This window comes from Capricornis sumatraensis, chromosome 1 (genome assembly GCF_032405125.1).
Source record: "Capricornis sumatraensis isolate serow.1 chromosome 1, serow.2, whole genome shotgun sequence".
Taxonomy (NCBI): Eukaryota; Metazoa; Chordata; class Mammalia; order Artiodactyla; family Bovidae; genus Capricornis; species Capricornis sumatraensis.
Window position 1 is genome coordinate 85,084,035 of NC_091069.1, and position 144,179 is coordinate 85,228,213.

General features: G+C 39.3%; 4 protein-coding genes across 6 annotated transcripts; 1 reads left to right on the top strand and 3 right to left on the bottom strand.

Moving 5' to 3' along the window:
- Positions 1-28,680: 28,680 nt before the first annotated feature.
- Positions 28,681-36,548, bottom strand: MORN2 (MORN repeat containing 2; the record flags this gene model as incomplete). Its single annotated transcript, XM_068967043.1, has 5 exons — positions 28,681-28,876; positions 30,389-30,525; positions 31,248-31,354; positions 31,785-31,835; positions 36,479-36,548. Coding segments are annotated over 5 exons (468 nt in total), but the record flags the coding sequence as incomplete, so codon positions are not given.
- A 7,080-nt stretch (positions 36,549-43,628) lies between these two features.
- On the top strand, positions 43,629-102,486 carry DHX57 (DExH-box helicase 57). The gene is made up of 23 exons (XM_068972092.1): positions 43,629-43,840; positions 51,777-51,935; positions 52,440-52,625; positions 53,810-54,648; positions 56,215-56,393; positions 58,100-58,221; positions 59,299-59,494; positions 60,043-60,167; positions 68,238-68,371; positions 69,256-69,310; positions 71,968-72,173; positions 75,749-75,865; positions 81,053-81,149; positions 82,177-82,350; positions 82,895-83,095; positions 84,248-84,524; positions 89,704-89,799; positions 89,885-89,968; positions 93,616-93,753; positions 94,402-94,476; positions 96,520-96,654; positions 100,024-100,224; positions 101,829-102,486. The coding sequence occupies exons 1-23, from the start codon at positions 43,629-43,631 to the stop codon at positions 101,970-101,972; spliced, it is 4,152 nt and encodes a 1,383-aa protein (XP_068828193.1). The 3' UTR covers positions 101,973-102,486.
- Positions 102,487-114,190: 11,704 nt separating this feature from the next.
- On the bottom strand, positions 114,191-135,884 carry GEMIN6 (gem nuclear organelle associated protein 6). 3 transcript variants are annotated; one of them, XM_068982499.1, is made up of 3 exons: positions 135,879-135,884; positions 118,014-118,157; positions 114,191-115,066 (listed from the first exon to the last, which is right to left on the bottom strand). In XM_068982499.1, the coding sequence occupies exons 2-3, from the start codon at positions 118,136-118,138 to the stop codon at positions 114,691-114,693; spliced, it is 501 nt and encodes a 166-aa protein (XP_068838600.1). In that variant the 5' UTR covers positions 118,139-118,157; positions 135,879-135,884; the 3' UTR covers positions 114,191-114,690. The 3 variants fall into 3 exon arrangements, with proteins under 3 accessions (XP_068838600.1, XP_068838580.1, XP_068838590.1); XM_068982479.1 differs by lacking the exon at positions 135,879-135,884 and adding an exon at positions 118,718-118,759; XM_068982489.1 differs by lacking the exon at positions 135,879-135,884 and adding an exon at positions 118,373-118,686.
- Positions 134,034-135,797, bottom strand: LOC138075351 (tetratricopeptide repeat protein 39B-like). The gene has a single exon (XM_068967054.1). It carries the CDS (start codon positions 135,795-135,797, stop codon positions 134,034-134,036), a length of 1,764 nt encoding a protein of 587 aa, XP_068823155.1.
- Positions 135,885-144,179: the final 8,295 nt, after the last annotated feature.

Genomic DNA, 144,179 nt, shown 5'->3' on the forward strand with positions numbered 1-144,179 from the left:
ATGGTAGTTTTTAATATACTGAATTCTGTTGGGGATCAAACCAATTAACTTAAACCCATTAATTTTATGAGCAGGGTATAGTTTGGGGAAATTAACTTGAGCGAGCATGAAGGCTAATATATCTGTTTCTATTTCATTAAATAGTAAGTTTCGTGATGGCCTTGTCCCCACTTTCACCATCTGTAGACTTCTTTACACTAGGAGATGCTATTCAAATGTGGCCTGGCTGTTGTGATCTTTTGACATGAAACTGCTGGTTCAGAATGCAATTTAACAAGTAAAAATAGTATTGTAGACACTAGCGCTCTTTTTTTTTCCCATCTAGAATTTTATCCCTTTTCAATGATTGGGAAATTCCCCAACCTTATGCAGCTTGATCAGAGGCCTCCCCTTATGTGGAGGCTGAAAGTGCCAGGTTCTCCTAGCCTCCCTTGCAGCTAAGTCATGATGGACATGTGGTAACATTTTGATACACCCTCCTCAATTGGCACTGGCAGTTGCAGAAGGATTTTCTAAGGCAGATGCACTTGATACACTTTCTACTTTCTTAGAAATAGAAATGATTCTTAAGACGAGCAGCAGCAGCATCAACAAGGGTGGGAGTGTTGACCATGATCTGGTATAGACAGTTTAGGTAACTCCAGCTGCTGCTTTCCTCACCAGAACAGCTCTGCCACATGATTTGGGGCATTGCTGCTGGATGCATAATCCCAAACCTGGTTCTCCAGTCTCCCAGAGATTTTATGAGCTGTCCATATCCTTTTAACAATGTCCTTTGCTGCATAAATCAGCTAGTTACTTCCTATTAGTTTGCAATTAAGAAACATAATTGAAATAATAAAAATATATTAACACTATCCAAGATTGAGAAAGCATAAGTTACAACTTTGTTCATTGCTCTAGAAAAGACACATCTAATTTCTGGTGATAAAATGCAGATCAGTGTTTACCTAGGGCAGGAGGTGGGAGTTTAACTGGGAAGAAGCACAGGGAACTTTTTAGGTTGATAAAAATATTCTATTGCTTAATTGTGGTAGTGGTTATCCAGATGCATTAATTTGTCAAAACTCATCAAAATGTGTATTTTGACTGAGTGCCTTTTATCCTATATAATTTATACCTCAAAGTAGAAATTAGTGTTTCATGCATATATTGAGGTCTGTGAAGCAAAGTAATAAATTGACAGAGTCTGGAAGGCACACATGGATGAAAAAGCATTGGTTAATACCTGCACAATTATAAATGAGGGATCTAAAGAAAGGCCCAAAGTGAAGGCCATATGCTATTTGGAATCTTATACATTTTTCATGTGAGCATGGAAATTATGTCAAGGTAAGGCATCTTCCCTAGCTATCGGAATCTCTTTCATAGCTGATATAAACATTACTAAGATGAAAAGTCTCTGCTTCTTAGCAAACAATCATTTGATATTTAATGAGTTCCATGATGAGTATAATTAAATCACAGAAAGTTAGAGCCAAAAGACACTGAGAAGATTACTTGATTCAACTTCTTCATTTATTGGAGAAGCAGCCGAGGCATGGAGAGGAGAAGATAAGTCATCTGCTCAAAACCACATAGCTTTGAAAATAATTGTTAGAGGTGATTTCTGTTACTATTTAGGGGAAAAAGTGTTAAAATATGTGAAGCCATATTTTAATGGGATTTTTTATAGATGATTAATCCCAGAGGATTGATTGATCTAATCTGCAGCTAATTAAAAACAAACCCCCCCAAACTGCCATCTGTCATAGGTAAAACGTAAATTTATGCATTTTCAGAGGTAAGACATCATCAGGCTCACAAATGTACAAATAGTTACTGATTTCAAGAAGTAAGATAAGGTATGTGGTTACTAGAAAATACATTAGAAATTTTATTTATTTAATTATGAAAGCAACCAAACCACATTATAGAAAATTTAGAAAATACTGAGGGAAAAAACCAACTATGATGCCTCTACTTATTGATCATTTGATTTTATTGCTAGTCAATCACTTTTCCCGTGAATATTTTACCTGATTGTTAATGGAGACTATAATTTTATATCTACTTTTTTACCTATATTAAGTATTTTTCTTTCTTTTACAAATTGGACCTTTATTATTCAAGTTGTTTTTATTGTGGTTATTTGGGTAGAGGTACAAGTGTCCCTCCGTAGACCCAGTCAGTGTTAACGATCTGCCGAAATTCTTCATTCCTTTCTCCATCCTCATAGAGCCACATTCAAATGTATATACAACATATACAGATAAAGCGGGGGTTGTCATTGTAGGTTCATCCCCTTCCTCTCTGCATCATCCCCTCTCACTTCATATATCATGGCAATCTTTCCAAGCTAATTGGTGTAAATCTAACAAAGCACTGTTAGTGACTGAGTGACATCCACGGTAGGAATAATCTGTTTTAATTGTTCCTTTATTGATGGGCATTCCCTTTGTTTCCATTATTTTGTCACTGTAAACAATGCTACAACAAACATCTCGGTACACAGAGCCATATATATTGGTGCTTTTATATACTTAGGGGTTTAATAAGTAAGACTCATTTATTCTCAAGTATTGGATAGTTTTTATTGCTACTGAGAATGGCATTTTTCAATTTCCAGTTCTCTCGAGTTGGTGTTTGTAGTCTCTCTCTTTTTTAAATATTTATTTTGTTCTCAGACATCTTACTAAATTCCTTTATTAATTATAGAAGATTTTAAAATAAATATTTCTACATGATTTTTATTCTTGTTTTCAAATTTTATACTGGTTATTTCACAGTTGACTGTATTTGCTAGAGCCTCTAGAATAATGTTTACTAATAACAGTGACTGGATATTATTATCCCTCTTCTTATTTTAATGTAAATGACTTTAAAGTCATTTAGAATCATATTTTCTACCTTTGCTAAATAATGTATATCACATTTAAGTAACTTTAGCCTTGTTTTACCAAAATTTCTTAAAAGGAATGGCTACTGTGTTTTATCCATCTTTTAGCAGCTACTGATAGACTTGCCTTTTTCTCCTTTTCGTAATAAATTATACTGATTCTCTGATGTTGAATCATCCTCACATTCCTGGAATATTTTCTTGGTCATAGGAGATGGTTTTATTGACACTCTGCTGGATTCTATTTGCTAATATTTAGACATTTTTGCATCTATATTTTCATGAGTGATTTTGATCTGTGGAAGATTTCTTGCTTTTTTATTTTTTATTCTATGGCAAAGGGACATTCACATTATCCTAGCTTCTTAAAATGAATTAGAGAGGTTTTCTATTTTGTCTTATAATCTAGAAGTGTTTCAATTAAGTTGGAATTATCTGTTCATCGAAAGATAGTATAGCATAGCTATGAAAACATTTGGTCTTAATGCCTTTTAAAAAAATAGACACATCCTTGGACCCAATTCAATTTCTTAAAAGGTAACTGGTCTACTCAACTTTTAAGCTTAATTTTATAATTTATGTTTTCTTAGGACATCATGTATTTCCTTAAGTTTATTAACAAATCTGTGGATAGAGGATAAGTATCTACATTTGTTGAACCGCTGCTGTGGTCGCAGCGCCATCTTCACGTTTTCTTCATACTGTCACATCTAATCGAATCCTCACACCGATCCTGTTCAGTGTGGGTCATTATCTTCATTTTACAGATGAGCATACTGAGGCTTGGGAAAATGAGGTAATGATGTACCAAGAATCATGGGGAAGATATGGCAGAGCGAGGCAGAATTGAAATAGGTCTCCGTAACTTCAGAACTGGTGGATTCAATTCCTAGATTTCTCCAAATACTTTTGCAGTCATTATATTTAATTACTGAAAAATAGTTGTGTGAGGAATTATTTCACTGTTGTCTTTTCCTTTCCAAATTATTGAATATTAGTATCATTTTCTATTTGTCAGATAGTTAATGGAAAATTATAGTTAATATAAAAAAGAATATAGATTTTTTTCCCTCTTATTTAAGGCATTTTTAGGCTAGGTTTACAGAAGAAAATTGCTAGTTTGAAGAGTATGATCATATTAGTGAGTAACATACTTTGAAAGATACATCTTAAAAGGGAAAATAACAGTATTATGTGGGAAAGTAGTATGACTTTTTCTGGGAAGAGCTATACAACATTATGAAATTCCTTTGAGATCTTACTTGTAGTCTGCTTCATCGTCTGTGGGCATCCCTCACTCTCTGAGCCCAGTAATTCTTTACTTTGTCCTTCATAATCCTTGAATCACTGCCTGTGCTGTGCTGTGCTTAGTCATGTCCAACTCTTTGCGACCTCCTGGACTGTAGCCTGCCAGGCTCCTCTGTCCTTGGGATTCTCCAGGCAAGAATACTGGAGTGTGTTGCCATGCCCTCCTCCAGGGGATCTTCCCAGCTCAGGGATCGAACCCAGGTCTCCTGCATTGCAGGCAGATTCTTTACTGTCCGAGCCACCAGGGAAGCCCAAGAATACTGGAGTGGATTCTCCAGGCAAGAATACTGGAGTGGGTCGCCATGCCCTTCTCCAGAGGAACTTCCCAACCCAGGAATCAAAGTGGGTCTCCTGGATTGCAGGCAGATTCTTTACCAACTGAGCTATCAGGGAAGCCCAAATAGCGATGTTAGCCTCTAATAACATCCATCTGGGCCTCAGCAGACTCTTGAGAAAATACTGATAAGTTTTTAGAAAAAGCCTGTTTGTCTCTAAACCATGTCTGATCATTACATAGAACAATTGTTTTTAGTCTCTACTTTGAAGCCCTTGGGTTTTTGGAGCCTGCCTTGGGAGCAAAGAGAAAGCCACCAAGCTGGTGGAGTCCTGGGCCTCCCTTCCCTTCCACTGAAGCAGAGTCTCTCTGTTCTCATCTAATTTACATACTATAAATATGGGTGAAGAAATTTCCTTTAAAATGGATTTCTGCTGCTTTAAAAAAGGTTCTAAAAAAAAAAAGGTTCTAAAATGATCACAATAGAGATACAGGAACATTGAAACACTCATCTAAAAAGCTATAGCCAGATTTTTATAACATTAACTCAAGTAATAAGATTAGCAGCATTAATAAAGTTAATAGAAGCAGAAAGAATACCGGAAAATCTCCTGACCCTCCCCCAGACTGACCTAGAATGTATACCCCACACACCAGTGCAGGCATAAGACCACAAAAACCTAGGATCGTCTATTACTTTCCAATTACTGCTGGTGACAGAAAAGGAAAGTTTTGCACTACTGGGAATTGAAATTAATTGAAAGCAGACTTGAGTTAATTTCCATTCCAGTGTCCTTTATTGAATGGGTCTTTAGTGCACATTTCTAATTTAGTAGAATGAGAACTCAATGTTGGGGGGAGGGTGATGAGGAAATATTTTCCCCGGAAACTAAAGTAATTCATCAGGACAAATCTTGCTAATGTTTTCAAAGAGGAAAGCCTATATGAACTTTGTAATATAGAAAAGTACTTTTAAAAAAATTACGAAAGGAGTTGTTCGTTTTTTCCATACACCCTAAAAGCAACATAAGTTTCATGAAATGACATATTGCATGAACTTTTTAGTACCTACATCTTAGTCTCCAAAACACTCTCACCTACATTATCTCACCAGATGATTGTAGCCATGCTGTGCAGTGGGCAGCACACTTTACCGTCCATTTTATACAGAGGGAAACTGTACCTCTGAACGATTAGGGAAGTAGTTCCAATAGGACCATTATTTTTTCTATTAGTTTCTATCTTTAAATAAACTGCTCATGTGACAAGATTCCAAACCACTATTGTATCAAAAACCACTTTTACTGTCATTAAAAGTATATCAGTTCTTACACGGGGTCTGATATCTATTTTAAAAAAAGACTGAATAAATTGTAAAATGAGAAGAGTTTTGATAAGTCTAATGAGAGATATGGAGATTGAGAGAAAGAGAAAGAATGCAAAGTAGAACAAAAAATAGGATGTAACCACTGATTCAGAGGCTATAAAATATTATTAATAAAATTCTCAGAGAAGGCAATGGCACCCCACTCCAGTACTCTTGCCTGGAAAATCCCATGGATGGAGGAGCCTGGAAGGCTGCAGTCCATGGGGTTGCTGAGTGTCGGACACGACTGAAGCGACTTATCAAATTCTATGTGCATTTTATTATCAATAACTTGTAAAGCTAAATGAAATGGATAACTTTTAAGGAAAACATAGACCATTGAAATTTGCTTTATAAAATCAATTACAGCAACTATTTATAGAAGATATTGAAAGGGGGAGGTTCAATATCAACCCCCAAATAAGAAATCACCCAGGATAATATAATAGGAAATGTCTATAAATAACAACTGTCATTTAATCCATACCCCAAAATAAGATATGTACAAGTCACTAAATCCATTCTATGAGGTTCTGATACAAATCTACTCTAGGATAGCCTATATATAAAAATATTCTAAGTAAAATATTAGAAAACAAAAATACAACAGTATGATTAGTGGTTTTAGGTTATAAAAATATCTTGATGCTTAGGAATCTATTGATGTAATTCATTAATCAATATAATGCAAAAAAAAAAAAATCCAACCAAAAAACAAAGAGCACAGTGTGACCCTAAGAAGCAAAATAAAGAGATAATACAAATTTCACAGTGCATAAGTGTATACGCACGTGTTTAAAATGGGGATGTTTTAGTGATAATGTAACTTTTTATACCCACTTCCCTCAAATATATATAACCAAATCATCCTTGAAAACATAGCAATTTATGCAAAGGCAATAAATTAAAGTAAAATGGGGATCTGTCAGCAGACAACTCAAACAATAAGTAGTCTTATTTTGAAAAAGTTCTTGGTCCTCAAGTCAGCTTCTTACCTGACCTTTTCTCAAATATAGGTGTTGCTAGAAACTGGATGACCCCTGCTACTGAAAAAGGTCACAAGGCCATTGTCACATCCTTGGTTAACTGCCTGAATGTTAGTTCCCTCACCAGACCATAAGCAGAGAGTGTATTTTATTCATTTTTGTATCCCTAGCTCCTTGTCCCATTCAGAGCTTGTGGTCACCAAATATTTTGCGGAAGTGAGTCGAATTCTCATCTAATAGACTACAAGAGAAACATACTCTTTACCACATGTGCTCCACATAAGCGAAAAATAATCAGTGATAAATACGGAAAGAGTTTAGCCTGGAGGTGATTTTTGTTAGAAAAAAACTCCAGTTTTATTTTATTGAGCCAAGTTTCACTGTATCCACCATTGGGCTTGAGGAACCAAAAGAGAGTAGATAGAATTTCCTAACAAATGGCCCTGCAACAAAACTAATTATAACTGATACTCCATTGTGCCAGCAACCTCAGAGCGCTCAGAACCAGTGAGAAGAGGGACAAAGCACAGCGAGGGGGCACTTCTGTAGCTCATAAAGCACACAGAGGTTCTTTTCCCCTGAGTGTGGAAACCAGAGGTCCTCCCACCTCCACCCCACAGACACATTAATTTGTTTTTGTTCTATCTACAAATATCAGTCAAGATAATTTGCTTGAGTGGCTATTTGTCAACTCAGAAAAAGAAATATTATCAGCATGTCATTACACACAAAAATATCCAATGGCCAGAGATAATTATTTTAAGACTGCTTCATTTAAGAGATCAAAACTTATCAGAAGCCCATAATACTTCCAGAAGCTCTTCTGACTCATTGATTGGCAAAAATAAAAAGATGTTAGAATCTGATTTTGCAAACCTGGATGCTTCAGGGGCTCTGGGTCTGGAGTGGAAGATGTTTTCTTTTCTACACAGATGTTTTCTTTTCTTCCATCTCTTTTCTTATCCTGGTTTGACTCACTTTAATTTCAACCTTTTAAACTGGTTCTCTCCCTGGGTTCATCTGAGTGGAAGTTAAGAGCCTCCCAGAGACACTCTGCAAGAGGCAGAGGGCATGGTGTTACCTGAATACAAGGTAAATACTTCCTTCAAAAGAAAATTGACTGTTGCTATATTTTTACTAGGTCAGTCCTGATTGGAAGAGAGGGAAGACAGTGGAGGGCAGGAGAGGCTCCTGGGAGACTTGAGCAGGGAAAGAGCCCTGAGCTCCAGCGAGAGCTCCCTCCAGCCCTAGGGATGGCCCTGAATCACAGAGGGTAAATCCTTAACTAGTCCTCAGAAGTATTCTTCCTTCCGAAGCAGAGGCAGTGGCAGCACTCACTAGACCTGAATCACAAACTGAGTTAGCAGTGCTTTGTAAAATAGAGCATCAGTTATCACTAACAGCCTATTTTAGGTGAGAGTGGAAACCAGGTTACTGCTGATATTCCTGGGAGAATTCTTTTTCATAGTTCTGATGAAATGACATCTAATTTGGATCTGCCTTTGGCACTTTCTGAACTGCTAAAAACGAGACTAGAGTAAAATCCAGTCTTCAGAAAGACTCACCTCTCACCACCTCCCAGGGAACCCCAGGACCTGGAAATCATAGACGAATCCTGCACACCTATGACCTCAGTAGAAGAGTCGCCCATAGCCCGAGCAGAGGGCAGAGCATGACTCATACGCTATAAGCCTGACTTGGCCAGTCTCCTCAACTGTCAGCTATCCTGCCCAGGGCAAGGATCATCCAATAATCTGTTCTTATTAGAGTCCAATGGCATAGTAACCTAGATATAATTGACAATAAATGCAATGCCATCATTAGTTCGATAACTTCTTTTTAAATTTTTGAAATGAATTTCTATTTCATACATGTCCTCCTCAGAGCTAAGGCATACTGAACCCAATCAATGGGTAATTTCGTAACTGCATCTGGTAAGTTTGGCACAAGGATAAAAGCCCTGGGGAATTCCCTGTTTAGGACTGTCTGCTTTTACTGCTGAGGGCACAGGTTCAATCCTTGATCAGGGAGCTAAGATCCTGCAAGCCGCTCAGTGGTGCGACCGAAAAAAAGAAGAAAAGAAAAATTAGGCCTAAAAACATTCCATAAAGGGACCAGAATAAGTGAGGCACACTGGGGCTGGTTTTGCTGAGATGCTGTATTTTGATTCCTAAACTTCATACTGCACTAATTCAGTTTCCTTTTTGGAAAAAGTTAGGACAGGAATAAGTAAATAAAATATAGAAATGCTCCTGCCTCCCAACTGAATTACATACTTCTCACATCCCAGGTAGCTGGATAGCAATCCAGTTCTTCAGAGCCTTTAAAAATAAGTATGGAAAGATACTAAACAACCTCATTAGAATCTATCTAGGGCTCCTTAAGTGTACGATGGGAAATCATTCCCTGTGTAGATTATGTAGATTCATCTTGTTCTGATGTCATTTGAAAACGATTCCCTGAACTGAAGGTGAGTTGCTCTAACAGGGCACATGCATGTCCCCTCCTCGGCCTGTCACTTCCTGCTTTCACTGCTATGTATTTAGCACTCTTCTTAAGGCATCCATTTTGCTATTTTTTAATTTGGTTGTGCTGCACAGCCTGTGGGTTCTTAGTTCCCCAACCAGGGATTGAAGCTGCACCCTACCCTACAACCCCTGCCCCACATTGGAAGCGCAAAGTCTTAACCACTGGACCACCAGGGAGTCCCCGTTTTGCTTTTTGATGATATAATCTGTGAATATCTTCATCAGGCTTCCTACCATAGATCTATGTAAAAATGTTCTCTAAAGAGTTGGGAAGGGACACCGGTTGACCAGCAGTGTCGGGGGAAGGAAGGAACACTGGACTGAGATCTGATCCTGACTTCTCATTCACTGTGTGGCCATGAAAAAGCCAGGAACTCTCTCCAGGCTTCAGTTTCCTCACCTCTATTATTCAGAAGCTCTCAAAGTCCTTGCAGCTCTAAAATGCGAGGCTAAAATCTAGCAGGGTATCTCCAACTATTACTCAGTCACGTGATGATATGGCAACCAGGGGCCTTCCTTCCTAGCACCCAGTCCAGAGCTTTTCGTAACTGTCCTTTTGTTCAATTGAAAAATCAAAAACCAAAAGATGCATTGTACCCAAACTAAAGTGATGCTAAACAGTTCACAATCTCCTAATTTCTAGTTCTTCCACTATGCAGTTTTAGCTGTCTTTTCAGGTCTGTATTTCGAGAGAAGGAAACAAAACAGTCTTTCTGATCTTTTTTCCTGCTAAATGAATGTCCTTTTTACATATATCTTGAACTTCTTTTCAATGAAAATTTCCACTTGGCTGTTCCAAAATTACCTCAAATTCAAGCTGGTTAAATCACATTGGTCATCTTCAGCCTAACCAGGTACCCCCTTCAGATTTCATTTCCCAGGCTCTGTCACAGTTGCCGTATTGACCCAGACTTAAGCCCTTGGAATGATTTTCCTCTCATCCTATGATCCACCACAGTGAAATTTTGAGTCTTTCTTTATATGGTTTCGTACATCTCCTCCTTTCTTTCTATGTCACTTCTTTGATTCAACCTGACTGCTTTGTTCCCAAACATCTATAGTAACATCCTCATTAGTTTATCAACACTCTATAGTTGTACTAGGTTATTTTTCTTTAAATATCTCTCTGATCATCTCTTGCCCTTGTTCATGCTCTTGAATAGCTCTCTCCTTGTTGAAATAGACAGTGAACCTCAAGGTCTTCCAACGTCCCAGACCTTCCTCTCCAACATTTTTTCTGATGCGTAGGAGGTATTCCAGCCTCCTAACTCTTACTCATCACTTGCATTCCTATCTTGTCTCTTCTCTTCTCTGTAGCCTGGTCTGCCCTCCTCACCCTACTCCAATTGTCAAATTCTTACTCATTCCCCAAAGTCTAACTCAGGCCCAATACCTTTCTGGGCTGTCACCTCCAGTCCAATAGGATATCATCCCTTTCTTGGAAAATCTGTAGAACTCAACTGGAACCAAAATCATGATTTTCTGCTGCATATAACTTATGTATATAATCTCATCTTATAAACAAACTTCTTGAGTAAAGAGGCTAGTTTTTCCATCTCTTTGTATTCTTGGTGCCTGTTTTATATTCTTACATAGAATACCAGCTCAATAAAAGTTTGTTGAGACTAAGATGATAAACCTGCTAAACATTGTCAATAGTAAGTATTTAACACACAATCCTCCTGTAATTAATTAGGTGTTATTAATTATTAATAATTACTTGTTAAGTGTTCTCTTACCTAACAATCTGGTAATCAATAGTCATGGACATAAAGGCTAAGAGAGAAAGGATTTGGTCACAGGAAACCCAGGCTGGGAGAGTAGAACGAGGGGATTTAATATTCTATCTTAGTCTTAATGGGCATTTTCAGTGTGATGGAGTTAAAACAAGATGATCTGTAGTGGTTTAGCCTTTGTTCCATATATTAGATTCAAATGTTGGGATTTAGAGACCAAGTTAATCCTTTTCTTCCTCTACTCATTTTGAGATGTACCTTAGAAACCTCACTTCCTGGGCTTTGTCTACCTCTTTCCTCTTAAAACTCAAGGACCTGCTGTTGGTCTATAATGTCTACCACTCATCTTCTTGGGGATCTGTGCTCCAGGCCTCCAAAACAAATATGAGATGGGCAGTGAATGAGCCAGTAGGCAGAAAATGAATCCAGGGAAAAAAAAAAAAAAAACAACTACACCCATCCCTTTGAAAGCAGTATTTCTAGCCTACTCCTTGAATCTTTAACTCCTCACACATCCTTAAGCTTAGGTTCTTCCTCTAAGCCTGTGCAAATCAAATTCCTGCTTCTTAAAAATCTTGTAAATTCAGTTTTAACAGCCTTTTGAACTTACTGCTAATACTGTAACCCTCATTGGCAAAAATTATATATATGTAGATACAGTACTTTTGAAAAGTCATTAAAATGTTACTATAGAATATTTAGAATCACAGAAGCAAGAGAAGCTCATTTGTGAAAATGCAGGGGCCCATAGGATGTCAGTGTAAAGGCGAGGTTGAAACTCAAACTCACACACCTCCACCAAGCCCATTTTGTTCCTATCAGAATTTTGACAACTTCAAGGTCTGGTCAAATTTACAAGATCCCACAATCATCCATTAAGAATAAAAAAGTTCTAAGTCTTCTGGTCTCTGCTTAAATGTCAACTCCCTGACCACACGTGTAAGAACAGGTCACATTTTCAAAGTCCGTATCCTTTCCATTGCTTCAGTTTTCTCCACAGCATTTACCATCAAACGACAATGCTGCCTGTTTATTTGTTTGCTCTTTGATCTTCTTGGCCCATCACCTCCACTTCATGAGGCCTTGGACATTTTTATTCACTCTGCATTCCCCAAGGTCTGAAATAGGGTCTAGCATGGGAACCCACCCCAGTGTTCTTGCCTGGAGAATCCCAGGGACGGGGGAGCCTGATGGACTGCCGTCTACGGGGTCGCGCAGAGTCGGACACGACTGAAGCAACTTAGCAGCAGCAGCAGGAATAATTTAGGAGAGGGCAGCGGCACCCCACTCCAGTACTCTTGCCTGGAAAATCCCATGGACAGAGGAGCCTGGTGAGCTGCAGTCCATGGGGTCGCTAAGAGTCTGACATGACTGACCGACTTCACTTTCACTTTTCACTTTCATGCATTGGAGAAGGAAATGGCAACCCACTCCAATGTTCTTGCCTGGAGAATCCCAGGGATGGGGGAGCCTGGTGGCTACTGTCTATGGGGTCGCACAGAGTCGGACACGACTGAAGCAACCTAGCAGCAGCAACAGCATAGACCCCAAATACATAGGTGTGAAGTAAATAAATGAAGCAATATCATGGTTTAGAAAAATCAAACCAAACCATACCCAACCAGAACTTGCAATATAAATGAAGAGTTCAGCTTGTGTGGTAAAGAAGGTCAGAACTAAAAGATGGCCCAGAGATCATCCCACCAAACCCTGTCACTTCACAAATAAAGTGAGGTCATGTTTAAGTGACTTGACTAAATCATAAGCTCTTGTTTTGACAGAAATAATAAAATGGTTCACTACAGAGTTCCAATTTCTTCTGCAAATATGGTACTTATGTTTTTTGATCATTTTTATCTCGGTGAGGTGGGCCTCATAAATAAGTGGAATAAAAAGACTGTCGGGTCAGGCCTTTCACCCAAATATACTAACTTTACTATCACCAACATTGTGACTTTATTCCTTTGGATCCTGAGAGATTTTTTTTAAAACATGCTTTATTTACTTTGTCATCAGTTACCATTTCCACAAGCTGAGAGCAGTACTGAGAGCCAAGCTAGGTGCCAGCAGGGAATGGAGGTGGGGAATCTGAGCTTTGAAATATGGTGCTTCTGGACTCAAATCCTAGCTTGATGATTTAAATAGCTGATTGACCTTGAGAAAATTAGTTACCCTCTCTGAGAGTCTGATTAGCTCATCCACTGGTGTGATTATTTCTAGTAGTGATTATCACTACCCTTTGCAGTTTTGCCTAGGACAAAGCTGGAGGCTGTCACCTAAAATTGATAGAGATGACAGAAGCAGCAAACTTGGATCCTCCCAAGGAGCCTAGATTCATTGGTCTTTAAAGGTAGGGACTGTATGTTAAGCTTTTTCTGCAGTCCGGAGTACCTAGCTCACACAGGTAAGCACTGTGCAGGCTCCGGTGACCGCTTCATGAGACACAGTTGAGAGCTTGACCCACAGCAGCAACCTGAGCCCAGCTGTGGAGAAGGAGGGAGCCCCCAGTGATCAATTGCTTGGGAACATTAGGCCTGAAAATGGGGTTAGAGCTTTCAGATTCAGGAGCTATGCATGCGCTTATCTCTCAGAAGTGCTGAAAGAGCCTGGAAGTGTGAAAGGGAGAAAACCATATCTATCAAGAATTCTCTCAGGAGAAATACCTTGTGTGAGTGAAAGGAATGCTTCTGTCAGCACCCTGAGAATGTGTATGTATGCGTCTATGTTTGGGGTGGGGGCGACAGCTTGAGTAGCAACAAGTGGTTGCTGAAAAGCCTTCTTAGAAGGGTGAGTCTGGTTTTCCTGTAGGATTTTGATTTTGCTAAGCGGTGTAGCCAATATGAGGCCAGAGCTGAACTGCTCTTCATCTTGGACAGGAGGCTGAGTACTGCCATTATACTCTACCTCCAGGGAGGAATCAGCCTCCTTTCCCTTCTGAAGTTGAATAATGAAAGAAAACCCATTCGAGTGTCAGATTTTAAGTTGGCCTCATGTCTCTGGATCCAACTTTGCCTGTGGGACCTTAATTTTATGCCTGAGGGTTACTCCCAATGTGTCTCTGTAGCCAGTTAGACATTAGTTGATGTGATTTTACTACTTGTAACAGTTAATGACTGGACTGGCTGAACTTACTTGATTCATTTCTCTATTTCATAGTATTTCAAATAAAACTTTGTAACAATATATATGACGCAGATGTATAGATGATCACAGTTCATGCATTTTATTAGACACTTGCCTGTGTATCTTTGTTCCTCCCATCTTCTATGCCTCAAATATCTTTCCTTACCTAATGAAATGCTTCTCATCCTTCAAGGCTCACTTCAAGCCCCTCCTTCTCTGTGAGCCTGCCCTGGTCCTCCAAGCCATCATTAGTTATTCCCTTGTCTTCCCTGGTGGCTCAGATGGTAAAGCATCTACCTGGGTTTGATCCCTGGGTTGGGAAGACCCTCTGGAGAAGGAAATGGCAACCCACTTGAGTACTCTTGCCTGGAAAAATCCCATGGATGGAGGAGTGTGGTAGCTTACAGTCCATGGGGTCACAAAGAGTTGGACGCAACTGAGCAACTTCACTTCTTTACTTTCTTTGTTCCACTGTATTCTCATACCCTGTTATTAGTGTCTCTTCCTGTTGGGATTTATAGGCAGTAGTCTCTGTTTCCACATGATACTATAAGCTCCGCCAGTTCAGGGACTCTTTCTTATTCATAGCCATTGCACCTGGTGAGTATCCAGTTCCTACCAAACTGGAGTGCTAGACTGCAAGCCTCAGATAACATAGACAATCTCTTTATAGGAGCAATTTTTCTCAATGGTAAGCAATTTTTTAAATTATTATACATTTTGAAGTGTTCAGATGTTTCACAGAGAGGCATGCAAAATTAGCTTGAGTTTTAAAGATATAACATTCATGTCATTTGTTCATATTCCTCTGATATGAAAATTTGAGAACTTTTTGCAGTGGATACTCAAGTCAAATTTGAGTTTAATTATTAAATTCCAGAGGATGTTTATATAGTGATTGACTTCTGGTTGGTAAAAGGGTACAGACTCTCAGTTATAAGTAAAATAAGGTCTGAGGATTTAATGCATAACATGGTGACTATAGTTGATAAGGGGATTCCCAGGTGGCATTAGTGGTAAAGAACTGGCCTGCCAATATAAGAGACATAGGAGACATGGGTTCAATCCTTGGGTTGGGAAGATCCCCTGGAAGAGAGCATGGCAATCCACTCCAGTATTCTTGCTTGGAGAATCCCATGGGCAGTGGAACCTGGCAGGCTATAGTCCGTAGGGTCGCACAGAGTTGGACACGAATGAGGCAACTTAGCACACAGGCACACCAGTGTAGGAGATGCAAGAAGTATGGGTTCAACCCCTGGGTCAGGAAAATCCCCTGGAGTAGGGAATGGCTACCCACTCCAGTATCCTTGCCTGGAAAATTCCTCGGACAGAGGAACCTGCCAGGCTACCGTCCATGGGGGTGTAAAGAGTTGGGCACGACTGAGCAACTAAGCACTCACACTCACAGTTGATAAGACTGGACTGTACAACTGAAATTTACTAAAAGGATATAACTTAAATGTCCCCACCAATAAAGGAGGGGAATCCTTTCCCAATGCATAAATATATCAAATCATCATATTGTACACTTGGTAAGTGTACAATGGTAAGTATCTTACCATTTTATTTATCACTTATATCTCAACTCAGCTGGGGAAAAGGAAAACAACACAGTAACATTTATTTTTATTAATAGCAAGGAGACATTAAAAAAAATAATGAGCTAGAAAGGCAGACTGGGAAAATCAATTTTATATCTATATACAATATATACCTAAATTGTAAATTTTGTTTTAACAAAAGATCACTATCTATACATGTAGACTGAGAAATCTTTCAGAGCACTACCCTTTGGCAAAGACCAAATGCCTCTTGTATTTTAAAATGTTCTTATGATACATCATACACAAAATAGCATGTATAATACATGTACAAGTCTAGTCTTCAAAGCCTTTACATCTGATAAGTAATATTTTTTAATGAATAATAAATATTTATCAGGTGAAATACCTTTGAGACTTTAGATGCTTACTTCAATTATCCAGCCACTGCCAAAAAGCAGGAGGTGAGATTAATATTGGATATTGAGGTGGGTACATCAGGTGAAGTACAACCAAACAGAAACAAATGGGCTGTGACACTGTAAGCCTGGCTTTCTACCACATTACTTTAAAACAAGATTACAGGGACTTCCTGCGTGGTCTAGTGGTTAAGAATCTGCCTTGCAATGCAGCGGACACTGGTTCAATCCCTGGTCTGGGAAGATCCCACATGCCTCAGAGTAACTAAGCCTGCATACCACAGCTAGAGAGTTCCTGCAACACAATGAAGACCTGTGCAGCTAAATAAATAAATAACAAAATTTTATAAATAACTGTAAAAGTGATATATATTCGGTGTTAAAAAAAAATTGAAAACCTGACCAATTGTATCCTCTTGCTCTTTCCTGCTCTTGGCAGTCAGTAGAAAACCAATGGTCCATCAGGATTCATGGGAGGCCAGTGGCGGACAGGAGGGTGTGACAGGCCAGGAGTGGCACAGAAGCCCGAGGGACTGACGCTTGGCTTGACTGTACATGGGATTCACTGCAGTGAGGGGGCAGGTGGACTGCCCAAATTTTGAGTTTTATCTCACAAATACAGTATCAGAGCTGCAGTCTCCCAATGTCCTTTGTAAAATCAGTGACCTTCTACTCAATTCCATTTGATTTTTGCAACATATCTTTTCTTTTTTTTTTTTTTTCAAGTTCTAACACATTTCTTTTATTGTCTTCTTAGTTATTCATAAAAAAGGAAATATCAGCCAAAATTCACTGCTGCTAAGTTGCTTCAGTCGTGTCCAACTCTGTGCGACCCCATAGATGGCAGCCCACCAGGCTCCTCCGTCCCTGGAATTCTCCAGGCAAGAACACTGGAGTGGGTTGCCATTTCCTTCTCCAATGCATGAAAGTGGAAAGTGAAAGTGAAAGTGAAGTTGCTCAGTCATGTCCGGCTCTTCGCGACCCCATGGACTGCAGCCTATAAGGTTCCTCCATCCATGGGATTTTCCAGGCAAGAGTAATAGAGTGGGATGCCATCACCTTCTCCATGATTTTTACAACATATCTTTTCAATAGCATATTATTTCATCAACGATCCCTCAAAAAATCTGAATCAAGTTGTCTTATCTCTTTCTTATAGTTTATTCTGTCGTCCACATGAGTATTCCTAGGATCATTTATTTAGTCGTGCATTAATTGTAGGCTTCTAACCTACAGTGATGAAATTCTTGTTCAGAATCCTCCACTGACTCCTAATATTCAAACATCCTAATACAATAGACAAACCCCTTCATGATCTGACCTCTATCTAGCTCTGCAAACTCATCTTTCATCCCTTTCATATACAAACTGGGCTCCTGACACAAAAACAGTCTTGTGGCTCCCTGTCCTCTCTAGCCTGTAGGATCTGTAAGTGGTGTTTCCTCAGTGGACATCCTTCCCTTACTCTGGGCTAGCTGTCAAACTCCTTGTGTTCTTTAAGATTCTGTACAAGTATCACTCTTCCCTTTCTTGACATGTCTTAGTAAAGTCTTTGCTTTTCTGTGCTGTCTCAGTGTCTTGTCCACACTTCTACTATAGTATTTATCTATGTTAAATTACTAATTTAAGAATCTTGCTTCTACAAGATCAGGGGTCTGCATACTCTCAGAGTATCCATGAATCACCTGAATTATAAGCAAAACTTTACGCAGATCTATTTTCTTCTGGGGAGAAGGTTCAGAGCTCACATCAGACTCTCAAAAGAGTCCATATTTACTCTCTCAAAATCAAATTAAGAACACTGCACTAGATGACGAGTCCCTAGAAAAGAGTGAGTTCTGTTCTTTGGGTCTGTTAGCTGAATGAGATTTTTAGTTATTATTTAAAGATAGATGTTCATACTAGTAAAGATATATGGTAAATTCAACTTCCTCTATTCTTTGATGGTTTAAAGTAGACCAGAAGTGTGATACAATGAAAGGCACATAGGATAAAAAGAAACAGATGGAAAGGTTTATACCAAACTACTAACAGTGGTTACTCTTGAAAAGAGGGATGGGTTAGGGGTCAGCTGGACTTACACCTTTTACTTATGCTCTTCTATCTTGAACAAGTGTTTGTTTTATAATGTGCACTTTTAGATTTTAAATTAAAAATTAATTCTTTTAACTATGGGACTTTAAGTCCATTAAACATTCAAATTCTAGCTCTGTTTTTTATTTAGCTTTGTGACCCTGGAACCTTACTAATCTTTATAAACCTATGTTTCTTCAACTGTAAAATCAGGATAAGACTTACTAATCCCACATAGTTATTACATCACAAAGCCTAGTAGAAAGTAGACAGTAAATTTAGCTGAATGTAAAGTTAAGGTTTTTTTGCACTCTTCAAAAACATCTAAAATAGAACTCAAAACATAGCCATTATTATCTCAACACTGTGAGTAAACATTACAGTGTGCTTAGTCACTCAGTCATGTCCAACTCTGCGACACTATGGACTGCACCCGCCAGGCTCCTCTGAACATGGGGATTCTCTAGGCAAGAATACTGGAGTGGGTTGCCATGGCCTCCTCCAGGGGATCTTCCCAACCCAGGGATCAAACCCAGGTCTCCCACATTGCAGGCAGATTCTTTACCATCTGAGCCACCAGGGAAGCCCATATTATTATCTCAATACTGTGAGTAAACATTCATAAATGCAGTAAAAGTTTGACATCATATGGCTGGTTTATGATGTGGCTATTAGCTGTGATTGCTAATTAATAAAGGAATCCCATAATATATTCATTTGTTTTTAAATAAAGAAGGGTTACAAAATTTTTCAAAACAATTTGTAATATTTGTACTTCAAGAATGAAGTACAAGCACCGGTTTAAACTAAGTAAAGTACAAATATGTTTAACCTGGGTCCTCAGTTTATCCATGTTCTTACTAATAACAAATTCTTTGCAGTTTCACTCACCTTGTGGCCTGTCTCCACCTGTAGACATTACACCATATTTTGTGAAGCCTTCTTGATTTCTTTATAGGTTCTACAAAAAATAAAATGTCATTGATATGACAGGTACCTTGTAATTTCTACCATCTTTTATCCTATAATTTCATAACTAAAAGTTTTGTTATATATGCAATTGATTAAAATTTCTAATAGTTAAAAATACATAAATTAAATGCAAAAATCCTTGTTCCTCTTAGTCTTTGAATTTTTAAGTCACTTGGTGTTAAGCAGGCACAATGACCTTGGTATTTGTCTCTGGAGTGACTAATAAAAATTAATTCTTATGTATTTAGAAATGTAGTTGGAATACTCTAACATGGCTTAGGGAGCTTTGCTGAATCAAAAGAATTCAAACCAGCTCATCTGACCTGAAAATAATGAAAGCCAAAAATCTAGAGATTTGCATTAAGTATCCCACATTAAATGAAATCACCTACATCAGGTGACAAGTGGAGTAGGTTTGTAATAGGTTTTTCTGTAGGGGCTAAGTCAGGTGATCTACAGTCAAAAGTAGGTATAAATCCTTTTGGAGAACACTCTACGAATTATATAGTTTTGAGAGTAGGACAGCAGATTCCAAGCCAGCTGTGTGTTTTATTTATTTTTCATTATCTGAAGCCTCTTGGGCAGTTTGGCCAAGTCTCTGAATCTTTGGACCTTCAGCTTCTTAATTGGCATAATTGGCCCAGTAGTGATAGTAGTCATCTCACAGTTCAGAAGTGAAGATTAAGGTGAGTGAAGGCCGAGGGGGCAGGGGCCAGGATATAGGAGTGGGCTTACTGAATCACCTTTGTCATTTTGTCAAGGTCCCTGTCCTTTATCCTAAGTGAATCTGTTTATTTCCAGCTTGGCTTGCTCTTTCTTTCCCTTTAACTTCACAGAAAATTTTTCTTAAAAGATTCCTTTTTTGTACAAATGCTGTTCTTTGTCCTAAAGGAACATGAGAGGCAATGGATGGCCTTACCGGCTCTGTCAGTTACTGCTAATTGCCACCCAGTAACCATGTTCCCTGTTTTCTAAGAAACCTGTTAAAAACAAAACAAAACAAAACTGTATTCCCCATTCTCCTTCACAGGTAGTTGTAACCATGGGGATAGATTCTACTCATGAGTTACAAGTAGAAACAGTGTGAGTGACTTCTGGGACGTCTCCTTAAAAGAGACAGCACATCTTTTTCTTCCCATTCCTCCTTCCTGCTGGCTGAACACACAAATGAGACAGGTGGACTCCTAGCAACCTTCTGTACCAAGAGGTGAGACATCAAGGATGGCAGAAGAGCACGATGGAAGGAAATCTTGGTCTTTCACACCAAGGAATTGACTGAATAGCTCTGGATTGCCTATCTATGGACCTTCTTTTTTTTAACGTAAGAGAGAAATGAGTTTCTAGCTTATGTAAGCCACTATTATTTAGGTTTGAGCCCAACCTTACTTATATGCTGGTCCTTTAGGAAGGTGTCTTGAACCAACAATCATTTTTAATTCTTAAAAGTGTCATTACATTTCCTTTGATCCTATGTGTGCTTTCCTCATATCAAAAAATTTTCTACTATTCAAAAGCCTCTAGGGTATCCCTCCAGTTGTTTTCACCCTTTCTTTCTTGCATCAATCATATCTTGGATAGTGTGCATTCATTTGAGCTCTTCAGATAGGAACTTGGAAAATGGGGCCACTCTAGTGAGGAAGGAAAAAGGAATTTTGGCTAAAATTAAATTTTAGCTTTTTTTGCATATTATAGGAAAAGCAGAGTTCATTTCAACTCAGAAAACATTTATTTAGCCCATACTATGTAAAAGGCATTGTGCCAGATCTTGGGAGGGAATATAAAGATGACATAGTTCCTCCTTCAGAGAGTTTACAGACTAGTAGGAAAGATGAGACATACATATAACTAACTATAGCATATGATGGATTGGAAAAACACGATAAGAAAAGTATAAAGTACCTAAAACTTGCAGAGAAAAAAAAAATGAGTTCTGGTCATGGGGATTAAAGAAAGTGTCATAAAGAAGACAGGTTATGAGCTTGCCTGTGAACAGTTTGTAGATATGGTACAAAGGGGATCAGTGAAGGGTCAGAGGTGGACAGTTGCAATGCATCAGAAGATTTAGGGATTCCAGGGAGTATCGTTGGTAGAGTAGAAGGTAAGGCTGGATAGGTGGATTAGAGACAGATAAAGGGTGGTGAATATCTTCTTGGGAGTCTTATCTGATGTGGAGAGAATAAGGAGTTACTGAAAGCCTCTGAGCAAGGGAATAACCAGATCACATGTCCTCAGTAAGAAGATGACAGTTTTGACTGCAGAGGAAAGACTGGCTGCAGAGAGGCTAAGATGGGCACCTTTAATAATCCAAGTAAAAGGCAATGGTGGCCTGAATTAGGGAAGTGACTATTAGAGTGGAAAGGAGTGCACACACAGAAGCAATATTTCAAAGGTTACTGCATGAGCTAAATGTATGCTTTGCCCAGGAAAAAAAAAAAAAAAAAAGAGTTGGAAAAAGAGTAATTCCCTGATCCAGAAGTGGAAAGAATTTTTAAAATTACGTTCTCTTAAACTAGGAAACTAAAAGGAGGCTGAATATGCTGTAATAATGAATTTATTGGTTCTACAATTCTGACAGAGACTTAACCTTTCTTTTTCCCCAGATGTCAATTGGGGGTACTCTGATTGACCTTCGAGGAGGTAAGGAAAGAATATGGAAGAGCATCTCAGGAAAGAATGCAACCAACCCTTCTATCCCATTGTTCATCCTTTGCCCAAGTGTTTTAGTAAATAGAAGATGGAAGGTATTTTGCAAGGTAAGATTCTTCCACTTCTCCTCCGTTATCCCTTTGCCCATCCTTATGCACCATCTCCACTCAGCCTACCCATGCACACACTCCATAAGAAGTCCAGAGAAAATTTAAGAGGAGGAGGAGGTTTTCTAAACAGCATTAAGAATTTCCTACTATTTGTCTCTTCGTTGCTCACTAAAACCATGCCAGCATAGCTCCCCCAAAATGGAGAAGGCTAGCCTAGACCCATATAAGGGCATTGTATTCTCTAATAGCTTTCAGATAAATAACACTCCCCTCCCCCAAGTCCTAAATAGCTACTTCTTCGTTATCAGGAGATACATTTTAGAGATCTCCTCAAATGGACACAGTTGAGCATTTAATCAGCTGCCATTTTCTGTTTTTATTTTCCTGATTATTGAGGAGGATTGAAATGGGTATTAAAGCCTAGTAATCTCTCTTTTCTCAATAAGGGCAGGAGCAGACAACAAAATAACCATGAACCTACGAATCAGAAGCGTGTCCTGTGTAATCTTTTGCAATTTGTGGTTTAGTTCATCTTATGTGGGGCACTGAGAGCAATAAATGAAATAAAATAATGAGGATTTTTTTCTTCCGTGATTCCCAAGGTGATTCTTAGCACTCTCGAAAGCAGAAGTGATTAATCAAGTCAGTGGGGACAAGCAGCAGTAATGTGATTGTCAAAACTATAGATATCTGTTAAACTGTGTTTCACTCTCATGTAAGGTGTTTGTGTATGTTTGTTTGCGTGTATGTGTGTGTGTGTGTGTGTGTGTGTGTGTGTGTTGGGAGCTAGTCAGTGGGAGAATCAACATCTTCAACATTGTCTCTGAGAGAAGATTAGCAGGAATTATTAATTTAAAAGATTCTTACATTTTATAAAAACCCAGAAGCTAAGAAAAATGTTGAGCAACTCATACTCTAGTCTTAAATTTCAAAATCAAAGGTCCTTAACTCAGGGTGTCCACAGATTGTATTTCAGGCTATCTATAAGTCTTCTGAAATTATATGCAAAATTCGGTGTGATTTTACATTTCTTTGCAGAGAGGGTGGGCTGGTTTCTAAAAATTCATAGAGTGATCCTTGACCCTCAAAAAGATGAACTCCCTTCATTAAAGAAAAGAGGACAGAGGAGGAGAGAAGGAAAGAGAGAGAGGAAAGAGGGGAAATAAAGAGAATTCAGGAGTCTTATCAATTCTGTCCCAAACCAAATCAATCAAATGTATGTGAAATTTGAACAAGGCACTTATCTATTAACCTTTATATTTGTATGAAAAGTTAGCAATAGTATGATCATCTTCCTTCCAGAAGCCTCTGAGGTTTCAGGCTGGTTTTGACTGCATTTTGGAGCCCATGGCATTAGTAAAAATTTAGATGTTAATTCAATTCTTGGAAACTATTTAGAAGAAAATGTGCTAAATCCTTCAGAAGTGACTTTAAATGGCTACACCATTTGCAGCCAATAATTTTGTATTAAAAGGAGATATAAAAAAGATAAAATTTACACAAAGACAAATTTCTATATTTTTCAGAATATTATTGTTTCAGCATATAAAAAACTAATTATAGTGGATTCCTATTCTCACTTAAGAAAAGAAAGCTTTCAGATGAAACCTAATTCTATCATGCTCTCCAAGCCCCAGCAAAGGCTTTAGAATTTTCACTAATGTTCCTATGTAACTAATTAGCACATATTTTTCTGCACATAGAGGAGTAAACACTGATAGAATCCTCTATCGCTTTTCTATGTTACAAAAGCCATGAATTAACCTCCCTCCATTTCTAATCTTTTTCATTTTTCATTCTTATTCCTAAAGAGGCATACACATATTGGATATATGTGCCTTGTAAAATAGGCAGTCAGTCATCCTTTCTTTAAGATTGCTCTCAAATTTTAAGTCAGCTTCAACTAAATATGTAAATAAGCAAACTCTTCAGTCCAAACATTTTTTAGTTGACAACCTGCAAAGGCAGACTATGACATTGTATAAAAATAATTGTTATAACTTTGAATAAATAGTACTTTCTTTAAATGACTTCCTTAAAGAAAAGTTAGTATATTTTGAACCTACATTAGTAAAGATTTATGAGATTTCTACTCTTCTGAAAATATTTGCCCTCTCAGTGCCTCTCAAAGCATATAAAAGCACTACTTACCCCATGTTGCTTGCCGTGGTTATATCATCATCAGATCAAGGCGTATCTGGATTCTGAATTAACTTAAAGGTTATAAAAAGAAGCAGTAGAGGTTTGACTTCCCCGGAAACGAGACTGTCATATGCTAACTAGGCTTTTAAATGAGGAAAACTAGTGTCTCTTCTAATTATATAAGCTCCAGGTCAAATTCTAGCATCAACTAATCAAATAACTGAACTGCATTTAGTATCAAGGAGTAAAAAAAAGAAAACTGTTTAAGATGAATGATTTTAGCATCTTTGAAAACTGGAGACTTGGGCATTGGAAGTTATTCTTATACCATTAAAAATTAAATATTTTAAAAGCAATGTATATATCTTGCTACCTTAAATAATTTGAAGAAAAGTATTAGGGAAATTTTAGTTTGCAGTAAAACAGGTATTTTTCTGTATTTTCCAGAAGTTCTGAATTTGCATTGTATGTCCTGGTCCCTGAAAACATCCTCTCAGGTTATCTTAACTTGTCCAGTATTTATCCCCTTACAAATTTTAATAAATAAAAATAAACTCTAAAATCATACCAAGTTAATGCTAAGCAACATATCCAAAATTGTCTAATTTTTAAATGTATCTTTTGAACACTTATAGAGTCTTTTAAATTAAATATAAAGTTATTGTGATTTCTATTTTTAAAATGCCATTTAATTTCAACATTTTAAAAGACATTTCAACCCAAATTTATAATAGTACAACTAAAAATAGAATTTGGCAATGATTTATTGAGGAAATACAAATTTTCACAAGAAGTTGATAAAAGAAGTATATTACAGAAGTTATCTGTTCCATACACCATTTTGGAGGAGTTAGTTTTACAGAAATAGTTTCAGCAAAAATGCTAATCTTTTAAAAAATTTTTAGTGAAGTATAGTTGCTTTACAATGTTATGTTAGTTTCTGCTGTACAGCAAAGTGAATTAGCTATACTTATGCATATAGCCCCTCTTCTTCAGATATCCTCCCCATTTAGGTCACTACAGAACACTGAGTAGAGTTCCCTGTGCTATACAGTAGTAAAGTCTTTATTGTAATTTTTAATAGGTAGCTGTCATGTACTGCTTTGGCAATTTTTAAATTACTTTATCTAGAAGTAAAGGTGCTTTCTAGGCAGAGAATATGTGAGCCCACACTGATCTACTTTTTTTTTTAAATGAGATATAATTCACCTATGTCAAGGAGAAATACATTTTCCTCTACCCTTCCAGATTCTTCTGGCTGGTCTAAGAATTACAGTAAATTTGACATGAGATAGATTAACAGGAGAAAATCAAAAGTTTAATAACATGGGAGAGAATCAGGAAAGCGAATTAGCTCACTAAAATGGTCAAAGCCCTGACCTTAAAAACCACTTTTAGCTAAAGATAAAGGAGGATGTTGAGGGTAATAGTTTGGGACTTCAAAGGAAGGCAATTCAAGTAAGTTGGAAAAGCAAATGTTTGGTAAACAACTGTTTGTTGGGCCAGGGACAGACAATGAGGCAGAGTGGACTCTAAATGTCTGGGCCTTGCTGAGTTTCCCCCATCACATCTAGCCTAAATTCTTTGCAAGCATCTCTGGTGATACCTCTATTCTGGCAATAGATGCTTTATCTAAATTCTTTAGGCAGTTAAGTGGCAGGTGAAAAGAAAGACTTCAGGACTTAAAAGAAAGACTTTTAAGACTGTTTCTTAAAAATAAATCTCCCTAAATTAATACTCATGCCAAAGAGACACATTTTGCGGTGGCACATTTGGGATGGCTTCCTTACGTACAACATACATAAAATTTGCCCTTTTAATATTAACATGAACAATTCAGGGTTTTTTTTTGCATTTGCAAGTTGTACAGCTACTAATTCTAGAACATTTGAGAAACAACCAGTCCATTCTAAAGGAGATCAGTCCTGGGTGTTCACTGGAAGGACTGATGCTAAGCTGAAACTCCAATACTTTGGCCACCTCCTGCGAAGAGTTGACTCATTGGAAAAGACTCTGATGCTGGGAGGGATTGGGGGCAGGAGGAGAAGGGGACGACAAAGGATGAGATGGCTGGATGGCATCACTGACTCAATGGACATGGGTTTGGGTGAACTCGGGAGTTGGTGATGGACAGGGAGGCCTGGCGTGCTGCAATTCATGGGTCGCAAAGAGTCGGACACGACTGAGCGACTGAACTGAACTGAAAGAGAAACCCAATGCCTCCCAACTCCTCCCTCCTTTGCAACTACTAATTTACTTCCTGTCCCTATGAATTTGCCTATTCTGGATACTTCACATAAACATAGTATTATATGTGGCCTTTTGTGACTGGCTTCTTTCACTTGTTAGCTTCCCTGGTGGCTCAGATGGTAAAGTGTCTGCCTACAATGCAGGAGACCCAGGTTCAATCCTTGGGTCGGGAAGATCCTCTGGAGAAGACAATGGCAACCCACTCTAGTACTCTTGCCTGGAAAACCCCATGGAGAGAGGAGCCTGGTAGGCTACAGTCTATGGGGTCGCAGAGTCGGACATGACTGAGCAACTTCACTTTCACTTTCTTTCACTTGGTACGATGTTTTCAAGGCTGGTTTATGCTATATCATATGTCAGTACTTCATTCCTTTTTGTGGCTGAAAAATATTCCACTGTAGAGATATATCACATTCATCCATTTATCAGCTGAGGGACATCTGGGTCTTCAGTATTGGGCTGATATGAATGATGCTGTTATAAACATTTGTATACAAGTCAATTCTCTTAACATGCATACTCAGGAATTGCTGGAACATATGATAATTATATATCAACTTTTTGAGAAACTGTTTTCCACAGTGCTGTACCATTTTTCATTCCCACCAGACCAATCTTTATTATGTGTTTTTTAACATAGCCATCCTAGCAATTGAGAAATGGCATCTTATTTTGGGTTGCTTTGTATTTCCCTAAAGAATAATGATGTTGAATATCTATTTGTTTGCTTATCAGTTCAATTCAGTTCAATCACTCAGCTGTGTCCGACTCTTTGCAACCCCATGAATCACTGCATGCCAGGCCTCCCTGTTCATCACCATCTCCTGGAGTTCACTCAGACTCATGTCCATCGAGTCCATGATGCCATCTAGCCATCTCATCCTCAGTCGTCCCCTTCTCCTCCTGCCCCCAATCCCTCCCAGCATCAGAGTCTTTTCCAATGAGTCAACTCTTTGCCTGAGGTGGCCAAAGTACTGGAGTTTCAGCTTTAGCATCACTCCTTCCAAAGAAATCCCAGGGTTGATCTCCTTCAGAATGGACTGGTTGGATCTCCTTGCAGTCCAAGGGACTCTCAAGAGTCTTCTCCAACACCACAGTTCAAAAGCATCAATTCTTCAGCGCTCAGCCTTCTTCACAGTCCAACTCTCACATCTATACATGACCACAGGAAAAACCATAGCCTTGACTAGACAAACCTTAGTCGGCAAAGTAATGTCTCTGCTTTTGAATATACTATCTAGGTTGGTCATAACTTTTCTTCCAAGGAGTAAGCGTCTTTTAATTTCATGGCTGCAGTCACCATCTGCAGTGATTTTGGAGCCCAGAAAAATAAAGTCTGACACTGTTTCCACTGTTTCCCCATCTATTTCCCATGAAGTGATGGGACCGGATGCCATAATCTTCGTTTTCTGAATGTTGAGCTTTAAGCCAACTTTTTCGCTCTCCTCTTTCACTTTCATCAAAACGCTTTTTAGCTCCTCTTCACTTTCTGCCATAACGGTGGTGTCATCTGCATATCTGAGGTTATTGATATTTCTCCCGGCAATCTTGATTCTAGCTTGTGTTTCTTCCAGTCCAGTGTTTCTCATGATGTACTCTGCATAGCAGTTAAATAAGCAGGGTGACAATATACAGCCTTGACATATTCCTTTTCCTATTTGGAACCAGTCTGTTGTTCCATGTCCAGTTCTAACTGTTGCTTCCTGACCTGCATATAGGTTTCTCAAGAGGCAGGTCAGGTGGTCTGGTATTCCCATCTCTTTCAGAATTTTCCACAGTTTATTGTGATCCACAGACATTTGTATATCTTCTTTGAAAACATGTCCATTCAAATCCTTTGCCCATATTTAAACTGAGCTGTCTTTTAATTTATGTATATTTATATATGAATTCTGTATATATTCTGAAAACTAAACCTTTATCAGATATATGATTTTGCAAGTATTTTCTCCCATTCTGTGAACTGTCTTTTCATTTCCTTGATAGTTTCCTTTAAGATGTAGATATACTTTTTAAAGATGACAAAATTCAGGTACAGGATTGGAAATTGACTTTGTCAAGATCTGCACAGTTTATATTAAAATGAACAAACAAACTCTCAATTGAATCATATAATTTCTTTTTTTTTCTTTTTTTTTTTGTTATGTGCTAGTTTAGTTCCCTGACCAGGGATCAAACCTGCACCCCCTACAATAGAAGCATGGAGTTTTAACCACTGGACTACCAGGGAAGTCCCCACATAATTTATTTTAAATTAATTATAAGATGGTCAAAAGAAAGTGCAAAAAGGTATAAATAAGTGATGGTTTTATTGGCAACAGTAAACAGATAGTGTATGAAGTTATTTCAGATGACAGATTTAGTTGTTTTCCTTACAAGTAAAAGCTGCAATTACCACATTAAAACTTTAATGCAGGATATCTACATATGGAGCTTTAGCCTCAGGCCTGGAGCAGCTGTGAAATGAAAGTTACCACACCATTCTAGTCCTTGGATATCAGTATATTGTCCTTCACCTTCCACCCTGCAACAGTAAAAAATAAATGTGTTCATTAACAAGACCAGAAATTTACAGTCCAGGCATAAGACTGTCTAGTATATTATATACTATGTCTGAAGAATTATATCATTCTGCTTTCAAACTTTGATTTAAAACCTGACATCCTGTTTTTATATCCTACAAAAAAAAAAATACTACTATTCCAAACAAACATTGTCATTATACAATTTTTTATGTCTAAGATTTTAGGGTTACATATGCTTAGTTTAGACAAAACCAGAACGGTCACAAAATGAAAAGTTTATATTGGTTATCTGACTTAATTAGTTCATTTATTCAACAAATGTTTATTGATCTTCAACTATGTTTGAGATACTGTGCTCTATGCTGGTGTTTTCTGGACTATTTGGAGTGGTGAAAATGCACTTTGCAGAACCAAACAGACCTTTATCCCATGGGTTAGAGTTTTTCCCCTTTATTAACATCAGCGGGAAAAGTTTATATGCTGTCATCACAGACTTGGCAACAGAAGAGGTGAACACTTTTCTACCCTCCTCAATATGTATCAGCCACTTCATAACAATTAGGTTGCATTTTTAATTCTGGAAATAATAAGGGGGTAGTTATAAATGAACATGAAACCTCTGGATGACATAGTATTTGGTGTGAGGATTAAGTTTACAAAGATGTGTGAGGGTGGGGGTGGAGATTTGGATGAAGGTGGTCAAAAGGTACAAATTTCCAGGTACAAGATAAATAAAGTATTAGGACTGTAATGTACATTCCTACATACATAAATATAATTAATACTTTTGTATGTTATATACAGGGCTTCCCTGGTGGCTCAGAGGTTAAAGCGTCTGCCTCCAATGCAGGAAACCCGGGTTTGATCAAGTTAAGACAGTAAATCCTTAGTTCTCATCACAAGAAAAAAATATTTTTTTTATTACTTTATATCAATGTGAGATGATGAATGTTCACTAAATTTATTGTGGTAATCACTTCATGATATATGTAAATCAAATCATTATGCTGTATACCTTGAATTTATACAGCGCTGTACATGAATGACATCTTAAACTGGAAGAAAATCTAAAATAAAATTTAAAACTATAAAAAAACCTTATCAAGATATTTCAAGTGAAAATAATTTTTGGCCTAAATTTTCTCAATAATTGCAACAAACTTTCCATCTTTCATATGACTGCAAAAAGTTCCACAGGAATAAAGGAGTCAAGAGGAAATAAATGAAAAATCTAACAGATTATCACTAGGAATGATATGTTTTGGAGGCTCATGATGGCCTTAGCCTCTCTCATAACATTTTTCCCCAAAATGATAATCCAACAATTCTTCTAAAATGTAAGTATGCTGCTGCTGCTGCTGCTGCTGTCACTTCAGTTGTGTCCAACTCTGTGCGACCCCAATATTTTAACTAAATACATTACAAAAGAAATTTAGCATTAACTACATTTTTAGGCAAATATGCCTGAAAAATATCTTTTAGACTACAGTGACTTTTAATTTTAAACTCACCTGTTTTCATTGAAATTTCCAGTGTACTTTGCCCCAGTTGGGAACGTATAAGTTCCCAGTCCATGAAACATATTGTCCTTAAAGTGTCCTTCATATATTGCTCCTGAAAAATGCTCAAGTCTTCCGAAACCATTCATCTGTTTGTAACAAAGGAAATGACCTCAGTAACTCATCTTCAGTTTCATTAGTGTATTTCTAAAAAGTATACACAGATGTCTGTCATCCACTTAGTTATTATTTAATCTAACATTGTATCACCCTTTATTTCCACAAAAATAAGACAACATTTTTATCATTGTCCTTTGTATGTCTGTCTCTGTGAAGCTGACAAAGTCAGTGTTTCTCATCTGGGGCACTCGAACATCTTGCAGGTCCATAATGACAACAACAGGGCTCCTCAAGATACCTTGAATATATAGAAAATCTTAAAGGCCAACCTGTTTATTTAACCCAGAAATGGCACAAAGAAGTTGTTAAGAACAGAAATTTGTATTCAAGCAGAACTAAGACATTTTTGTTTCATCACTTACTAGCTAGGCAAGAAATCTGAGCCTAATTTCCCTCAATTGTAAAGCAGCAATATTAATGATATTGAACTCATTAGGCTGCTGTAAAGATTAAATGAGAAAATTATGTAATGAGTTTAGTTTGTTCAACGAATAGGAAATGAGAAAGATGATGACAGCTCTCTGAATGAGTTTCATACCATTCCTTATATTATTCATATATTAAATACAATAATTTGTTATTTTTATTGCATGGCCTACTCATACATGTTTTTTGAAATGGCGAAATGCCAGGAATCATTTAACCAACAGAGTTACTTATCCACTGTCAATATTCAAAACAATAATAATACCTTGTCATCTTTCCAGCTTCCTGTGTAGACAATCCCATTAGGAGTGGTATGAATACCTATTCCATTTCTCTCAATGACTCCAGAAGATGTTCTTGCACAGTCCCCATCTAAGTAAGAGAGAAATACTGAAGATTATAAACGGGAACCCTGTTTGGCTAAATAATAAAGTATGTTCAGGCTTAATCAGAACTGCATCACAGTGGGTCTCTCTGCTTTCCTAGAACTAAAACTAATGAGACCACAGATGAGGCGCTCCATGGACCTTTAAATTATTGAGACTCAAGGGCCTGGAAGACTGACATATGGCTATGGCCCTCCCATAGGTTTCCAAGGCACACTGTCTATACTTAACTTTAGAGTTTAAGATTTAAAATCTGTTCCTCCATTAGTATCTTTTTTCTCTCCATTAGTATTTCTGTGTGTTTTATTTATGGAGTCAATATCTCAATAGTACTTTTATCAAGTGTGACAGTCTCAGTTTTGCACTCTTAAGCTATTTAATCTATATAGAAAAAAGTAATTGAAATGTATGCTTACCATACGTGTCTCCATTTGGAAATATAAAGTTTATCTTAAATACTTCTGGAGCTGTTTTAAAAGATTTAAGAAAAATCACATATTTTTAAAAGTTATTTATTCTTTGATATGAACAATTTTTAAAGTCTTTATTGAATTTGTTACAAAATTGATTCTGTTTTATGTTTTGGTTTTTTTGGCTATGAGGCATGTGGGATCTTAGCTTCCCAACGAGGGATCAAACCCACACCCCTTGCACTGGAAGGTGAAGTCTTAATCAGTGGACCACAAGGGAAGTCTCAAGCTTAAACATTTTTATGTTATAAGACCTATAACAAATTTGCTTTAAGAGCCAATCAAATACTCACTTTATATTCATGTTTACTTGGCATTTCCATAGTCGAGTGTAGGGTTCTGGGGAAATAATTTTGTCTAGATGATCTATTTTTATTTGTTTATTTTAACAGCTTTATTAATATATAATTCACATACCACAAAAATTACTCTTTAAAAGTATACAAAATTAATTTGTTTTTGCATACTCAAGTTGTATAACTGTCACCACAATCTAATTTTAGGATATTTTAATCACCCTCAAAAGAAATCCTATACATATTATCAGTTGCTCTCTATTACCCTAAAACCTACCCAACCCCATCCCCAGACCCTGGCAAACAATAATCTATAATCTGTCTCTATGTACTGGTATAATCCAGACAGTTCATAGAAATAGAATCATACAATATGTGGTCCTTTGTAAGTAGCTTCTTTTACTCAGCTTCAAGTTTCATCAATGTTGCACCATGTATTAGTATTTTATCACTTTTTATTGCTGAATAGTCCATGGTACAAAAAGAACACATTTTGTTTATTTATCCATTGATCAGTTGATGGTCAGTTGAATTGTTTCCAGTTTTGGCTGTTATGAATAGTGCTACTATAAACATTCATGTGTAATTTTTTGTACGGGCATATGTTTTTATTTCTCTTGGGTATTTGATCTATTGATTATTTCACAGAGGTAAGGTAGAGTGAGCAATCTCAGAATTGGCAGCAGAAAGAAACAGAAAAAAAAAAGATAGTAAGTGAGAAGAGGTGGGGGGAGGAGTAGGGTCCAAACAGAATGAGATTAGAATGAAGACCAGGTAAAAATGAAAAAAGAAAACCACAGCCCTGGGGGGCAGGAGTGGAGTGGGATCTATGCCTCAGAGCTCTGGGACATTCAGTGGATTAAAACTTTAGAAACTAATTTTTTCCAATACTGAAGAAAACATATATTGGAGATGCTAAGTAAACTATAACTTCTAGAACAACAGCCTATTAGAATGTTACTCAAAGTGTGGCCCATGCATTAGAATCATTTAGGGTGCTTTACAAGTTCCTAGGCCCTACTCCACACTGCTGCTGCTGCTGCATTGCTTCAGTCGTGTCCGACTCTGTGCGACCCCATAGACAGAAGCCCACCAGGCTCCCCCATCCCTGGGATTCTCCAGGCAAGAACACTGGAGTGGGTTGCCATTTCCTTCTCCAATGCATGAAAGTGAAAAGTGAAAGTGAAGTCGCTCAGTCGTGTCCGACTCTTAGCGACCCCATGGACTGCAGCCTACCAGGCTCCTCCGTCCATGGGATTTTCCAGGTAAGAGTACTGGAGTGGGGTGCCATTGCCTTCTCTGCTACTCCACACTACTGAATCAGAATCTCTATCGGTGGGACAAGAGAACTGATCTTTTCAACTGGAATACTAACCTGAGTGCCAGTTATGAAAGGCTGGAAGCTCATCTCCTCTGAGGAAACAGAGTTAATAAAGTAGGCAGAAGACTTAAACATCATCAAAAAGGGAGAGTCCAGCAGCCTTGAGACAGGGGTAGACATTTATGAAAAATAATTAACAATTTAGGAAATGAATAATTTAACTGTGAAAAGAAGAGAAGCAAAAAGCAAAGGAGAAAAGGAAAGATATACCCATTTGAATGCAGAGTTCCAAAGAATAGCAAGGAGAGATAAGAAAGCCTTCTTCAGTGATCAGTGCAAAGAAATAGAGGAAAACAACAGAATGGGGAAGACTAGAGATCTCTTCAAGAAAATTAGAGATACCAAGGGAACATTTCATGCAAAGATGGGCTCAATAAAGGACAGAAATGGTATGGACCTAACAGAAGCAGAAGATATTAAGATGAGGTGGCAAGAATACACAGAAGAACAGTACAAAAATGATCTTTACGACCCAGATAATCACAATGGCGTGATCACTCACCTAGAGCCAGACATCCTGGAAAGTGAAGTGAAGTGGGCCTTAGAAAGCATCACTATGAACAAAGCTAGTGGAGGTGATGGAATTTCACTTGAGCTATTTCAAATCCTAAAAGATGATGCTGTGAAAGTGCTGCACTCAATATGCCAGCAAATCTGGGAAACTCAGCAGCGGCCACAGGACTGGAAAAGGTCAGTTTTCATTCCAATCCCAAAGAAAGGCAATGCCAAAGAATGCTCAAACTACCGCACAATTGCACTCATCTCACACGCTAGTCAAGTAATGCTCAAAGTTCTCTAAGCCAGGCTTCAGCAATACGTGAACCGTGAACTTCCAGATGTTCAAGCTGGTTTTAGAAAAGGCAGAGGAACCAGAGATCAAATTGCCAACATCCGCTGGATCATCAAAAAAGCAAGAGAGTTCCAGAAAAACATCTATTTCTGTTTTATTGACTATGCCTAAGCCTTTGACTGTGTGGATCACAATAAACTGTGGAGAATTCTTCAGATGGGCATACCAGACCACCTGATCTCCCTCTTAAGAAATCTGTATGCAGGTCAGGAGTAACAGTTAGAACTGGACATGGAACAAGAGACTGGTTCCAAATAGGAAAAGGAGTATGTCAAGGCTGTATACTGTCACCCTGCTTATTTAACTTATATGCAGAGTACATCATGAGAAACACTGGGCTGGATGAAACACAAGCTGGAATCAAGACTGTGGGGAGAAATATAAAAAACCTCAGCTATGCAGATGATACCATCCTTATGGCAGAAAGTGAAGAACTAAAGAGCCTCTTGATGAAAGTGAAAGAGGAGAGTGAAAAAGTTGGTTTAAAGCTCAACAATCAGAAAACAAAGATCATGGCATCAGGGCCCACCACTTCATGGCAAATAGATGGGGAAACAGTGGAAACAGTGAGACTTTATATTTCTGGGTTCCAAAATCACTGCAGATGGTGACTGCAGCCATGATATTAAACGACGCTTACTCGTTGGAAGGATAGTTATGACCAACCTAGACAGCATATTCAAAAGCAGAGACATTACTTTGCTAATAAAGATCCATCTAGTCAAGGCTATGGTTTTTCCAGTAGTCATGTATGGATGCGAGAGCTGGACTATAAAGAAAGCTGAGCGCTGAAGAATTGATGCTTTTGAAGAGTGGTGTTGGGGAAGACTCTTGAGAGTCCCTTGGAGCGCGGGGAGATCCAACCAGTCCATCCTAAAGGAGATCAGTCCTGAGTGTCCTTTCAAAGGACTGATGTTGAAGCTGAAACTCCAATACTTTGGCCATCTGATGCAAAGAGCTGATTCATTTGAAAAGACCCAGATGCTGGGAAAAATTGAAGGCAGGAGCAGAAGGGGATGACAGAGGATGAGATGGCTGGATGGCATCACCGACTCAATAGACATGAGTTTGGGTAAACTCCGGGAGCTGGTGATGGACAGGGAGGCCTGGTGTGCTGCAGTCCATGGGGTCACAAAGAGTCGGACATGACTGAGTGACTGAACTAAACTGAATTGAACTGTTGAAATAAACCGCTTAGAAGGGCTGAAGAGCAAAATGAAAACCATTGGAAAGTAAATTAGTGAACTGGAATACAAGGCTGAACATTTTTCCCAGAAAGAGGCATAAAGGAAAACAGAGATATCACCTGACAAACCTTTCATATCTACCCTCATCCCCAGACTCTTCTAGGACCTCTCACAGCACTCTTTTCTATCCCTGCTGTAGTGTGTGTGTGTTGGTCTACCCTTACTGTACAGTGTGAGACTGTGTGTGTGTGTGTTGGTCTATCCCTAGAGCCCCCACACCACTCTTGGTCTATCCCTACTGTAGTGTGTGTGTGTGTGTCTGTGTGTGTGTTGGTCTATCCTTAGTGTAGAGTGTGAGTGTGTGTGTGCGTGTGAGTGTGTGTGTGTGAGTGTGTGTGTGTTGGTCTATCCCTAGAGCCCCCACAACACTTTTGGTCTATCCCTACTGTAGTGTGTGTGTGTCTGTGTGTGTGTTGGTCTATCCTTACTGTAGAGTGTGAGTGTGTGTGTGTGAGTGTGTGTGTGTGTGTGAGTGTGTGTGTGTGTTGGTCTATCCCTAGAGCCCCCACAACACTTTTGGTCTATCTCTACTGTAGTGTGTCTGTGTGTGTTGGTCTATCCCTACTGTAGTGTGTGTATGTCAATTGCCCTTAAATGGTTCCACACCCGAAACTTCGGAATGTTAGAGCTAGAAGAAGGGAACCTAAGAAGTGCAGACTGACAGTACGCTGGCACTGGCCTAATGTGTCACAACAGCGAATCGACGGCCGGATGAGAGCTAGAACCCAGGTCTCCAGATTCCCGCTCCTGGGGCTCTCTCTGTACCCCCATCCCACCAGGAAATCTGTCTCATCCCTACTGGAGTTGCCAGGGGCCGGCTCACTGCATGTTCTATTTAAGAGACGTTGAGAGGATGGGGCACTCACTTGACACAGGGCTGCGGGAGAGATTTTCTGGACTCTGTGATTCTCCCTTGGCCGCCAGCTCGGTGGCCTGGAGGGAAGAAGCCGTAGTTCAGCGCCGCGTGCGACATGGTTGCTAGGGCGACCAGGCACCTCTCACCCGGAAGCGAATGTGTGTGTGTGGGGGGGGGGGGTGGGCCCGAGGTTGAGCCAATCAGAAGGCGCCAGGGCTGTACCGCTGTAGCTGGGCCGCTGCGGAGCTGCTCCAGGTAAGGTCCGGATGGATGGCAGCGCCCAGGCAGGGCCTTTGGCCGCTGGGCGCCACGTCCGAATAGGTGGCCCGAGAAGCAGCGCTACAAACCCGGGACGGTCGCCCCTTCCGCGGACGAGGAATGTGTGTCCGTGTGCGTGGTCCGCGCGTCTCCCTGGTGGTCAGTGTGAGGACCTTTCTGCCGTCAGCCTCTCCCGCAGTGGGCAGGGTCTGAGGAGCCTCCCGGCCCGGTGGGATCCAGCTTGTCTGGCAGGGGCCGGTGAGTCTGGAGCAGCAGGATCCTAGGCCTGCGACCAGGCCTGGCCTGGGTCGACAGCTGAGGGTTGTACAGCTGAGGCCGGGGAGCTGAATTCTGCGAGATAAAGGGTTGACTTGGAGGGGGTTGGGCTGGTTTCCTGTATGTTAGGTCCATCTCCAGTTGGTGGCTGTTTGGGCAGAGGATTGGCTACAGTGTATGCTGGAAGAAAGGTACCAGTTCTGGGTATCTGCAAGGAGCTGGCTATATGGGGTCAGTCAGAGATTTGCCTGGGAGGGGAATGGTTTGTGCTAAGTTTTCAGCGCCCAGCTTGGTGATTCTGTTTCTGGGAGCCAAAATTAGGTTCTCTGTGCACGGTGAATAAAGAAAGTTGAGATCTTCCCAAGCTAAATGGATTTCTGATGTTTTGTTGTCTTATGGGGCCTGCCTGACCAGGGTAAAAATGCCATTCCCGGGGCTAGCTGATGAACGATTGATCTGACAGCATGCCTTTCATATGCAAACCAACCAATCCTGCCCGCCTTACCTCCAACAACCTCCTTTGTCTAACCAGCAAGCCTGTAGTTCACCTGCCCTAAATCAGTCCAGGGCCAAGTACCAGGCAACTAGGGACAAGCCCTAGACCTTAGAGTCTGTGGGAATTACTTAAAGTAGCCAGTAGTAAGCTGTTTTCCCTGCCTGGCCTCTTTTTTCCCATGGAAAAACCAAGAAAGAATGCGGGGTGGCCTTCTTCTTACTCCTTTCTGCCTGCTCCTGACACAGGTGCTTCCCTGGCGTGGCCTACGGAGACAGACAGACCTCTCCTTTTTAGGAGAGCTGTAAGTAACGTTAAACTTTTTCTTTTGATGGTATTAATCTCTCTGTGTCAGCACTCAGTCACCTTTATAAATTAAGGCCCAGGCACAAATCAAAGCGGGGCTGGCTTAACATTAAAATTTTGAATTGAAGATACAAAGTACATGTTTGGGGGGTAAAAGGTAAGTATGGGGGAAAGAAGTTCAGCTTTGGAGTCAAATGGATTATTTCAGACCCTAGCTCCAGGCTTTTCTTCTATAGTAGTGACATTGGACAAGTTGGGTAATTTATCTGTACTCTAGTTTCCTCGTCTATAAAATATAGAAAATAATATTTACCTTGTAGGAATTTTACAGAATTAATTGAAATAATCTTTCCCCTCCATGCAGACTTATATTTCCAACTATGTTCTACACATCTCCATTTGAATGTCTAGAAGGCATCTCCAGTGTAACATCCATTCTGAACTTGTGACACTCCCTATATAATTTCTTGTCCATTCCCTGGTGGCTCAGATGGTAAAGCATTTGCCTGCAATGTGGGAGACCCAGGTTCGATCCCTGGGTTGGGAAGATCCCCTGGAGAAGGAAATGGCAACCACTCCAGTACTCTTGCCTGGAACATTTCATGGATGGAGGAGCCTGGTAGGCTACCGTCCATGGGGTTGCAAAGAGTCGGACACGACTGAGCGACTTCACTTTACATTCCCGTTCTGATCACATGGCTGAGCAGAGAACCCCTATTCACCTAGTTAAGCTAGGACCTCAAATTTTACAATAATTCTAGACACTTCTTATACCTTTCGTCTAATTCATCTATGATTAAAATGCATTGAGACTCTATGGCCACTTTTCAACTCTACTTGTTTCCTCTGTAGTCCAACTCACTGTTTAGTTTTGTTTTTTATCTCCTACCTGAACAATTGCAGTAGTTGCCTAATTGACCTCCTGGTTCTCCTCACCTCCCTACAGTCATTTTATTCTTCACACAGCAGCTAGAGTAATTGTTAGAACTGAAGTCAGTCATACCAAGCTTTTGCCTTTGTCCTCTATTGACTTTCTATTATATTTAGAGTAAAATTCAAAGTTCTTCCTAGGGCTTATACGGCCATCTCTGGTCTCTGACCCCATCTCCTTTGCTTACTACATTGGAGACCCACAAGACTCCTCACTGTTCAGCCCACTGCATTGAAGATGTTATTCTGGACTTGGACCCTTTTCACCTACTATTGCTCTGCTTAGAATGTTCTTTTTACAAATATTTCATGACTCATTTTCTGCATGTTCACATGTCTGCTCAAATATGATCTCAGAAAGATGATCACTCTTACCTGACCACTCTATCTGAAAAAAGACTCATTTTTTTTCTACATAGCACTTAATTAATATTGTATATTTGTTTATTGTCATCTTAATTTCTAGAGGATGAGCTTCATGAGGCAAGAATTTTGTTGTCTTTGCTGTTGTATCCCTAGAATCTAGCACTTAATAAGTGTTCAATAAATATTTGTGGAATGAATAAATAAATGAATGGCTCTCCATTCTCATATCAGTAATTTATTCAACCCTCAGCTATTCCTCAAATACATGTTGAATTCCTTTTATATGCCATACACTATTAGAGGTACAGCGGTAATCAACATGGATATACTCCTTGCCTTCAGAGAGCATTCTGGGGGCAGGGGGAGGGGCGGGAGATACACATCAAAGAAACAATAAATATGTATAATTATAAAGGATTTGAAGAAAGGAATATCAAGAGACCTAACCCAACTGCTACATATTTGTGAGTTTCCCAGTTATTTCCCTGCTTTTGATTTCAAATTTCGTTTTAGTTTGGTTGCAAAACATACTTTTTAAAGTTTTGTCTTTTTAAACTTATTAAAGTTTGTTTTATAGGCTAGTATATTGTCTATCCTGAAAATTTTTCCTAGTCCACATATGAAAAATGTCTATTTTTTGTTGGTAGAATGTTCTATAGATGTCTCTTAGGTCAAGTTGGTTTTTACTGTTTCAAGTCTTCTGCTTCCTTATTGATCTTCTGTGTAGGTGCTTTTTACCGTGGCTGAACGTGGGTATTGCAGTTTCCTGCTGTTATATGTTGTGTATTTCTCTGTTCATTTCTGTCAGTTGTTGGTTGATGTGTTTTGGTGCTCTGTTATTAGGTACAGTATATTTATAATTGTTACATCTTCCTCATGGATTGACTCTCTTATCTTTATGAAATGTTCTTCTTTATCACTAACAAGATTTTTTTTGCTTTATAGTCTATTTTGTTTGATATTAACATAGTTGCTGCAGCTTTCTTGTGGTTTTCATTTGCATGATTTCTCTTTTTCCATCCTTTTACTTTTCATTTATTTGTATCTTTGAATTTAAAGTGATAGACAGCATATACTTGGATCTTGTTTTTTTCACTAATAATTCATCTTTTGATTGGATTGTTTAATCCATTCACATTTAATATTGTTATTAGTATAGTGGGATTTATTTTTTCCATTCTACTTTTAGTCGTCAATATGTCTCATGTCTATTTTGTTTCACTGTTCCTACTTTGCTGTTTTCTTTTGCATTAAATTATTCAATAAATTTTCCTAATGCAGTATTTTAATTTCTTTAGTGATTTTTTTTTCACTACATTTATTGAATTTTTGGTTTACTTTTTAGTGACTGCTCAAGGATTTGTCTTATACCTCTTAACATATCAGAGTCAACTTCACATTTATACTAACTCAATTTTGGTAATATATAGAAATGTTACTTTCATATAGCTGTATGCCTTTCCTCTCCTTTTTGCAGTAAAGATTCCACATGTAAGCAATATCATATGATATTTGTCTTCGTCTGAGTTACTTCATTTAGTATGATAATCTCTCAGTCAGTTCAGTTCAGTTCAGTCGCTCAGTCGTGTCCGACTCTTTGCGACCCCATGAATCACAGCACGCCAGGCCTCCCTGTCCATTACCAACTCCTGGAGTTCACTCAGACTCACGTCCATCAAGTCAGTGATGCCATCCAGCCATCTCATCCTCAGTCGTCCCCTTCTCCTCCTGCCCCCAATCCCTCCCAGCATCAGAGTCTTTTCCAATGAGTCAACACTTTGCATGAGGTGGCCAAAGTACTGGAGTTTCAGCTTTAGCATCATTCCTTCCAAAGAAATCCCAGGGCTGATCTCCTTCAGAATGGACTGGTTGGATCTCCTTGCAGTCCAAGGGACTCTCAAGAATCTTCTCCAACACCACAGTTCAAAAGCATCAATTCTTCGGTGCTCAGCCTTCTTCACAGTCCAACTCTCACATCCATACATGACCACAGGAAAAACCATAGCCTTGACTAGATGGACCTTAGTCGGGAGAGTAATGTCTCTGGGTCCATCCATATTGTTGGTAATGGCATTATTTCATTCTTTTTTATGACTGAGTAATATTCCATTGTGTATATATACCATGTTTTCTTTATCCATTCATCTGGCAACCTTAAGTTGCATCCCCAACTATATATTGTTATAGTTATTACTTTACCATCTGTAGTCATTGTATTAACCCAATCCATCTGTGCTCCTGCCAACCTGCTTTGTTCTATTACAGCATATACATTACATTTTTGCGTATCATAAACCCACTATTACGTTATATACATATTATTTTATACAGTTGCTTTTTAAATCAGTTATGTGAAGAAAGAAGAAAATATGGATATACACTGTTTGGTAGGTTTTGGGGGAGTTGATTTTGTTTTATATTTACATAGTTACCTTTACTGGTGCTTCTTTTTTTGTGTGTGTGAGTTCAGATTACCATCTAGGGTCACTGTCTTCAGCTTAAACGAATTCCTATGGTAGTTTTTTTGTAAAGCAGATCTTACTGGGTTTATATCTGTAAGTGACAAGTTGTTTTTCTCTAAATGTTTGCAAGACTTCTTGTCTTTAACTTTTAGCATTTTTATGTATTGTGTCTATTTATGGATCTCTGGCTTTATCCTATTTGAAGTCCTTAGAACTTCCTGTATGTGTAGGTTATTGTCTTTCAATAAGTTTGATAGGTCTTCTATCATTATTTCTTTAAATGTTTTTTCTGTTCTTTTCTTTCTCTCTCTCCTATCCTTCTGGTGTTCCTGTTATGCATACTACTAACTTTGGACTTAGTTTGGGTGTAGTTAGTTGACTTAGTTAGAGCTTAGTTTGTTCTTTATTTCTGGTTCCTTAAGATGTAAATCTAGGTTGTTTATTTAAGATCATTTCTTTTTCTTAACATAGACATTTATTGTGATAAACTTCCCTCCTAGAGAACTCCTTTTGCTGCATCCCATAATTTTTGGTATGTTGTGTTTTCATTTTCAGTTGTTTGAGGATATTTTAAAATTTCCTTTTGATTTTGTCTTTGACCCACTGGTTGTTCAGGAGCATGTTATTTAATTTCCATACGTTTATGAATTTTCCAGTTTTCCTTTTATTGATTTCTAGTTTTATACCATTGTTACCAGAAAAGATGTTTGATTTGTTCTCAGTCTTCTTAAATTTGTCAAGACTTGTTTTATGGCCTAACATATGATCTAGCCTGAAAAATATTTCATGTGGCTTTGAATGGAATGTTCTGTGTATGTCTATTATAGTTCAAGTCGAATTTTTCTTTTACTGGATGATTATCTTTCTGGATGATCAGACCATGGTTGAAAGTGTGATATTAAAGTCTCCTATTACTGTTGTATTGCTGTCTGCTTCCTCTCAGTTATGTTAATATTTGCTTTATATATTTAGATGCTCTGATATTGGGAGTATAAATATTCATAATTGTTAGATTCTCTTGATGAATTGACCCCTTTATCACTGTATAATGATCTTCTTTGTCTCTTGTTACAGTGTTTGACTTAAAGGCTATTTTGTCCGAGTACAGCTACCCCTGCCGTTTCCTTGTGCATTTACTATCTTTTACATCCCTTCACTTTCAGTCTGTGTGTTTTCGCAGCTGAAGCAATTCTCTTAAAGGCTGCATGTAGTTGAGTCTTATTTTTTCAATCCATTCAACTATTTTATGTATTTTGATGGGAGAATTTAGTCCATTTACATTTAAAGTAATTATTGATAAGTAAGGACTTACTGCCATATTGTTGTTTCCTGAGCATTTTTAAGATCTTTTGTTTGTTTCTTTCTCTCTTGCTGTCTTCATGATTTGATGATTTTCTATAGTGGTATGCTTTGATTTTTTCCCTCCTCATCTTTTGTATATCTACTATAGATTTTTTTAAAATTTTTTATTCATTTATAGTTTCTTTCTTACTATAGATTTTAATGTGTAATTTTTTGGTTTGTTTGTTTTTTACCGTGAGGCTAATGTAAGACATCTTATAACATTTTGCTTTAAGCTGATAGCAGCTTAACTTTGATCACATACAAGAGTTTTACACTTTTACTCCCCTCCAGGCACAATCTCTTAGCCAGAGCTATTTCTAAAAATATATATGTAAATATAAATTTTACTTATCAAATCATATATTAAATACATGAAACATCTCTTCTAGGGTTTTTAAACCCTGTGCCAGACCTAACCAAGTCAGAATGTAGCAGGGGACCCTACACACCCTCCTGTGTGATTTGAAAACTTCTCCATGTGTTTCTGATGCACCTCCTGGTTAAGAAACTTGTGTCAGAGAAACTTATTAGATATTAGTCTGGGGAAATGTGCTTATAAATCTTTTGTGAAGCAGTTTGTTCATGCTTCTAAACTGGCCCTTTGAGTGCATTTTCCTTTTTTTTTTATTTAAAATAGGCTATATCCTTAACTTTGACAAACAAAGGATTATTATATTTACCTGGTTTTATAATGTCTGTATTACTTTTTTCTCTTGCAGGTAAAAATGAGTTCTTCAGTAAGAAGGAAAGGCAAGCCAGGGAAAGGAGGTGGAAAAGGGTCTTCCAGAGGAGGAAGAGGAGGCAGGAGCCATGCTAGTAAATCTCATGGGGGTGGCAGCAGCGGCAGTGGTATTGGTGGCAACAGAAAGGCATCAAGTAGAATCTGGGATGATGGCGATGACTTTTGTATCTTCAGTGAATCAAGGCATTCATCCAGGTTATTATACTCGTTGAATGTTCAAATATGAAAACAGTGTCAATTCCTGATGCATGGGACAAAAGATGGTTAAGACAAAGGGGGAAAATTCCAAGTAATTCTGGCTAAGTTATTCTTCCTATTATTTTAAAGCCTTGCAGTCCCCCGCTTTGTGAATTTTTTTAAAAGCATAATGGTAAATAACACCTTTGGGAGAGGGCTGGGCATTGAAATCTGAACGTAACTTTAACTTCCATATGACACTGTAAATTGAGTGTAATATTGTTATTGTAATCAATATTACAGAAAAGTAAATATTGGAAATGGTAGGGTAATTGAAAATTATATTAAGTATTTCTTAAGCATTGTAGTTTGAAGGTCCCGAAATGAGATCTGGCTGTATCCCTTCTGTTTAGTTGATGAATTATCTATTTTCCAACCGATCAACCAAATATTTACTGAAGCTTAATGTGATGGCCAGAGATAGATATCACGCCCAGGCTTCTCTCATAGTCAACTTTTAATTAGTGAACGTTGTTTTGTTGTTGTTCAGTCACTTCAGTCATGTCCAACTCTTGGCAGCCTCAGGGACTGCAGCACGCCAGGCTCTTCTGTCCTCCACTATCTCCCAGGGTTTGCTCAAATTCATGTGCAGCACCGCATTTTGAAAGTATCAATTCTTTGGCACTCAGCCTTCTTTATGATCCAAAGCTCACATCTGTACATGACCACTTTTGTCAATAAAGTGATGCCTCTGCTTTTTAATACACTCTCTAAGTTTGTCATAGCTTTCCTTCAAAGGAGCAAGCATCTTTTACCTTCAGTCCTCAGTGATTTTGGAGCCCAAGAAAATAAAATCTATCACTGCTTCCACTATTTCCCCTTCTATTTGCCATGAAGTGATGGTACCAGATGCCATGATCTTAGTTTTTTTAATGTTGAGTTTCAAGCCAGCTTTTTCATTCTCCTCTTTCACCCTCATCCAAAGGCTCTTTAGTTTCTCTTTACTTTCTGCCATTATGAGTGATATCATCTGCCTATCTGAGGTTGTTATTTCTCCTGGCAATCTTGATTTCAGATTATGATTTATCCAGCCCAGCATTTCACATGATGTATTCTGCATAAATTCTGATAATTCTAATACATGTTTAATGAAAACAAAGATTTTCTACTGCATGTTATGCAGTATAAATATAAAATTCTCCTTGTTTTTCAAATTGCACTTTAAGCTGTTTACTTAAATTTTTAGAGATAGAGAGACTTCTTTAGAGTTATGTGTATATACACAGGCATACACACACTCTTATGGGAACAATTACCAACTAAATATTGGTTAGAAATATAGGTGAGTGCTGAAGTTTCACTGGATCATACATGCTTTTAATTTAAATGAATTCAGTTGTATGCATTCAGGAAAAAAAAAAGAAGAACAAATGGTATTTAAGTAGTTAAACTTGCCACTAAATGAATCTGAACTCCATCATGAACAGGATAATGAGAGAGGAAGGTGTTCATTCCTGTCAGTCTCAGTGTCTAAGTGCTTTATATAGTTTAAGCTTCTTGATGCACTGAGTAGGTGATATTAATGTGTTTTTTAAACATATATTTCTTATACATAGTCTCTACCCTAACCAAATACTTCAGTTGGTATGCAACCAGAGAATCTCCATTTTTTTCCATTCTAAATGAAGAATGGTCATTTTTGGACATACTGAGAGATAATATATCAATCTCAAACTTGATTCCTTTTTAAGAAATCTTCCAGAATAATTTAAAGCTACATTTCACATTAGCTGCTGACCTAAGAACCTGACTGCTGAGTTAGGTGCAGCTCCATTCTTTCTGAAAACACTTACTTTATAGGTTCTTAGGGTCTTAGATGTTCATTTGCACAGGATATATTGACTTAGTGCCTACTATGAGCCAGATAGTGTTTTAGTGACCAGGATTACAACAATGAATAAAATATTGTCCTGCTGTTCATAGAAGGAGGTTTGAGATATAAAAACTGGAAACAAAGGTGTAATAATATGTCAAGTGGTAAGTACTATGGAGGAAAATAAGGACGAAGGGATAGAAAATGCCAAACTGGATTGCTCGTGTTTTTAAATGGTTACTCTTGTCTGTGGAGTGATCAGAGAAGACTTCTCTCTTGATGTGTCATTTGAGGCAGGACAAGAAAGAAGTGAAGGAGTAAGTCATGAATCTATCTGAGGGAAGAACGTTTGAGACAGAACAGCAAGTGAACAGTTCCTGAGGCAGGAGTTTTAAGAAGATTTAGGGAATGACAAGGAAGCCATGTGGCTAGCATGGATGGGTAAGAAGTGTTAGGCAGCTAGATTCGGCAGGCTATGCTGTATAGAATCTCATAGGCCAGTATAAGGATTTTGTTTTGTTTGTAAGTTTTAAAAATCATGTTTACTGAAGTGTAATTCACACTCAGTAAAACTCACCCTAAAGTTTGACAAATGCAGTCATCTCTGTAACCAGCAGTTCTTCAGAACTCGCCCATGCCCTTTTGCAGTGAGCTCCTCCCTGATCCTTAGGGGTTCATCTGTTTTCTGTCAGCAGGATCAAATTTAGTTGCTAAAATGATGTATTGTAGGGAAAATAAGCACATAAAACCAAGGGATTTTTTTTTTCTTTGTGTGTGGTTATTTGTTTAGTTGGGTTTTTAGTTGGTTTTTTGGCTATTTGTTAGTTGGTTTTAGCAAGCTGTGTGACTTGCTGTATGGCTTAGTTCCTTTACCAAAGCTCAAACCTGGGCCCTCTGCAGTAAAAATGCAGAGTTCTAACCACTGGAAAGCCAGAGCATTCCCAAAATTCAAGTTCTTAAAAGGATACTTTGGAATGTATACTCTTTAGAGTAATCAAAAGAATTGGGATTTTAACATAACCTTTGAAAATTAAAGCACAGTTGTTGACAAAGTTGTCTGAAGATAGTTGCAGAATAGCTAGTCTAGTTACTGTGTCAGTCTTCAGCCTGGGGCTGTTTGGTACAAAACTATTTTAGATAATGGAATTGAATTATACAGAAATTCTCGATGGGGCAGATGTATATTCTCACAGATACCTGATACCTTCTCAAAAGATCACCCCTGCTGCCACCATGCAAGGGACAAGGAAAGCAGAAACATCTGTTCTGTTTATATCAGTCATCTCACGTTCAGATAGACCTTGTTGTCCAGTTGCTAAGCGTGTTCAGTTTTGTGTGCCACATGGACTGCAGCATGCCAGACTGCCCTGTCCTTCACTGTCTCCAGGAATTTGCTCAAATTCATGGCTTCCCTGGTGGCTCAGACGGTAAGCGTCTGCCTGCAGTGTGGGAGACCCGGGTTCAATTCCTGGGTCGGGAAGATCCCCTGGAGAAGGAAATGGCAATCCACTCCAGCACTCTTGCCTGGAAAATCCCATGGACGGAGGAGCCTGGTAAGGTACAGTCCATGGGGTCGCAAAGAGTCGGACACGACTGAGCGATTTGACTTCACTTCACTTCATGTCCATTGAGTCAGTGATGCCATCCAACCATCTCATCCTCTGTCATCCCCTTCTCCTCCTGCCTTCAGTCTTTCCCAGCATAGTATCTTTTCCAGTGAGTCGCTGTTTGCATCAGGTAGCCAGAGTATTGGAGCTTCAGCTTCAGCATCGGTCCTTCCAATGAATATTCAGGGTTAATTTCCTTTTGGATTGACTGATGTAGTCTCCTTGCTGTTCAAGGGACTCTCAAGAGTCTTCTCCAGCAGCACAGTTTGAAAGCATCAATTCTTTGGTGCTCAGACTTCTTTATGGTCCAACTCTCACGTCCGTACTTCACTACTGGAAAAATCATAGCTTTGACTATACAGATGTTTGTCAGCAGAGTGATGTCTTTGCTTTTTAATACACTGTCTAGGTTTGTTATAGCTTTCCTTCCAAGGAGCAAGCTCTTTTAATTTCATGGCTGTAGTCATCATCTGCAGTGATTTTGCAGCCCAAGAAAATAAAATGTCACTATTTCCACTTTTTCCCCATCTATTTGCCATGAAGTGATAGGACCAGATGCCATGATCTTAGTTTTTTGAATGTTGGGTTTAGGCTTGCTTTCTCACTCTCCTCTTTCACCCTCATCAAAAGACTCTTTAGTTCCTCCTCACTTTCTGCATAGAGTGTTATCATATGCATATGTGAGGTTGTTGATATTTTTCCCAGCAATCTTGATTCCAGCTTGTGATTCATCCAGTGCAGCATTTTGCATAATATACTCTGCAGATGCACCTTATGTACCTGAAAAGCTTCTTTCAAGTACCAGCCTTGAGGTTTGTCAGCATGTTGAAGTAGATTGAGCCAAATTGTGTACCATGGCTGAAAAGCTATTATAAGGACTTTGCCTTTTGCTTTGAGTAAGATGGGAAGCCATTGAAGGGTTTGAGGCGAGAGTATATGTCATCAATCACTCTGGCCAGAGTTACTGCCATTAATTATATCCTTTTATATGAATTAGAAAATGGTGAATGTGAATTAGAAAATGCCCCCTTCTCTGGTCAGCTATAGCTCCAGAATACATGTCTTGGCAAGCAGAGAACACATTGGATTTTAGCTCTCGCTGTCCCCTCCTCCTCTGCTTCAGGACCCTTTGCATAGTATACAGTCTGTGCATCCATACTCAGCAGCCCTGCCTCAGTGTACTGTGTGGAGAATCGACTACAAGGGGACATGAGTGAAAGCAGGAAGACCAGTTAGAAGATACTCTCCCGGTGGCAGTGTCCTAGACAATTTAATAATATGTCTGGAGTTCAAGAACAAGATCTCGCCTAGAGAAGTAAATGTATGAGTTCTTTATGAGTAAATACTATTTAAAGCTATGAGACTAAATGAGATAAGTTGTAGAGAAGAGGTCTGAATTTTGAGCCCTTGGGCACTCTAGGATTTAGGGTTGAAAGAGGTTAGGAGAATCAAAGTAGATTGAGAAGTTGCCAGTGAAGTAGGAGGAAAACTAAAAGCTGATTTCTGGAAGTCAAGGAATGAAGATGTTTTAAAGGGGGTTATCCAGTCAATTGGATTGGATACTTAAAAGGGATATGCAACTTGTATAAAAAAGTGCTTCTAGCAGGTCAAGAAAAATGTGTTCTGGGAGTTCCCTTGGTGGTTAGGACTTGGCACTTTCATTGCTGGGGCCCCAGGTTTAATCCCTGGTTGGAAGCTAAGATCCTACCAGCTGTGCAGCACGGCCAAAAGAAAAGGAAAATGTGTTCTGACTGTTGTCCACTGGATTTGGCAATGTGGGTGGCATGGGTAACCTTGACAAGAGTTGTTTGGTATAGTGTAGTTGGTATAGAGTGTGTTTCAGAGAGAAGAGGAAAAACAGTGGCGACAAAGACATTTAGAGACCCCTTTGGGGGAGTTTTACTGTAAAGGGCAAGGGTGGGAAGATGGATAGGACAATACCTTGAGGGGGATGTAAAGTCAAAGGGAGGAATTTTTTTTTTTAATACGGTAGATGTTACATAGCATGTATATATGCTGGTGGAAATAATCCAAAGGAAAATGAAGAACTGATGTTGTAGAGAGGGGGATAAGTGCTAGAATGATTTCCTTGAGGAGACTGAAGAAATTGAGATACAGTATACAAGCAGAGGGACTGACTTTTAGGATCAAGAATGGTTCATCCTTAGTAACAGGAAGGAAGGCAAAGTATCGAGGTTTACAACTAAGTGGTAGATGAATTAGCATATGTAAGGTCTCCCCCACCCCCCTTTATTTTTTGCACTAATCATGAAGCAACAGATAAATCCAAATTATGAGTATTCTACAAAAATACTGGCCTGAGTACATAGAAAAAAATCAATATCAGGAAATAGATAAGGAACTATTCTAAATTAAAGGAGTTTGAAAAACAGATAACTTGATGTCATTTTTAACTAGATAATCAGAAAATCTGTAGAAGATGTGACTGAGGCAATTAGGAACTTTGAATATCAGTTCAGTTCAGTTGCTCAGTCATGTCTGACTCTTTGTGACCCCATGGACTACAGCACACCAGGCTTCCCTGTCCATCACCAACTCCCAGAGCTTGCTTAAACTCATGTCCATTGAGTCACTGATGCCATCCAACCATCTCATCCTCTGTCATCCCCTTCTCCTGTCTTCAGTCTTTCCCAGCATCAAGGTCTTTTCCAATGAGTCAGTTCTTCACATCAGGTGGCCAAAGTATTGGAGTTTCAGCTTCAGCATCAGTCCTGCCAATGAATATTCAGGACTGATTTCCTTTAGGATGGACTGGTTGGATCTCCTTGCAGTCCAAGGGACTTTCAAGAGTCTTCCCTAACACCACAGTTCAAAAGCATCAATTCTTCAGCGCTCAACTTTCTTTATGGTCCAACTCTCACATCCATACATGACTACTGGAAAAACCATAGCTTTAACTAGATGGACCTTTGTTGGCAAAGTAACATCTCTGCTTTTTAGTATGCTGTCTAGGTTGGTCATAGCTTTTCTTCCAAGGAGCAAGTGTCTTTCAATTTCATGGCTACAGTCACCATTTGCAGTGATTTTGGAGCCCAAGAAAATAAAATCTGTAACTGTTTCCTTTGTTTCTCCATTTGTTTGCCATGATGTGATGATATCAATATATAGTTAAATGATATATTAGATGAGATCAATATAAAATATTAATATCTTGTGAGTGATAGTAGTATTATGGTTATATAAAAGTTTGTCTCTGTTCTTAGGAAATAACATGCAGAAGTATTTACGCGTGAATGTGATGTCAGCAGCTTACATTCGGATGGTTTAGAACATGCATGTGTATATATGGGGAAGCATATATATATATGCATATATGTGTGCATATAGAGGAAATAAGAGAAGGGCATAAATGTGTGTGTGCATATAAGTATGGCAGGTGTTAACAGTTATTGGTGAATCTTAATAAATGCTATATATATTTTAAAATTTTTGAAACAAAAAGGGGAAATGATGAATTTTGGATAACGTTTCTTTCAGAAGTTGGAATTATGTGGTTAAAAACCCCAGTCTCTTCTATCTTCTCCTTTGCTACCCAGTTGAGAGAGTGTAAATGTGTGGTTCTTTTCAAAGTCTCAGTAATATGTTGGATTTTCAGTACAGAGAAGTTTCTACCATTTCCCTAGATTTGTGAAAATTTATAATGAAACGTGCCAAGTGAAAAAAAGAAAAGAAACTTTGTGAGTAAAGGTAAACTTTAGAATTCATTGTTTTTTTAAATATTAAAAAGTGTCTCTAAAAAGTCTAAATTCCAAAAATGAGATTAGTGAAATAGTGAATAGTGAAATAAATTCTAGTCTCTCTGTGTTTAAAATTTAAAAATTAAGTTGTAGGAAAATGTTTAATTTGGGGGAAATGCCAGTTTGATTTTAATAAGGAAAAAAAGCAAATTATAAAAAATTACATAAGCTGCATAATTTTATAAAAAATGTATGTGAAAAGGAATGATATTAGTTAAGATGTTTTCTGTTCTTTGTTCTCTATTTTTCTACAGTAAACATGTATTATTATATTTGTAATCAGGAAGTTAAAAAGTTAAATAAATATTTCAAAAAATAGGGCCTAATAGTCACAAGATACAACTCTTAGTTGTTTTCGGATTAAATACCTCGAATAGAGTGAAATATGTACTCTTTGTACATAGCGTGTTACTTGTGAAAGAAATATGACTCCTCCACTAGTGCAGGAGTCATCATAGCATTGTTTTCCCCAGAAGATTCTTGAGTTAGTGAAGCAGGATTTAATGGTGAAGAATCTGATCAGGTTTTTCCCCAGCATTTAGAATATAATGAAGTTGAATAAATACCATAGAAATGGAGACTATCTCCACATTGATGTCCCCTTTCATAAGATACGTGACAGTCCAGTCATATTGTGTGTGTATGGAGACCCTGAAGAGAGTGTAAAAATTCTGATAACAAATAAGTGTGTAATTTTGTTCTTGTGTCCTTTGCAGACCTAGCAACAGTAGCGTGAGAAAAGGGGATGCACGCCCCAAGTGGAAGCCTGAAGCCAAAGTGCCCCTGCAGACTCTACATATGACTTCTGAGAATCAGGAGAAAGTGAAAGCTCTTCTCCGAGACCTGCAGGAACAAGACGCGGATGCTGGATCTGAGTAAATTATTATACTTGAATAAATTATTATATTGAGGAAGATAAAATGTGAGGGTCCTGTGTGTCTTTGGAATACTGTATCAATACTAATCGTGTTGTGGCTGTGTAACTAGTTGAAAGTGAGCCAAGAGAAATACAAGAATAATTATTCAGCAACTTGTTGTCCTTTACGGTGTAACCTTTAGTTATTAAATTGTCTCTTTAAGTTTTAGTTGATCATCTGAGAAAGAAAAAAATGGAGATTCCACTAGTATCTGGCTGGGTTGTTGTGAAGATTTTCAAAGAGCTAGTACATATAAAACATTTAACATAGTGCCTGGCAAGTAATACATGCTATTAATTCCCAATATATAAGTTATTAGATCATTAAAGAACTAAATCAGTGACTCAGTAGTGGTCAGGATCCTATGTCCTTGGGTTCCATGAATTCTTAAACCCTTATCAAATTTTTATTTGCAGCAAGTAGAAATTAATATATGATATATGAAAATGTTACTTTTGCCAGAAGAGGTGTTTCTGGGGAAGAAGAAGATGATGAGCCCGATTATGACGACGAGCAGTACTGGTCACCTGGACGAGAAGCTTCCCTTGTTCCTGACTCTGATCCTTTGGAATGCGCTGGCTCAGGCCTGGTGGAGCCTCATAACCCAGACTTTACAGTCTCAGCATTTGCAGTGCACAGACTTTCCAGGTTTGCTTTCATCACTTATGGGAGGATCGAAGGAAACAAAGTCATGTTGTAAACGAATTACCTCTTGCTGAGTACTTCCCTATAGTGTGGGCTCTAGCAGTAATACTTCCCTGTGGTGTGGGTCATAGCAGTAATACTTCCCTGTGGTGTGGGCTCCAGCAGTAATGCTTCCCTGTGGTGTGGGCTCTAGCAGTAATACTTCCCTGTGGTGTGGGCTCTAGCAGTAATACTTCCCTGTGGTGTGGGCTCTAGCAGTAATGCTTCCCTGTGGTGTGGGCTCCAGCAGTAATACTTCCCTGTGGTGTGGGTTCCAGCAGTAATACTTCCCTGTGATATGGGCTCCAGCAGTAATACTTCCCTATGGTGTGGGCTCCAGCAGTAAAACTTTCCTGTGGTGTGGGCTCTAGCAGTAATACTTCCCTGTGGTGTGGGCTCCAGCAGTAAACCTTCCCTGTGGTGTGGGCTCTAGCAGTAATACTTCCCTGTGGTGTGGGCTCCAGCAGTAATACTTCCCTGTGGTGTGGGCTCTAGCAGTAATGCTTCCCTGTGGTGTGGGCTCCAGCAGTAAACCTTCCCTGTGGTGTGGGCTCTAGCAGTAATGCTTCCCTGTGGTGTGGGTCATAGCAGGACTTGATAGTCTCAGTGTCCTCTCTTTTAGGATAGGTAGGTGAAGTAGAAGTTAGTATTATCAGGGAGACTTCTTCGGGATACAGCCCCTGCCTCTCTACACTTACATCATCACTTGTATGGTTTTCTGATTGTGGGTTTTTTCAGTGGTTTTATTTATTTATTTATTTTGGCTGTGCTGGGCCTTCATTGCTATGCAGGCTTTTCTCTAGGTGTGGCGAGGCGGAAGCTACTCTAGTTGCCTGCGTGGGCTTCTCACCGAAGTGGCTTCTCTTGTTGTGGAGCATGGGTGTAGGGCTCATGGGGTCAGTAGTTGTGGCTCCTGGGTTCTAGAGCTCAGGCTCGATAGTTGCCGCACACGGGCTTACATGCTGCACAACACGTGGGATCTAACTGGATCAGGGATCAAACTCGCGTCTCCTGCATTGGCAGATGGATTCTTTACCACTGAGCCACCAGGGAAGGCCCACATACATGTATTTAAATGAATTTCTCTTCTGTGGTTTGATACTCCTTTTTGATTTTAATCTTTTTTTGTCATGTTTCACACGTGGCAGGTATGGTTTCCATACTGAACACTGTCAGGCAGCGCTGAGGATTTGTGATGGAGACGTGGGGGCATCACTGGAACACCTGCTCACCCAGTGCTTTTCAGAGACATTTGGAGAGAGGATGAAGATATCTGAGGCAGTTGCGCACGTGAGCTTGGATGAGTGTGTGGAACAGCGACAGGAAGAGGCATTTGCTCTCAAGTCAATCTGTGGAGAAAAATTTATAGAAAGAATTCAAAACAGAGTCTGGACCATTGGATTAGAACTGGAGTATTTGACAAGTAAATTCTGCAAATTCAAGCAAAAGGAAAGTACCAAAAATATACAGGAGGCTTCACTTGAAGTCTGCAAATTTTACCTCAAAGGAAATTGTAAATTTGGATCAAAGTGCAAATTTAAACATGAAGTGCCCCCAAATCAAATTGTCGGAAGAGTCGAAAGAAATGTAGATGATTCTCATCTAAATGCTAATGAAGATGCATCCTTTTTATATGAACTTGAAATTCGATTTTCTAAAGACCACAAATACCCCTACCAAGCTCCCCTTGTGGCATTTTATTCCACCAATGAGAATCTACCTCTGGCTTGTCGTTTACATATTTCTGAGTTCCTTTATGGCAAAGCCTTGACATTTGCAGAAACTTCAGAACCTGTTGTATATTCTTTGATAACCCTTTTAGAGGAAGAATCAGAAATAACCAAGTTACTAACAAATACCCATCACAAGTACAGTGTCCCTCCTGTGAACTTTCTGCCAGTATCACCTGGAACCAGACTAAATAATCCTGTCTGTCGTAAACCAGTGATTCCAAGTAATTCGTTTTTTTCGAATCAAATTCCAGAAGGTACGTAAGGCACTGACCAGATGGAGGGTGTTGTGGAGTGGGGCATTTGGAATGATGGATTAAAGAAATCAGAAGTTTTGAGGGCTGATCTGGGATCTCCAGGGATCTTAGGCAAGTCATTCTCCTCAGTTTAAGGGCAAAAAGGAATGAGAATCCCCTGAACTGTGCCTGACTTTCATTGTAAGGCCCAGTTGTGTCACTGTATTCCGGCTCACTGAATCAATTGAAAATTTATAGTGATGTATATAAGCTTGTTTTAGCAGGTGAGGGCTGGAAGAACCTTAAAGCATCCTTTCAGAAAATCTGCTTCATTTAACCCATTTGGTTTCATGTGATTACTTCTGATACTGTCTATAGGATTACTTTCAAATGAGTTTTTAGAGATACTTCTCTTTCTGGACCACTGTCCATACCTTCCTGCTTTTACCATGGTAGACCCCAAAAATTCATCAGGGCAGGGCTCTCTTTATGAATCCCTAAATCCTCAAATAGAGAAATGTTTGTACAAGCCTGTGGCTTTCTCCAGATCCAGATGTGCTATACAGAAGTTACCCCCTTTCAAAGTTCACCATAGGATTCAGAGAAACAAGTTTTTATTATTTCCCGAGTTCCTCGATAGACGTCAACAGGTAGAGAACAGTGAAACCACCAAGATGTGGATGCTAGACAGCTGACTGGGTTCACTCACCTGCCCCTTGACTTACTCCCAACTTGCAGCTAGTTCTGGCACATGGGACTTGGATGTATTCCTCAAGAAATGAACAAGTATGTGTCATGGATTTTGGTGGGGGGAATAACAGCTTTATTAATATATAATTTACACCATGAAATTCACCCTTTTGAAGTGTACAATTCAGTGACTTTTAGTATATCACAGAATTGCACATCCATGACCACTGTTTAATTCTGGGACATTTTCATCACCCCATAAAGAAACACCATACCTGTTAGCAAGTCACTCCTCATTTCTCCCTTTCCCCAAGGCCTAACAACCATGAGTCTACATTCTGTCTCTATGGATTTGCCTGTTCTGGACATTTCATGGAAATGAAATCATACAGTAAATACATGGCTTTTTGTAATTGGTGTCTTTCAGTTAGCATACACAATGTTTTCCAGGTTCATCCATGTTGTAGCATGGATCAGCACTTCATTCCTTTTAATTACTGAATAATATTCCATTATATGGACATACCACATTTTATTTATTGATTAATCATTTGATTAATGATTATATTAATTGGGTTATATTGTGTCATGGAAATTTAGGGACACCTGCAAATATTTAAATCCTTAATTAACAAGGCATGCCATGATTTTCTTTTCTTTGTTCTTAACTTCGTTTAAGCAAAGCCATTTATACTTGATGATAAAAGTTTATTTGAAGATGCATTTTAAATTCGTTAGCAGTAGTAGTGTGGAAATGAATGAATTTGTTTTATTCAAGCTTTAACTGTTTCTCTATTATGATTTTTGTTGTTGTTGTTACTTTGTTAGATAGTAACTTTCCCCCTTTGCTAAAGAAAGGGCTCCATATCGAAAACATTTCCTTTTATCCCCTTCAAGTTGAAAAAGAATCAGAGCCTGAGGAGGAGACAGATGAGGATGAAGGTCCAGCGCCAGTTGTGGTGGAGAATGAAAGCTATGTCAACCTTAAGAAAAAGACTTCCAAAAGATATGACTGGCAGGCAAAATCAGTACATGCTGAAAACGTCAAAATCTGCAAGCAGTTCCGAATAAAACAGGTAGGGTATTCTAAGAGAATGGCTAGTATTGCCTCTCTGATGTATGGATGAAGGGATTAGGAATTAGGAAGCTTTGGCTACTCTCCATAGTATACTTTCAGTCTTTTACTCTGATTAGTCAAAGTTTCTGCATGCCACCACAAACTTGGATGCATGTTCTAAGTAATTTTGGAAAATCTGATGGCTGATGAAAATGCAACATGTGTATACCAAATATTCTGAGAATCATGTGGCTTTGGTACTGTGATAGAAATCTGATAAGTGAAAGAAAAATCAGTACTGTGATTTACATTAGAAATACCAGTGTAGAAAAGGATAAGGAGGGACTCAACCCTATTTCAAGGCCTCCCAGAATAAATCATTTATCCAGGGTCACATAGCTGCTAAGGTTTCAAGCTAATTCTGTTTCCAAAGTTCACATTGTTTTACCTCATTCACATGAAGATTATTTTAAAAGAATTCATTAAGTGAACTGTCAGGATAGAGTTGGATGTAGGATAAAGATGAGTTACCTAAACCAGTTTGGGGATTGGATTAGATGCTGTCTAAGAGCTCTTTCAACTTGAAAGTTCTGTGATTCTGATTTTTGGCATAGTATTAACACAAGTACATATATGCTGCAACACCCATAGAGTGTCAGATTGAATTAAAAAATCATACTGTAAATAATGGTAGAAATTAAAAATTACACATTCAGTTTTAGTGTGTTTACAGTGGTAAACTTATATGATTATATACAGATAATGTATATGTTAATATAAATCCCTTACATTAGTCAAAAACACATCCACAGTTTTGACCTGTGGTACAACATTTATAGCATTGGCCATTAGATGTCAAAGGGAGTTATGTAGATGTGGTGATTGACCGAAAACCCTTTAGTGAGTGGTCTTAACTGTTGATTTGGATAAAAATCTGATGCTGTGTAGCGCTGCACTGTTCTATATGGTAGCCTCTAGCCATGTGTAGGAGAAGGCAATGGCAACCCACACCAGTACTCTTGCCTGGAAAATCCCATGGACGGAGGAGCCTGGTAGGCTGCAGTCCATGGGGTCGCTAAGAGTCGGGCATGACTGAGTGACTTCACTTCACTTTTCACTTTCATGCATTGGAGAAGGAAATGGCAACCCACTCCAGTATTCTTGCCTGGAGAATCCCAGGGACAGAGGAGCCTAGTGGGCTGCCATCTATGGGGTCGCACAGAGTTGGACACAACTGAAGCGACTTAGCAGCAGCAGCAGCCATGTGTAGCTATTTAAAGTTTAATTAAAATTAAGTATAATAAAAATTTCAGTTCCTTGATGTTATTTAAATGCTCAATAGCCACATGTAGCCAGAGGTTGCTGTATTGGACAGTGCAAATATAGAACATTACCATCAGCCCAGAAAGTTCTGTTGAATAGTGCTGGTGTAGAGATTGTTACAAAAAGAGCTGGATAGGTGCTAGGCAAGAGGGGTTTTTTCTAAGATCCTTCAGTTTATTCAGATGTAGGAAAGCCACACAGATTCCACAGCTTGTTCTGGCAGGTTCTCTGAACAGCCTTCTGACCAGCATCCCACCCCCAACAAATCTTCACTTTCTATCCCTAAGCAAATTGATGAAGAAAGGACAGAAAAGGTATGTCTAACTTTGGAATTCCATGTTCAGAGCTTCGTGAAAGGTTATTCAGAGTAACCAAACTGATGTCTTGTTTTTGTTTTATTAGGCCTCCAGACAGTTCCAGTCAGTTCTACAAGAAAGACAGTCTCTCCCTGCTTGGGAAGAAAGAGAAAACATTCTCAAAATGTTGAGCAAGCACCAAGTGCTTGTTATAAGTGGTATGACTGGGTAAGAATGTAATTTATTTGTAATGCAGCTGTCATCTGTGAATATGGTGTGTGCCCTGGCTACCACTCACTGCTAGTTCTTCTTTGAAAAAGGAAAAAACAGTAGCTGGTGTTATTTGTGCTTTTTCCTGTCAAATATTAAATAATATCTCACAGAGGCAAACATGGTGGCAACTGTAACCAATTCAAAATGAAACTCAGAAGTTTGGGAGTTGATAGACCTTGGGCACCACTGCCTTGAGTCAGTTTAAAGCAAAATGCCTAGCCGAAGGCTTTTAACAAGACCCATTTAAAAATGTAAAGAATAGTTCCAGACCATTTAGCTTGAAACTCTTCATCTAAATTTATTCTGAATTCCCTATAACTTTTGTTTAAGAACAGCTTAGGGTATCTTACTGTTTCTGTTTCACAGACTCCATGTGTCATCCAAACCTATTTATCAGGGACGAGCTGCAGGCTTAATTTAATTCTGTATTTGGTGGTTTAGTCACTAAGTCATGTCCGACTCTTGCGACCCCATGGACTATAACCTGCCAGGCTCCTCTGTCCATGGGATTCTCCAGGCAAGAATACTGGGGTGGGTTGCCATTTCTGTGTTTAAGGGTTTTCAATTTAATTTGTGCCCAGACTCACAGATATAGTAGTAACTTTGTATCTTCCAGTTTCTTGTCTTTTTAACTTCAGTCTATTTATAGTCAAGCAATGCCACACCAAGGGAAAAAACAAAGTATTTTAATAATCACAAGATAATACTCCTGTTTCTCTAGGATTCATATGTAGAGTTCACATTCCTGGAGGCATTTATAGACCTTAAGCTACTGTTTATTCAATGGTCCCAGTTTTACAAATAATAAACTGTTATTTGATTGCTCTTTTAATCTCAGTGCAAATTCCTAGGAGTTATCAGCTATAGGTAATAAGTCAGTAGGTAGGTTTGGAAGATAGATGAAGCTGAACAACTTTTATTGTGATTAGCTTTCTTAACTTTCCTCATTGCGTATGATTGCTTCTTCAGTTAAGTAGCACTTAAAAACTCTCATTTTAGGACTTATTTGTCCTACATCTTTTTGACATACAGATGTGGGAAAACCACACAGATTCCACAGTTTATTCTGGATGATTCTCTGAATGGACCACCTGAGAAGGTGGCTAACATCATCTGTACGCAACCCCGACGAATCTCTGCCATCTCTGTTGCTGAGCGTGTTGCTAAAGAAAGGGCAGAAAGAGTGGGTCTGACCGTGGGATACCAGATCCGGTTAGAAAGTGTCAAGGTTTGTATGTTCTTCTTATTTCCTGATGACAGAAGTTTAAATTTTTCAGGTACAAAGAGTCATTGGTGTCTGGATAGTCACAGGCAAGTTGGTGTATATACTTCAACAGGGCTGAAGTACTTTTAGACATATTTTAGTTTAAACTGTTATTGGGCTATACTTAATTTCCTCTGTAAAGACCTTCTGTTCTTTGTTGGCAGAAGTGATCTAGTAAGTGCTGCCTTATTCCTAAGACTGGGACTTCGTCCATTTAATCAAATATAGAATGAATAAATTCAGAATTTGTTTCATCATTCACTGTTATCTTTATGTTTTATAATAATTTTTAAATGCTTTCTGTGAGTCCTAAAATTTTCATCTGAAGTGGGAAAGCTTTTGTTGTTATTGCCAGCAAGAAACTATGCATTTAGTCTCTTGGTTTATATTAAATGGAACTGCTGGTGTGTTCAATATTCTTTATCCCTACCCATTAAAAATGGCCTTGCTGGGAAAGTGTTTCCTTTTTTCAAAAATTTCATTAACGTTTTCTGTGCCCTTTTATGCGTAAGTCCTCAGCCACCAGATTGTTATACTGCACCACAGGAGTGCTGCTAAGAAGGCTGGAGGGAGATACAGCTCTACAGGGAGTCACCCATATCATTGTTGATGAAGTTCATGAGAGGACAGAAGAAAGGTAAAACAAAGGTTTTCCAAATGAGCACCACATACATAGAATGGAGACAAGGCTTAAAGAATTTTGTTCTGCTTCCGGTTCAGTTCCTTAGGGCTAGTAATGGTAGTTACCATAGAGAAGGCCTAAGTTAGAGAAGAGGAACTGCCTTCCTGGTCTCCAGAGTCTGTGACACGGAAAATGCTAGGCAGCACACGTTCATCGCTGGAAGAGTCATCCTGTTAGATGGACGTCATCTAGTAAGAGGCATCTTGCTGAGCTGGGCACTGTACTTAGCAGAAGTGTCATGTGTAATGCATGTTGTAGCTGATGGATTAGTCAGTATGTGCTTCCTTCTTTATTCATTTGGCCAGTCATTCAGTCCTAATGTGCTAAGTTGCTTCAGTCATTTCCCACCCTTTGCAACTACATGCACTGTAGCCTGGCAGTCTCCTCTGTCCATGGATTCTCCAGGCAAGAATACTGGAGTGGGTTGCCATGCCCTTTTCCAAGGGGAACTTCCCAACCCAGGGATCGAACCCATGTCTCTTACATCTCCTGCATTGACAGCCAGATTCTTTACCACTATCACCACCTGGGAAGCCCATTCAATTCTGATATTCATTCATATATTTATTCAGCCTGTATTAAGTGCCAGGTGGTGTATTAATTGCTGTAGATACTATAGTGAACAAACTCATGGTTCCCCTTCATCTCTTATGGTCTGCTAGGAAAAACAAATAATGAACAGGTAAATAACTACAAATTGGAATAAGTACCATAAAGGACTAAACAGGAAGCTGTGTTTGCGGGGAGAGAGCCTTAAGATAGTAGAGATGATGTTGCTGAAGAAATTACATTTAAATTAAAAACAGAAGTATGGAAAGGAGTCTCATGAGACATAAGAGGGCAAGACAGGCATTTGCAAAGACTCTGCAGTAGCAGAGGGCTTCATGAGTTTAAAAACTAGGGGAAAGCCAGTGAAGCTGAAAGCATTTCAGTAGTGAAATGAGAGGAAAGGTGACAGCTTAAAAAAAAAGGCAGGAAGCAATGCACTGTGAATAATAAAGCATTTGGATTTTCCTTTAATGGAATTAAGTCATTAAAGGCTTGAAATATAAAACAAAAAGTCTCAATATTTTAAAAGGAAGGACCATTAACTAGATGGCATTAATCATAGTTTGTCATGTAGTTGTTATTTTTCAGTCGCTAAGTTGTGTCTGTCTCACCGCGACCCCATGGACTACAGCATGCCAGGCTCCCCTGTCCCTCACTGTCTCCTGGAGTTTGCTTAGATTTGTGTCCATTGAGTCAGTGATGCTCTCCAGCCATCTCATCCTCTGCCACCCTTTTCTTTTGCCTTCAGTCTTTCCCAGTATCAGGGTCTTTTCCAGTGAGTCAGCTGTTCTCATCAGGTGGCCAAAGTATTGGAATTTCAGCTTCAGAATCAGTCCTTCCAATGAATTTTCGGGGTTGATTTCCTTTAGGATTGACTGGTTTGATCTCCTTGCAGTCCAAGGTACTCTCAAGAATCTTCTCCAGCAACACAATTCAAAGGCATCAATTCTTCGGTGCTCAGCCTTTTTTATGGTCCAATGGTCAAATCCATACATGACTTCTGGAAAAACCAAAACTTTGACTATATGGACCTTTGTCAGCAAAGTGATGTCTTTGCTTTTTAACACGCTTTCCAGGTTTGTCATAACTTTTCTTCCAAGGAGCAGGTGTCTTTTAATTTCATGGTTGCAGTCACTGTCCACAGTGATTTTAGAGCCCAAGAAGAGGAAATCTGTCACTGGTCCCAATTTTTCCCCACCTATTTTCCATGAAGTGATGGGACCAGATGCCATGATCTTAGTTTTTTGAATGTTGAGTTTTAAGCCAGCTTTTTTATTCTCTTCTTTCAACCTCATTCAGACTTAAATTGAAGAAAGTAGGGAAAACCACAAGACCATTCAGGTATGACCTAAATCAAATCCTTTATAATTATACTGTGGAAGTGACAAATAGATTCAAGGGATTAGATCTGATAGAGTGCCTGAAGAACTATGGATGGAGATTTGTGACATTGTACAGGAGGCAGTGATCAAGGCCATCCCCAAGAAAAAGAAATGCAAAAAGGTAAAATGGTTGTCTGAGGAGGCCTTACAAATAGCTGAGAAAAGTAGAGAAGCGAAAGGCAAAGGGGAAAAGGAAAGATATACCCATTTAAGTGCAGAGTGCCAAAGAATAGCAAGGGGAGATAAGAAAGACTTCCTCAGTGATCAGTGCAAAGTAATAGAGGAAAACAACGAATGGAAAAGACTAGAGATCTTTTCAAGAAAATTAGAGATACCAAGGGAACATTTCATGCAAAGATGGGCACAATAAAGGACAGAAATGGTATGAACCTAACAGAAGCAGAAGATATTAAGAAGAGGTGGCAAGAATACACAGAACGATACAAAAAAGATCCTCATGACCCAGATAACCACGATGGTATGATCACTCACCTAGAGCCAGACATCCTGGAATGCGAAGTCAAATGGACCTTAGGAAGTGTCACCACGAACAAAGCTAGGTGGTGATGGAATTCCAGTTGAGCTGTTTAAAATCCTAAAAGATGATGCTGTGAAAATGCTGCACTCAATATGCCAGCAAATTTGGAAAACTCAGCAGTGGCCACAGGACTGGAAAAGGTCAGTTTTCATTCCAATCCCAAAGAAAGGAAATGCCAAAGAATGTTCAAAGTACCACGGTTGCACTCATCTCACACACTAGCAAAGTAATGCTCAAAATTCTCCAAGCCAGGCTTCAACAATATGTGAACCATGAACTTCCAGATGTTTAAGCTGGATTTAGAAAAGGCAGAGGAACCAGAGATCAAATTGCCAGCATCCGTTGGATCATCGAAAAAGCAAGAGGATTCCAGAAAAACATCTGCTTTATTGACTACGCCAAAGCCTTTGACCGTGTGGATCACAACAAACTGGAAAATTCTTCAAGAGATAGGAATACCAGACCACCTTACCTGCCTCCTGAGAAATCTCTATGCAGGTCAAGAAGCAACAGTTAGAACTAGACATGGACTCTCGGCCTTAGCGCCATCTTTTGAGAAACCTCTGCGCCATGAGAGCGAAGTGGAGGAAGAAGCGAATGCGCAGGCTGAAGCGCAAAAGAAGAAAGATGAGGCAGAGGTCCAAGTAAACTTGTACACTTATGGAAGCCACAGAAGCAGAAACAAGGGAAGCCAGAGGCCAGGGATGCTGGTACAAAGTGTGGACTGCATGCCTACTATCTAGAACTTCTCAATGGATCTGGAACATCTATGGCCACTCTGCTCGCCTTGACCACCTTTGAGAGACCTACCTTGCTCATATCAAAGCCGTCCCTTTTATTGCCTTGGACCTGTGATAACTATGGACTAGTTCTCTTCTCAGTTGTGGCTGAATGTAACGTGTACAATAAATCATCTCTTATGCTGTCTTAGCTGAAGAAAAAAAAAAGAACTAGACATGGAACATCAGACTGGTTCCAAATTGGGAAAGGAGTACGTCAAGGCTGTATATTGTCACCCTGTTTATTTAACTTATATGCAGAAACGCATCATGAGAAATGCTGGGCAGGATTAAGCACAAACTGGAATATAGATTGCTGGGAGAAATTTCAATAACAGATATGCAGGTGACACCACTTTTATGACAGAAAGCAAAGAACTAAAAAGCCTCTTAATAAAAGTGAAAGAGAGTGAAAAAGTTGGCTTAAAGCTCAACATTCAGAAAACTAAGATCATGGCACCTGGTCCCATCACTTCATGGCAAATAGATGGGGAAACAATGGAAACAGTGAGAGACTTTATTTTGGGGGGCTCCAACATCACTGCAGATGCTGACTGCAGTCATGAAATTAAGAGATGCTTGCTCCTTGGAAGAAAAGCTATGACAAACCTAGACAGCATATTAAAAAGCAGAGACATTACTTTACCAACAGAGGTCCATCTAATCAAAGCTGTGGTTTTTCCAGTAGTCATGTATGGATGTGAGAGTTGGACCATAAGAAAAGCTGAGTGCCAAAGAATTGATGCTTTTGAACTGTAGTTTGGGGGAAGACGCTTGAGAGTCCCTTGGACTCCAAGATCCAACCCGTCAATCCTAAAGGAAATCAGTCCTGAATATTCATTGGAAGGACTGATGCTGAAGCTAAAACTCCAAAACTTTGGCTTCCTGATGTGAAGAACTGACTCACTGGAAAAGCCCCTATGCTGGGAAAGATTGAAGGCAGGAGGAGAAAGGGACAACAGAGGATGAGAGGGTTGGATGACATCACCAACTTGATGGAATGTGAGTTTGAGCAAGCTCTGGGAGTTGGTGATGGACATGGAGGCCTGGAGTGCTACAGTCCATGGGATCGCAAAAAATCGACACAACTGAGTGACTGAACTGAACTGAACTGAAGAGGCTCTTTAGTTCCTCTTCACTTTCTGTCATTAGAGTGGTATCATCGCCATGTCTGAGGTTGTTGATATTTCTCCTGGCAATCTTGTCATGTAGATCATGCTCTAAAACAGAAGAATAATGGGAAAAAGAGATGATCCTGTGAAAATAATGAGGGTTTTGCCAAAAGGACTATACTATGAAAATTATCTTGAGAAGGAGAAAAGTCTAAGTTAAGTTGATGGGCTGACAGAGAAGCCAAAACAGATCATAGTAAAACTAAAAAGGAGGAAGAAACACATGTATGTGAAAAGAGGTCCCAGCTACTGTTGAGAAACAGTTTTCAAGAACTGAACAGGGAAGACATGCAGCCAGAAGACTGTTAGAAAAAATAACACTGATCTAGTTACAAATAGGAAATATACAGAAATTTGAAACTAAAGAAAAGGATTTTTATATAAAAAGAATAGATCAGGGAATTCCCTGGCGGTCCAGTGGTTAGTACTCAGCACTTTCACTGCTGGGTCCCCAGTTTTGATCCCTGGTCAGCAGTCCATGGGGGTCACAGAGTCAGACACGACTGAACACACACATGCATGCAATCCATTGGAGTCACATACAGTCAGACACGACTGAACACACACATACATGCAGTCCATGGGAGTCACATAGAGTCAGACACGACTGAACACACACATACACACACACGAGGCACTGAGATCCTGCAAGCCGCGTGGTGTAGCCAAAACATTGTTTTAAATAAAGAATAATTCCTAGAACAAAACAATAATAAATTGTAAGTAGCTGTATAGAAAGCACTGAAAATCTATGTTTGAGGGGCAGATCATCTTTTTGTAGAGACTCAGAGAACAGTGGGGAAAAAGTAAATGGTAAATAGTGTCAGTTTGCAGCGAAATGGTAAAATGAACATTTGAAAAAAGAACTAAGAATCACTGAACAGCTCTGAAGAAGAAATCAAAGCATTCTACCAAAATAATAATATTTAAATGATCGTATTCTAACAATTTTTAAATTTTAGGGGAATTTATTTTGAACATAAAAAATAACTCTGGGTTTTATAACATTTATGCTTCCACAGACTCAAAGAAACTGGAGGATAGCACTGAATCTGGTTCCTGGCTGCAGTGGTGTTCTCAGAAAAAGATTCTTATAAAAACTTAATGGCATATAGGGGCTTCCCTGACGGTTCAGCAGTAAAGAATCTGCCTGCAGTGCAGGAGTCAGGGTTCAGTCCCTGGTCAGGAAGATCCCCTGGAGGAGGGCATGGCAGCCCACTCCAGTATTCTTGCCTGGAGAATCCCATGGACCAAGGAGCCTGGAGGGGCTACAGTTCTTAGGGTTGCAAAGAGTTGGACACAGCTGAAGCGACTTAGCACACACAGTGACATATAGAATATTAGCAGTTAAAAACTCAAAATGTTTTCACATCTGAATAAAGATAACACACTGGAGAAGGGAGATTTGAGAATTTACAAATACCAGTCTATGGGAAGGAACTGTTGAAATTATAAGAAAAAGTAGAGGAATTATAACAAAAAGTAGGGAATAAGTGACTGAAAAAGGCAAAAAACAGCAAATTCTAGGAACTAAGATCAGTTAAGAAATAAGATAAAAGGTTGAATAGAGAAGAATTATATTTAAATTTTTTAATAAATTTTTTGATCATAGAGACAACATTATTTTAACACATTTAGGCAATGTCAAGAAAATCTTCCCTTATAGAATGGCTAATTACATGTTAGAATTTGGTCTGTTTTCTTCTGGGAGTATACTGGGAGTTAGGAAAGAGATGTGTGTCCATAAACACTATTGGGATTATATAGTGTGCTGCTTTTGATCTAATATTTAATAGCATGAACTGTCTTTGAAATTATTATTAATAATTGCATGAGGAAATTCTAATATATGGATGTATCATAAATTATTGGGTTGGCCAAACACCCAAATTAAGTTTTTGGCCAACTGAATACCTAACCACTTGCCTATTGTTACATTATTTTCCTATTCCCTAAAATAGAAACAGAAAAATCATAAATGTAATTAAATTATCTCATTAAAGAAAACTAAGTAGTATAAGGATATACTCTTATGAAAAATTGAAACAATGTAGATAAAGCAAAAGTCCCCTGTAACACTCTCAAATCATTCTTGATCCCTTCCCCAGAGATAACTGCAGCAGTCAGATTGGTGATAAATATTAACTTATATGCTTGCTTTGTCAGAAATAGGTACTTTTGTTTCATGACCTTTTTTTCTTTGACAAATTATGTATTCATTTAGGAAATCAATGAGCATTTATTGAGCACCTGCTCTATCCCAGGCATTGGTCTAGGTACTAAAGTAGTATCTTGTAGAACAAAATATCCAAAATCCCTGTCCTCATAGAGCTTGCATTCTAGTGAGAGAGCCAACACTGAGCAAGATAAAGAAGTAAGATATAAGGTCTGTTTGTTAAGTGCTAAGAAGAGAAAGGGTAATATGAAATGCAAGGGATGAGAGCATTGGCAATTTTAAACATGGTGGCCAGGGAAGGCCTCGCTGAAAAGGCACATTCTGAGTCAAGATTTGAAGAAAGTGACTGAGTGAGCTTACCTCTGTGAGTATCTGGGAGAAGCCCTTTCTAGGCACATTAATAACACATGCAAGGGGCCTGAGGTCCATGTCTCAAAGACATCAAGGAGAACATTGTGGCTGAAGCCAAGTGAACAAGAAGAAGAGGGACAGGAAATGAGCAGTGGGGCTGCAGATTCCGGGGCCTCATTAGTAAGAACTTTGGTAAGTCATTTGAAGGATGTTGAGCAGAAGAGTGGAACAGTCACGTTTACAGTTGAACAGAATTATTGGTCTGCCATATTGAGAATAGATTTCAAGAGGTCAAGGGCTGGGGAAACCAGTTAGGCCTTTGATGTTCTGTGGTACATAGCGTTCTACAGCGTGGGTTCTTTTTCCACTAACAGTATGGCTTAGAGAGGTTTTCATGTCTGTTCTAGAGTTGTGAACATCTAGAGCTCTGAACATCTAGAGTTCTGCTCTGTTCCTTTTATCTGCCTCATGTTTTTCCTTAGAATGGATGATACTGTCTTAATTAACCATTTTTTGATTGATAGACATTTCAGTAGTTTCCATTGATTTACAAACTCTGCTATAATGAAAATCATTGTGTATGCCTCTTTATGTACATATAGATATCAAGAGGTAGAATTGTCAAATGTAATGATAAATCCTGTGGGTATTTTGATTGGTACTACACATATTTGGACTTCCCCGGTGGCTCAGACAGTAAAGCGTCTGCCTACAACGCGGAAGACCTGGGTTCGATCCCTGGGTTGGGAAGATCTCCTGGAGAAGGAAATGGCAACCTACTGCAGTATGCTTGCCTGGAAAATCCATGGATGGAGGAACCTGGTAGGCTGCAGTCCATGGGGTCGCAAAGAGTCCGACGCGACTGAGCGACATTTACTTTACTTTACACAAATTTTAGTTTATTTGATGGGAAATTGATAGCATTAAATCTTTACATCTAGAAACATGATACATCTTTCTCAGAATGTTGCAAGTTTTTTTCACATAGGTATTATACTTACTTGAAATATGTCAAACTTTATTAATTTTCATATGTTAAATTTGTTTGATCCTCGGGTGTTTCTTTTATTTCCTCTAGTGACTTCTTACTGCTAGTTTTGAAAGACATTGTGGTGCAGAGACCAACTCTTCAAGTTATTTTGATGAGTGCAACCTTAAACGCTGAGCTCTTTTCAGAATATTTTAGTTCCTGCCCAGTTATCACTATACCAGGTGATTAAAATGCATCATTAAATAAGTATTGTCCTAATAAGCAAATACAATTATTTTAAAGTTCATTTGAGATAGAAATGAATAAGTATATACCTCCTTCTAGAGAAGAATGATTTGTTTATAACAAAATCATAACCATATAATGAAATTAATAAAGAGGTAATGTTATATTCATTTGCTGGGAGATTTTAATTTATATGTGTTTTAAAAAAAGTCTAGGTGATTGGATTTCTAGCATTCTGTTGTGTTTAATATCAAAATGTGAATTTATAATGGTAATCTGTCATAAAGATGAAAGTTGTATCCATGTATAGCATATTTGTTCATTGATGAATTCTGCTAAATTTCTGGATATTGACCCACTCTGGGAGTAAATTGGGTAGTTTGTGTCTTCTTTTGGTGCTTTCAGTCTCATTGTGGGATTAATTTATCACCTTGGGCTTTTGGCTTATCTTTCTGCAGTTGATTGCTAAAGGAACAGTTTGGAAACACTGATAATAGTACTACTTGTTCTAGTTATAGAGGATATCCACAGTAGATTTAAAGATGAAATTATATTCTTGATCTAGAATACAGGTTATAAGGTCCCCTGTGAGAAAGGAGGTAGGGGGTGAAAAGGTATAACAGATTTTTTAAAAGAGGTAAACGTCTTATTAGCAAATGATCATTTCTCCAACTATACACTTGTTTTATTTATTAATGGGAATCTACTCCTTCCAATTTTTATCATCAAAAGTGTTTTTTGGATACTTTTAAGACCACAGAGCAAATAGTACCTTATTGTGCCAGGCTTCATTTTAAGAAAATTTTACATATACAAACAGTTTCAAGATAGTTGAATGGGTAGTCTGAGACTTACTTGTTCTGTCTTCTTGTTTTTCTAGGTCGTACATTTCCTGTTGATCAGTTTTTTCTGGAAGATGCAATTGCTGTGACGAGGTAAGGAAGACATTATTTATTAAGGTTTGATGAAAGTCCTTGAAAACAAAAAAACTATTTTACCTCATTGTGCCCAGATACTGATAAATGTGTTATTTTTTCTTCTAATTTTTCAATTTTTTACATTTTGCTTTCCCCTTTCAGCAAATATTTACTATTCAAATTGTTTGAATTCACAGGCAATATATTATATGTTCAGTTCAGTTCAGTCACTCAGTCATGTCTGACTCCTTGCGACCACATGAATTGCAGCACGCCAGGCCTCCCTGTCTATCACCAACTCCTGGGGTTCATTCAGACTCATGTCCATCGAGTCGGTGATGCCATCCAGCCATCTCATCCTCGGTCGTCCCCTTCTCCTCCTGCCCCCAATCCCTCCCAGCATCAGAGTCTTTTACAATGAGTCAACTCTTCGCTTGAGGTAGCCAAAGTATTGGAGTTTCAGCTTTAGCATCGGTCCTTCCAATGAACACCCAGGACTGATCTCCTTTAGAGTGGACTGGTTGGATATCCTTGCAGTCCAAGGGACTCTCAAGAGTCTTCTCCAGCACCACAGTTCAAAAGCATCAATTCTTTGGCACTCAGCTTTCTTCACAGTCCAACTCTCACATCCATACCTGACTACTGGAAAAACCATAGCCTTGACTAGACGGACCTTTGCTGGCAAAGTAATGTCTCTGCTTTTCAATATGCTGTCTAGATTGGTCATAACTTTTCTTCCAAGGAGTAAGTGTCTTTTAATTTCATGGCTGCAGTCACCATCTGCAGTGATTTTGGAGCCCGAAAAAATAAAATCTGACACTGTTTCCACTGTTTCCCCATCTATTTGCCATGAAGTGATGGGACCGGATGCCATGATCTTCGTTTTCTGAAGGTTGAGCTTTAAGCCAACTTTTTCACTCTCCTCTTTCACTTTCATCAAGAGGCTTTTTACTTCCTCTTCACTTTCTACCATAAGGGTGGTATCATTTGCATATCTGAGGTTATTGATATTTCTCCTGGCAATCTTGATTCCAGCTTGTGCTTCTTCCAGCCCAGCATTTCTCATGACGTACTCTGCATATAAGTTAAATAAGCAGGGGAGGGAGGTGGGAGGGGGGTTCATGTTTGGGAACACATGTAAGAATTAAAGATTTTAAAATTAAATAAATAAATAAATAAATAAATCAAAAAAAAAAGCAGGGTGACAATATACCACCTTGACCTACTCCTTTTCCTATTTGGAACCAGTCTGTTGTTCCATGTCCAGTTTTAACTGTTGCTTCCTGACCTGCATATAGGTTTCTCAAGAGGCAGGTTAGGTGGTCTAGTATTCCCGTCTCTCTCAGAATTTTCCACGGTTTATTGTTATCCACACAGTCAAAGGCTTAGGCATAGTCAATAAAGCAGAAATATATGTTTTTCTGGAGCTCTTGCTTTTTCGATGATCCAGCGGATGTTGGCAATTTGATCTCTGGTTCCTTTGCCTTTTCTAAAACCAGCTTGAATATCTGGAAGTTCACAATTCATGTATTGCTGAAGCCTGGCTTGGAGAATTTTGAGCATTCCTTTACTAGAGTGTGAGATGAGTGCAACTGTGTGGTAGTTTGAGTATTCTTTGGCAATTCTTTGAGACTGGAATGAAAACTGACCTTTTCTAGTCCTGTGGCCACTGCTGAGTTTTCCCAATTTGCTGGCATATTGAGTACAGCACCTTCATAGCATCATTTTTCAAGATTTGAAGTAGCTCAAAGATTATATAATTATATATTTGTGTTAGCTATTATTATCATTCTATCTTCAGGAAGTTTGCGGTACATGTGGATGTTAAGATGTGTGTTTAAGTTTGGTACTGTACAGAAGATGATGATGTCTCTTGGATGCCAGCAGATTGCTGCCTTTTGGAAAGCCTTGCTTTCCCTTTCCTATTCCGTGACCTTAAGATTCCCAGAGTTTTGTTCTTGTACTGTTTCTTCTCAGGCTTATTTCAGCTGTTGCTGCTGTGTTTTCAGCTGTTGCTGCTGTGCAAAGAACTCCAGATCAGCGTCTTCATTCCTAACCTCTGAACTCCAGAATGAAAATACCTGTCACATCTGACACCTTAAATTTTTTTTCCTTCTCTCTGCTCTTTCTGTGTCTAATAAGCCCCCTCCTAATTCCTTGTTTATTTAATGATGTAGTATTCTCAGGCTAACAACCCTAGATCAGTGGTTCTCAAACTTCATAGTGCAATATCATACTTAGGGAGCTCATTAAAGTTGTGTTGTGGGCTGTATCCCATTTCCACTGAATGTGAACCTCTGGGGAAATCCTTTATCTAGTTTCTCTGTCTTTTTTCTCTCACTTTTCTAAACTCACTACCCCTAAAATTATCTTAAAGCAGATCCAAAAGCATTCCAATGTGTTCTCCACCAGAAGTAGGGCATGACGGAATCCTAGACTGGTGAAAGAATAGCCCATGAATTGGGCAGAAGTGTTCTTGCCTGGAGAATCCCAGGGACGGGGGAGCCTGGTGGGCTGCTGTCTCTGGGGTCACACACAGTCGGACACGACTGAAGCGACGCAGCAGCAGCAGCAGAGCAACATTGGCTGAATGAGATGTGAAACAGGTGAATGTTGTCATTCCTCACCAACAGACCTGCATCCATATCCACACGTTCCTCTTTTGTCCTGCTCAGGTATGTGTTGCAGGATGGGAGCCCATACGCCCGCTCCATGAAGCAAATGTCAAAGGAGAAGCTCAAGGCCAGGCGCAGCAGAACCGCATTTGAGGAGGTGGAGGAGGACCTGCGTCTCTCCCTGCACCTCCAGGATCAGGATTCTGTCAAAGATGCGGTACCCGATCAACAGTTAGATTTTAAACAGCTCCTTGCCCGCTATCAAGGTAATGTGCTTCCTGGGGGGATTTTACAGTTATGCCAAAGGTAACCAGAAAAAGAAAAATGTAGCTCTTGTTTCATAATTTTCTTGTCTTTAATTCATTAGAATAATAGAAAAATAACAGTTCCAATACATATTAAAGTCATTATTATTTATATTTACCAGTGGGTTTTTTTCTGATTATAAAAGAAATGTGTTCATTATAGAAAAATGAGATGGTAAAACATAAATTATATTCTTGAATATTTTGTAACTTTGTATTTTGATTTCAAATTTAGAATTAAAAGTTTGCTGGACTGCAGTGAACTCTCCTTTATCCTTTACCCTGATTCACCAGTTATTAACATTTTGCTTCATTTGCTCTGTGTTCACATATCTATATTTTTCCTGAATGTTTTGAGGGTAAATTGCAGATATGATGTTCCTTAACCCCTAATATTTCAGTATATTTTTTCTAGGAACAAGGGCATCCACTTACATAACAATAGGACATGGGAATTCCCTGGCAGTCCAGTGGTTAGGACTTAGCAGAACCGCCAGGGCCAGATTCGATCACTGGTCCTGGTTCCACGCCTGGTCAGGGAACTAAGACTGCAAGCCATGCGGTACGGCCAAAAGAAAAACCCCACAACAATAGGACATGATCAAAATGAAAACATTTAACACAATACGGTACTTCTGTTTAATCCGTAGTCCAGATTCTCATTTTGTCAATCATTTCAATAATCTCCTTTATTGCTATTTTTTAAATGGTACAGTATCCAACCCAGGATTACATACTGTATTCAGTCATCATGTGTCTTTAGTTTCTTTTGATCTAGAAAAATTTGCCAGCCTTTATTTTTCTTTTATGATTTACATTTTTAAAGAGTTTTGGGCCAAGTATTTTGTAGAATGTCCCTCATTTGGATTTGTCTAGTGTTGCCCAGTGGTTAATTTTAGGTTATGTGTTTTTGGTTAGAAAACTGCAGAAACAATGTTGAACCTTGTTCTCAGTGCATGCTATCAGGAGGCATATGATGCTGGCTTGTCCCATTATTGGCAGTGTTAACTTTGACCAACTGGTTAAGACGATGCCTGTGTTTCTTCTCTGTGTAGTTATTATTTATTCCCTTGGTAGTTAATGAGTCAGTTGTAGAGAGAGATTTGAAACTATTTAAATATCCTCAAAATTTCACCTACTAGTTTAACATTATTCAGTGGGCCTGGAAAATGACCTAAAATGGGCCTAAAAAATCTTTTTTTAGGGTCCACCCTGTGCTGAGTGCTTTACCTGTGTTGTGAAGTACTCTCTCCTCCCATGCTACATCCCACCCATCTTTGTTCCTAGATAGCCTTCCCTATGTTCAGCTGGGCTGAATCCATAGAGATCCTAAGATGAATACTTTTGCTTTCTTTTTAAAGCCTAGACAGGTCTCAGCTGCTTTTCCTGTTTTCTTTTCCCTGGATTGCCATCCCAACTCTTCTTGGTCCTTCCAAAAAAAAAAACAAAACTGTTTATCTTGCCAGGTGTAAGGGCCTCAGATCCTTGCTACTTCTGTAGCAGAAAAGGCAAGTGAGTTTTCCTTTTCCTCCTTCCACCAGGGACTCAGTCCTGTGTGGGAAATGGTGATCATAAAGGAACTAGGGCAATAGCCATTTGTTCTGCTGTTCAGGAGGATTCACATAGCTCCCAAACATTTCACTTCATCTTCCCAACATCCTGGGAAGCAAGGTTAAGAGCATAGACTTGTATCTTACAGACCTGGACTTAACTCCCCAGGCTGTCGTAAAACCAGTTAGATGCAAGTTCTTCATCCTCTCTATTGCTAGTTTCCTTATCTGTAAAATGTGGTTATTTAGGAGATTAAATAAGACAATACAGATCAACAGCATAGGGCCCAGTCAGTCAGTGCAGATTTATGATTCTGATGAGAATGACTCAAATGTTTGTGTTCTTTCTGTACTTCATACCAGCTGACAGTTCCCATTTCCTTATTCTGTTACGTGAGTTAACAGGACTCTCTTTGGTTTCTCTTTTGAAATTCCAGAGTTTTCTTTAAGAATTATGACTGGATCTAAGTCACAGTCCTTCTAATGTCCAGCACAGGGACACAGAAGTTCCGAAAGTGCCTCTGAGAAATCTTTTCTAAGGATTTGTGGTTGGGAGCCTGGCTCTGCTGCTGTTTTCTGTGTGATGCTGGGCAGGTCTCTTAGCTTCTCTTAGTCTCCCTCTCCCTCTGAAACACTGACTTCTATCTAGCTGATCTCAGTGCTTTCTTTCACCTTTCAGAAAATTAAATGTTGTTCCCTAGCTCAATTTTTAAGACTTTATCTAGTTGAAAGAGAATAATAAGTCTTTTAAAATATATAATTGATTATTAGTAAGCCCTGCTGAACTTTTTAAATTAAAAACATATTTTTTATTTCCTTTTTTTTCAGTTAACTGGTTCTCCTTTTGGAAAAGTCTGGCTATTTGGAATATTGGCAAATAAAAATGATTCCTGCTCTGCCTTCCACACCATCCACATCTTTGCTTGTATAGCCTGTTTCTTCCTTTGTTTGATTTTTTACTGACATACGGTTCACTGTTAGAACAGCATTGTTTAAAAATGGCTTTTGCCTCTCTTCAAGCTTTTCAGCAAAATATAGGAAGCTTCCCTTCCTTGATACCAACTACAGTTATTTTGCTGTGGTTAGATTCTGTTTCAGGTGATGGGTCATTAGGAAGACCCAAAGGAAAGGGCAGCTATCTTTGGAGAGTTAGTCTCCCCCAGTTTATGCTGTTCATTTGTTTGGTTTGGGGACTTTGTTTTGTTGTAGTTGGTGCATGTAAACTCTTAGTTACGGCATGTGGGGTGTAGTTCCCTGACCAGGGATGGAACCCAGGCTCCGTGCATTGGGAGTGCAGAGTCTTAGCCACTGGACCACAAGGGAAGCCCCTGCTGTTTGTTTCTAAAAGGAGCTGAGGCTTATAGTGCAACATAAGGAGCTATGTCTTTTGCTAGGCCTCATGTGAATTAGAAGGAGATTGTAGACCCTCAACCTGAGGGTCTGTGGGTAGACTTCAGGGGTGTTGGTGAAGCCATTAAATCACATGTATTTTTCAGGGAAGATTAGTAACTTTTACGATTTTCTCAAAGGAATCTAAAAGTTAAAAGTCACTGTTGTAAAAGTGATGCTGAAAGCTGTGGTGTGTGTGCTTTGATTTTTACAGTTACTGTTAGCTGGACTTTTGTCTGATATGACTTACGACTTGATTAAATCTGGAAGGGTTTTCTGAAATACATTGGACTTTGAATCTTGTTTCTAGAACTTAAACTGTCAATAGATGCATGATAGATAAAAGGGGAAGGAAGGAAGACAGTAAAAAGTTGCCTCTCTGGCCCTTTGAAGCAGAGCCAGGAGCCTGCTCTTCAGGTAACAAAGTGCTTCTAGTGAGCTTGTACTTTCTGAGAGACTAAAGGGAAAAAGTTCATTTCAGTGCCTTTAGTATGAACATCTGTGTTATTAAATCAAGATACAGCTAGTTCCCAGGCGTATTTTCTTCAATAAGGTATAAAACTATTAATATCTTTATTATTTTTACCTTTCTTGCAGGAGTTAGCAAATCAGTCATCAAAACAATGTCCATTATGGATTTTGAAAAAGTTAATCTTGAATTAATCGAGGCCTTGTTAGAGTGGATTGTGGATGGAAAGCACTCCTACCCTCCAGGTAACTGTTGCTTAAGTGTGAGCTGGCCAAGGGCAGGGACCCTCCTTCCTGACACAGTGGGGTTTGTGGGGACAACCTGTCTTCCTGGAGCCCTCACCCCAGTTTCCATCCCCAGTTGTTGTAAAGTTCCTTACTAGATTTTTCAGGGGGAAATTTTACCTTTTACCCACTTGAGTAAAAGGACGTTAACAATACGAAGTCCAAAGGGAAGAAGGCTGAAAAGAAGCCTAGGTATCTACATATTGAACACTCATTTGCCTCTGTGCATGCCTGCTCAATCGCTGAGTCATATCTGACTGTTGCAACCCTTGAACTGAAGCACACCAGGCCCCTCTGTCTGTGGAATTTTCTCAGCAAGAATACTGGAGTGGGTTGCCATTTCCTCCTCCAGGGGGTCTTCCCAACCAAGGGATCAAACCCACATCTCTTGCATCTCCTTCATTGGCAGGCAGAGTCTTCACCACTGCACCATCTGGGAGTCCCTGGCTAAATGGGAATCTAGTAATGAGTGTTTGAGTCACGTGAAGACTAGACAGTTGGAGACCACAGGACCATGGGGTCAAGAGAACAGACTTTGGAGAATCTGTTAAACTTCCTGTTGTCTACTCTGTAACCTTGGATGATAAAGCCCTTATCTTTTCTATGCCTCAGGCTCCTTGTGGTAAAACAAAGACAATAATAAATCCTATTTTGAGGATTAAAAGAAACCATATATAAAACACTTAGCACAGTGCCTGGTATATAATTAATGCCCAGTAGCTACTGCCCCTAACAGTATTAAAATTATGCTAGTCTATTTAACATTGTTATTATTATGACTGTTATTACTCCTCCTCCTCCTGTTAATAACACAGGGCAATCTCTACTGTCGCCTTGCTCACTGTCTTCTTCATGGCCTTCTTACCTCATTTGTAGCCCCTTATCCCCAGGATGAGTAAATCCCCAGATCTCATAACTGGATCTTTCACATCAGTCAGGTTTCCATCAAATGTCTTCTCTCCAGAGAAGTCTTCTCTGACCACCCTGTCTGTTGTCTCTCCCATCACTCTATCATAATACCCAAAAATGGGTTTCATTTTTATTATAGTACTTTTAACACTATCCAAAATTGAAGTTCTGCTTACTAATGGTCTCCTTTCAGTTCAGTTCAGTTCAGTCACTCAGTTGTGTCCAACTCTTTGCGACCCCATGAATCGCAGCATGCCAGGCCTCCCTGTCCATCACCATCTTCCGGAGTTCACTCAGACTCACGTCCATCGAGTCCGTGATGCCATCCAGCCATCTCATCCTCAGTTATCCCCTTCTCCTCCTGCCCCCAATCCCTCCCAGCATCAGAGTCTTTTCCAATGAGTCAACTCTTTGCCTGAGGTGGCCAAAGTATTGGAGCTTCAGCTTCAGCATCATTCCATCCAAAGAAATCCCAGGGCTGATCTCCTTCAGAATGGACTGGTTGGATCTCCTTGCAGTCCAGGGGACTCTCAAGAGTCCTCTCCAACACCACAGTTCAAAAGCATCAATTCTCAAGCGCTCAGCTTTCTTCACAGTCCAACTCTCACATCCATAACATGACCACAGGAAAAACCATAGCCTTGACTAGACAGACCTTTGTTGGCAAAGTAATGTCTCTGCTTTTGAATATGCTATCTAGGTTGGTCATAACTTTTCTTCCAAGGAGTAAGCGTCTTTTAATTTCATGGCTGCAGTCACCATCTGCAGTGATTTTGGAGTCCAAAAAAATAAAATCTGACACGGTTTCCACTGTTTGCCCATCTATTTCCCATGAAGTGATGGGACCAGATGCCATGATCTTCATTTTCTGAATGTTGAGCTTTAAGCCAACTTTTCCACTCTCTTCTTTTGCTTTCATCAAGAGGCTTTTTAGCTCCTCTTCACTTTCTGCCATAAGGGTGGTGTCATCTGCATATCTGAGGTTATTGATATTTCTCCTGGCAATCTTGATTCCAGCTTGTGCTTCTTCTAGCCCAGCGTTTCTCATGATGTACTCTGCATATAAGTTAAATAAGCAGGGTGACAATATACAGCCTTGATGTACTCCTTTTCCTATTTGGAACCAGTCTGTTGTTTCATGTCCAGCTTTAACTGTTGCTTCCTGACCTGCATATAGGTTTCTCAAGAGGCAGGTTAGGTGGTCTGGTATTCCCATTCGTCTCAGAATTTTCCACGGTTTATTGTGATCCACACAGTCAAAGGCTTTGGCATAGTCAATAAAGCAGAAAAAGATGTTTTTCTGGAACTCTCTTGCTTTTTCGATGATCCAGCTGATGTTGGCAATTTGACCTCTGGTTCCTCTGCCTTTTCTAAAACCAGCTTGAACATCTGGAAGTTCACGGTTCATTAAGCCTGGCTTCGAGAACTTTGAGCATTACTTGACTAGCGTGTGAGATGAGTGCAATTGTGCGGTAGTTTGAGCATTCTTTGGCATTGCCTTTCTTTGGGATTGGAATGAAAACTGACGTTTTCTAGTCCTGTGGCCACTGCTGAGTTTTCCCAATTTGCTGGCATATTGAGTGCCGGACTTTCACAGCATCATCTTTCAGGATTTGAAATAGCTCAACTGGAATTCCGTCACCTCCACTAGCTTTGTTCATAATGATGCTTTCTAAGGCCCACTTGACTTCACATTCCAGGATGTCTGGCTTTAAGTGAGTGATCACACCATCGTGATTATCTTGGTCTTGAAGATCTTTTTTATACAGTTCTTCTGTGTATTCTTGCCACCTCTTCTTAATGTCTTCTGCTTCTGATAGGTCCATACCATTTCTGTCCTTTATCGATGCCATCTTTGTATGAAATGTTCCCTTGGTATCTCTAATTTTCTTGAAGAGATCTCTAGTCTTTCCCCATGGTCCCCTTTAGTAGAATATAAACTCTTTAAGAATGAATAAGGATTTCTTAATTCTGTTCTAGGATCTGAGGGATGTTCCTAAGACCCAGAACAGTACCAGGAATATTTAGGTATGGAATAAATATTTGTTGCATAAATAGCTGCAGCATTGTTGAGTGATAATTAAGTGAAATCATAGATCAGAAAATTTTATTATGTGCTTATGACACAGTGCTTAGTGGCTGCCCTCTTCTGCCTAGATTTTAATCATTATGTGGTATTTTCTAAAGAAACATGTGAAACACGTAGAATTATTGAAGTGCCTTGTTTCTCACTGCTTGGCAAATAGCCAGCGTTGGTTAATGCATTATCACGGGATTAAATATCTGATTTCATCCCAAAGGAAACGACTATTACTGAAGAAATTAAAGTATAGCAGCAAATGTTGGAAAGTTATCTGAATTCAAAGTAAAGTTGATGTAGTGATTAGGCAGTTGGTGACATATATGTGAATATTAAAGATAACCTTGATACTGATGGCCAAGCCATGAGTGCAGAGCATATCAAAGGCACATAGAAATATACACTTTTTCCCACTCCATATAGATTATTTTACCACTGTTAAATTTTGTGTTACTTTATAGAGTGAAGCATGGGGTATGTAATGGAAAGAGCATAGATCTGGTACCAGAAACCCCGTATTTGTGTTCGCACACCCTTCCTGTTAAGCTCTGTTACCTGACTATGTGACTCGGTCACCTTAAGGGTACTAATACTCTTCTTAACAGGTGGTTATGAGGATCAAATGGAGATAATCCATATGAACATTATTTGTAAACTATGAAGTATTAGAATGAACACTGAAAGATGTCTTTTGTCCTTCTCACTTCAGAGTTCAATTTTTGTAATAATTTAGTTTCCTTATTTATTTTATGGGGAGAAATAGCATGATAAATAATTGTTCATGAGCTCCTTGTGGGCAGATCTTTGTTTTACCTTCCATTGTACCCAGCACAGAGCTGACAAAGGTGCCTAATAAGTATTTGTGAGATTAAAGGAGGTGCTATTGAAGAGTGTCAGTTTCCTCTCTGAATGAAGCACAAAAAGTGTCTATTGCTGAGTGACTGCTCTTAACACAGAAATACACTGTAATCACTTATCACTGTTTATTATCTTTAATGTAAAATTTTAAAACCCATAAGCCATGTTTATGGCATGGTTAGTTTCTATATGGCCTCTTCAACACATATCTGAATTTAGATTACCAGATTGGTTGGCCAGTTATAGCTCCTTTTTCTCATTTCCAGTGAAATGTTTATGGATTTTACTTAGTAATGTAGAGAAGAGTCTTCCTGTCTTGTAAGATTAGAAGGAAAACTCTTTCTATAGAAAGAGAATGTCAGAGCCAGTGCATTGAAGAAGTACGTTTAACAAGCTTTGCTAATGATTCTTATGTAATGTAAAGTGAAGTCACTCAGTCGTGTCCAGCTCTTGGCAACCCCATGGACTCTAGCCTACCAGGCTCCTCTGTCCATTATATTTTTCTACATGTCATATTTTTTTCTGTTTTAGAAAGATACAGTACCTCATTCATTTTTTAGTTATTAAGTCAGAAAATATATTTTAAAAGTTTGTTTTCCACTTAATTCCCTGGTGACTTTACAAAGACATGGAGTAGGAAATGGCAACCCACTCCATTATTCTTGCCTGGAAAATTCCATAGACAGAGGAGCCTGGCGGCCTATAGTCCATGGGGTCACAAGAGTCGGACATGACTAAGTGACTTTCACTTTACAAAGGAGAAAATTGATGGTGAAAAAGTCTCAGATTATTACATTTTTCATTTAAAATTATAATCTATAATAGTTTTTTCTTTTTTGCATCTATCAGATTGATTCTTTTGTTGTTGTTTTCTGACTGTTGTTGTTCAGTCACTAAGTCATGTCTGGCTCTTTGCAACCCCATGGACTGCAGCTAGCCAGGCTTCCCTGTCCTTCACTATCTTCTGGAGTTTGCTCAAGTTCATGTCAATGGAGTCTGTGATGCTATCTAACCATCTCATCCTCTATTGTCCCCTTCTCCTTTTGCCTTCAATATTTCCCAGCATCAGGTTCTTTTCCAATGAGTCAGCTCTTCTCATCAGGTGGCCAAATTATTGGAGTTTCAGTTTTAGCATCAGTCCTTCCAGTGAATGTTCAGGGTTGATTTCCTTTAGGATTGACTGGTTTGATCTCCTTGCATTTCAAAGGACTGTCAAGAGTCTTCTCCAGCACCACAATTCAAAAGTATCAATTCTTTAGGGCTCAGCCTTTTTTATGGTCCAACTCTTTTTATATACCCAGGTGCTATACTTGTATTTTTACCGGGACTAGCAGAAATCAAAATGCTATATGAACAGCTCCAGTCTAATTCTCTTTTCAACAATAGACGTAGTAATCGGTAAGTAATTGCTTTTTATATTCTTAATCATCTATTGCAATTATATGTGAAAATGAATTACCAGAAAGATCTCTTTGACTGTCATCACCATCTTTAGATCATAGTGTCACTCCTCAAGAATATGTTTGTTTATGCCAGCTGGGAATAGACAAAGCAGTTTGTTTCAGGAAGTCAACTCATAGCTCTATTCCATTATATAAAAATGTTTCTCTTCACTTAGCATAGTATCTCAGGAAAATTGCATGTACACTTAACCCTGGAACAATATGGGTTTCAAATTTTTTTGTCAGTGGTAGGTACGGTAGCACTGCATGATCTGTGGTTGGTTAAATCCATGGACGCGGAACCACAGGTACAGAGGAGCCGCGTAACAAAAGCCTGATTAGAAATTATATGTGAGTTTTTGACTGCACAGAGGATTGGCTCCCCCTAATCCCTGGATTGTTCAATGGTCAACTGCTATTTCAATTGCCAAATACCAGGGATTAAAGAAGCCAGTGTTAATAACAACAAAGAAATGCTACCATTTTGAGAAAAAATGATTTTCAGTGGTTCCTCTTCCAGTAGCAGACAACACTGGGTATATCTTCATAACTGAGGGAACAACTGCTTGACAGATGAACACCCCCTAGAAATAGAAGAATGAAGTTTCTTAGCATACATGACTGTCTCTGTCTCTCTGGCATTAAGTGTAGGGGAAAAAAATTCTTGTTTGGTTAGTCTGCGCTGGGCTTGGGTTACTTATAGAATATCAACTATTTATTCTTATTAATTATTTACTACTGAATTACACTCCAGCTTTTCCCAAGTTGATGCAAGGTTTTTAGTTCATAGAACTCAGTAAGTACTTTGTAAGGGTCAGGAAAAGCCTTTTCACTTAGAAGACTTGGATCTTCTAAGGACAGGTTGTAGAGAAGCTGCTCGTTTTGGGAGTTATATTGCTTTAATAGAAATCCACCCATTATAACCTGATTTCAGTGTTTTGTGCTAGAACACTCAATATGTTTTTGTTTTTTTGTTTTTTCAGATGTGTTATTCACCCACTTCATTCATCTTTATCCAGTGAAGAGCAGCAGGCTGTGTTTGTAAAACCTCCTATGGGTGTAACTAAGATTATAATTTCCACCAACATCGCTGAGACATCCATAACCATCGATGATGTTGTCTATGTCATCGATTCTGGGAAAATGAAAGAAAAGAGGTATCCTCTTTTGGTGATGTAAAAGAGGGGCTAAAGATGCCTCAATTGGAGCAACACAGCTGTTAAAGGCTGATGCTATTAAGCTATGTAGATTATTGTTTGAAAAATCTTTATGCAAACTCTGTAGATATATGAGTGTTTCTTACATTCCCTCCCAAACAGAGGTGAAAGTTTAAAATTTTACCTTAGAAATAATTATTTTTCTTTTTTCATTCATACGCTTTACATGTACTTGAATGAAAAAGAATTGGTATGGGAGGTGATGGATATGTTAATTACCAGAAGATTGGTAATCATTTCATGAAGTGTGCATATATCAAATAAATGAAAAATAATTTTTTTAAAGTTGAATAGAAAAAACTGAATGTGGTATATACTAAAGAAGCCATTTAAATTAACACTTAGCACTCAACTATCCCAGAACATGCGGGAACACTGTCCTTCAACAGAAGTAGAGCGGTTCATCTGATCTGTCCATGCCAAATAAAATCTTGGCCACATTTTTATAATGTGACTCCTTTTTACCTTTTCCTTTACTTTATAGATATGATGCCAGCAAAGGGATGGAAAGTTTAGAGGATACTTTTGTCTCTCAAGCCAATGCCCTGCAAAGAAAAGGTCGAGCAGGTCGTGTAGCGTCTGGGGTCTGCTTCCATTTATTCACCAGCCATCACTTCAATCACCAACTTCTAAAGCAGCAGCTACCAGAAATACAAAGAGTGCCATTGGAACAGCTCTGTCTGAGGTACACATTGGTCCTCGTGTCCTGCTTCCAAAAGGTCCCAGTGTTCCTCACCCTACGTTCCATGTTTTCTTTTTTTTAGTACAAGATGTTTTGCTAAGCATGCACTTGGACAAACTCATTCATTTGCAAAGAGCTCTTCAGTGTTGCCTTTACCGTATTGCTTCACATCAAGATTTCTTGCATTGCAGAGGATGGCATTAAAATAGAGCTTAAGAATAACACTTATAAGTCAAGAAAGTAATCTAACTTACCAAGAAATTTCTGCTAGGGCAGCACCAATGTTCAATCATCACAGGGGAAAATCTGCACCCTCATTGTCAATTAGAACAAAGTGAACAAAAGCAACTTAAAACACCGTTATTTACCTGGTGAAGAAACATGAACAAATATCATAAAATAGAATATAGTGAATGAATGATTAAGCTTGATGTTACTGAAGCTGGGAAACCTTTGGTTCAGCCTTTCTGAAAATTTGCATAGCATTTTATAAGAACTCTAAAGTTATCCATGCCCTTTGACCAAGTCATTGTTTTGAGAGAGAATGCTCATAAAATGTTACCCCAAAGGGAAAAAAGTTGCTTGTACAAAGATATTATGCTCTTCTTTTATCCAATTGATGTATTTCGAGGTCCTTCTATTACATTAGTAAAAATGTAAAGGAATTGTAAGTAAAATAAACTTTTTACATATTAAATTTTTCTCTTTTGAAAATTACCTAAATTCATAATTTAAAAACAGCTTTTCAAGAGCTGCCACAGGCAGGACACAATGCACATTAATTTCATGAACAATTGCTGTGCAATTTCAGGTGTGGGAAAGAGAGTAGGTGGATCATTTCAATGTTATTTTGTGATTTGAATCCACTGTTACAGAGAAAAGTATTTTGGAAGTTTATAGAGAGAAATATATTTCAAATCTCAGTAAATTTCAGAATCTGAAAGTGTTTCTGCAGTTTATTGCTAGGAGAAGTACAAGACATAAGAGGTTTTGTTTTTTTTTTTTTTTTTTAATTCATTTAAACTGACATTGTTTGGTTTATAAAAGCAGATATTTGGGAAATTATAAATTATTATTCATTCATGGCAGAAGCTTACTTCTTTGTGTCATCCCACCAGAAATAAAATTGACAATTGTTTTGTTTTCTTCTTTCAGAATTAAAATTTTAGAGATGTTTAGCACTCACAATCTCCAGTCTGTGTTCTCTCGGCTCATTGAACCCCCGCACACTGATTCTCTCCGTGCCTCAAAAATACGATTACGAGACTTGGGAGCATTAACTCCAGATGAAACACTGACCCCTCTAGGGTATCACTTGGCCTCTTTGCCTGTCGATGTGAGAATCGGCAAGCTAATGCTGTTTGGGTCTATCTTCCGCTGTTTGGATCCTGCTCTCACCATTGCTGCCAGTTTAGCTTTTAAGTCTCCTTTTGTAAGTAAACAGCATTCATCTCAGCTGGAGTCCATAAGTGTCTAAGGGGACCATGGGGGTGCTTCAGGGTTATGTGAGCCCCTTAAAATTTTTCTTCTGAGTGTATTATATGTGACACTTTCAAGGCACAATGTCTAAAATTTTTATCAGCTCTTCAAAGAAATCCATGCCCCAAGCAGATTTAAGAACTAGAGGCCCAGCTTATTTAAATCATCTACATATGCTTTTTCTGTATCTCCTTTACTTGCCCATTATAGTAAAATAAAAAAAATAAGTGTCCCTGCATGATTTTAAAAAACAATAAATACACTGGACTACATTTTTATCAGCTTTATTGAAATATAATTCACCCATTTAAAGTGCACTGTCGTTTTTAGCACTGTCAGTCATCACCCTAGTCAGTTTTGGAATGTTTTTGTCACTTCATAAAAGACCTTATTTATCACTCTCCTATTTCCCTCTAATCTCCCCATCTCCTCCATCCTCAAGCAACCACCAGCTGGCTTTCTGTGTTCATAGATTTGCCTTTTCTGGACATCTCATATTAATGAAATAATATATAGTGTTTTGTGATCAACTTCTTCACTTAGCATAATGCATTTAAGATTCATCTATGTTATAGTATGTATCAGTACTTCATTCCTCTTATGGCCAAATAATATTCCTTTGTTTGGGTGTACCACATTTCGTTTATCCATGCAGCACTTGAAGGACATTTGGGATTGTTTCCACCTTTGGCTATAAACTTCCATGTACATGTTTTTATGTGAACATATGTTTTCATTTGTCTTAGGTGTAAGACCTAGGAGTGAAATAATTTGGTCAAATACTAGCTGTTTATTTAACTTTCTGAGGAACTTCCAGACTCTTCTAGAGTAGCTACATTTTACACTTGACCAGCATTTTATCAGGATTGTAATTTCTCCACATCCTTACTAACACTTGCTATTATCTGACTGTTTTCTTTTAACTACCCTACATGCTGTGAATTTGTGGTCTTTGAACTGTATTTCTCTCGTGGCTAATGATATTAAACATCTTTTCATTTTCTTCTTGTCCATTTGTATATCTGACAAGAAATGTCTTCAGATAGTTTGCCCATTTCTTAATTGGGTTATTTGTCCTTTGATTATTGAGTTCTAAGCATTCTTTAGACATTCTGGATATAAGTTCTTTAACAGATATGTGATGTGCAAATGTTTTCTCCTGTACTGTGATTTGCCTTTTTCACTTTCTTGATCTGTTCTTTGAAATACAAGTTTTTATTTTTATGAATTCCAGTTTATTTAGTTTTTTGTTGCTCAAACTGTTGCTGTAATGGTTAAGAATTCATTGCTAAATCCAAAGTAATGAAAATTTATCTGTATATTTTTTCCTTAAAGTTTTATAGTTTTAGCTCTTACATTATGGTTTTCGCTCCATTTTGAGTTAGTTTTTGTATATAATGTGAAGTAAGAGTCCAACTTCATTCTTCTGCATGTGACTATCCAATTGTCCCATCACCATTTGTTGAAAAGGCTGTTCTTTCCCCATTGGATAGTCTTTGCATCTTATAAAAAGTCAATTAACCATAAATATATGGTTTTATTTCTGGATTCTTAATTCTGTTCCATTGAATTATATGTTTACTTATGCCAGTTTCACACTATTTTGATTCAAAATACAAAACTCGAATAGTTTTGTAGTAAGTTTTGAAATCAGGAAGTGTGAGTCCTCCAATTTTGTTCTTTTTGTTAGTGTGTTGAGGATTTTTATATCATTTGTGAGAGATACTGGTCTGTAGTATTCCTTCCTTGTGATGTCTTTATCTGGCTTTGGTATCAGAGTAATACTGGCCACATAATAATTTGGGAAGTGTTCTTGCCAACTTTTTTTTTTTTTTTGCCAACTTTTTTTTTTGAAGATTTTGTGAGGAATTAATTCTTTAAATGCTTGGTATAATTCAGTGGTGAAGTCATGTGGGCTTTTCTTTGTGGTTAGTTTTTTTAATAATTAAACCTCTTTACTTATTATAGGTATATTCAGATTATCTGTTTCTTTTTGAGTCATTTGCATTTTTCTAGGAATTTGTCCATTTCAGCTAAATTACCTAACTTATTAACATACAAACACTCATAGTATTTTATAGTCCTTTTTATTTCTGAGAGCCTGGTAGTAATGTTACTCTTCATTTCTGATTCTAGTAATTTGAGCCTTCTCTCTTTTTCTCATGATCAGCTTGCCTAAAGGTTTGTCAATTTTGTTGATCTTTTCAGAGAACTGGCTTTTGATTTCATTGATTTTCCCTACTGTTTTTCTGTTCTCTATTTTATTAATACTGTGATTTATTTTCTTCTATTTGTTTCAGTTTTAGTTCATTTCCCAGTGTCTTAAAGTGAAAGGTTAGGTTATTGATTTGAGATCTTTCTTCTTTTTTAATATAGACATATACAGCTATAAATTTTCTTCTACGGACGGCTTTAGCTACATCCCATAAGTTTTGGTATGTTGCGTCTTCATTTGCATTCAAGTATTTTCTAATTTCCCTTTTCGGTTCTTCTATGACTCATTGGTTATTTAGGCACGTGGTGTTTAATGTCCATGCATCTATGAGTTTCCCAGTTTTTTCCTGTTATTGACTTCTAGTTTCATTCTGTTGTGGTCAGAGAATATACTTTGTATTATTTTAGTCCTTTAAAACTTGTTACGATCTTTGTTTTATGGCTAAGCATATGCTCTATTCTGGAAAGTATTCCATGTAGACTTGAGAATGAATTATTGTTATTGGGTAGGGTGTCACTCTGCCTTTATTTTCACCAACGCTTATCTCAGATAGATAGAGAATAGAGAGATGCAATAATTTTCTTCAATTTTAATGTTATACGTCATGGAATTGTAAACTCACAGATCTACAAAAAGATCTTAGTTCAGCCTCTTCATTTAATAACAGCTAACCAAGGACGAGACTGGGTGATGTAGCTTACTCAGCAACAGTCAGTACTGATGTGAGCAAGACGTCCACTGCCTATTCTCATGTAATCTAAATAGCCTCTCATTGGCTGTTTTCTTTTACTGGAATATAGAAATTGTTCATTAGAAATACTGGTGTCACCCTTAGCCAAAACTGAACACCTGTCCTTTGCTAGGTTCTGTAAGCATGATCCCCAAATGTAATCCTTTCTCCACTAGCCTTCCTAAAACAGAAGAAGTTTTATTTTCAAGTAGAAATAAATAAAATTTTAATATTACTGTGTTAGCTGTAAAGGTGTGCAGATATACAAATTTAGAAAGAAGCACTGTAATTGGTTTAGATTGACTGTCAGTGTGATACTAGGGCCTCAGTGTAACAAGCTGGTACCTATAGTATTGATACATGTGTATGTTGTATTGATACATGTGTATATTACAGTGAAAGAAGGCAGTGAAAATTAAGTTCTCAGCTAATGTCACTAATTTCTAGGGAAAAGGAGAACCTGTATTTTTAAGAGGAAAAAGCATGAATTATGGGTATAGAAATAGGGGAGACTTTCATCCCAATTCCAAAGAAAGGCAATGCAAAAGAATGCTCAAACTACCGCACAGTTGCACTCATCTCACATGCTAGTAAAGTAATGTTCAAAATTCTCCAAGCCAGGCTTCAGCAATACGTGAACCGTGTACTCCCTGATGTTCAAGCTGGTTTTAGAAAAGGCAGAGGAACCAGAGATCAAATTGCCAGCATCTGCTGGATCATGGAAAAAGCAAGAGAGTTCCAGAAAAACATCTATTTCTGCTTTATTGACTATGCCAAAGCCTTTGACTGTATGAATCACAATAAACTGTGGGAAATTCTGAAAGAGATAGGAATACCAGACCACCTGACCTGCCTCTTGAGAAATCTGTATGCAGGTCAGGAAGCAACAGTTAGAACTGGACATGGAACAACAGACTGGTTCCAAATAGGAAAAGGAGTACATCAAGGCTGTATATTGTCACCCTGCTTATTTAACTTATATGCAGAGTACGTCATGAGAAACGCTGGACTGGAAGAAACACAAGCTGGAATCAAGATTGCCAGGAGAAATATCAATAACCTCAGATATGTAGATGACACCACCCTTATGGCAGAAAGTGAAGAGGAACTAAAAAGCCTCTTGATGAAAGTGAAAGAGGAGAGCGAAAAAGTTGGCTTAAAGCTCAACATTCAGAAAACAAATATCATGGCATCTGGTCCCATCACTTCATGGGAAATAGATGGGGAAACAGTGGAAACCGTGTCAGACTTTATTTTTTTGGGCTCCAAAATCACTGCAGATGGTGACTGCAGCCATGAAATTAAAAGACGCTTACTCCTTGGAAGAAAAGTTATGACCAACCTAGATAGTATATTCAAAAGCAGAGACATTGCTTTGCTGACTAAGGTCCATCTAGTCAAGGCTATGGTATTTCCAGTAGTCATGTATGGATGTGAGAGTTGGACTGTGAAGAAGGCTGAGCCCTGAAGAATTGATGCTTTTGAACTGTGGTGTTGGAGAAGACTCTTGAGAGTCCCTTGGACTGCAAGGATATCCAACCAGTTCATTCTGAAGGAGATCAACCCTGGGATTTCTTTGGAAGGAATGATGCTGAAGCTGAAGCTCCAATACTTTGGTCACCTCAGGCAAAGAGTTGACTCATTGGAAAAGACTCTGATGCTGGGAGGGATTGGGGGCAGGAGGAGAAGGGGATAACTGAGGATGAGATGGCTGGATGGCATCACGGACTCGATGGACGTGAGTCTGAGTGAACTCCGGAAGATGGTGATGGACAGGGAGGCCTGGCGTGCTGCGATTCATGGGGTAGCAAAGAGTCGGACACGACTGAGCAACTGAACTGAACTGACTGAAGTATAAAAGGTGAAAAAGAGTCTATAAAATGAAGATATCAGAGTTTACAGAATCTTGGATTTTAGATGTAGCTTTTACAATGAGTAGCCTTTGACATCTTGCCACGAGGAAGTAAAAGACCCAATAGAGGTCATTTTGAGTGGGAAGACGGACTCACACAGACAATTAAGGCTGTTGGCTTGGCACTTAACCACCATAATTACTTTTAACCAGTCACCCACTTTGTACTCTGACCCACACAACACACTTCCCAAGCACCTGACTTCAGCAGTAGCAAAGTGCCACTTGAAACCTTGGATAAAATGTGTCCTTCAAACTTGGCTTTCTTCCTTTAGGTATCTCCCTGGGATAAAAAAGAGGAAGCTAACCAGAAAAAGCTAGAATTTGCATTTGCAAACAGTGATTATCTGGCCCTTCTACGAGCATATAAGGTAAGTATATAAGCTAATAGCTGAGGTTTATTACCAGAGTTAGCATTAAAGACAGAATAACATTTTGGTTTTCTCAAAAATTTAGGGATGGCAACTAAGTATGAAAGAAGGTATGCGTGCAAGTTATAATTACTGCAGACAAAACTTCTTGTCAGGAAGAGTTCTTCAGGTGAGTTGTTCTGTGGAAATTTGTTTTTATCACTTACTGTCATAGTGCACCAGAGGGTGTTGCAACTTTATCTTGCTTGTCCTACCTTGACATTGAAAATATTGTTTTTGGAATATGCTTGGCTTCCACCAGCTGTGTAAAACAGACTCCTGAACTATGACATCAGGCCTTCTGTGCTGAACCTTTCAATTCACCCGTTTTTCCTCTTCTCAGTGAATCTGTGTTTAACTTACGTGGAGGCTATGGGAATGTAGCCATTCTGCAGATTACTGCTTACTAGAAATCACTTTTTTCAGTGATTATACCAAACATCCTTAACCCGGATCCATAACCCCCTGAAATTGTTTCCAAAGTCACGCCCTTATACATATGTGCACTATTCTGGAGAAAGAGAACAAAGCTTTCATTGAGTCTCAAAGGTATCAATGACCATCCCCAAATCCCTTACCTTCTCCCTAAAACCAAAGAACAAATAGTGAACCAGATTTTCTTTATTTTTTTTTTTTTTTCAGATTTTCTTTATTAATTCTTCTGTCCATCAGAGGCTACTGTGTCAAAAACGAGTACACGAGAAAGGTTTATTATCTTTTGTGTAATCATAGACAGGGCTCTGTCTTCTGTTGTGACAATATTTTAGGCCCCTTTCCATAGCAGCATGAAAATCCAGAATAATAATGGTGTATATACTTATAGAGCCTCCATTTCACTCATATTTTGAAGCTAGGGAGGTGGAAGGACTTTCTTTCCATATTAGATGATGTTTTGGAATAGAACACAAAACTAATGTTCATACCTGACAGCTAGTTACCTCTCTACCCCATAAGGACTGTCAGAGCAGAGATTTTATGTTTTCTTCAGTTCTATATCCCCAGTGCCTAGAAGAGTACTTAGAACAAGTTGATACCCAGTAAAATTCATTGAATGCGTGAATGAATTTGTTTATTGACAGTGAAGTTCAGTTCAGTCGCTCAGTCATGTCCAACTCTTTGTGACCCCATGAATCACAGCATGCCAGGCCTCCCTGTCCATCACCATCTCCCGAAGTTCATTCAAACTCATGTCCATCGAGTCAGTGATGCCATCCATCCATCTCATCCTCTGTCGTCCCCTTCTCCTCCTGCCCCCAATCCCTCCCAGCATCAGAGTCTTTTCCAATGAGCCAACTCTTTGCATGAGGTAACCAAAGTACTGGAGTTTCAGCTTTAGCATCAGTCCTTCCAAAGAAATCCCAGGGCTGATATCCTTCAGAATGGACTGGTTGGATATCCTTGCAGTCCAAGGGACTCTCAAGAGTCTTCTCCAACACCACAGTTCAAAAGAGACCTCAAAAGCATCCCAGTATTTGCCTTCCTCCTTCTCTGCCTTTAGGTGTACTACAAAGAGACCTTTGGAGAAGACAGAGGCTCTGGCTTTAATCTAAGTATAATAAAAGCAGTGATTTTTAATCTTGGCCACACATTAGATTCACCTGAGGAAGCTTAAAAAAAATGCAGAATGCCCAAATTCCACCCCAGGCCAGTTACACCTGGATCTCTAGGGGTAGGGCCTAAGCATCTGTTTATTCTCCTTGTTGTGAATTCAACAAGTCATTCTCATATGCTGCAAGAGTTGAGAACCACTGGTCTAAAGGTATTTTATATGTAAAGCACAATAATAAATATTTCCTTGAGTCCTTAAGACTTTTAAGTGTAAAAGATATCCTTTAAATTATATATATATATTTACTAAATTTGATCTTTTTCCTTTATTTAGATTAGATTAGTAGGCTGTATTTAGATGTTTCAGTGATCTTTGAGGTTCATCCATTACATTTCACTAAATTCCAGCTTAGAGCATATAATTAGTTTTAATAAGATACCAATAAAAGCTTGTCATGAAATAGAACTCTGGGATATTTGAATCCCAGTTGTATTTTTGCCATGTTATCCATCTGTACTTGAGACAGTCCAAGAAAACACTTAAATTGTCATCAGAGACAAAGCCATTGCTTAGCTTTCCATCCCTTTGATTGGCGTCATCTGCTTCTGTGTTGTCTGATAGACAGCAGTATTTGAACAGAAGCCAAAAACAGGTTTGTTTTCATTCTTGTGCTCAGCTACAGAATGAGTGTGTAAATCTAAACCACTTAATAGTATTCCTATTCACAGGGGAAAATATGAGCCAGCAAGTCCACAGGGAAAGAGAAAGGGAACGTTTCTGAGGTGGGTATTCTGCATCCATTGAGAGAAAACGCCAACCACTTTAAGCTCAGAGAAGGCACTATAAGGGCCCCAGCAGAAAGGAAGTAGGAAAAATGAACAGGGTCACAGCATCATGAGTTAGGGTTCCAATCACAATAAACTACATTTCTGGCTGTAAGCATTGCCAGAAAAAATCAGACCTGTGCAAAATCCAGTTAATTTTTTTTTAAACACCTGACCTGCCTCTTGAGAAACCTATATGCAGGTCAGGAAGCAACAGTTAAAGCTGGACATGAAACAACAGACTGGTTCCAAATAGGAAAAGGAGTACGTCAAGGCTGTATATTGTCACCCTGCTTATTTAACTTACATGCAGAGTACATCATGAGAAACGCTGGGCTGGAAGAAGCACAAGCTGGAATCAAGATTGCCAGGAGAAATATCAATAACCTCAGATATGCAGATGACACCAGCCTTATGGCAGAAAGTGAAGAGGAACTAAAAAGCCTCTTGATGAAAGTGAAAGAGGAGAGTGAAAAGGTTGGCTTAAAGCTCAACATTCAGAAAATAAAGATCATGGCATCTGGTCCCATCACTTCATGGCAAATAGATGGGGAAACAGTGGAAACCGTGTCAGACTTTATTTTCTTGGGCTCCAAAATCACTGCAGATGGTGACTGCAGCCATGAAATTAAAAGATGCTTACTCCTTGGAAGAAAAGTTATGACCAACCTAGATAGCATATTGAAAAGCAGAGACATTACTTTGCCAACAAAGGTCCGTCTAGTCAAGGCTATGGTTTTTCCAGTGGTCATGTATGGATGTGAGAGTTGGACTGTGAAGAAGGCTGAGCGCTGAAGAATTGATGCTTTTGAACTGTGGTGTTGGAGAAGACTCTTGAGAGTCCCTTGGACTGCAAGGATATCCAACCAGTCCATTCTAAAGGAGATCAGTTCTGGGTGTTCTTTGGAAGGACTGATGCTAAAGCTGAAACTCCAATATTTTGGCCACCTGAGGCAAAGAGTTGACTCATTGGAAAAGACTGATACTGGGAGGGATTGGGGACAGGAGGAGAAGGGGACGACAGAGGATGAGATGGATGGATGGCATCACTGACTCGATGGACATGAGTTTGAGTGAACTCCAGGAGATGGTGATGGACAGGGAGGCCTGACATGCTACGATTCATGGGGTTACAGTCGGACACAACTGAGCGACTGAGCTGAACTGAACAATTAAATGATCTTTTGGTTTCCTGAAATTTGTGAATTTCTGTGTAACAGTTTTACTGTCTGCTGGTTTGTGTAAGTGAAAACTGCCCTTCTGGGAATGAACAGACAAGATATTCTTCATACTTGTCTGGTAAACCCATGAGTCCACTGTCCACTAAATTAATTCATTTTAGTAGTCATTCTTGTCTTTGATGTGTCAGTGTCTCTGCTTAAAGACTTTCTCCACTTGTTTCAGGAAATGGCAAGCCTGAAACGACAGTTCACTGAACTGTTATCGGACATTGGCTTTGTTAAGGAAGGACTCCGAGCAAGGGAAATTGAGAAAAGGGCCCAAGGAGGAGGAGATGGTATATTGGATGCCACAGGAGAAGAGGTAAAGTGTGTGCAGGTAGCTCTTATTTTCTTTCTCTTTAATGATCATATACTTGGTCTATTACCTGAGGAATACCTGTAGGCCTTCTTCACTTAAGCCCTGGGAGCAATAGGTTAGTGGCAGTCTTGCTTTCCTTCTTTCCACAAATGTCAACTAACACTCATAAAAACAAGGGTTTTTCTGTTTCTTGTTGCTTTTGCTATTTTTGTTTTATTTACATAGATTTTTGGTGAGTCCATCAGAGATAAAACAGACTTTCCAATAATGTCTTCTTAATCAGACCAGCCTTTTACAAACCAAGGATAGTTTTATGTTTAACTATAGGAAGAACAATTCAAGATGAACCTGATGTCACTCTCAGTGCAGTTAATACTTTCTGGAAATTGTGAACATCTCACAAACCCGAATCTTTCTCTCCACTGATCGTTAGGAACACTGGCTTTATAACTGCTTTGCAGAGGCCTTGAAAGTAATTGTGGGCTTCTTGGAATGGGTCCTGTGTGAATGTAGTCTAGTAGATTGCTTTCTTAGAAATAATTTTTCACATGCTTTTAAGATAGAAGTCAAAAGAAATATAATAGTAAATTCTAAGGCACAGACAGAAATAGTCACATTATTTATAAGATTAACACTGTATTTCTCTCACAGGCAAACTCAAATGCTGAGAACCCCAAGCTGATATCGGCAATGCTGTGTGCTGCTCTGTATCCAAATGTAGTGCAGGTAACAGAACGTTTTCCTGGTCCTCCCACTTGTTGTTGGTTTGATTTGTAGCCAAGAGATGTAAGTTAAGACACTCACATTAAACATCTAAAGACACACACACACACACACACAGCCTTTTAAACTTAGTTTATATTTCCAATCCTTCAATTCTCCAAATGTGTTTAGATATAGAATCTTAAAGAACACATTCATTATATAAAATAAGGTGCCTTTTTAATCCTTCTGACATGATATTCCAGAAATCAAAATGGGCATAAACGTCACTGTCAGCCAGTCTGTGCATAACTAACCTAGGCTTAGGTCGAAATTTGATTCTACTACAGCTCCCATTATGCCCTCTCAGTTCAGTTCATTTCAGTCGCTCAGTCGTGTCTGACTCTTTGCGACCCCATGAATCGCAGCACGCCAGGCCTCCCTGTCCATCACCAGCTCCCGGAGTTCACTCAGACTCACGTCCATCGAGTCAGTGATGCCATCCAGCCATCTCATCCTCTGTCGTCCCCTTCTCCTCCTGCCCCCAATCCCTCCCAGCATCAGAGTCTTTTCCAATGAGTCAACTCTTTGCCTGAGGTGGCCAAAGTACTGGAGTTTCAGCTTTAGCATCATTATGCCTTCTACTCTGGGCTAAAATTAGATAAGAACAAAATCAAGTCAGTGCTTTGCCATGGGACATCTGTGATCTCTTCTGGAAACTGTACCTGAGTGGAGTGTTGGACTTGCGGTTTGATCATCTCGTCCCTGTCAGCCTCAGAATGTGAATTTGTCAGCGTACTGAGCACTTCTCGTAGCTGTTTGCTATATACTCAGCTGACATCTGTTGATTCTTTTATGGCTTAGTTTTGCTTAGTGCTTGCATGCTTTTGAAACCATTTGCAGCTTCTCCAAATGATTTTTTTTTCAAGTAAAAGCAATGGAGACAATTGAAAAATCAGGGGTGGATGGGATGAATAAGCCCAACACAGAAGATTTTTAGGGCAGTAAAAATACTGTGCGTGATACCATAACGATAGATACGTATCACACTTGTCCAAACCCTTGGAATATACAACAACAAGAGTGAACCCTCACGTAAACTGTGGGCTTTAGGTGATTGTGATTTGAAAATTTTTTTAATCCACCCTTTCTAGATAGCAGTTTCGTTTCTAAGGATTTATTATGAGAAAATAATTGCATATTTATGTAAAGATACAGGTAGGAGAATATTTGCAATTATAAACAGCACTAGAATGAATGGTCTAAAACTCCAATAATAGGGAATTTATTGGTTAAATTATTACCATGTCATTACAGTGATCCTATATTAGTTTTGGTATATATTTTATATCATTTGTTTGTCTCCATTTCTATATTATGAAGATCTAATAGAAAACTAAAGTGTTTCTCAAATATTTTTATTTCTTAATCATGAGATTACAAGAGATTTTTCCTAGTATATATATATTTTTTATTGAAGTATAGTTGATTAACAGTATTGTGTTAGTTTTAGGTGTAGAGCAGTGATTCAGTTATATATATTTTTCCAGACTATTTTCCATTATAGGTTCTTATAAGATATTGAATATTGTTCCCTGTGTTACACAGTACTGTTGCTTTCTACAGTAAATATGGGGGTATGTGTGTGCACATAAGCTTTTCAGTTGTTTCAAATGAAACAGTCTATTCATTCATGGAGGTTTTTTTGTTTGTTTTTTTGCTGTTTTGAAAAAGTCATTTGGAAGTATTGGACTGGTATGGGAGGTGTCAGCGGATTCCTGGCCAGTGTTGCCAGCAGGATCTCTTTTCCTGATACTCAGTGCACACCTGAAACATCAGCATGGTTTCTCCCCCATGTGTCTGGTGTGTAGTATAGTCACCCAGTTATATCCACACTTCTTCATGGTTAAAAAAAGAAAGCAAGCATGCTTATACTGCTTTCAAAAGGAAACTAAGAGAGAGGGAAGACGCAGCAAAGGCATTCAAACAAGATTGGTTTTGTGTCGGGATATACCCTACAATGGAAATACATATATTTTTTTTTTCTTATAACTATGTATTGTTTAGGTGAAAAGCCCAGAGGGGAAATTTCAGAAGACCAGTACCGGAGCTGTCAGAATGCAGCCAAAATCAGATGAGTTGAAGTTTGTCACCAAGAACGATGGATATGTACACATTCACCCTTCATCGGTGAACTATCAGGTCAGGATGGCTGGGTAAACTTACAGTCAGGTTCCACATCCACAGATTCAACCAACACAGACTGTGTAGTACTGTAGTATTAGCTACTGAAAAGATCCAAATCTAAGTGGACCCACATGGTTCAAAGCCTTTTTGTTCAAGGGTCAGCTGTTTTTACATGTGGCAGGTCCTGGGGTGAGAAACAGTCCCTTAATTCACCCAAACCTTGTTCTATCACTTGCTGTCCTTAGGTGCTGACTTGGGGAGGGTTGAATAAGCACAGATGTGCTAGAAATTGAACTATTAAGCCTGCTTTCAGATACAAAATTGTTTCTTTAAAGGTCGTGAGGTAATCCTTTGCCTCCATCTGTGCCTTAAGAGGCCTTGACCTATACTCTGATCCAGGCTTCTCAGCTCTCACTCTTCCTTCAGCCTCTTGCTGGACGCCTTCTGCTCCCATCACTCCACTAAATTCATCAGAAGTCATGAATAACTTGCAAGTTGTCCAATCTTGGGAACAAATTTCCGGCTTCTCATCATTCTTGACTCATGTAGTATAAGACACTGCTGACCTCCCTACCTCTTGACACTATCTTCAATGTTTTTTGCTTCTGAAATATCACTTCTGTTTCTCTGATCATTGCCTTCCAGCTCCTTTACTAGATTCTCCTCCCTTGCTCTGAAATCATGGTTCTGTCCCTGTCCTTATGTTCTTACCGCAGGGCACATAATCTTCCTGAACCACCAGAGCACACCATCGTAGTTCTAACTGCCACCTACATTTTGACACAGACTCTAGATCTCTCTCATCCTTGGTTTCTTCTCTGAGGTCTTGCTGGAAATCACCATCTGGGTGCCTTCTTGTCGCCTCAAACTCAAAAGCTGGAAAATCAAACTCATTATCTCTGAATTCACTGCTCTCTGTTCCCTCTCTTGGTGAAATGGTACCAAATCAGACCCCCGGAGTCACATAAACCCTGCTTCTTTTCTCCTGATGCTAATCTAACTGGTCACCAGGTCCCAATAATTGCACCTTTTTGACGTATCTCAGATTTGCCCACTTCTCCTGTCCCTGCTGCCATTTCCTCAGTTCAGACCCCAGACATCTGTCTCTTGCCTGAAGTACTAATCTTACATCCGGTGCTTGCTCTCTAGCCCTTTGTACTACTGCTTCCAGAGTCACCTTTACAAAGCACATCTCTGAGCATGTCACGAGTGTTAGTTGCTCAGTCATGTCCACCTCTTTGCGGCCTCTTGGACCACAGGCTCTTAGCCCACCAGGCCCCTCCGTCCATGGGATTCTCCAGGCAAGAGTACTGGAGTGGGCTGCCATTCCCTTCTCCAGGGGTCTTTTGAACCCCAGGTCTCCTGCACTGCAAGCAGATTCTTTACTGTCTGAGTCACCAGGGAAGCCCACCTTTACAAAACATACCTTTGTTCGTGTCATACCGTCGTTTAAAACTCTTCATCTGTGGAGTTGCTTTGTATGTGGAGCCTACTGTAAACTCTTCTATAACCTTTCACATCTAGCCGCTTCTTAGACCACCGCCCCAGCTCCCGCTCTGTCATGCTCCAGGCCACACCAGACGACCGGCAGTATCTCCCAGTGCCGTGACACAGGACGCACTGTTCTGTGTGCCTGGAGTGGCATTCTCATTCCCCAGCAGGCTCCTACTTGGCCTTCAAGCCCCGTGCTCCTCTCCAGGGTGCTCCTTACTCCTGCCCCACCGCTGTACAGCATGCGTTTTTCTGCTGCTGCATTTACCACATTCTCTTATGGTTTATGGTTTGTCTCATTCATAGACTTTTGAAATTCCTGAAGACAGGAATTGAATTTTATTCATTTCCACATTCTCAATGTCTAGCACAGTGCCTCGCCAGCATGAAGGCAGATGTTCAACAAAGCTTCATCTCGATAAAGAGATGGAGGAAAAGAGAATGAAGAGAGTTTGAAGTGTGAGGGCTGGTCAACCCCTAGAACTACTAAGTGAAGTGTCAACAAAGCATGAAAAACATCTCCTTAAGCTCAGAAGAGTCTGAGGACTGGGAGATCATCTGCCCTCTCCACTGCATGTGTACTTAGCAAACAGGCGCCCAAGTTATCTCCACTCCTCTCCTGAGTTTACCATGACATTTCTGCAGTAAATCCAAGTCATCCATGCATCCAGTCAGTACCTGCCACCCTCTGTGTGCCAGGCACTGTTGGAGGCCATGGAGGACAGCAGATGAGCTAGGGAGACACAGTCTCTGCCCTCAGGGAGCTTACGTTCCAGAGGCGAAGACAGGCAAGAAATAAGTAAACAATCTCAGGTGAACGACAGATGTTAGAAAATAAAACCATAAGAGATTGAGAGTGACAGGAGGGGGTTGTTTTTTTTTTTTAACTATAGTTGAAATTAACACAATGTTGTAAATCAGGTATATAGCTTCAGATTCATTTCTGTTATACATATATTGACTATAGTTCCCTGTGCTATACAGTAAATCCTTGTTATCTTTTATAGACAGTGGAATCTATTAATCTCGTATTCCTAATTTACCCCTCCCCTTCCCAAGAGGGGCTGTTGTACATAGTGTGGTAAGGGAAGAACTCCAAGGAGAAAAAACTGGACAGGTCCTAAATAAAGTAAAGGGCAAGTTATGCAAGTATCTAAAAAGAAAACCTTCTAAGCCGGGGAAATAAGTGCAAAGACCATGAGATGAGGGCACATTTGGTGTGTTCCGGCAAATGCAGGAAGGTAACCAGTGCAAACGAGGGGGAAGGTCAGGGGCGGCAGTGACAGAAGAGTTGGGATAAGCAGGCAGGAATCAGGTCGTGTGGGACCTTGTAATCCACAGTAAAGATCTGAGATTTTATCCTTGGGAAATCTCTGGAGGGTTTTGAGCCCTAACTGGTTTTTAAAAGATCACTGTGGCCACTGTATGGAAAAGAAACTGAGGATGCAAAGGGGCAAGTACATAGGAAGTCGCTGCAGTGGTCTGTATGAGACGATGGTTTGTATGAGGTGTAGCTGTAGAAGTGGAGGGGCTATGTCAGTTCATTGTGCATTTTGAAAATAGAACCATCAGGACTTAGTGATGATAGAGAGAGAGAGAGAGAGAAAGCAATCAAGGATGTGGGGCTTGAGCAACTAGGTGAATGGGAGTCTCACTGAGCTAGTGAACCCGACAAGCATGGGAAAATGGAAAGTCCCCTTGAATGTAAGTCCAAGATACTTGTTAGCTGTCCAGGTGCAGACATTCAATAGGCAGCTGCAAGTACAAGGCTAGAGCTCAGGGGAAGGTACAGGCTGAAGGTCATCTGGGGAGTCACTGGACAGGTGACAGGTAAATCCCTGGGACTGGTGGAATTCTGCTTATGTCGCCAGTGACATCACTGTCATGTTCCAGGTCAGACACTTTGACAGCCCCTACCTGGTGTACCATGAGAAGATCAAAACTAGTCGTGTGTTCATCCGAGACTGCAGCATGGTGTCTGTGTACCCACTGGTCTTGTTTGGAGGAGGCCAAGTGAATGTGCAGCTCCAAAAGGGAGAGTTTGTTGTTTCCCTGGATGATGGTTGGATCCGCTTTGCAGCTGCTTCCCATCAGGTAAGGGATAAGGGGCCCTGATAATATGAAATACAGGGCATTCCTTCAGGGAACAAGGACAACAGAGCTGTGTTAGAGTGAATGACGCGTGTGCAGGGGACACTGAGCAAGACTGAGGCTGAAGTAAGGCCAGGGGTGGAGCTGTATTAAGAGCTGAAGAAGTGCACTGGGAGAGAAAGCCCAGGACAGAAGCTGTGAGTGAGGTATTGGAGCTTTCTGTTACAGAAATATAGATTCAGAGAAAACATAGGTGAGCAGAAGTAAAAATTACCCTGATTCTACGGCCACCATTAAAAAAAAAAAAAAGATAATGGGTCTAAATGTTTTTATTCTCAGGTCTCAAATTATTCAGTATATGGAGTCTCTAGAAAACATTTAAGGGAGAGTATATTCAAGAAAAGATTTTAACATTTGCATCTGTTGGAAATCTTCTAATCTTCTATTGCAGGGGGCAGAAACACCAATTCAAACATTACAGTGAAATACACCAATGAATTCCCTTTAAAGTCTGTCTAGGAGAAATATACGTGGCACATACCCAAGAATTTTTCTAGTAGCCACATTTAAAAAAAAAATAGATGAAATTAATTTTAATGTATTTTATATAGCACAATTTTAATATATTTTATATAGCATAAAACATTTAAAAGTTTTAATTGTATCATGTAATCAGTATAAAAAATTGAGATTTTTATATTCTTTTTCATACTAAGTCTTCAAAATCTGGTGTGTATTTTATAGTCAGAGTACATCTCAGTTAAGACCAGGCGCATTTCATGTGTCATGAGATTAGCCACACGGGACAGTACAGGTCAGGAGGGCCAGGCAGGGTTGGTTTGACTGAACTGCTTAATGACAGAAGCCTGGCTGGCCCCTGGTATAGGATGGCTATAGCTCCTGCATGTCCAGGCAGCACATATGGCCCCAAAGTGGAGACAGAACGCTGCTTTCCTGAAGGCACACCTCTTCTTCTAAACCAGCTCCTGTCACTGAAGAATGTCATGGCCTCTAAGGCCTGGATCCCTGAACCATTCACTCTGGTGCATGGCATGAGCCGATTAGATCAGAGTGGCTACTCCAAGGTTGCCACACAGTGGAGGAAGAGCCAGACAGATGTTGGCAAGACGTCCACAGTGCCACATCAGCACAAGCAGTGTGCTGTGCTCCCACCCCACCTCCTCACCAACCAAAGCATAGAAATTCCAGAGTTAAAGAGATTTTTTGGTTTAATGTCTACCATTTTTAATTCTCCATTTTCCTGCTTCTCCTCTCAGAGCTAATTGTAAAAGTTGGCCAAGCTTTAACATGCAGAACACTGCATAAAAGCTGTTTCTGGATTTAATCTTTTCTTTAAATGAAATGTGACAGAGGAGCCTTTTTATAATGGTCCCAGTTAGTACACTACAGAGCTGTATGTTCCTATAATTGCATCAAGAAACTTTAGAAGCACTTTTAGAGGGAAGAAAAAAAAGCATTTCGTTCTCCCCCCATGGAATTAATAGCAGAGACCTAGAACAATGGGCATCACAACTGGAGAATTCCCTTTAACCACCTTTCCTCCCCTGGTGGTCCAAGCACTGCTTACATCGCAACTTTCATTTTAGGTGGCTGAATTAGTAAAGGAACTTCGTTGTGAACTTGACCAGCTCCTCCAGGATAAGATAAAAAACCCAAGCATAGATCTGTGCACCTGTCCTCGAGGGTCACGGATCATCAGCATGATTGTGAAACTTGTCACCACACAGTAAAGACCTGTCGCGGAGAGCGCTCCCTCCTCACCTGCTTGCTCAGCTGGGAACCGATAGCGGCGCTTCTACATCCAGCTGCAGCGCGGGGCTGCCCTGGGGAAGGAGCCCAGGGCAGGCTCTGCTGCGTCAGCTGCGGCCATACACACCTTTAGGGACGTTTTCCAGACGACTGAGTGTTGCTAACCAAGCAGTGGGCACTCCTGCCTGGCACAGTTTGAAGTGTCAGTGTGAGACAGCTTAAAAACCAACCTGCCTGTTTTTTTTTTTTTCCTCTCTGACTGCCCTGGAATGAATGAAGTTCATCTGATAACACAAAAGTGAACTTTTAATACAGTGGTTTTAATCTCTGTTTTTTTTCCTGCTTTTTATTAGAGTGAGATGAGGGGCATGAGGAGAAATACCAGTTGTTTTTTTCTGTCATAAAAGGTCAACTGAGAGAAATCAGAACAGAGAAGGGAAAAAAATCATGTGGGCAAGAAAAATTAAAACTTCATTTTCAGCCATAGGCATTATGTAAACTTCATTTGTGAGGGGTTTATTTTTACTCATTAAAATTCAGCTTAAAAAAAGTTGAGTTCTTATTTGTTATTAAAATGTGAGCTGGTTTTATCAGTAACACTCTTATTCTTAAAAGCAGAACAACCTGGGTGTTTTCATCCTCTTTTGGGTTTTCCATTTATGAGTCTTACTCTGTCTTTTGAACTCGCCCGGATCTAAGGGCCACATTTCACATTACCCGAAGGGGAATTTTAATGGTATTCTCAGAACATATAGTTGGCATGGTTCAGGTTCATGGAGAAAGCTGCCATGCTAGTGTCAGATTTACAGCCATAACAATACCTTCTATGAGAGTGCTTATTTTCAGTCACCACTTAGGTTAATGCAGCACTCACATTTTGGAAAAAACATGAATACATTTACCTTGGCTAGATAGTTTTCAGTGTCCAAGAAGAATTCCAGAAAAATGAGTGGAAGACGTATTCTTGTATGTGTAGCCCTCAGGTAGAGAGTTTCCCACTACAGATAGAATTCACACTAACTCAACAAAAGCACCTCAGTGAAGGATGTTCACCTTTCAAGCTATTAAAGTTTCCAGGAAACCTCCTAGACTGTTCAAATGGTCACACATATCAGTGGTCCCCAACCTTTTTGGCATTAGGGACCAGTTTGATGGAAGACAATTTTTCCACAGACTCGAGTAGAGGGGAATGGTTTGGGGATGATTCAAGCGTATCAGCCCCACCTTAAGTCATCAGGCATTAAATCCCGGCGGTTAGGGGCCCTGGCATATATGATATCACTTATGTATAATCTAAAAAAAAATAAGTGATTCACACAAACTTATTTACAAAACAGAAATAGACTCACAGGCATAGAAAACTTATGGTTATCAAAGGGTATAGCAGGGTGGGAGGTAGAGAGATGGGAAAGAAATTAGGAGTTTGGGATTAACATGTAAATACTACTATGTATAAAATAGGTTAACAAGGAACTGCTGTGTGGCACAGGGAACTATAGTCAATATCTTATAATAAAAAGAATGAAAAAGTATATTCAATATATGTATAACTGAATCACTTTGCTGTACATTTGAAACATTTTAAATTAACTATATCAATAAAAAAAAAGAAAACACATAAATCCTATCAATCTGTAGGTGTGCCAGACTGAAAAAGTTTGGAATGCCTTGACTGAAGGCATTCATAAGAAAATCCTCACCCCAAACTAAATTTCTTAAGCTCATCATTGCAATTTTGAAATAAATGAAATTGGATTCTTTCTTTGTGATTCAAGTCAGAATGCAGTAGTATTTCAAGGTGAAACTGGATTTCCAAGCACTAATAAGATGGTCAGCTTTTAACGTTTATTTTATGGAGAAGTCTGTAAATAATTTCTCAGATATTTGTTTTACAGGAATCTAGTTAGGGAACAATATTAAATGAAGTTCTCGCTACAAAATTAGCCCACATTGCTGTTTTGTCCAACATGTAACTGGGAAGTTCTCAGGAAATGAAAATAATTCAACACTTAGGGAGGTGGTCAGGTTGATAAAACATTAGCTTGGTCTTCTTCCTTCTGGAGTTCCATATCTGAATGTTACAACTCAAACTCCCTGACAAGTAATGAACTTTAGTCTGTCCCCATTCTGTTATCTGAGCAGTTTACTGTATCAAAGCATGCAGACTCTGGATCCGTAGGCACGAAAATTTTTTCTATTTCTAGGCAATGGTCTGAATGTGTCCCTGAGAGGTTGTCATAAAATAAGACCTTATGAAAGTGAGATAGGCTGGGGTCTGGGGCTCTTTGCCTTAGTGCTTGCACCTAGGCAAACGTCTCCTGGAGCAACAAAGTAACAAAATATATATATATGTAAGGGACTAAAAATAACTGTGTAAATGGGCAGTGGTGCAACTTATGAACAAGATACAAAAAGAGCAAAAACCCACACAGCACTGCCAAGGGTGTGGGCAGACCACCTTTGCCATCCCTCTGGCCTAACCCCTGCATCCACCCCTGCCCTCACCCTGTTTAAGGAACCAGCGCACCCCTCCTCAGGGAGTGAGCAAGGGAACCTACTTGTTTCTATTCCCTCCTGCTGCAGTAGGAGTCCCCAAAAGCCTTGCCCAAGTTTGGCCTTTTGTCAACTTCTACTGATTGAGGAGGCCAAGAACCCAAGTCAGTAACAAAAGTACTTTGTAAAATTAAAATACAGCAAATGTAAGCAAATTGGGACTGAGGGGTGGTTTTCAGATGCAGCCCAGGCTGGCTCTAAGGGGACAGCACTCTGTTGTGGTCTCAGTTGCTGGTACTGAGAGCTAGTGAGCTTGGGCTTCACACTCTGAGGGTATCTTGTGGGTTTCACTCACTTTAAATAATGGATTCCTGGGAGTTCCCAGGGATAGGAGAGTATGGTCACACTGCCATTACTATGCCTGAACAAGCCTAGGCAGAGGCTGCCTCTTTCCTCCTAAATCATGCTAGAATTAAGCATAATTCCTAGGGTTTATTTTCCCCCAAATGCATGGGGATATTTGTTTAATATGTACAAGGTAAGCTATATTGTTTTCAGAAATTAGAGCTTGACTATGAATCTGTGTCAGTCAATATTTGAGTGCCATGGTACAGAGTGCCTTAAACAATGAGAACAATTTTTTATCACTGCAATAGTTTCAGATCCTTCTAGAGTGACAGGCTTCTTCCACAATGGGTCATTAACATGGAGAAACTTTTTCTTGCCATTTCTAAGTTATCACTCAAAAGGTATATCAAAGACTGGTCTTAAATATGACTTGCAGCCAATCACTGACCCTTAAGGTGCTTTAAAATCTGTTTTCATAATTTGTTGCACCAAAGAGCAGAAAAAGAGTTCTTTTGGGGAACTGAAGCTCTGTATATGAACCATTAGGAAAGAATAGAATCAGTGTTTCATAAATACACAAGACAGCAGCCTAAATTTGAACTTTTTCCCACAGTTTGGCCTCTTTGCCCCATCCATGCCCGACTTGAGCCACCCAGCTCTACTCCCAAATCAGTTCTAACCAGCTGCTTGGTAAACAAGCCAGAAAACAGCGCCCCAATGAGATAGCTGGGAAGAGGACACCTTGGAATCAGTAGACTGGGAGGGGCGGTTTCACCTCTATTTCAGTGTTTTAGGAAAGAAACAAATGGCAGCAAAAGCCAGCATAAGAGGGGTTTGTTTGGAAAAGCAACTACTCAGGGGTGGCTTTGGAAATTCAGCCCAATCCCATAACTATCAACAATGTGAAGCAGTATTTAGGATGATGACCCTGACATGTTACAAATACAATATTGCTTAAAATGGTAAAGTATATAATAATTTAACATTTCAACAGAAGCATTTCAAAACAGCGAAGTTTTTAAAAATTATTCTTTATGTAGAAAATGAAGTTCCTGCTGCCTCCCTCCAACCTAGCTGTTACCAAAAATGACCTGAAGGAGTTAATTTTCCTTTTATGTTCAATGATTTTAATCAAGAAACTATCCTTTCCTGTTTTTTCTACAATTAAAAGACAAGCTAAGTTAACCAAAAAGACTCATTTACTTCATGAGTAAATGAGTACTCATTTACTTCATTTACTTCTGCTTTTAAAAAGTTTTGTCTCATTCCATTCTTGAGTTTCAAATGTGTAATTTGAAAGGTTAACAGGAAAAAAAAAATGAAAGGTTAAGATACTTCTATTGTAAGACTTTATTTGTCCAGAGATTAATTATAACAAATATATGTACAAAAATGAAAGAAGTTTCCTCATGGAAGAAAATGTAGTTTTTATTTGAAAATCTGGTTCTCAACTTGGGGCACTTTTGCTCACGAGGGAACACCTGGCAATATTTGGAGATGTCACATATGAAGGGGGAAAGAGTATCCTCGGTAACTAGTGGTTAGAAGCCAAGGATGCTGCTAAATATCCTACCTGCACAGGACACTGGAACAACAACAACAAAATCACCCATTCAAACTGCCAGTGCCAAGGTAAAGAAAACCATTCTAAACAAAATGAGATATGTAACTGCTTATAAAGTCTATTAGTTATCAGTCAGATATAAAGTATGCCCATAGTTGTCTTTAAAAATATAAGTATACTTGGACTAACTGAAAGCAAAATCTCTGCCAAATCAACTCTAATAAACATGCACTGTGTGACTAGGAGCTTAAGAGTATATCATTTTATTAAAAATACACAGTACTTGAGAGATTGAGGTAAATGTATGTAAGAATGGCAAAGTCATGCACAGATAGGTAGGGATATTTTTCCTTTAAAAAGATGTTCTATCATGAAAAATTTTTTTAAGTCATTTATTTTGAAAATGTGAAAAGTCAAGACATGCTTTTTGAAAATATAGTTAATATAATTGCATGCGATACTAACATTGCTAACACTCTCCACTGCAAAAGTTAAGTTTTCATACTTAGGTCCGTCCATATTAAGGTGTTTAAAACATGAACACATGCATCCTTATCTATTATTTGAACAGAGTCCAATCTAGTAGACTTTGGCCAATAAGCTAAAACACAAATTGGGTTAATAAAAGGGGGGATGGGAGTATACAGCACTACAGGTGTATGATTGCAAAATGTTTAAATCTAACATGAAGCCTAACCAGAACTATAATTTCTGTGTTCAGCAATCCACCTCCCATAGTTTGAACCAGAAAGAAAAAATCAGTTTTGTTTTAGGACTTGATTATTAGTAAGGTGACCACACTGAATGTCAAAAACCTGTTGTGTACTTTAAAAGACAGATGTCTTTACCGTCAGAGGCTGTGCTATACCATGGGCACCAAGGGACTACCCATGTGAGGGAACTAACCCACTAATAGAGCCAGCATAAAACAGCTTGCAATGAGACATTTCTCTTAATGCCACTCTTCTGTCTCAAATTCACCTGTGCTCTTTCCCATTTAGACTCCAGCTGTCCCCATTACTTCTAGCTCATAAATCTTTATACCATCCTTTTCTACCGTAAGCATGGCTAAGACTGGATTAATCGAAGCATGCAATCTGATTAGTTAACAAGAAGGCCGATTGTCTACTTTATAACTAACATGTGCTACATGGCTAATTTGAAACCCATACTGGGGTTACAGAAATTCCTCTCACATTTTTACTCATAATTTCAATATAACCAATATATTTTAATCACGTACTATGGAATGTAAAATGGTGCAGCCACGTTGGAAAATAGTGTGACACTTTCCTAAAATGTTAGTTGTCATGTAACCTAGCAACTCCACTCCTAGGTATTTCACCCAAGAAATATGAAAATATATGCCCACACAAAGACTTGCCACAGATGTTCACAGCAACATTATTCATAATTGCCCCAAACTGGAAACAATCCAAATATCCAACAAGCAAAATGTCAGTATATTCACAATGGAATATTATTCAGTAATAAAAAGAAGCCACTGATATATGCTACAACATGGAGATCAGATTCAAGATTTAGGGGAATATTTTAATAAGTTGTGCTTCATCAACACAATAGATAGAATCTTAAATATTATACAAGTGAGTAAAGTTATTTTTTAAAAATGTTTTATTTGGCTACTCCAGGTCTTAGCTGTGGAATGCAGGATCTAGTTCTCTAACCAGAGTAAATTTAAATGGAGCCAGTCGGATACAGACTATATGTTGTATGATTCCATTTAAAGGAAATATACCCCCCAAAATCAAATCTATAGATACAGAAAGTAGATTAGTGATTCCCTGGGGTGGAGAGTGCGAATGGGAATCTACTGCAAATGAGACAGAGAGTCTTGTGGCAACAATGGAAATGTTTAAAAAATTAGATTGTGATGATGGCTGCACAACTCTAAACTTACCAGAAGAATCACTGAATTATGCCTTGAGGTGGATGAATTTTATATGTTAATATCTCAATGAAGCTTTTAGAAATATGTATGAAGATGCCTTTGATTACAAAAGAGAAAAAGTGATTTTACAGTGGAAAAATCTGACAGACACCACCTTAACCAAGTAATCACAGTTAACATCACAAACATGGGCCAAATCAGCACAGTATGCCTCCTGATGCACTGAGAAGAATACACCATCATCTCCAGGGTCTTCCTTTCCCAACAATGCACACCGATATGGATCACTGGGAAACAGAGAAACCCAAATTGAGGGATATTGCACAAAAAAACTGGCCAATATTGAAAAATGTCGATGTCATGAAAGTCAAAGAAAGACTGAGGAACTACTCCAGAGTAAAGGAAACTAAAGGGGCATGATCCAAATAAAGTCTTTTCTTGATATAGTGAACATTGAGCAATAGGCAAAATCTAGGTAATGTCTGTATTAAATTATACTACTGTATGAATATTAGTTTTGATAACTGTACCATGGTTAAGAAAATGTTCTTACATTTCCATTGTATCCACAGTTTATTCTCAAACAGTTCAGGAAGAAACATGAACACACATGCACAGAAAATGCAAATGTGGTAAGATACTAATATTTGCTGGATAAAGGATACAGGACAGTTCTTTGTCCTGTTCTCATGTATTTTCTGTAACTCTAAAATTATGTCAAAATTAGTTAGAAGTGATGCATGTACAATTAACAGTTGCTTATTAACATATTAATATATAGCCATGTGAGTACAAATAAACACAAAGAAACAGTTATGATGAGAATATGGGGGAAATAACTTTTTGAAAATGAAGATTTTTTTAAAAAATTAAGATATGATTCAAAGAGTACCCATACTGGAAACACATGGAGAATAAACCCAAAGCAATTGTAAAACACCATCTTATGTTCAGTCATAAAAATTAAATAAAATACTATAAGGGTGTAATGAAATTTGTATACATCTCATTGTTCTTGTTGATTGTCAAGTAGCACAAAGTATTTAAAGAGTATTGTACTTTCATTTCTAAGCACTAGTTTTGGAGGGGTTTTTTTTAGCATTTGGCTGCACCCAGTCTTGGTTATGGCACATGGGATCTAGTTCCCTAACCAGGGATCAAACCTGTGCCCCCTGCACTGGAAGCACAGACCAACAGAGAAGCACTGGACCGCCAGGAAGTTCCCTCTAAGCACTAGCTTTTGGTAACAGCAGTGAGGACATATGAAGACATTCTTTGTACCGTACACTGACAGCAAAAAGAACAAATGTCAAAAAAATGTTTAATAAGTTTTAGCCCAACAACACAGTACCATGTTGTCTTTAAGTCATGAAAACTACAGAAAAAATATATACATTGTATGCAAAAGAAACCATGTCTGATAACAGTATAATTTTTAATAAAGAAATCCTTTAATGTCTGAAAAATGAAAACCAGTGGTATAAGGCGGCAGGAAAAGCTGGAGGTGATAGATGTGTTTATAGCATAGACTGTGGTGATGGTTTCATAGGTGTATGCTTATCTTCAAATCATCAAGCTGTATACAATAAATATGTAGTTTTTTGTATGTTACTCAAAGTGGGTTTTTTTTAAACCAATTGTATTTGGCAGTGAATGCAATTAATTATGTATAATTATAGTCCTTCACTGCTCTGATTTCTCCCAAAATTTATAGTAATCCTTAGCTTTGACTCTGGCATTCTAGAATCTACTCCAAGAGGCATCATAAAAATTCTAGTTCTCAAAACAATTGTGAATGTTTTAAATTTCATTACTTTTATTGAAAACAATCCATGGAGGGTGTATTTCAGCTATAACATTTAGGAGGAGAGATTTAGGAAATCAAGTGAACGATGGATAGCAAGACACAGGGCAGAGGTTGGAAGGTTTGCTCCAAGACCGAAAGATACTCAAAGTCCTGAAAACCTTTTGTTCTGCAAAATATTCTTGACACCAGTTGTGTTCAAAGACTGCCCTGGTGCCGGCTTTGGGGAGGATCTCCCCTGGGAAATCTGGAACCAGGAGAGGGATGAGAAACAGACAGGTTAAACTCTCACGGGGAATTTGAGCTGAGGAACTGGCTGGCCCAACTCCCTAAGCAGGGAAAGTTTTCCACGGCAGGGCCAAATCATATATCCTCAGGTTTGGCTCACAAGGCAAATTTTCAAACAAATCAGAGGACTCCGCTGCCAAGAAAGTCTGTCCCCAGCTCATTAGACTGACAGCAAGTAAGTCTACCAACACCAGTGCACCCGTCCCTGGGCAAAGGTTCACTCCGGACCAACACTCTGGATAATTTCCTACATGTCTTTTTTCAAGACCTCCCTCATTTTGTCAGAATCCTTTCCATCTATTTGTTCTTATTCCCCTTCCCCTATCTGATGTCCAAAGACATCTGAGGGTTTGAAGGGGAAAGGCTCTGTGATAAATTTCACTTTCAGGATTCTGTAACTCTGTAGTTGTGAGGGAAGGCCTTTCTGGTCCCCCAGGCTTCTAAACTGCTTTTGCAAGGGTAATCTGATCTGGGACAGGTAGCTACCATTATCTGGGAGTTTGTTACAAATGCAAGCTCCTGGACCCCTACTAGGTCAGAATCGACTGCTGGGCCCTACTCCCAACTGTGTTAGCAAGCCCTCCAGCTGATTATGATGTTTGCAAAAGTACAAAAAGCACTTGGATACATCCTGTTAATATTAGACAACCATGCAGGAAGGTAACTTAGCTATGTTGTCAAAGTGCTTTCAAAGACCCCCCTAAAACCCAAGTATTTTAAAGTATTTCTTCCAAAAGGCACAAGATTCCTTTTGTATGGATGGCAGACCCCTGGCAGACCATGCTAGTTCAAGGCTCTCCTGCTGCTGCTAAGTCACTTCAGTCGTATCCGACTGCATGTGACCCCATAGACGGCAGCCCACCAGGCTCCCTTGTTCCTGGGATTCTCCTAGGGCAAGCTTTTCTGTAAACAGTCATATTTTTCTGTAGATACAATCCATATCATTTGTCAATACTCAACTCTGCCACTGCAACAACAGCCACAGACAATACACAAAGCAATGGGTATGGCTGTGTGCCAGTAAAGCTTTAATAATTAGAGGCAGCAGGCTGGATTCTGCTAAGAGCCTGAGGTGTGCTAACTCATCCTCGGGTTCTAACCTGATGCGGGAACCCTGGGGTCACTGTAGACATTCCCCTGAAAAGTCCCAGCTGGGCTGCATCTACAGGCATGCAAGCTTTGCAGTTGCCGAGTCAGTCCATAGGAGGGAGTCTGGAAACAGCGTCACAGCTATCAATGGTTTAATAGATGGGGGAGCTTACACACCTGAAGAAAACTCCTGGAGCAACAATCCATCATCTGTAGCAGACAAACAAGGTGGCGAGCAGGACACAGTGGTGCCGGTGGTCTTCGCTGCGGGGGAGGGGGAAAGACTACCTTTTAAAAGGTGGTTGGAGACTATCTTTTACAGGGGGAATTGACCTCACGTTGGCTCAGTTACCAGGGAAACCAGCAGCTGAGACCCATCCCTTACAGCCGCTCAGGTTACCCATCATGAGGGCAGATGTTTCCCTGTAATAAACTAGCAGGTGGAGGCATTCTGGCCCAAGGATTAGCTCACTCACTGGCTGGGGCAAGGGCGAGCACATTTGTTCCAACACAGTGTAGGCGCGGCAGGGACTCATCAAGCAGAGGATGTACAGACAGCAAGAGCAGCCGTCTTGAGTTACCTGACCATACACTCCACAACCCTTACCCCCTTAAGTCTGCCCCTCTTATGTGATATTCCTGGGGTCAGGTATGTAGAGGTGCACCTCCACCCAATAAAACAAGTGCAATACAGACAACAGCAGCTGAAGAGGATCGAAAGTGTAAGACGTGGGTAAATTTGGAAGCAGGTACTTACTGGGTCCATTTTTCATGGAAGTCCTGAGGAGGACATCTTGCTGTAGACCCAGCAAACAGGCCACTGATATCTCCCAATCTGTGAGCAGCTCCCTCTGCTCAGACAGGTGAAATGCCAAGATGTTTAGCAGGCACGATACAGGGGAGATCACGACCATTAGCCAAATCTACCCTCATCCCGCCCAGCTACCCTCAGTCCCCAGACTGTGCCAAATACAGGCAAAGTGGTAGAATAGACTGTAAGGTTAATGTAATAAATGGTGCCTCCCTCCAGTAAATGCCTGCCTTGTTCTCAGGTGGGCCAGGTATAAGACAGGTGAAATTTGTCCCTTTCTAATCCTATTCCCCACAGGGGACTTACCCAAACCACAGGGGACTTATCTGCCAATTCCAGAGCCATTTCTTTTATAATACGTTCCCGAGGGCAGAAATTGTGGCAAGGGCAAAAGTGAGTTATTGTCCTGACCGGTAGTTGACAACGGTCCCTTTGGGGGTAAACAGTTGAACTCGGATGGTGTTGACTAGTTGCCTCTGGGTTAACATGGCATAAGCACTGGGACAACTAACTGTTCCTGGGATGTTGAGTTATAGTTCCTAGGCTGGAGTTAGCCTCCTGGGCCCACAGGTAGAGAAATTTTCCTATCTTGGTTGTTGAAGTAATCCACTCATCCTTTCAACTAACCTGGCAGCAGTGGGTGGGTAGAAATGCCCGTGTGTCATCTTCATTGGCCCATATCTGAACTTTATGGCCAGTGAAGTGGATTTCTTGGCCACTATTATGTCCACAGGGCATAACAGATGCCAAATAGTGGTTTTTGCATTGCTCGACAACTTGAGTAGGCCTTTTATAATGTCTCTCATCTGTTATACTACTTTATAGACTGCATATAATTCCTGTTCCAGCACACTGCATCACTGCTCTGTCCCTTTCCATAGCTGGGAACAGAAGCTCAAGGGGACTGCAATTATTTTGCCATTGCACAGACCTGTACCAGACTCTTCCAGGTAACTGGCCATGTCCAATTCCAGTTCATGTCCTAAGTTAATATCCCTAAAGCCTGTATTGTTTAGAGGTGGTGGGTTAGGGGTATGCTTGTCCTTTGTAGGTAGTTCAGATCCCTTGTGTTATGTCTGTGTTCACCAGCCATCCCCCTGCAGTTAGTCAGATGAGCCACGGGCATGGGGCTGCTCTATAAACTGGTAAGAGACTAAGTTTAACAGGATATCATCAATGCAATAAAAGACAGAAACCATCTTTCATGGCTAGTCAACTGCCACAGGGCTCCACACGCTAGTGGACGGCCACCCTGAGATTCCTCCCGACCCCCCACAACTTTTCATTCCCCATCCTTACATCTCAATGGTCACAGGAGTACCCTTAGCCTCCTGGCTATTTTGTGAATTGTTGGGCTACAAGCCTTGTGGATGCCCAGCCTTGGGACCAGAAAGAGCCCCGAGACAGCAACAAAGACATTAAAAGCTTATTGGGCACCAGGGATCTTACATGTCCGAAGCAAGGTCCTAGAGCAACACCTCCACCATGTGTGGCGGATAGTGGGCATAACCTGGTGGCAGCCCTCACTTACCCAGCAGGGAGGAGGCTACCATTTATTCAAGAATTGATGTCAGGTTGCCTCATCAGTTACCAGGGAAACCAGCAGCTAGACCGGTCCCTTATAGCCCCTCAGCAGCCAGAATACTTGTCACACTTACCTTTTTCCTCAGATATATTAGCCAGTGTTCACTTTTAAGGCTTTGAGAGTTATAAGGCTTATGTGTTAAGGTTTTACCAAAACTTTAAGTTTCAACCAAAAAGGCATATATTCTGATTCAAAAGCTATTTCATCATTACACTAAAAAATTTTTTTTAATAGACATTTAAAAAAAAGAGACATCTAGGGACTTCCCTAGTGGTCCAGTGGTTAAGATTCCACACTTTCAATGCAGGGGGTGAGAGTTCAATCCCTGGTTGGGGAACTAAGATCCCACATGTCATGCAACCACCAAAAAAAAAAAAAAAACCTCTATGCCTGTGGTGATAGTTGCACAACACTAAATACATCAAAAGTCACTGAACTGTGCAAGGAAAGCTAGTGAATTATATGGTATGTTAACTATAACTCAATAAAAATTTAAAAAGACACATCTAGTTAGAATAAGCAGTGTTAACAAGACTGTGATTTTACCTTAGCATTTTATATCGAATCTAACATGTTGCATCTTTTCCAAATACATTTCTTGTCTAATAGAAATGGAGGTGTATTCCGATCAAAAGAAGAGATTCTTGTAATTCTGTCCTCAAGTTAATTTTGTTTGAGATGTCATCCTTGCCCAGTTCACTTATTAGTACTGATAATCCCCATCTTTCATTTTACCTAAAACCACAAAGAACTTTCAAAACTATGAAATCTTATTTCAATCAGTACATCCATAGTTCTTAGCCTCTCACTGGGAAGCTTCAAGATGTCCCTGAATAAGATCCTGAACACGGGACAAAATAATCTCATTAGAACTGTTGCAATTTTCTGGACCATATGGTGGGTCTATAGTCAAGACCCCAGCCACACAAAGAGTCTTTTGTGAATCTCTCTGTTCGGTGATAGGGATGTGATTCTTCTCCAGCCATTTCTTCAGGCTGTTCTTCCTCTTTTCCAGATCCTCAGGGCTGTATGCTTTGCAGTCTCCGGACATGAACAAATGCATCAGCTTCTCTCTCATGCTATGGTCCCCTTCATTCACAATTTCAACAGTCTGTACAGCATGTCCCATAATTCCAGTCACAGACATGCTGCCATCTTCAAGGGAGTTCACGAGGACAATACTTTGGAAGAAAAATAAGTTCAGACCACAGTTGCAAAAGAAAAACGTAAAGGCCCATAAAACTAGAGAAGCAATGAAATGAGAGCATCAACCCCAACAGGTCATTAGAACAATAGGGAATGTTCTCTCCGTTTTAAATTAATATTCTCACCACCAAATGTTTTCACTTGTTCAATATGAATTCTCTGAGGGTCCTAAACATCTAAACCTTTTGTCCAGCTGATCATTGTGCTGCTGCTGCTAAGTCACCTCAGTTGTGTCCGACTCTATGTGACCCCATAGACGGCAGCCCACCAGCCTCTGCCGTCCCTGGGATTCTCCAGGCAAGAACATTGGAGTGGGTTGCTATTTCCTTCTCCAATCCATGAAAGTGAAAAGTGAAAGTGAAGTTGCTCAGTCGTGTCCGACTCTTCGTGACCCCATGGACTGCAGCCTACCAGGCTCCTCCGTTCATGGGATTTTCCAGGCAAGAGTACTGGAGTGGGTTGCCATCACTGTGGGATGTAGTTAAAGGATTACTTTAAAAGTTATGAATGTTTTAATATGTATTAGGAAAGAAGAGAGTACAGATTTAACTTTTAGAGTTAGGAAACAACTGAATAACTCCCCTTCAGAGCAGACCAAAGAAAATAACACAGCACAAAATTAATGAAACCGAAAGCAGAAGAGTCAAGTCAGTAAGAGGATCATCAAAGCCAAAAGCTGGTTCTTTGAAAAGGGTATATAAGTTTTACAAAACTCAGGCAAGATTAATAAAAAGAGAAAGAAGGCACACATAAATAGCATTAGGAATAAGGCATCAAAAATTAATAGTACAAAATATTAAAAACACATTTAAACCAGTGATTTTGACACTTAGAAAACTTCCTAGAAAATATGAATTTCTACTACTGACTCAAAAAGAGAAACAGAGAATGTAAACAGTCCTCTAACCTTAAAAAAAGGAACCTGAAATAACCAGTTTAAAATCTTCCCATGGTGGGGGGTGAGGCTGGCAGGGGTTGAGGGGGGAAAGGCCCAGACAATTTTACCACACAATTCTATAAAATTGTCAAGAATCAAACATTTCCAACCCAACCAATCCAATTCTCCTAAGGACTATAAAAGGGAGATTATGCCATAACTCATTTAATGAGGTTAATATAACCTGGATACCAAAAGCAGAGGACAGGATTAAAAAATAAAATTATAAGCTAATCTCACTTACACAAATGCAAAAATCCTAACTAAAATACAATATATATGATATGATATGATGCAATGTGACATGATAGAATTTCATTTCTGTGGTACTGTCCCCCCATACCTATATTCCCAGTCCATACAAACCCAAATTGAGAGATATTCTATTAAATACCTCACCAAAACTCTTCAAGAGTGTCAGGGTCATGAAAAACAAGTAAATTTAAAAAGGACTGAGAAACTGTCACATATCAGAGGAGACTAAGAAGACACTGTGATTAAATGTAATGTGGGACCTTGGACTGAATTCTAGAATAGAAAATCCTTGGCTTGGAATCCATAAAAAGGCCATCAGTGGAAAAACTGATAAAATCCAAATGATTGTAGTTTACTTGGTGAAAATTTTTACTTCTGACAAATGTTTGATGGTTGTGTAAACTGTTAATATTAGGGGAAGTTAGATACACAGGTACTCTCTGTACTTTCCTTGCAATTCTTTTGTAAATCTAAAATCATTCCAAAATAAAGTGTGAGTGTATCACTACCTTTAAAGTAGCCCTGCAAAAAATAATTCTGATCCTAATCAAACCTCTAGATATGAATAACAGTTTATAAGAAACACAAACGATAAAAGAACATGTTAAACTACACCATGATAATGCAATGAGCTAAATTGAGTGTGTTCAATTCGAAGACAAATGACTCCATTTCTTCAACAAAAAAGAACATGGAAAACCAAAGAGAAACTACAAAGTTACAGATTAAGATTCTTAAGAGACATATCAACAAGTTGATAGGCTAACATTAAAGAGATGCTTTGGAAACAATCAGGAAACTTGAACTCAAACTAGGAATTAGCTAATATTAAAGTTACTATTACTTTTGTTAGGTGGTTATGGTGGTATGTGGTTACATTTATTAAAGAGTGCTAATCTGTTAAGGAGCTCAGCCCTGGGATTTCTTTGGAAGGAATGATGCTAAAGCTGAAACTCACTTTGGCCACCTCATGTGAAGAGTTGACTCATTGGAAAAGACTCTGATGCTGGGAGGGATTGGGGGCAGGAGGAGAAGGGGACGACAGAGGATGAGATGGCTCGATGGACGTGAGTCTGAGTGAACTCTGGGAGTTGGTGATGGACAGGGAGGCCTGGCCTGCTGCGATTCATGGGGCCGCAAAGAGTCGGACGCGACGGAACTAAACTGAATCTGCTAAGAGATATATTTAAGGATTTATGAACAAAATTTAGTCAGTAATAGGCTTTAAAATATTTGGAAGGCGGAATAAGATTAATATTTATTATATTACTCTCTTCACAATTGTGTATATTTGAAATTCTCCAACAAAATGTAATTAAAAGAAGTGTCCCATTTCTACAAACTTGGCTGGTCTGACAGAAATCTACAGTTTGACAGTATTTAGGTTCAAAGGAAATTAAGCACTTATATGAGAATAATCAGTCTTTCATTTATTTATCGGCTTTGTATGGATACGGCTTCCCTGGTGGCTCAGACGGTAAAGCGTCTGCCTGCAATGCGGGAGACCTGGGTTCCATCCCTGGGTCGGGAAGATCCCCTGGAGGAGGAAATGGCAACCCACTCCAATACTCTTGCCTAAAGAAGTCCATGGACTGAGGAGCCTGGTAGGCTACAGTCCATGGGGTCGCAAAGAGTCAGACATGACTGAGTGACTTCATTTTTCTTTAGTATGGATATAACATATAGGCAGTGCAAAGGGGTGATTTCAGGGAAGCAGGCCTCGTACTCACTTGGCAGAGACTGGATCTGTGGTTAAAACCCATCCTTTATACTCCTTGTCACTGGCTGTTACGCTGACCGCTTTGTAAGTGTAATCTTGCCATTCTAACGGGCCTTTCTTCATCCATTCATTCATGGCTGCCAGCTGGCTAGATCTAAAACAACCACCAGTTAGGATTAAGATATATGTTCCCCCCCAAGGAAATGTCTTACCCGTAATCTCCATTCTAGAGGTAGAGAACACTAGCGATTTGCATCATCTTCCATATCAGAAAAAGTTAAATTTTACTATTCAGTCTTAAAGCCACGGGACCACGAGTTGCAGCGGGGACGCGTCTGGAGTAATTTATCTGGCACACTTGTATCTCACCTCCCAATCTCAATTCCAGACCGCCTTGACGTTAGCTTCGACCTCTAGTCCGCAGATGCTCAAACCCTTTAACTCAGCTCTCCTTTCATCAAAAGAGCTCACTCCACACCACTATTAACCAAAACTGAAAAAAGAAAACTCCTCTGATATCCACCCAGTCCCTCTAAGTTTTCGCTGGATACCGCCAAGGAGAGGCCCCCAGATCTGTGACAATTTCATCTAAAAACTTGTTCAGAGATGCGTAAACGAAGTGACAGCAGCCGAGACACACTGCCGCATGATACTAAGAACTGTACTCAAACCAGGGAATACTTAACGTGTAATCCTGACAAATGAGAAAAATACCAGTTAAAACTCCTAGCACCGCCCGATTTTCTTTAACCACGCCGGGAGGAAGGAATCGCTAGGGCTGAACCTGCCCGAGCCCAGCGTGCTTTGCTCCATGTCGTCACTTCCTTCCCCCAGAATTCTCTGTTTTGTAGTCCGTGGCCTTATCACACCTCTAAGTCTGAGTCCGCAGACCTGAGATGATAAAAGTAGGGTGCAGGGTGTGGGCGGGGTATAAGATTTTTTTTTCTGTAATAACAATAAGCTTCTTTGTTTGCGAGGGTCCCCCCACTCACTGCCATTACTGATGGACATTTTAAAATAAAAATTTTAAGACTTGTGCCACTTCCTCCTCTGGAGTAGAAATGGAATTCCAATTTTGCCATGAATCAATCCTTCCTGTAAATCCTAAAACCCTGTAAGTGTGAGGTGACATTGCCTTGGGGCAGAGATATAGAACCAATATATTTCCTGTTTGCCCTGTTGTAAGCTAGTTAAGATGCTTACTCTTTCGATCTGTCTTTGCTACAGTCCTCATGCCAAAGCCTTTGGCTGTGTGGATCACAATAAACTGGAAAAATCTTCAAGAGATGGGAATACCAAACCAACTGACCTGCCTCTTGAGAAACCTGTATACAGGTCAGGAAGCAACAGTTAGAACTGGACATGGAACAACAGACTGGTTCCAAATAGGAAAAGGAGAACATTAAGGCTGTATATTGTCACCCCACTTATTTAACTTATATGCAGAGTACATCATGAGAAATGCTGGGCTGGAGGAAGCACAAGCTGGAATCTAGATTGCCGGGAGAAATATCAATAACCTCAGATATGCAGATGACACCACCCTTATGGCAGAAAGTGAAGAGGAACTAAAAAGCCTCTTGATGAAAGTGAGAGAGGAGAGTGAAAAAGTTGGCTTAAAGCTCAACATTCAGAAAACGAAGATCATGGCATCTGGTCCCATCACTTCATGGGGAAACAGTGGAAACAGTGTCAGACTTCATTTTTGGGGGCTCCAAAATCACTGCAGATGGTGACTGCAGCCATGCAATTAAGATGCTTGCTCCTTGGAAGGAAAGGTATGACCAACCTAGAAAGAAAGAAGAAAGAAAGTGAAGTCGCTCAGTCGTGCCTGACTCTGTGACCCCATGGACAGTAGCCTGCACCAAGCTCCTCCATCCATGGGATTTTCTAGGCAAGAGTACTGGAGTGGGTTGCCATTTATGACCAACCTAGACAGCATATTAAAAAGCAGAGCTATTACTTCGCCAACAAAGGTCCGTCTAGTCAAGGCTATGGTTTTTCCTGTGGTCATGTATGGATGTGAGAGTTGGACTATAAAGAAAGCTGAGCACCGAAGAATTGATGCTTTTGAACTGTGGTGTTGGAGAAGACTCTTGAGAGTCCCTTGGACTGCAAGGAGATCCAACCAGTCCATTCTAAAGGAGATCAGTCCTGGGTGTTCATTGGAGGGACTGATATTGAAGCTGAAACTTAGAGCTTTCCTGATGGCTCAGATGGTAAAGCGTCTGCCTGCAATATGGGAGACCCGGGTTTGATCCCTGGGTTGGGAAGATCTCCTGGAGAAGGAAATGGCAACCCACTCCAGTATTCCTGCCTGGGGAATCCCAGGGACAGAGGAGCCTGGTAGGCTACAGTCCATGTGGTCGCAGAGTCGGACACGACTGAGCAACTTCACTTCGCTTCAGTTTACCTGATGCGAAGAGCTGACTCATTGGAAAAGACCCTGATGCTGGGAAAGACTGAGGGCAGGAGAAGAAGGGGACGACAGAGGATGAGATGGTTAGATGCCATCACCGACAATGGACATGGGTTTGGGTGGACTCCAGGAGTTGCTGATGGACAGGGAGGCCTGGCATGCTGCGGTTCATGGGGTCACAAAGAGTTGGACATGACTGAGCAATTGAACTGAACTGAGTGGGGTACAGAAGCTGGAAAGAAAAGCCTAGGATAGGGCTGAATTAACGCCCACATAGAAAAGAGCAAGGGACTTGCTTCCATCACAAATCTGTGGTCATGTACTTAGTTGGCTTCTGGAATGGCCCAGAATTTTTCCAGACTATGATCCTGAAAAATGGTGCAAGGTGGTAAATTTTGAGCTCCAAATCTGCAAATGCAGATTAAAAAAAACTGAGTTAGAGGACTGTCAAACAATACAGGAAACACCAACAGTTAACCAGTTTTTCCCTCACAACTTGGGATTTGAGTTCCATATAATCCTTGAGGTGTATTGTTTCTAATGTTATCATGTCAAATAATCCTTACCCAAACCTTCACTCAGGTTTCCCTGGTGCCTCAGACAGTAAGCGTCTGCCTGCAATGCAGGAGTCCTGGGTCCGATTCCTGGGTCAGGAAGATCCCCTGGAGAAGGAAATGGCAACCGACTCCAGTACTCTTGCCTGGAAAATCCCATGGACAGAGAAGCCTGGTAAACCATGGGATCGCAAAGAGTCGGACACAACGAGCAACTTCACTTCAGCCTTCACTCATTGAATGATTGGCTTATGATATTAAGGCAGCTTTTGTAGATAAGAGTTTGCCATCTAATCTATAAAATTTAATCTAACCTCTAAAGTGAGAGTGAAGTCGCTCAGTCGTGTCCGACTCTTTGCGACCCCATGGACTATGGCCTATCAGGTTCCTCCGTCCATGGGGTTTTCTAGGTAAGAGTGCTGGAGTGGATTGTCATTTCCTTCTCCAGGGGATCTTCCCGAACCAGGAATCGAACCCGGGTCTCCCGCATTGGAGGCAGATGCTTTACCATCCCTTTTTCAGGAGATCTTCAGGAATCTAACCTCTAAGTCCTCTATAAATCTACAAAGAACTAATATAAATAGCAATTATTATTATTGTAATGTGAAGGAAAATATTTGAATTCATAAAAACTCAGCCCCAAAGAGATATTTGTGACAATGGGTCATGTGCATTTTATGCCCACTGTCTATATTGCAGAATGAAAGACTTTGGCCTCTATTTAATATATATAAAATTCTACAGGCAGTTGCTAGCCTCAAGCTTACACCTCAAGTTAGCCCCTTTAAAGCCATGAGGAGACAGGGCCACTTCCCTCCCTTCTCTCCCCTCTCCCTTTAGTCTCCTAACTAAAGGCTCATTACCAGATTTGCTGATACAAATCAATGACTTCTAGCAAACTGAACCCAGCCCATTATCTACAGTTCAGTTCAGTTCAGTCACTCAGTCGTGTCTGACTATTTGAGACCCCATGAATCGCAGCACGCCAGGCCTCTCTGTCCATCACCAACTCCCGGAGTCCACTCAGATTCACGTCCATCAAGTCAGTGATGCCATCCAGCCATCTGTCGTCCCCTTCTCCTCCTGCCCCCAATCCCTCCCAGCATCAGAGTCTTTTCCAATGAGTCAACTCTTCGCATGAGGTGGCCAAAGTACTGGAGTTTCAGCTTTAGCATCATTCCTTCCAAAGAAATCCCAGGGCTGATTTCCTTCAGAATGGACTGGTTGGATCTCCTTGCAGTCCAAGGGACTCTCAAGAGTCTTCTCCATCACCACAGTTCAAAAGCATCAATTCTTCGGTGCTCAGCCTTCTTCACAGTCCAACTCTCACATCCATACATGACCACAGGAAAAATGATAGCCTTGACTAGATGGACCTTAGTCAGCAAAGTAATGTCTCTGCTTTTGAATATGCTTTGTAGGTTGGTCATAACTTTTCTTCCAAGGAGTAAGTGTCTTTTAATTTCATGGCTGCAATCACCATCTGCAGTGATTTTGGAGCCCCCAAAAATAAAGTCTGCCACTGTTTCCACTGTTTCCCCATCTATTTCCCATGAAGTGATGGGACTGGATGCCATGATCTTCGTTTTCTGAATGTTGAGCTTTAAGCCAACTTTTTCGCTCTCCTCTTTCACTTTCATCAAGAGGCTTTTTAGTTCCTCTTCACTTTCTGCCATAAGGGTGGTGTCATTTGCATATCTGAGGTTATTGATGTTTTTCCCAGCAATCTTGATTCCAGCTTGTGTTTCTTCCAGTCCAGTGTTTCTCATGATGTACTCTGCACAGAAGTTAAATAAGCAGGGTGACAATATACAGCTTTGACGTACTCCTTTTCCTATTTGGAACCAGTCTGTTGTTCCATGTCCAGTTCTAACTGTTGCTTCCTGACCTGCATATAGGTTTCTCAAGAGGCAGGTCAGGTGGTCTGGTATTCCCATCTCTTTCAGAATTTTCCACAGTTTATTGTGATCCACATGGTCAAAGGCTTTGGCATAGTCAATAAAGCAGAAAAAGATGTTTTCCTGGAACTCTCTTGCTTTTTGATGATCCAGTGAATGTTGGCAATTTGATCTCTGGTTCCTCTGCCTTTTCTAAAACCAACTTGAACGTCAATAACCTCAGATATGCAGATGACACCACCCTTATGGCAGAAAGTGAAGAGGAACTAAAAAGCCTATTGATGAAAGTGAAAGAGGAGAGTGAAAAAGTTGGCTTAAAGCTCAACATTCAGAAAACGAAGATCATGGCATCCAGTCCCATCACTTCATGGGAAATAGATGGGGAAACAGTGGAAACAGTGGCAGACTTTATTTTTGGGGGCTCCAAAATCACTGCAGATGGTGACTGCAGCCATGAAACTAAAAGACACTTACTCCTTGGAAGAAAAGTTATGACCAACCTACAAAGCATATTCAAAAGCAGAGACATTACTTTGCCAACTAAGGTCCATCTAGTCAAGGCTACGGTTTTTCCTGTGGTCATGTATGGATGTGAGAGTTGGACTGTGAAGAAGGCTGAGCACCGAAGAATTGATGCTTTTGAACTGTGGTGTTGGAGAAGACTCTTGAGAGTCCCTTGGATTGCAAGGAGATCCAAACAGTCCATTCTGAAGGAGATCAGCCTTGGGACTTCTTTGGAGGGAATGATGCTAAAGCTGAAACTCCAGTACTTTGGCCACCTCATGCGAAGAGTTGACTCATTGGAAAAGACTCTGATGCTGGGAGGGACTGGGGGCAGGAGGAGAAGGGGACGACAGAGGATGAGATGGCTGGATGGCATCACTGACTTGATGGACATGAGTCTGAGTGAACTCTGGGAGTTGGTGATGGACAGGGAGGCCTGGTGTGCTGTGATTCATGGGGTCACAGAGTCAGACACGACTGGGCGACTGAACTGAACTGAACTTGAGCATTCTTTGGCATTGCCTTTCTTTGGAGTTGGAATGAAAACTGACCTTTTCCAGTCCTGTGGCCACTGCTGAGTTTTCCCAATTTGCTGGCATATTGAGTGCAGCATTTTCACAGCATCATCTTTCAGGATTTGAAATAGCTCAACTGGAATTCCATCACCTCCACTAGCTTTGTTCGTAGTGATGCTTTCTCAGGCCCACTTGACTTCACATTCCAGGATGTCTGGCCAAGGGGCAACCCATTACCTACACAAGTTCTCAAACAGGCCCTCTCCTGTATCTTGTCCTCAGTGAGTTCAGAGGGTGTGGCTTTTCCTTTCCCTGGTCAACTTTTACCCTTGTTCCCCCTGGAGCCTCTCATCCCCAGTTGATATCCCTTCTCTCACATTCTCTGCTCCTTTGGCCATGCCATGTGGCACGTGGGATCTTACTTCCTTGGCCAAGGATTAAACCCATGCCCTCTGCACTGGAAACGTGGCAGTCTTAACCACTGAACCACCAGGGAGGTCCCTAAATTTTGTCTTTTAATTTGAAAGCCTTCAGATAGGTTTTCTCTCTTCTTTACAACTAGTTTCCACCAGTTTTACTATTTTACACACTTGGCTGATTCATATGTTTAACATTTCCTGCCTAATTCCTATAGGAAATTTCAGTTTTTGACTCTGGAATAGTCCCTACTGATAAATGAATAAATTAGCAGAGTAAATTATACCTTAATCTCTTGTGAGTTTGGTGAGAATCAGTCTCAATGTGTCTAGTCAATTGTTGGGCCAGTTAAAGGCCAGAACCAGGACTGTGGGTAGCAATGTCAAGGAAATGCCAGTTGTAGGATTTCTAGTTGGATCTCCATACAGACTTCTCCAGGTGATTTCAAGAGCTCATTGTCATCTGCCCCTTTTCAACTGTGTCCTCTGATACCATTTTATAGCTTGTTGTTATTCACATTTATATTTTGGCAGTTACTGTAGGTTGGTTCATTTAACAATCCTTTCCCACAACCTCCTAATGAGGCTTGAAAGCTAAAAATCTTCAGCTTCCCATGACAGTAAAAGTGACCACAAGAATACTTCTGGCCAGTGAGACCTACACGGAAGTACCTAAGAAAGCTGTCCCTTCCAAAATAAAACAGAAAATTCTCCTAAGGAGGCGAAAACCTTTTTGATCCTTTGATCATTTCTCCTCCAGCCCGCCTACACATGCGGTAGCCACTTTGCACCAAGGAGATATACATAAGAGCCTCATGCCACACAGAAAGATAAAAGAAAGAAAAAGATCCACAGCAGACCTGAACTACCTACCTTTCTATTTATTTTATTTGGGGCAAATAAACTCCTTTCTGTTTAAACAACTGTTTCAAGTGTTTCCACCCCAACAAAATCATTTTCTAGTTTATCTCCCTAATAAAATCCCCAAGAGAGAGAGCCTGTTTTATCTTTATATTCTCAGTACCTTGTTCAATGCCTGCATATAACAGGCATTCAGCATAGATTTGTTTAGCCAATTAATAAATTTGCTGTTCTTTGGGAAAAGCTGGGACAAAACAGAAAACCATAATTTAAGCAAAGAGTTACTTACTTCATAGGGGACTAAGATAAACTAAGAACAGAAAAAGCAAATTGACAGGTCAAATTTTAAATTGGCAAAGCAGGTAACAAAGGGACCTTTGCTTTTTTCAAGAAAGTAATTTAAATCCACTGCACTGAAGACTACAGTGTGTTACTATCCTTACTAACAGTAGCAGTAGTAACAATAAAAATGCTATTAACTCAATTTTAATGAACATATAAATCATTATCCTTATTTTATAGCTAACGAAACTGAGGCACAAAAGCTCAAGGTCACATAGCTAGTTAGTGACAGAGCTAGAATACAAACCCAGGCAGTCAGGTCGAAGCCTGCCCTCTTAACCACTGTATCATACTAATTAAATAATAGGGAATAACTCAAGTATAATTTGTCACTTAAAAGCCTATTTTTAGTTAGTGAGGAACATGCTTTTCAAAGTAAGTGTTCTAAAATACCAGTTTCCCATTGTGCTCCAGTTGGTTGTCTGGATACCCAAAGTACTAAGTTAATGTGTTTCACCCACGTGTTCTAGCAAACTAAACTCTCCCAGCAAATTCTGTCTCCAAGGGTAACTGCAAGAAGGATACACTCAGTCAGATATAATATTTTGGAAGTTAGGATTTTATCCTTAAAGCAGGTAAAACCATAAGAAGCCACATTCCTACAGCTGCTGTTTACTCTCAGTGTAGCTTATGAACAGTGACAACAGCTTAGAATCAAGTGGCTTAATGATGTGGAAAAGCTGACCTTCAGAGGAATTATACCTTATGGAGGGCAACTAAAGAGAGGCTATGCAGTAACCAAACTCTTCCTCAAACAACCTAGTCTTTTCTTTTTTTCTATCCAGTGAATTTATCCTCTTGTCCTCCTTCAATTATTTTCAGAAGGTTTATGTGTGTGTGGAAGGGAGGCCTCTTTCTTCCCTATTTTGTGGCAATTATAGGCCCATATTCGAGCTTCCTAATGGAAAAGGATAAAATACAGCACTGATCACACAGGGGAAGATACTGTCTCTGGTATAAAAAACCAACAAAAAGAATTGTGTACATGGGAAAACCACTCAAGAGTCTATGCTATTCAGTAGTACATCATTGTTTTGAAATGTCAATAAGATCTTAAAGTCTTTTTTCTTTCTTTAATAATTAAATAAAAACACTTACAGGGCACTGGGATTCCTGGTATAGCTACTTCCCCTATTTTATTTGAGAGCTATTTACATTATTCAGTGAGATGTTGAAAAAATATTTTTTTCTTTTCAAAAATGTTGCCTAATTTAATTGGTAAATTCATTACTTATAAGAAAGCCAGTATGTTTTAAAATGTACATCATGGAGTTAGAAGATGGCAGAAGAATAGGTCAGGGAGACCACTTTCTCCCCCACAAATTCATCAAAAGATCATTTGAACGCTGAGCAAATATCACAAAACAACTTCTGAATGCTGGTGGAGGACACCAGGCACCCAGAAAGGCAGCCTATTGTCTTCAAAAGGAGGTAGGACAAAATATAAAAGATGAAAAAAGAGATAAAAGAGTTAGGGACAGATACCCATCCGGGGGAGGGAGACTTAAAAGAGGAGAAGTTTCCAAACACCAGGAAACCCTCTCAACAGCGGGTCTGTGAGTAGTTTTGGAATCTCAGAGGGCAACATAACCGGGAGGAAAAAATAAATAAATAAAACCTACAGATTACGCGCCTAACTGCAACTCCCAGAGGAGAAATAGCCAAGACACTCACTTCCCGCCACCAGCAAGCAGGGGCTGAACAGGGAGGCACAGGCTGCACTGCTTAGGACTGGGCCTGAATGCCCTGAGGACAATCTGAGGGAGCTAATGTGAGATAGCAACCCAAACTGTGGGATAGCCAGAGAGAGAGAGGAAAAAAGAAAAAGAGAGAAAAGAGAGAGAGAGAACTTTCCCATGAAAAGCTCTAACCTACTAAGGCACTGCCGGCCCTGCTCACAGAACAAAGGACTGAGCAAATACCAGAGGAGAGCTAGCTGGCAGCAGACCGGGCCATCCCCCGCCGGAAGCAGGGAGGCAGGTGGGTCACAGCCAGAGCCAGAAGGCAAGGGGCAAAGTCGGTCCCAGAGATGGCATCCTCTACTAAACTGCAAGCAGGCTCCCAGGTGCTAACTAAGTCTTCCTGGGATCCTGGACGGTTGACATCCACCAGGAGGGTTGCAGCCAGAGATCAAATCCCCAGAGGAGACACACGGCACACCTGAGACAGCGCTCCCGCTGCACACCCAGGAAACCCAGCAACTGGGACCAGGGAGGTGATAAGACACACCGCCCCACCTGGGGAGAGTGTGTCACCAAGCACCTGGTCGCCTGAGCTGCTCAGACCTGGGAAGGGCACAAAACGAAGGCCCAACCAAGTTTGTGCCTTTGTGGAGTACCCGAGAACCTGAACCTGGGCAGCTTAGACCTGGAAAGTGCATGCAACCCAGGGCTCGCTTAGACAGTTCCCCTGCAGACTAACCTGGAGCCTGAGCAGTGTAGACCAGGAAAGCACACATGCTGTGAGCGGGGGCAAACCCAGTGTGCCCCAGATACTGTGAGCACTCCCCACACATGCCAGTGATATTTGTTTGCAGTGTTCCTCCCTCCCCGCAGCACAATCGAAAAAGTGAGCCTAAATAAATGACCACCTCCACCCCCTTGTGTCAGGGAGGAAGTGAGACACTGAAGAGACTTGCAAACAGAGGAAGCCAAAGTAAACCAAGAGGGAACGGTTCTGGAAGGGGCAGGTGCAACAGACTAAAACCCTACATTAAACCCTGGGCCCTCCACTGGCTACACTGGAAGGGACCTATAGACCTTGAGAAGAAGTAGAAGGTGGAACAAGGAACTATCTGAAACTGAACTGACTGTACACTGCCCTCAACAGCTCCAGAGAAATTCCTAGATATATTTTACTATTATAATTTTTTAATTTTTAAGTTCTTTATTACTCCTTTTTCATTTTTAAAACCTACGATTACCTTGAGAAAAAAGACCCTATTTTTAAAGCAAATTTCACATTTTTGTATATAACTTGCGATTGTTTTGTTTTGTTAATATTGTATTTTTGAGAGTCTAACCTCTACTCTAGATTTTTAATCTTTACTTTTTGGTATTTGTTATCAATTCTGTACCTTTAAGAATCCAATCTTCAGTATCCATTTTTACTTAGGAGTGTGATTACTGTGTTGATTGCTCTCTCCCTTTTTGACTCTCCTTTTTCTCCCCCAGATCACCTCTATCTCCTCCCTCCCCCTTCTCTTCTCTACTTAACTCTGTGACTCTCTTTGGGTGTTCCGGGCTGTGGAGAAAACTTAGGGAACTGATCACAGGCTAGATTGGTTTCTCTCCTTTTGACTCTTCCTCCTCTCCTGGTCACCTCTATCTCCTTCCTTCCTGTTTTCTGCTCTAAGGAACTCCGTGAACCTCTCTGAGTGTTCCAGACTGTGGAGAGCAAGTAGGGAATTGATTACTGGCTAGACTGCTCTCTCCCCTTTTGATTCCCCCTCTTCTCCTCCTGGTCACCTCTATCTCCCACCTCCCTCTTTTCTTCTTCATGTAACTCTGTGAACCTCTCTGGGATTCCCTCACTGAGAATCTTTTCACCATTAACCTAGATGTTTTATCATCAGTGCACCCCAACATTCGAATCATAGGAGTCCCAGAAAAAGAAGACAAAAAGAAAGGCCATGAGAAAATACTTGAGGAGATAACAGTTGAAAACATCCCTAAAATGGGGAAGGAAATAGCCACCAAGGTCCAAGAAACCCAGAGAGTCTCAAACAGGATAAACCCAAGGCAAAACACCCCAAGACACATATTAATCAAATTAACAAAGATCAAACACAAAGAACAAATATTAAAAGCAGCAAGGGAAAAACAACAAATAACCCACATGGGGATCTCCATAAGGATAACAGCTTATCTTCCAATAATAACTCTTCAAGCCAGAAAGGCATGGCAGGACATACTTTAAGTGATGAAAGAGAAAAATCTACAACCCAGATTACTGTACCCAGCAAGGATCTCATTCAAATATGAAGGAAAAGTCAAAAGCTTTACAGACAAGCAAAAGCTGAGAGAATTCAGCACCACCAAACCAGCTCTTCAACAAATGCTAAAGGATCTTCTCTAGACAGGAAACACAGAAAAGGTTTATAAACTCAAACCCAAAACAACAAAGTAAATGGCAACAGGATCATACTTATCAATAATTACCTTAAATGTAAATGAGTTGAATGCCCCAACCAAAAGACAAAGATTGGTTGAATGGATACAAAAACAAGACCCCTATATATGCTGTCTACAAGAGACCCACCTCAAACCTAGGGACATACACAGATTGAAAGTAAAGGGCTGCAAAAAGATATTTCACTCAAATGGAGACCAAAAGAAAGCAGGCGTAGCAATACTCATATCAGATAAAATAGACTTTGAAATAAAGTCCGTGAAAAAAGACAAAGAAGGACACTACATGATGATCAAAGGATCCATCTAAGAAGAAGCTATAACAATTATAAATATATATGCACCCAACATAGGAGCACTGCATTATGTAAGGCAAATGCTAACAAATATGAAAGGGGAAATTAACAGTAACACAATAATACTGGGAGACTTTAATACCCCACTCACATCTATGGATAGATCAACTAAACAGAAAATTAGCAAGGAAACACAAACTTTAAATGGTACAATGGACCAATTAGACCTAATTGATGTCTATAGGACATTTCACCCTAAAACAACAATGAATTTCACCTTTTTCTCAAGTGCACACGGAATCTTCTCCAAGATAGATCGCATCCTGGGCCATAAATCTAGCCTTGGTAAATTTTTAAAAAATGAAATCATCTCAAGCATCGTTTCTGATCACAATGTGGTAAGATTAGATGTCAACTACACGAAAAAAACTACTAAAAATACAAACATATGGAGGCTAAACAACACACTTCTGAATAACCAACAAATCACAGAAGAAATCAAAATATGCATAGAAATGAATGAAAATGAAAACACAACCCAAAACCTATAGGATTCAGTAAAAGCAGTGCTAAGAGGAAGGTTCATAGCAATATAAACCTACCTCAAGAAACAGGAGAGAAATCAAATAAATAACCTAACTCTAAACCTAAAGCAACTAGAAAAGGAAGAAATGAAGAACCCCAGGGTTAGTAGAAGGAAAGAAATCACAAAAATTAGGGCAGAAAAAAATGCAAAAGAAACAACAGAGACTGTAGCAAAAATCAACAAAGCTAAAAGCTGGTTCTTTGAGAAGATAAATAAAATAGACAAACCATTAGCCAGACACATCAAGAAACAAAGGGAGAAGAATCAAATCAACAAAATTAGAAATGAAAATGGAGAAATCACAACAGACAACACAGAAATACAAAGGATCATAAGAGACTACTATCAGCAACTATATGCCAATAAAATGGACAACTTGGAAGAAATGGACAAATTCTTAGAAAAGTGTAACTTTCCAAAACTGAACCAGGAAGAAATAGAAAATCTTAACAGATATATCACAAGCACAGAAATCGAAACCACAATCAGAAATCTTCCAACAAACAAAAGCCCAGGACCAGACGGCTTCACAGCTGAATTCAACCAAAAAATTTAGAGAAGAGCTAACTATCCTACTCAAACTCTTCCAGAAAATTGCAGAGGAAGGTAAACTTCCAAACTCATTCTATGAGGCCACCATCACCCTAATATCAAAATCAAAGATGCCACACAAAAAGAAAACTACAGGCCAGTATCACTGATGAACATAGATGCAAAAACCCTAAAAAAAATTCTAGCAAACAGAACCCAACAACATGTTAAAAAGATCATACATCATGAACAAGTGGGCTTTATCCCAGGGATGCAAGGATTCTTCAATATCCGCAAATCAATCAATGTAATATACCACATTAACAAATTGAAAAATAAAAGCCATATGATTATCTCAATAGATGCAGAGAAAGCCTTTGACAAAATTCAACTTCCATTTGTGATAAAAACTCTCCAGAAAGCAGGAATAGAAGGAACATACCTCAACATAATAAAAGCTATATACGAGAAACCCACAGCAAACATTATCCTCAATGGTGAAAAACTGAAAGCATTTCCCCTGAAGTCAGGAACAAGACAAGGGTGCCCACTCTCACCACTGCTTTTCAACATAGTTTTGGAAGTTTTGGCCATGGCAATCAGAGCAGAAAAAGAAATAAAAGGAATCCAAATTGGAAAAGAAGAAGTAAAGCTCTCACTGTTTGCAGATGGCATGATCCTCTACACAGAAAACCCTAAAGACTCCACCAGAAAATTACTAGAGCTGATCAATGAATATAGTAAAGTTGCAAGATATAAAATCAACACACAGAAATCCCTTGCATTCCTACACACTAATAATGAGAAAATAGAGAAATTAAGGAAATAATTCCATTCACCACTGCAATGAAAAGAATAAAATACTTAGGAATATATCTACCTAAAGAAACTAAAGACCTATATATAGAAAACTATAAAACACTAGTGAAAGAAATCAAAGAGGACACTAATGGATGGAGAAATATACCATGTTCATGGATCGGAAGAATCAATATGGTGAAAACGAGTATACTACCCAAAACAATCTACAGATTCAATGCAGTTCCTATCAAGCTACCAATGGTACTTTTCACAGAGCTAGAACAAATAATTTCACAATTTGTATTTGTAAAAAACCTCGAATAGCCAAAGCAATCTTGAGAAAGAAGAATGGAACTGGAGGAATCAACCTGCCTGACTTCAGGCTCTACCACACAGCTACAGTCATCAAGACAGTATGGTACTGGCACAAAGACAGAAATATAGATCAATGGAACAAAATAGAAAGCCCAGAGATAAATCCACGCACCTACGGACACCTTATGTTTGACAAAGGAGGCAAGAATATAATAGAGAAAAGACAATCTCTTTAACAAGTGGTGCTGGGAAAACTGGTCAACCACTTGTAAAAGAATGAAACTAGAACACTTTCTAACACCATACACAAAAATAAACTCAAAACGGATTAAAGATCTAAATGTAAGACCAGAAACTATAAAACTCCTAGAGGGGAACATAGGCAAAACACTCTCCGACATAAATCACAGCAGGATCCTCTATGACCCACCTCCCAGAATATTGGAAATAAAAGCAAAAATAAACAAATGGGACCTAATTAAAATTAAAAGCTTCTGCACAACAAAGGAAAGTATAAGCAAGGTGAAAAGACAGCCTTCAGAATGGGAGAAAATAATAGCAAATGAAGCAACTGACAAACAACTAATCTCAAAAATATACAAGCAACTCCTGCAGCTCAATTCCAGAAAAATAATCGACCCAATCAAAAAAACGGGCCAAAGAAGTAAACAGACATTTCTCCAAAGAAGACATATAGATGGCTAACAAACACATGAAAAGATGCTCAACATCACTCATTATCAGAGAAATGCAAATCAAAACCACAAGGAGGTAACATTTCATGCCTGTCAGAATGACTGCTATCAAAAAGTCTACAAACAATAAATGCTGGAGAGGGTGTGGAGAAAAGGGGACCCTCTTACACTGTTGGTGGGAATGCAAACTAATATAGCCACTGTAGAACAGTGTGGAGATTCCTTAAAAAACTGGAAATAGAACTGCCATATGACCCAGCAATCCCACTGCTGGGCATACACAATAAGGAAACCAGAATTGAAAGAGACACATGTACCCCAATGTTCATTGCAGCACTGTTTACAATAGCTAGAACATGAAAGCAACCTATATGTCCTCTGGCAGACGAATGGATAAGAAAGCTGTGGTACATATACACAATGGAATATTACTCAGCTATTAAAGAGAACACATTTGGATCAGTTCTAATGAGGTAGATGAAACTGGAGCCTACTATATAGAGTAAGTCAAAAAGAAAAACACGAATACAGTATACTAATGCATATATATGGAATTTAGAAAGATGGTAATGATGACCCTATATGCAAGACAGCAAGAGACACAGATGTAAAGAACAGACTTTTGGACTCTAGGAGAAGGTGAGGGAGGGATGATTTGAGAGAATAGCATTGAAACGTGTATATTACCATATGTGAAACAGATTGCCAGTCTAGGTTCAATGCATGAGATGGGACACTCAGGGCTGGTGCACTGGGATGACCCTGAGGGATGGGATGGGGAGGGAGGTGGAAGGGGGCTTCAGGATGGGGGACACATATACACCCATGGCTGATTCATGTTAATGTATGGCAAAAACCACTACAATATTGTAAAGTAATTAGCCTCCAATTAAAATTAAAAAAATAAAAATAAATGTACATCATTTACCTTTCCTTTGTCAAGAATATGCATCACTCCATTTGCCAGTCTAAAACATTCCATTTTATAGGTATGGAGGAGGGAAGAGGAAAAAGTAATGGCCAATTCCTTTCTTCCTTGTTACTGGTCAGATTCTTAGCAGTTGCCTCTTCTTGGATTTCTTCCACAATGAAATTATTTTTCTACTTGTTAATTACCAAGCTGATAGTAGACACTTCACTCATAAAAAAACAAAACCACACTTGTGTTTAAATCACTTTTTCTTTAGCTATTTGTTCAAGGGCTATGTGAACCCTAAACTGTAATCTGGCTTCCATGGAATAGTCTTTGTAATTTTTTATGTTTTCTAGGGTTTTTATTGCACTGGCATAATCTCGTTTTAGATAGTATAGAATTCCCAGTTCATAGTAAGAATACGGCACCAAATAGTGGTCATATTTTAACAATTTCTCCTTTTGAATGACATAACTAAAGTAGTACTCAGCCATTGAATATTTGCCTAAGTATTTCAGGCACAGACCTTTCAGTAAATTTAATAAACTTATGTCATCTATGACATACTCTTTATTTGGAGTTTCTTGTAAAAGTTCTTCTCCTTTGTCAATGATTGATAGCCAGGTTGAAATAAGCTCTAGTTTTTTGCCTATGACTCGGAAACCACTCCAGGCATACATAAATTCCAGAATGGGCTGTGCTGTAAACCAGCCTGCAGTCGTCGCATAGCGCTGACCCTTCTCAGCAACAAACTTTTCTATCGGCACAGAAGTTCCTAAAATTCTGATTCTCAGGCTATCCACGCTTAGGAAGAGAGAGCTCATGTCCTCATTTACTGATTTCGCAAAATCAGGAGGAAGCACGGCCAGTAGGGAAGCTTTCGCGAAAGAATATACTGACTTGGACCACCTGCTGTTTTGAACCAGCGCATGAGCATAGTGGTAAGCCTGCTTCCATTCCAGCAGAAAAATGTGGCACCACATAAGTTCCCAGTAACAGAGGTGATGAAGCTGCTTCCATTCATCCTGAATAAAAATGCACTCCTCTAACGTTAACTGGGCATGTTTAAAATATCCTTTCAGCATACTAAAACGTGCATGAAAAAATTTAAGTATGACACAGTTTGGAAATTTCTGAAGGTAGATTAGGAAGAGATTCTCCACAGCAGAACTATGGTTCTTTTCAACACTAAAAGCTATGGAGAGATAATTGTAATAAAACAGTAGAATCAAAACACTAAAGATATTATTTATATGGGATTCAGATGCACTCTCATGAAGCAAAGTCAAGCCTACTTCTCTATCACCAGAATATCCAACAACATTGAGTAGTTTAAGTGTCCTTGGTGGCACAAGTGATAGTAACAAGTTGAATACTCCAAGTCCAAATTTTATGCCTCCAACCAGGTGTCTGTAGGTTTTGCTTTGGTAATCAGGTATCTGTGTTAATATTTGTTGACAGTCTTTGTATATTTGGTAACTTAACCCAATGTTGATCCCGCTTTTAAGAAAACTAAGCGTACTGTCATCTTGTATAAACATTACAGTGGATTTCAAGATCAAACACTCAGCATAACAGACTTCTGCATGCAATTCCTCTTCTTTAATAGCCTTTATTCCCTGCCTGCTAACTAGACGAGAAAAACTTATCATCCTAGATTTCCTTCGGAAATTGTTACAGACTCTCAAAGCTTCCTTTGTGGCAGTCATCCCAATCTCTATATCCTGTGGATCAAAAGTCAAAAAGGCCTTGACAACCATAAGGATGCTATAGATTAGAGCATGGTATATGCTGTTTTTTGACCATGGATAAATGAGATGTATGGCATCAGAGAATCTGTTATTTAGAAATAAATACAATCCTGTTGTGCATTCTTCCAAAGAAGATACTACATCCATTGTTGCTGCTGCAGGGATAATTTCATAGGCGTCTTCAAACTTGTCCTCCTTATTTTCTTCCTTACTAAATGATGTCAACCCATGCTCCATATCATCTCTCTTATTCAGGGTAAACGACATATTCGTTTCTTTACTTTAGAGATGTGAAGTATCTGAAGTATAGAGATGTGGCCTCAGTGAGGGTAGTTCCTGATCTCCTACCTGGGGTCACTTCTTCCACGGCCTGAAGTCTTGCTGTTATAAATGGAGGCAGACTTAGAGCTGTGAGGTTCAGTATCAAGATATTCTCATCTATGTCAGACAAAGGGGGGGGAAAAGATAATTTTATTTACCTAGAAGATGAATTTCTGAAAAGTTAAAATCATTTGGAACATACTAAAGAAAATATGCTCTTTTAGAACACTGTGAAGCATATCCTTTGTAAACCAAAGAGGTCCTTTGTGAACCATCCCTCCAATCTATCATTTTCATAAGATCATTCTTTTGTGTATTTTTGTTGTAGAAATGTACAATGCGTGCTGAACAAAGATAATGAATTCTCTCTCTCCCAAGGAAGACCTTGGGAGCAAGAATCTGGCTGGAAAGAGAAATATATTTGCATATGTTTCTAGTTAAGACTAGAGGAAAGGGTAAGCTGTCCAGACCAAAGAATACAGATTATGAGAATTAAAAATCCAACACCTGTTATTCTTAGTACCACTACTGTACTTGCATATATTTTCACAGAAAACTAGGTCTTGATAAAATATTATGGTTAGTTATAGAAGACTTTGGAATAGAAAGTGCTGTGTAAATTAGAAAGATTTCCTTGCATTGTTGCAATTAGAAAAAAAACTCAAATGAAACAGTTTTTATCACAACATTACTAAAATATCTTGGTCGGAAGGTGGGGTGGATGTGGGCACAATGGAAAACCAATTCCAAACAACAAGCTACTTAATATATTCATAATAATAGGTCCAATTAATCTATTCTTAAAAATAGAAATGGCCAAAAAAAAAAGAAACCGCAAGCAAAATGCTTCAATAGTAATTTTCACAATGTTTTACAACAATTAGAAACATTAGATTAAAATGTACTTTAATTTTGTATTTTTATATGTTAAATGACAGGAGGGGAAAATGAAACAAAGGAGAATAATCAACAGAAAAGAAAGAGAAAAGCAGAAGGGATACAGATTTTTATACAGTGGGAAGAGAAAACAGAGGGAAAATATGTTATATATTTAAAAAATAAATAAAGGGAGATGACAGCCTCAAAGACACTACTCTACTTAAATTGCTTGTTTTTAAACCTTAAGGTTTAGTTATGCTTCAGTATTAGCAACTATCACTATTCATTGTAAAGCTAAGTTAATTACACATTTATCTAAAAGGCTCGGCTCTGAGCACATCTTTCACGTCTGTCTTCATCACAGAGTACAATGCCTGCCTCTTACTCATTAAACTAAATGAATATCATATGACTATGACAGTTTTTTATTTACTAAGATAAATTCAGAATGAAATAATCAGTTGCTGTTAAGACTGTAAGAGTCTTCACAGACATACAGAAGAGACTGAGAAGATGGGAAGTGGGGGGAATGGACTGGAAGTCTGGGGTTTGCACATGTATAGGCTTCCCAAGTGGTACTAGTGGTAAAGAACCCACCTGCCAATGCAGGAGACATAAGAGACTTGGGTTCAGTCCCTGGGTTGGGAAGACCCCCTGGAGGAGAGCACAGCAATCCACTCCAGTATTCTTGCCTGGAGAATCCCATGGACAGAGGAGACTGATGGGCTACAAGCCATATATATATACACATATATAAACACACACACACATATATGCTGTGTGCATGCATGCTAAATCGCTTCAGTTGCGTCTGACTCTTCGTGACCCTATGGACTGAATTCCTTTGGTGCATAACAGAAATTAACACAACACTGTAAATACTTCATTTAAAAATTTTTTTATAAAAAGAAAAAGCTAAACTTGCAGCAACAGAGAATAGAATGGTGGTTATCAGAGGCTGCGAGATAGGGAAACTGGAGAACTGTCTAAGAGTATAAACTTGTAACTAGTAGATAAATAAATCCTGGAAATCTAGTGCACAGCATAGTGATTATAGTCAACAATATTGTATTATAAACTTCTAAGTGTCTGAGAGACTAGATTTTAATTGTTCTCACTACAAAATAGAAATGATAATTATGTAACATGATAGACGTGTTAGCTAACTCTACAGTGGTAATCATACTGCAATATCCAAATATATCAGATCAACTTGTTGTAAACCATAAACTTACACAATGTTTTATGTCAAGAATATATCAATTAAAAATGTATGGTTCTGAAAAAAATCTATCAGAGTCTGAAAAATTTAATAGTGAATACAAATAACTGAAGTTCTTAATATAGTAAGAATTGCCATGAATCAGTTAGATAGAAGAAACACTCCAACAGAAAAATCAGCAAAGGACAGAAACAAATTGCCAGTGAGCATAATGTTCAATTTCACTGTAAATCAACAAAATACAAATGAAAAAAAAATCCATTAAAAAAAACAAACTTGGTAGGTTAAAAATATGATAATATCCAATATTAATGAAAGTAGAGAATCAAATACCCTTGTAGGTTAATTAAGGAGGTGTATAAATGGCTATAACCCTTTTGGAGGGTTATTTGGCAACATGCTTTAAAACTTTTATATTTTTTAATATTCTGACTCTAATTTCATTTATGGAATTATTCTAAAGAAATAGTCAAGATGGGATGGTGGGATGATTTGGGAGAATGGCATTGAAGCATGTATAATATCACATATGAAATGAGTCGCCAGCCCAGGTTCAATGCATGATACTGGATGCTTGGGGCTGGTGCACTGGGACGATCCAGAGGGATGGTACAGGGAGGGAGGAAGGAGGGGAGCTCAGGATGGGGAACACGTGTATACCTGTGGTAGATACCTGTTGATGTATGGCAAAACCAATACAATTTTAGAATTAAAGAATTTTTGAATAAAAAATTTAAAAAAAAGAATAAATAGTCAGGGATGTGCATCTATGCAAGTTGTATACACTTCAGCATTATTTGTAATATGAAAATGAAAATAATCTAAATTTCTTACAACAGAAGATACTCATACAATTGAAATCTATGCAAATACTGTAAGATTATAGAATATTTAATGACTTGGAAAATCGTTTATGGTGTAATACACTATATTAGTTCTCCAAAGAAACAAATCCAATACCAGATACCTGGCAATAGCATAAACATATAAAGGCCATTATGACAAATCTACAGCTAACATCATACTCCATGGTGACAAGCTGAAAGCATTAACTCTAAGATCAGAAACAAGACAAGGATGCCCAGTCTCACCACTTTTATTCAACATAATTTTGGAAATCCTAGCCATAGCAATCAGAGAAGAAAAAGAAATAAAAGGAATTCAAATTGGAAAGGAAGAAGTAAAACTGTCACTGTTTGCAGATGACATAATACTAGACAGAGAAAATCTTAAAGATGCCACCAGAAAATTACCAAAGATCATCAATGAATTCAGTAAAGCTGAAGAATACAAAATTAATATACAGAAATCTGCTGCATTTCTGAATAGTAACAATGAACTGTCAGAAAGAGAAATTAAAAAAACATCCCCATTTACCATTGCATTAAAAAGAACAAAATACCTAGGAATAAATCTACCTGAGAAGGGCATATTTATATCTCTATACTCAGAAAACTGTAAGACACTGATGGAAAAATTGAAGACAACACAAACTGATGGAAAGATATACCGTGTTCTTGGATTGGAAGAATTAATACTGTTAAAATGACCACACTACCCAAGGCAATCTATAGATTCAAGTACTATCCCTATCAAAATACTTATGGCATTTTTCACAGAAATAGAACAAAAAATTTTTTAGAACAAATAATTTTAAAATTTGAATAGAGACACAAAAGACCCCAAATAGCCAAAACAATCTTAAGAACGAAGCTGGAAGAATCACACCCTGACTTCAGACTATACTACAAAGATACAGTCATCAAAACAGTATGGTACTGTATCTCCCTTGTGGTCCAGTGGTTAAGAATCTGCCTGCCAATGCAGGGGACATGCATTTGATCCCTGGTCCAGGAAGACTCCACCTGCTGTGGGGCAACTAAGCCCATGCACCACAACTACTAAGCCCACACTCTAGAGCCCATGCTCTGCAACAAGAGAAGCCACTGCAATGAAAAGCCCATGCACCACAAACTAGAGAGCAGCCCCTGCTCGCCATAACTAGAGAAAGTCCATGTGCAGCAATGAGTGCAGCCAAAGCTAAATAAATAAACAAATAATAAAATTTAAAAAGAAAATAGTATGGCACTGTCTCAAAAACAGATACATAGATCAGTGGAGAATAGAATAGAGAACAGAGAAATAAACCTGTGGACTTACTGTCAATTAATCTATGACAAAGGAGGAAGAATATACAAAGGAGAAAAGGCAGTCTGTTCAATAAGTGGTGCTGGAAAAACTGGACAGCCACATGTAAAAGAATGAAATTAGAATATTCTCTTACATCATACATAAAAATAAACTGAAAATGGATTAAAGACCTAAATACCTGAATATAAGTCCAGATACCATAAAACTCCTAGAAGAAAACATAGGCAGAACACTCTTTGACATAAATTGTAGCAGTATTTTTTTTGAGCTATCTACAAGAGCAAAGGAAATAAAAGCAAAAATAAACAAATGGAACCTAATTAAATGGAAAAGCTTTTGCACAGCACAGGAAATCACTGACAATACTAAAAGACAACTTACTGAATGGCAGAAAATATTTGCAAGTGATATGACTGATAAGGGGTTAATATCCCACATATATAAACAGTTCATACAGCTCAACATCAAAACAACAACAACAAACAAACAAACTCAAACAACCTAATTTTAAAAATGGACAGAAGATATGAATAGACATTTTTCCAGAGAGGAAATGCAGATGGCCAACACACACACATGAAAAGATGCTCAACATCATTAGCCATCAGGGAAATGCAAATCAAAACCACATTTGATTTGTCAGAATGTCTATCATCAAAAAGTACATAAATGAGAAATGTTGGTGAGGATGTAAAGAATAGGGAACCCTGTTCAAGTTGGTGGAGTTGAAGGATGTGCACTCATCTTCTCCTGCAAGAGCACCAAAATCACACCTAGCTATTGAATAACCATTGACAGAAGGGTGCTGGAACCCACCAAAAAAAGATACCCCATGTCCAAAGACAAAGAAGAAGCCTCAGTGAGATAATACAAGGGACACAATCACCATAAAATCAAATTTCAAACCCACCAGGTGAGTGAGCCACAAACTGGAAAACAAGAGTACCAAAGAAATTCTCCCACTGTTGTGAAGGTTCTGAACCCCACATCAGCCTTCCCAGCCAAGGGATCCAAAAATGGGACTGGGAATTCCCAAGGAATCTGACCTTGAAGGCCAACAGGCTTTGATTATAGGACTTGCACAGGACTGGGGGAAACAGAGACTCCAGTCTTGGAAGACACAAACAAAATCTTGCCCACACCAAGACCCAGAGGAAAGGAGCAGTGACCTCACAGGAGACTGAACCAAAACTACCTGATAGTGTTGGAGGGTCTCCTGCAGAGGCATGAATTGGCAGGGGCTCATCACAGGGATGGGGGCACTGTAGCAGCAGTCTGGGAAGGTCCCCCTTGGCATAAGCCCTGTTGGAGGTGGCCACTAACCCTTTCATAGAGCTCCTAGACCCCAGGGTTGGGTAGCCTCAGGCCAAACAACTAACAGGGAGGGAGTGAAACCTAACCTACCAGCAGATAATTTGATTAAAGCTACGTTCAAGCTGGTTTTAGAAAAGGCAGAGGAACCAGAGATCAAATTGCCAACATCCGCTAGATCATCAAAAAAGCAAGAGAGTTCCAGAAAAACATCTATTTCTGCTTTATTGACTATGCCAAAGCCTTTGACCATGTGGATCACAATAAACTGTGGAGAATTTTGAAAGAGATAGGAATACCAGACCACCTGACCTGCCTCTTGAGAAATCTGTATGCAGGTCAGGAAGCAACAGTTAGAACTGGACATGGAACAACAGACTGGTTCCAAATAGGAAAAGGAGTACGTCAAAGCTGTATATTGTCACCCTGCTTATTTAACTTCTGTGCAGAGTACATCATGAGAAACACTGGGCTGGAGGAAGCACAAGCTGGAATCAAGATTGCCGGGAGAAATATCAATAACCTCAGATATGCAGATGACACCACCCTTATGGTAGAAAGTGAAGAAGAACTAAAGAGCCTCTTGATGAAAGTGAAAGAGGAGAGTGAAAAAGTTGGCTTAAAGCTCAACATTCAGAAAATGAAGATCATGGCATCCAATCCCATCACTTCTTGGCAAATACAAGGGGAAACAGTGGCTGACTTTATTTTTTGGGGCTCCAAAATCACTGCAGATGGTGCTTGCACCCATGAAATTAAAAGATGCTTACTCCTTGGAAGGAAAGTTATTACCAACCTAGATAGCATATTCAAAAGCAGAGACATTACTTTGCTAACAAAGGTCCATCTAGTCAAGGCTATGGTTTTTCCTGTGGTCATGTATGTATGTGAGAGTTGGATGATAAAGAAAGCTGAGTGCAGAAGAATTGATGCTTTTGAATTGTGGTGTTGGAGAAGACTCTTGAGAGTCCCTTGGACTGCAAGGAGATCCAACCAGTCCATTCTAAAGGAGATCAGTCCTGGGTGTTCATTGGAAGGACTGATGTTGAAACTGAAAATCCCAATACTTTGGCCACCTGATGCAAAGAGCTGACTCATTGGAAAAGACCCTGATGCTGGGAAAGATTGAGGGCAGGAGGAAAAGGGGACGACAGAGGATGTGATGGTTGGATGGCATCACCAACTCAATGGACATGGGTTTGGGTGGACTCCGGGAGTTGGTGATGGACAGGGAATCCTGGCATGCTGCAGGTCACAGGGTTGCAAAGAGTTGGCCATGATGGAGCGACTGAACTGAACTGAACTGAGCAAAGCCCTGCCCACCACAGCAAGACCCAGTTTCCCATCAGTCCCTACCACCAGGAAGCTTACCAAGTCTCTTAGCCTCCTCCATCAGAGGGCAGACAGAAAAAGCAAGAAGAACCACAATGCCAAAGTGGCTAGAACAAAAACCACATTACAGGAAGATAATCGAGATGAAAAAGCAGAAAGTTATGTCCCACATGAAGGGACAAGACAAAACCCCAGAAAAACAACTAAATTAAGTGAAGATAGGCAACCCTCCAGAAAAAGAATTCAGAATAATGATAGTGAAGATGATCCAGGATCTTGGGAAAATAACGGAGAAGATGCACGAAATGCTTATAAAAGACCTAGAAGAACTAAAGACTAGATAAACAGAGATGAATACTATACTAGAAGGAATCAATAGCAGAATAACTGAGGCAGAAGAATGGATAAATGACCTGGAGAACAGAATGGTGGAAATCACTGCCACAGAACCGAACATAGGGAAAAGAACAACAACAAAAAAATGAAGACAGCCTAAGAGACTTCTGGGACAACATTAAGCACACCAACATTCGCATTATAGGAGTTCCAGAAGGAGAAGAGAGTGAGAAAGGACCTGAGAAAATATTTTTATAATAGCTGAAAACTTCCCTCACATGGCAAAGGAAATAGTCAACTAAGTCCAAGAAGCACAGAGTCCCAGGCAGGATAAACCCAAGGAGGAACACACTGAAACACATAATAATCAAACAGACAAAAGTTAAAGATAAAATATTAAAAGGAACAAGGGAAAAATGACAAATAACATTCAAGGGAACTCCCATCAGGTTATCAGCTGATTTCTCAACAAACTCTACAAACCAGAAGGGAATGGCACAATATATTTAAAGTGATGAAAGGGAAGAGCCTACAACCAAGAATACTCTACCCAGCAAGACTTGGCTGGGTAGAGTCTGGCTCTACTCTTTTTGTTTGGCTATTCTCCAGATTTGATGGAGAAATCAAAAGCTTTCCAAACAAGCAAAAACTAAGAAATTCAGCATCACCAAACCAGCTTTACGACAAATGCTAAAGCAGGAAGCACAAGAGAAGAAAAAGACCTACATAAAATAAACCCAATTAAAAGAGTAATAGGATCATACATATTGATAATTACCTTAAATGTAAATGGATTAAATGCACCAACCAAAAGACACAGACTGGCTGGGTGGATGAAAACATGTGCATGTATGCACTTCCACTTACTACATCACTCTGCTTGACACCTCCCCCCAGTTGTATATAATTATTTTATATTGTTAGGTTAACCATGCCCCCATTATGGCTTGCAATTATAATCATCCTTTTTGATTGTGAAAGCTGGTAAACATCATTCTATATCACCAAAACTACCATTTGACAGAAAAACCTGTAATCACTTTTTAAAATCCAGATGTATATCAGAATTATCTTTGAATTTTTTGAAAAATACAAAT

Coding starts and splice junctions, on each gene's coding strand:
- DHX57 (XM_068972092.1), top strand. CDS start 43,629: ATGAGTTCTTCAGTAAGAAGGAAAGGCAAGCCAGGGAAAGGAGGTGGA. Junction 60,168..68,237: donor CATGAGAGGACAGAAGAAAG/GTAAAACAAAGG, acceptor TATTTCCTCTAG/TGACTTCTTACTGCTAGTTT. Junction 89,969..93,615: donor TGTCAGGAAGAGTTCTTCAG/GTGAGTTGTTCT, acceptor CACTTGTTTCAG/GAAATGGCAAGCCTGAAACG.
- GEMIN6 (XM_068982499.1), bottom strand. CDS start 118,138: ATGAATGAATGGATGAAGAAAGGCCCGTTAGAATGGCAAGATTACACT. Junction 115,067..118,013: donor ACAGATCCAGTCTCTGCCAA/GTGAGTACGAGG, acceptor TTTCTTCCAAAG/TATTGTCCTCGTGAACTCCC.
- LOC138075351 (XM_068967054.1), bottom strand. CDS start 135,797: ATGTCGTTTACCCTGAATAAGAGAGATGATATGGAGCATGGGTTGACA.